Here is a 121,793-nt window from a genome sequence, read left to right as displayed (position 1 = left end):
AATTACTAGAAGAGTAACACTAGAAAGAGTGGTGGTGAGTCAGAAAGCCCTCACCTGAAGGATGAGACCTGGCAGCTACAGGTGACTGCAGCCAAGGGGAGTCCTGATTGGCTGATCTCACAGTCTACTGATATGAGATACAGCACTTGTATCTTATAGAGGGAGCAGAGACAATGTTAAAAAGTGGCAATGAGGGGCAGGAAGGATACTTCCCTGCCTCTGAGGCCCAAGGGTGTGAGAACTTCAGGAGAGAAGGGGGCCACCCGTGGGAAGTCTGCAGAGAAGCAGCGTTCTGAGGCAAGGCCTGACTTCAGTTTCAACAAGCGCAGCAATCTGGTCACTGTGCTTAGGATGGATCGAAGCACAGCAAACAGTAGTAGTAGAATGACACGTTAGGAGCCTGTAGGCAATAGAATATGGAGATGAGTCCCAGCAAGATAGCAGGAAACGTGTTAACAAGTGGACAGACTCTGAATATTTTTTTTCTTTTCTTTTATTTAATGAATATAAATTTCCAAAGTACAGCTTATGGATTACAATGGCTTCCCCCCCCCCCATAATTTCCCTCCCACTCGCACCCCTCCCATCTCCCGCTCCCTCTCCCATTCCATTCACATCAAGATTCATTTTCAATTCTCTTTATATACAGAAGATCGATTTAGTATATATTAAATAAAGATTTCATCAGTTTGCACCCACACAGAAACACAAAGTGTAAAATACTGTTTCAGTACTAGATATAGCATTACTTCACATTGGACAACACATTAAGGACAGATCCCACATGAGAAGTAAGTGCACAGTGACTCCTGTTGTTGACTTAACAATTTGACACTCTTGTGTATGGCGTCAGTAATCTCCCTAGGCTCTAGTCATGAGTTGCCACGGCTATGGAAGCCTTTTGAGACTCTGAATATTTTTGATATAGCACATTTCACTGTACCATTGGTTTTAAGATGCCCACTATTTCATGTACCTCTACAAAAGAAAACAGTGCCAGCAGTTAAACTGTAATAGAAGTATTTGTATCAATTCAATTTTAAGATGCATTCAAATTTCAGAGATGTTAAAACAGGAAAATGTGATGTGAAAACAGGAGAACTGATGAAATACGCTCTATTTGGTTGAATATATTCCTGGACTAAGGAAAAGCTCCTGACTCCTGGCTTCAGACTGGCTCAGCTCAGGCCGTTGTGGCTGTTTGGGGAATGGACCAGCAAATGGAAGACCTCTCTATCTATAACTCTTCGCTTTTAGTCTTTATTCCACTTAAAGTTTTTACCACGCCATTGAAAAAAAAAATTTTTTTAACAGGCAGAGTGGACAGTGAGAGAGAGAGACAGAGAGAAAGGTCTTTCTTTTGCCGTCGGTTCACTCTTCAATGGCTGCCGCGGCTGGCGCACCGGGCTGATCCGAAGGCAGGAGCCAGGTGCTTCTCCTGGTCTCCCATGGGGTGCAGGGCCCAAGCACTTGGGCCATCCTCCACTGCACTCCCTGGCCACAGCAGAGAGCTGGCCTGGAAGAAGGGCAACCGGGACAGAATCCGGTGCCCCGACCGGGACTAGAACCCGGTGTGCCGGCGCTGCAAGGCGGAGGATTTGCCTATTGAGCCGCGGCGCCGGCCACCATTGAAAATTTTTACAAAGTTTTTAAATGAACTGTATAGGATTGTGATAACATTTATTCAATCAGAATTTTATTTAGCTTTTAAATTGTTTTAAATGTATGCCTAAGTATGAGCATCTTATGGTTACATACATTTATTATAATAAAATATTTTACCTAAATAGAAATATATCCCCCACACCAACAGTGCACATTTGTGTGAGCGCCACAAATTGGAAATCTTTGTCAACCATACACCTCTTTAAGGCTTTTGATAGATGCCGACTACTTGCCTGCCTTCTGGAGAGGTTTTAGAACTTCCTCACCAAAAGAAAAGAATGGGATGGCTGTTCCACAGTGCTCTTGATAACTTGTGGATTCAATATTTCTACATACTTTTATAACTTATATTTAGTTTGCATAAATAAAATAAATATTGAGAAACAGATAATAAAAAACCCACAAATATACAAAGTGAAAGCCAAAGTTATAATCTATTCAAGGTTTTTCCCACTGATAATCCAGGTGCCAGCTTTCCAGGTCTGTGTTGATGTTGAAAAAAGAGTACTACTGGCCGGCGCCGTGGCTCAATAAGCTAATCCTCCACCTTGCAGCGCCGGCACACCGGGTTCTAGTCCCGGTTGGGGTGCCGGATTCTGTCCCGGTTGCCCCTCTTCCAGGCCAGCTCTCTGCTGTGGCCCGGGAGGGCAGTGGAGGATGGTTCAGGTGCTTGAGCCCTGCACCCACATGGGAGACCAGGAGAAGCACCTGGCTCCTGGCTTCGGATCTGCATGGTGCGCAGGTCGCAGTACACCAGCCGCAGCGGCCATTGGAGGGTGAACCAACGGCATAAAGGAAGACCTTTCTCTCTGTCTCTCTCTCTCACTGTCCACTCTGCCTGTCAAAAAAGAAAAAGAGTACTACATTGCTATTAAATTTCCAGAATTATGTATTACAGGAGAATGTCCTGAGACATAAGAGACACACACTGTAGAATTTAGCAAGGAGGGCTCATTACTACTTCTCAACTGATTCTGTAATCATTCATAAGTAAATATCCACACACTCAAATACATTTATAGGAAAAGAAAGAAAGAAAATGTGATGAAATGTTGACAGCTGCTAAATCCAAGTGAAAGTTAACCAGATGTTAACTTTACAATTCCTGCAACTTTTCTGGGACTGGCATCTTTTCAAATTAAAAGTTTGGAAGGAAACATCGGTTCCTTCTTCCCAGAGGCAGCTCCTCACCTCCATATCCCACCCCCACCCATTCAACTCATATTTAGAAATGCGCTCTTAGCCGGCACCGCGGCTCACTAGGCTAATCCTCTGCCTTGCGGCGCTGGCACACCGGGTTCTAGTCCCGGTCGGGGCACCAGATTCTGTCCTGGTTGCCCCTCTTCCAGGCCAGCTCTCTGCTGTGGCCAGAGAGGGCAGTGGAGGATGGCCCAAGTGCTTGGACCCTGCACCCCATGGGAGACCAGGATAAGCCCCTGGCTCCTGCCATCGGATCAGCGCAGCGCGCCAGCCGCGGCGGCCATTGGAGGGTGAACCAACGGCAAAAGGAAGACCTTTCTCTCTGTCTCTCTCTCTCACTGTCCACTCTGCCTGTCAAAAAAAAAAAAAAAAAGAAAAGAAATGTGCTCTTGAAGTCTCCTCCCCTCTCCCCAATGCAATGCTAAGCCCCCAAATGCCACAAACCCGACTCCCATTCCCCCACTATTACTATATGCCGGGGTTGGTAGAAGTGCTTCTTTAAGGCTGAAAGCTTTCAATAGATCCTATAGCAAGATGGCTGCATTCATCAGGCGGTGGATTTCTCAATTTAAAGCAGTGTATAAAGACTAAAAGGTTTTTATTAGAATCTTTATCCCAGGGCAGGTGTTGTGCCACAGCAGGTTAAGCCTCTGCCTGAGACGTCAGCATCCCATATAGGCGCCAGTTCAAGACTCAGGAGAGTTACTGTGTGATGATCAGAATTGGCAGGGAAGATGGCTCTTTGCAGAAACTGGAAAGTACCTCATATCACTAAAACAAAGAAACTGAAAAGTTGAATGGTACCAGGTGATGTGGGAGAGTAAGTTCTAAGCAATGCTGTGACATGGTCAGATATCCCTTAAAGGGAAAAAAAAAAAAACTGCAGCTTCTAAGAGTCAGAAAATGGAAAGAGGAAAAAACAGTACAAGAAGATTAATGCAGAAGGGAGAACATCTTGGGTCAGGCCAGTGGTGGTGAAGGTGAAGAAAAATGAACAGATTCAAAAGACATTTAATGGCTTTGAGTTAAGCATCTTAGCCTAAACACATCCTATTCACCTAACATATCTTCCATGGCCCAAAAATAAGGAAAGAAATTTGTCATGAAACCAATGGTGTTTAAAGTGCTCTGAAGATGGGAGAAGAGATACCTGACCACACAGAGAGGTTACTGAAATTCTGAAAGACAGAAAGCGAATGTGGTAAGTTTTATGTTTCTACCTCACTCTTCTCCCAAGTTCGGCCAGCAAAGGTGGGACTTCCAGTTTATGTGCTTTCAAGACATCTGTTTGTTTGTTTGACAGGGAGAGTAAAAGAGCCCCTGTCCACTGGGGCTGGGCCACGCTGAAGCCAGGAGCCAGCAGCTTCCTTCATGTCTCCATCGTGGGTGCAGGAGTCCAAGCACTTGGGCCATCTTCTGCTGCTTTCCCAGGCACATTAGCAGGGAACTGGATCAGAAATAGAGCAGCCAAGACTCAAACCTGGGCCCATATGGGACACCAGCACTTCAGGCAGAGGCTTAACCTGCTGCACCACAGCACTGGCCCCACCAACCTTATTTTTTTTATTCTATTTTTTAACTTTTATTTAGCAAATATAAATTTCCAAAGTACAGCTTATGGATTATAATGGCTTCTTCCCCCACCCCATAACTTCCTTCCCACCTGCAACCCTCCCAACTCCCACTCCCTCTCCCCTTCCATTCACATCAAGATTCATTCTCAATTATCTTTATATACAAAATATCGATTTAGTATATATTAAGTAAAGATTTCAACAGTTTGCACCCACACAGAACATAAAGTGTAAAATGCTGTTTGAGTACTAGTTATAGCATTAATTCACATTGAACAACACATTAAGGACAGAGATCCTACATGAGGAGTAAGTACACAGTGACTCCTGTTGTTGACTTAGCAAATTGACACTCTTGTTTATGGCATCAATAATCTCCCTAGGCTCTTGTCATGAGTTGCCAAGGCTATGGAAGCCTTTTGAGTTCATCGACTTCGATCTTATTTAGACAGGGTCATAGTCAAAGTGGAGATTCACTCCTCCCTTCAGAGAAAGGTACCTCCTACTTTGATGGCCTATTCTTTCTACTGGGATCTCACTTGCAGAGATCTTTCATATCTTTCATTTAGGTTATTTTGTTTGTTTGTTTTTGTTTTTGTTTTTGTTTTTGTTTTTGTTTTTTTTGCCAGAGTGTCTTGGTTTTCCATGCCTAAAATACTCTCATGGGCTCTTCAGCCAGATCCAAATGCCTTAAGGGCTGATTCTGAGGCCAGAGTGCTGTTTAGGACATCTGCCATTCTATGAGTCTGCTGTGTATCCCGCTTCTCAAGTTGGATCGTTCTCTCCCTTTTTTATTCTATCAGTTAGTATTAGCAGACACTAGTCTTTTTTTTTTTTTAATTCTTAATCCCTTACTCTTCTGAGTGGGTGGTGATCAAAAAGCCTTTGTAGCCGGCGCTGTGGCTCAATAGGCTAATCCTCCGCCTGTGGCACTGGCACACCCGGTTCTAGTACCGATCAGGGTGCCGGATTCTGTCCCAGTTGCCCCTCTTCCAGGCCAGCTCTCTGCTGTGGCCCGGGAATGCAGTGGAGGATGGCCCAAGTGCTTGGGCCCTGCACCCCATGAGAGACCAGGAGAAGCACCTGGCTCCTGCCTTCGGATCAGTGCGGTGCACCAGCCACAGTGCACTGGCCACGGCGGCCATTGGAGGGTGAACCAATGGCAAGGGAAGACTTTTTTTTTTTTTTTTTTACAGGCAGAGTGGACAGTGAGAGAGAGAGAGAGAGAGAAAGGTCTTCCTTTTGCCATTGGTTCACCCTCCAATGGCCGCCGCGGCTGGCGCGCTGCGACCAGCGCACCGCGCTGATCCGATGGCAGGAGCCAGGTGCCTCTCCTGGTCTCCCATGGGGTGCAGGGCCCAAGCACTTGGGCCATCCTCCACTGCACTCCCGGGCCACAGCAGAGAGCTAGCCTGGAAGAGGGACAACCAGGACAGGATCGGTGCCCCGACCGGGACTAGAACCCGGTGTGCCGGCGCCGCAATGCGGAGGATTAGCCTAGTGAGCCGCGGCGCCGGCCAGAAGACCTTTCTCTCTGTCTCTCTCTCTCTCACTGTCCACTCTGCCTGTCAAAAAAAAAAAGACAAAAAATTTTAAAAAAAGTCTTTGTAGGGGCCAGTTCTGTGGCTCACTTGGTTAATCCTCTGCCTGCGGCACTGGGATCCCATATGGGCACCAGGTTCTAGTCCCAGTTGCTCCTCTTCCAGTCCAGCTCTCTGCTGTGGCCTAGGAGGGCAGTGGAAGATGGCCCAAGTGCTTGGACCCCTGCACCCACATGGGAGACCAGGAAGAAGCTCCTGGCTCCTGTCTCCTGGCTTCGGATCGGCGCAGCGCTGGCCGTAGCGGCCATTTGGGGAGTGAACCAACAGAAGGAAGACCTTTCTCTCTGTTTGTCTCTCTCTGTCTATAACTTTACCTGTCAAATAAATTTTTTTTAAAAAAAAGCCTTTGTGTATTCTATCCTCCCTGCCTGGAAGGTGGGTTCCCCATGTCTCTGACCAGCTGACTCAAATCCATCACTCACACCTCAGCTGAGACATCACCTCCCAGTGCAACCTTCTCTATCCCCACTCTGGCATCAAGTTACCCTGCTAGCTCCCTAATCACCAGTTTTACTTTACTTTTCCTCTATAGACTCAACACAATCTGTAATTAGGCATCTACTTTGTATATTGGTTTCACATTTGTCTTACTCAGAATGTAAATTGCATGAGAATAGGGAATATTTGTACGTCTTTTTTTTTTTTGCTACTATATCCCTTATGTCTGGGAACCCTAGAAATGATGAATACATACTTGAAAAAATTAATGAGTGAAAGAAAGGTATGGGGCAAGACTACTAGGCCACCATGGCACCAATGTCCTCTATGTAGAATTTCATTCGGGGAGAGGGAAGGTGTTTCTTAGTGTCCCATAGAACAGGTAGTCAGCTGGACTCAATGCCTTCTTCCCAAGGGATAGGTCACTCATCTCCCCATGAAAAGGCCAAACAAGTAACCATGAAGAAGGAAGGCAGACTAACCCTTAAGCCAGAGAAGGCAGAGGGCTCAGCAGAGTTTGGTAAGTTAGAGAGCTGCCTGCCTGAGAAAGAAATGTGTGTCTTTGCCATGAGCATCCTCTGCATGGATTCTTGAGAACTTCAGCAAAGAGGGTGATGAAGTATATGGCTCTGAGATTTGTGGGTTGAATTCCTGGCCATTTCAGTATATTACTGTTAATATGTGAAATAATTTAGCAAAGTGAGGTATTGATATTAAGGCTAAAATATGAGACAGTAACTTAGGTAGTCACGATGCATTCATTTTCTAAGACATTTATGATACATTAGTTCCTAAGGCTATTGCACGTAAACAAGAAAAGCATCACATCTGATCATCAGAACCTGTCAAAAGGGAAATTCACCAATAAGGTCAGCAAAAGTATTCAGGGAGAAAGCCAGACCTTTTCTTGGCTCCATGCACTGGCAGCTGGAAACATTTTTGCTAACCTAAATTTTCCCTCACAGCCTATTTCTTAGCCGTAGATGGATGACCAGCATCGAGAGGCAGGCAAGACCATGAATTTCCTATAGGTTATTAACACGGAATGTTTCTGCTTTCACAGTAGCTGGGGCTATCTGCCTTTGGAAAATCCTAAACAAAATGGAATTGGAATTCCAGAAGCAAAGAGGTATGTGAGATTTTGATGAGACATAAACTCATTAAGAGACAGTGTATCCTCAGACTATTTTTCTTCCTTGATATGGGAATTTTAGTTTCCCAATTACATCTCAAAGGGAGACTTCTTATCACTGAATTTTAAGTTCACAGATGTAGGAGTCAGGAAAACTGTCACGGGGGGGGGGGGGAAACAGTGGATAAAACTGGATTTTTCTAGCCTCTCTTTTATTCCACTCGATTTTCTTGGCCCTCTAGCTTTCCTCCTCACTAAATCCCTGACAATGCTTGTGTCTGAAAATAAACTATGAGTTTAGATGGAGATATGCTGAGCTCTGGAAGCACTACTTTTCCATGGTTAATGCAATTTGAACTGTTTTATGCTGTGATGCTTGGGTTGGGTTTGTGGATTTTTGTCATTTGCTCCTGTTTTGTTATTTTATAGACACTGATTTATTTTCAGCACTAAATATATGTCTTGACTGTTATCACATGTTCTTATGTGTCCTTATTCCTCTTCAAAATTTTGAAAGGAAGAGACTAAAATAGGCTTGGAGCTTTAGGAATTCATCTTCAGATATGCCAGGAGTGTGGAGTGAAAGATGACTCATGGTTGCTGAAGAGACTCATGTACCTGCTGAGACTCTACACTCTGGCTAAGACTGTGGAGAAAAAGTAGAGCAAGATATTTGAGCATGTACTGGTTTTTCAGGGAAAAACTTTCCAAAACCTTATTCGTTTTTCAAGTAAACAAAAAGACACAATGAGAAATGGATATTTGTAGGGTTTCATTTTGCATGGTAGGTTCAAATGCTGAGCCCATTATGTCTCTAACAAAGTGACCACTGAATTATGCTGTCTTCTGGGACACTTTCTATAAATCTATTGGATAAATTTGTTCAGACAAAATTACTGAGAATGATTTATGACTGAAAAATAGATTAGGATATGATTTCTTGGCTTTTTACAAAATTTTTTGAAGCAAAATTAATTCAAGCATTTTTATCACATTCTAGATAAATTTGGTAGAAAACTCCCCAAAAAGAATGCTTGGAAAGCCTAAACCCCTAATAGTACTGGTCTTGGGAAGCTGGAGAAAGAAGTAATAAAGTTTAGAAAGTTGTAATGAAAGTTCATGCTGGAAATTTCTGATTCTTCCAGTCCCTTTCCTTAAGAAAAATTTTTTCACTGCTGTTTTCTATCAGTTCTCATTTTTGAATTCTTTTGGTAAGTGGAAAACATCTACAGACTATAACTACACAATCTAGAATCCACCAAGAATTCAGACATTTCTGTGTCTCTGCACTGCTTTTCCTACTCCAGTCAGGACAGAACTTGTGATACAGGTGAATGCCATAATTCTTTACTTCTCCTCTTAACACTGGTAGAGTTTTGAACATTATCTTGTTAGAAAGAAGGAACCTCACTTTTCTTTGAAGGGAGAACTTCCACGTTGCTTATGGTCTTGTGTAAATACTGACAGTTTGTGGATTCAAAAGGCTTCCACAGCCTAGGCAGCTCATGTCAAGAGCCTTGGGTGATCACTGACATCATAGAAGAGTGTTAATCATTAAATTAACAAGAGTCACTGTGCACTAACTTCCCATGCAGGACCTCTGTCCTCAAAGAGTTGTATTATATATATGTCTAAGTGATCCCAAAAGATGTATCATTCTTGGGTGCTTTGTTAAAGTTAATTAAGTTTCTAAAAAAAAAGTAAAATTAACATCAAGATGCAATGATTTTGAACAGCATTTGTCTCGACTGTTGAGGGACAGTTTTGTTTTATTTTTACCATGCAAATTGTTGAACTCTGCTTAGTACAGAGTTGGTTTTCTGTGCATAAAGTTAATAGAAAATGGATCTTAGTGGATAATGTGACTGGGAATGGGAGAGGGAGGAGGAAAGGTGGGAGAGTGGGTGAGAGGGTGGGTATGGTGGGAATTATCACTATATTCCTAAAGTTGTACTTAGGAAATGCATGAAGTCTATATTCTTTAAATAAAAGGTTTCTTTGAGGGTAAAAATAAATAAAAGAAAAAAAGAAAGAAAGAAGGAACCTCATCAGATGAGAACCATGGCAGAATAGGAGGGATAGCAAAGGGATTAAGCTGAGGTTATCAGAGTACGAAGTCACATAAGAATATAAGCTCCACGGGGCTGGCACAGTGACATAGCGAGTAAAACCACCAACTACAGTGCTGACATCCCATATGGGCACTGGTTTGAATCCCAGCTGCTCCACTTCTGATTCACCTCCCTGCTTATATACCTGGGAAAGCAGCAGAAAATGGTCCAAATCCTTGGATCCCTGCATCTACATGAGAGACATGGAAGAAGCTCCTGGATCTTGGCTTCGGATCAGCTCAGCTCCAGCCTTCGTGGCCAATTGAGGAGTAAGCCAGCAGCTGGAAGACTCCCTCTTTCTTTCAAATAAATAAAGCTTTTTTAAAAAGAATATAGGCTCCCACTTCCTGATGAAAAACAGCATCATGCGAATATGCACATGTGCAGATATTCTCTTTCAAAATTCTTTAGAGAGACGGCTCCAAGATGGCGGAATATGGAGAGAGCTCACTTATAGTCCAGGAAAACATAGTTTAATAAAAGTGGAGATACTATAGTCTCAGGGAAGAGTTAGGGGTAAAAATTGCACAGGAAACTCTTCTGGAATTAGAGGGACATGGTGGACCTACGTGGAGGGCACGGGTGCCCATGGCTCAGGAGCCCAGCTGCTGAGGGAGTCTCCACTCCAGCGCTGGAAAGGAAGGTAAGACGAAACTGCAGTAGCCTGAGACACTGGAAGAAAACCTGCAGGAAGAGCCTAGAGGGAATGAGGCTTGAAGCCCCGTGGGGGAAAGTACATCAGCCTAAATAGAGGAGAGAAAAAAAATAAAAGGGACCGGTACAGACACGATACTCTCTCCACTCACCTTACAGAGGTGAGTGAGACAATAGAGCAGGAGCCATTTTGGACATATGTAACAGCTGTGCCAGCTCGGGGCTGCCCCTGCCCTCAGCCAAGCAGAAAAACCTGACTCTAGTGGGGAGAAGTAACAGGAGACTAAGACCTAGTGGATGTGTGGAGCTTATGAACCGAGACTGTGAAAAAAAAAAAAAACTGAGGGTATGTGGGAGAACTCATGGTGTGGCTGAGACATGACTAGTCTTGGTGGGAGATGCCACAAATTTGGGCGGCCTGGGCTATGCGGTGAAAGACACTGCAGGGGAATCTGAGTTTACACTGAGGACTGCACAGATCCTTTGTGTGGTCCTTGGGACAGAGCAGACAAATATTATACCCACTGGGGCTAGTGCTCAGGCACTGATTGCTATCAAGGAGAAGAGCCCAGCTGAGTAGAATTACTTCCCTTCTGAATAAAAAGAGAGAGAGAGAGATTTACCATGCCAAACCTGGGTGTGTCACCTTTGGCACACCCTTAACCCTGAAGAACTGAACAGAGCTCTCTGGCCACACCCACCACAAACCTCTAGAGATTCACCAAAAGCAGACAGTCCACTTAATCTAGGGTCATAGTATAATGAGAAAAGCCACCACAGTGGAAAAAAGAAGAAGAAGGAGAAGGAGAAGGAGGAGGAGGAGGAGGAGGAGGAGGAGGAGGAGGAGGAGGAGAAGGAGAAGGAGAAGGAGAAGGAGAAGGAGAAGGAGAAGGAGAAGGAGAAGGAGAAGGAGAAGAAGAAGAAGAAGAAGAAGAAGAAGAAGAAGAAGAAGAAGAAGAAACCACAGAATATCTCCACAATGCCACAATGCCAAACAACAAAAGCAGAAACCGAGCAAACAACAACAAGGAAAACATAATGATGCTCCAAATGAACGTGACACTCAAATAAAGATTGTGAAGATGATGAGATAGAAGAAATGCAAAGTCAGCTTGTGAAGAGCCCTGGCAGCTCTGCCAAGAGTTGGATCACTGGAAATGGACCTGCCCTGGAGTCGAAGGATGCCCAAGTCAGAGCCACAGATCTTATTGGCTCTAAGCTGAAAAGCCCTTCACTCAGCCCAACTTCCAAAGTGATCACTGCAGCTGAGAGGATGGCCAAGTAGAGTCAGCAACATTGCAGGCAGAACTGTAAATTTCTTGTTAGAGATGCCCCCTGCCTTTACCTGGCCAGCTCTCCTCCCAGGCCAGCCAAGTAATGAAAGTCAACAGAGTGCCTTCCCCAAGGAGGTTCACACCTCCCTTAGGATGTACCCCATGTGAAGAGATAGATAGGTCTGGGCCTCTGAATTTACAAGGCCTAAAGTCCAACAGATTATTATCAAGCCCCTTCTGTCAGGTTCTATTTGCCTCTCAATCAGAAAAATTACTTGTAGCTTAGACAGCACCTTTCTTAGCTCCTCTAATAATGACTCTGTCCTTTGTTCTAGACCCTGTCTAGCGCACTTGGGCCTCATTCCTTTGTAATCATAACCTCTACTCTACCACCAATGGCTCTACTCCCAACCTGTGTGTACTGATGGTCCTCTTCCCCACTTAATGCTGGTTAATGCCACTCTTAGGATCATTGGTTACTATCCTCACCCTGTCTTTTATGACTTTGTCTAAATATTACCAGAGTCGGCAAACTTGGTAGGCTTCCATAGCCTTGGCAACTCATGACGACAGCCTAGGGTGGTTACTAGCACCATAAACTAGAGTGTCAATTTGTTGGGTCAACAACAGGAGCCACTGTGCACTTGCTCCTCATGTGGGATCTCTGTCCTTAATGTGCTGTACATTTTGATTTAATGCTATAACTAGTACTCAAACAGTATTTTTTCACTTTATGTTTCTATGTGGGTGCAAACTGTTGAAATCTTTACTTAATATATACTAAACTGATCTTCTGTATATAAAGAGAATTGAAAATGAATCTTGATGTGAATGGAAGGGGAGAAGGAGCAGGAGAGGGGAGGGTTGCAGGTGGGAGGGAAGTTATGGGAGGGGGAAGCCATTGTAATCCATAAGCTGTACATTGGAAATTTATATTCATTAAATAAAAGTTTAAAAAAAAGAAGAAATGCAAGATATGGATTTCAAAAAAATTATGATGATAAGAACAAGTAGAAGTTACCAAAAACAAATGCATGAACTACAGAAATCCATATAGAACAGGACAGAAAATCTCTCTCATGAAAATGAAATCTTAAGAAGGAGTCAAAATGAAATGAGGAATTTAGTAGAACATGAAATTGAGATATTGAAGAGAAATCAAAATGAAATGAAGAATTCAATAGAACACAAAAAAACACATTTGAGAGCCTTAAAATCAGAATCAGTGAGGTAGAAGATAGAATATCAGATTTAGAAGACAGAGCACAGGAAAGTATACAGTCAAATCAAAGAAAAGAAGAAGAAATCAGAAATCTAAAAAACATTGTGGGGAATCTACAGGATACTATTAAAAAACCCAACATTCGAGTTCTAGGAGTTCCTGAAGGCATGGAGAGAGAGAAAGGATTAGAAGGCCTTTTTAGTGAGATACTAGCGGAAAACTTCCCGGGTTTGGAAAATGAAAGAGACATCCTAGTACAAGAAGCTCATAGAACCCCCAATAAACATGACCAAAGGAGATCCTCACTACGACACGTTGTAATCAAACTCACCACAGTTAAAGATAAAGAAAAAATTCTAAAATGTGCAAGAGAAAAACGTCAGATTACGCTCAGATCCTCAGACTCACAGCAGACGTCTCATCAGAAACCCTACAGGCTAGGAGGGAATGGCAAGATATAGCCCAAGTACGAAGAGAAAAAAACTGCCATCCCAGAATATTATATCCTGCAAAGCTCTCATTTGTGAATGAAGGTGAAATAAAGACCTTTCATAGCAAACAGAAATTGAAAGAAATTGTCACCACTCGTCCAGCCCTGCAAAAGATGCTTAAAGATGTGATACACACAGAAACACAGAAACACGGCCACCAATATGAAAGAAGGTAAAGGAAGAAAATCTCTCAGTAAAAGATCACAGGAAGCTCAAAGCATATCTTAGATATATCTTTGGGAAAATGGCAGGGCAAAGTCAATATCAATAGTCACATTGAATGAAAATGGCCTCAACTCTCCAGTTAAAAGACACAGACTGGCTGAATGGATTAAAAAACAAAACCCATCTATTTGCTGCTTGCAAGAAACACATCTTTCCAACAAAGATGCATGCTGATGGAAAGTAAAAAGTTGGAAAAAGATATTCCATACCAACAGAAACCAAAAAAGAGCTGGCGTAGCCATCTTAATATCAGACAAAATAAACTTTAATACAAAAACTGTTAAGAGAGACAAAAAGGGGCACTATATAATGATGAAGGATCAATTCAACAAGAAGAAGTAACTATTATAAACGTATATGCACCTAATTACAGGGAACTGGGTTATTTAGAAGAAATGTTAAGGGAATTAAAGGGAGACTTAGACTCCAATGAAATAGTATTGGGGGACTTCAATACTCCACTTTCAGCAATAGTCAGATCAACCAGACAGAAGATCAACAAGGAAACAGCAGATTTAATCGACACTATAGTCCAAATGGATCTCTCCCTCTCTCTCTCCCTCTCCCTCTCCCTCTCCCTCTCCCTCTCCCTCTCCCTCTCCCTCTCCCTCTCCCTCCCCTCTCCCTCTCCCTCTCCCTACAGATACCTACAGAACTTTTAATCCTGCACTTGAAGAATATACATTCTTCTCAGCAGTACATGGAACCTACTCTAGGATTGACCACATACTAAAGCATAAAGCAAGTCTCAGCAGATTCCAAAGAATTGAAATCATGCCACGCATCTTCTCAGACTGCAGTAGAATGAAGCTGGAAATTAGCAACTCAGGAATCCCTAGAGCATATGCAAACACATGGAGACTGAACAACATGCTCCTGAATGAACATTGGGTCATAGAAGAAATCAAGAGAAATCAAAATTTTCTGGAAGTAAATGAAGATAACAGCACAACATATCAAATTTATGGGATTCAGCAAAAGCAATGTTAAGAGGAAAGTTTATAGCAACAGGTGCCTTCATCAAAAAACTGGAAAGGCACCAAACAAATGAGCTATCAATGCATCTCAAGAATCTAGAAAAACTGCAGCAAACCAGACCCTAAACTAGTAGGAGAAGAGAAATAATTAAAATTAGAGAAGAAATCCACAGAACTGAATCAAAAAAAATTACAAAAGATCAGCAAAACAAAGAGCTGGTTTTTTGAAAAAATAAAACAAAATTGACAAACCATTGGCCCAACTAATTTAAAAAAGAAGAGAAAAGACCAAAATCAATAAAATCAGAGATGAAAAAGGGAATGTGACAACAGACACCACAGAAATAAATAGTCATTAGAAATTACTACAAAGAGTTTTATGCCAGCAAACAGGGAAATCTATCAAAAATGGATAGATTCCTGGACACATACAACCATGAAGACAGAGAAAACCTAAACAGACCCATAACCGAGTCAGAAATTGAAACAGTAATAAAGGCCCTCCCAACACAGAAAAGCCCAGGACCAGATGGATTCACTGCTGAATTCTACCAGACATTTAAAGAATTAAGTCCAATTCTACTCAAACTATTCAGAAAAATCAAAAAGAGGAAATCCTCCCAAATTATTTCTATGAAGCCAGCATCACCTTAATTCCTAAACCTAAAGAAGATGCAGAGGAGAAAGAGAATTACAGACCAATATCCCTGATGAACATAGACACAAAAATCCTCAATAAAATTCTGGCCAATAGAATGCAACAACATATCAGAAAGATCATCCACCTAGACCAAGTGGGATTTATCCCTGGTATGCAGGGATGGTTCAATGTTTGCAAATCAATCAATGTGATAAACCACATTAACAGATTGCAGAAGAAAAACCATATGATTATCTCAATAGATGCAGAGAAAGCATTTGATAGAATACAACACCCTTTCATGATGAAAACTCTAAGCAAACTGGATATAGAAGGAACATTCCTCAATACAATCAAAGCAATTTATGAAAAACCCACGGCCAACATCCTATTGAATGGGGAAAAGTTGGAAGCATTTCCATTGAGATCTAGTACCAGACAGGGATGCCCACTCTCACCACTGCTCTTCAATATAGTTCTGGAAGTTTTATCCAGAGCCATTAGGCAAGAAAAAGAAATTAAAGGGATACAAATTGGGAAGGAAGAACTTAAACTATCCCTCTTTGCAGATTATATGATTCTTAATTTAGGGGATCCAAAGAACTCTACTAAGAGACTATTGGAACTCATAGAAGAGTTTGGAAAAGTAGCAGGATATAAAAACAATGCACAAAAATCAACAGTCTTTGTATACACAGGCAATGCCGTGGCTGAGAAAGAACTGCTAAGATGAATCCCATTCACAACAGCCACAAAAACAATCAAACACCTTGGAATAAACTTAACCAAGGATGTTGAAGATCTCTACGATGAGAATTACAAAATCTTAAAGAAAGAAATAGGAGAGGATACCAAAAAATGGAAAAATCTTCCATGTTCATGGATTGGAAGAATCAATATCATCAAAATGTCCATTCTCCCAAAAGCAATTTATAGATTCAATGCGATACCAATCAAAATACTGAAGACATTCTTCTCAGATCTGGAAAAAATGATGCTGAAATTCATATGGAGACACAGAAGACCTCGAATAGCCAAAGCAATCTTGTACAACAAAAACAAAGCCGGAGGCATCACAATACCAAATTTCAGGGCATACTACAGGGTAGCTGTAATCAAAACAGCATGGTACTGGTACAGAAACAGATGGATAGACCAATGGAACAGAATAGAAACACCAGAAATCAATCCAAACATCTAGAGCCAACATATATTTGATCAAGGCTCTAAAACCAATTCCTGGAGTAAGGACAGTCTATTCAACAAATGGTGCTGGGAAAACTGGATCTCCACATGCAGAAGCATGAAGCAAGACCCCTACCTTACACCTTACACAAAAATTCACTCAACATGGATTAAAGATCTAAATCTATGACCTGACACCGTCAAATTATTAGAGAACATCAGAGGAACCCTGCAAGATACAGGCACAGGCAAAGACTTCTTGGAAAAGACCCCAGAGGCACAGGCAGTCAAAGCCAAAATTAACATTGGGAATACATCAAATTGAGAAGTTTCTGTACTGCAAAAGAAACAGTCAGGAAAGTGAAGAGGCAACCAACAGAATGGGAAAAATATTTGCAAATTATGCAACCGAAAAAGGATTAATAACCAGAATCTACAAAGAGATCAAGAAACTCCACAACAACAAACAACCAACCCACTTGAGAGAAGGGCCAAAGACCTCAATAGACATTTTTCAAAAGAGGAAATCCAAATGGCCAACAGACAAATGAAAAAATGTTCAGGATCACTAGCAATCAGGGAAATGCAAATCAAAACCACAATGAGGTTTCACCTCACCCTAGTTAGAATGGCTCACATACAGAAATCTACCAACAACAGATGCTGGCGAGGACATGGGGGGAAAGGGACACTAACCCACTGTTGGTTGGAATGCAAACTGGTAAAGCCACTATGGAAGTCAGTTTGGATATTCCTCAGAAACCTGAATATAACCCTACCATACAACCCAGCCATCCCACACCTTGGAATTTACCCAAAGGAAATTAAATTGGCAAATAAAAGACCTATCTGCCCCTCAGTGTTTATTGCAGCTCAATTCACAATAGCTAAGACCTGGAATCAACCTAAATGCCCATCAACAGAAGACTGGATAAAGAAATTATGGGATATGTGCTCTATAGAATACTATACAGCAGTAAAAAAAAAAAAAAAAAAGAAAGAAAGAAATCCGGTCACTTGCAACAAAATGGAGGAATCTGGAAAACATGCTGAGTGAAATAGGCCAGTCCCAAAGGGACAAATATCATATGTTCTCCCTGATCAGTGACAATTAACTGAGCACTTAAAAGGAAACCTGTTGAAATGAAATGGACACTATGAGAAACAATGACTTGATCAGCCCTTGTCCTCACTGTCAAGGAACAACTTACTATTTTGTTCCTTTTATTGCTTTTTTTTTTTTTTTTTGACAGGCAGAGTGGACAATGAGAGAGAGAGACAGAGAGAAAGGTGAGAGAAAGGTCTTCCTTTTGCCTTTGGTTCACCCTTCAGTGGCCGCCGCGGGTGGCGCGCTGCGGCCGGCGCACCGCGCTGATCTGATGGCAGGAGCCAGGTGCTTCTCCTGGTCTCCCATGGGGTGCAGGGCCCAAGCACTTGGGCCATCCTCCACTGCACTCCCTGGCCACAGCAGAGAGCTGGCCTGGAAGAGGGGCAACCGGGACAGGATTGGTGCCCCGACCGGGACTAGAACCCGGTGTGCCGGCGCCGCAAGGCAGAGGATTAGCCTAGTGAGCCGCGGCGCCGGCCTGCTTTTTTTTTTTTTTTTTTGTTCTACTTAATACCATTGGTTGAACTCTTTAATTAACACACAATTATTCTTAGTCATTTAAGTTTGACTGAAAAGTGATCCCTGTTAAATATAAGAGTTGGAATAAGAGAGGGAGGAGAAGTACAGTTCGGCACATGCTCACTCAGACTTACCTCTAGTGGTAGAGCTAGAAACATACCAGGAGATTCCAATTCAATCCCATCAAGGTGGCATGTACCAATGCCATCTTTCTTGTTAAAGTGATCAGTTTAAGTTCATAATTGATCAAAAAGATGGGATTAAGTTTCAAAGGGATTACATAAATAAGACCAGTGTCTGCAAATAATTGATAAAATTAAATAGGAGAGAATGATCCTACATGGGAAACAGGATACCCAGCAGAATCAGAATGGTAAAAGCTCTGAACAGCACTCTAGCCTCTGAATCAGCCCTCAAGGCTTTCGGGTCTAGCTAAAAATCCCATGAAAGTTTCGCAGGCATGGAAAGCCAAGACATTGTGGCAAAAAAAGTTACCTAAATGAAAGATCTCTGTGAGTGAGATCCCAGAGGTAAGAACGGGCCATCAAAGAAGGCAGTACCTTTCTCTGAAGGGAGGAGAGAACTTCCACTTTGAATATGGCCTTGTCTAAGTAAGATCAGAGTTGGTGAACTCAGGAGGCTTCCATGGTCTTGGCAGCTCATAACAAGAGTCTCAAGTGATTACTGACGTCATAAAAAAGAGTGTCAATTGTTAAATCAACAGCGGGAGTCACTGTGCACCTGCTCCCCATGTAGGACCTCTGCCCTTAGTGTGTTATACTATGAGAATTAATGGTGAAACTACTACTCAATAGTGCTCTATACTTTGTGTATCTATGTGGGTGCAATCTGTTCAAATCTTTACTTAGTATATACTAAGTTGATCTTCTGTATATAAAGATAATTGAAAATGAATCATGATGAAGAATGGGATGGGAGAGGGAGTGGGAGATGGGATGGTTGTGGGTGGGAGCGAGGTTATGGTGGGAAAAGCCACTATAATTCAAAAGCTGTACTTTGGAAATTTATATTTATTAAATAAAAGCTGAAAAAATTCTTTAATATGATAAGATGTTTTTAAATGGGTGGTATATTTAGCTCCTACTGGAAGGTGAGTTGCAGAAAGAGAGCTTTCTTTATCCACTATGGTTTGATTGGAGACACATAACCATTATGAGTGATATTAAATAAGGAATTTAGTGGGAGGATTAGGCCTTCCATGACTATGGGAGAAGTAAGGGTAAAGAAGCCCAGGATGGGATAATGGAGACTAGAGAGAAGTCACCAACTGGGACTATGAAGATGAGTTTATGGAGAAACCGATGGAAGTGTGGGCCCAAAGACACTGTAGGTCTGCAGGGTCAGCAGAAATGATGGATTCAAAGCAGTGAATAGAGAAGACAATGACACCCTTAAAAATAGCCTGGGACCCTGAGCCAGATGGAACTTGCATCTGTCTTTCTCTATCTCTTCCTCAGTGGTGTGAGGGACCTACAGGAGAAGCTGGCCCCTTGGCCACACAGCTGCATCTGGGCCTGACAGCAAATCTCTAGCTTGGAGCTAAAGGAGCCATGAGCCAGACTGATGGCCCAGGCTGACCCATGAGCCAGCCCATCAGTGCCACATGCAAGCTGTAGAGCACAAGAATCGCTCTATTGCTTCCCCTTTCAAACTGCCACAGTTTCCTCGTAAACTGACTTTGTGGACAACTCTAACCTGAAACCATAGCGGGAAGAGAATTCTGGAAAATATGACTCCACCTTAGCTAACTTCATACAGTTAAAAATCTCCATTATTTCACAGTAATGTTTGATAGTTACATCCCTTAGATCTTAATCTCCCTCTCAGTATATTGTGCTTTGTCCAAAATATAAAATGACTTTGTTATCTACTTGTTTTCTATCAGAACTGAATATACTTTCAAATGCACTTTCTAAAGTTGTTCAATGAGGTATTACCATCAGCACAACAGTTCTTGCAGGTTTTTTTTTTTTTTTTTTTTTTACAGGCAGAGTGGACAGTGAGAGAGAGACAGAGAGAAAGGTCTTCCTTTTTGCCGTTGGTTCACCCTCCAATGGACGCTGCGGCCGGAGCGCTGCGGCCAGCACACCGCGCTAATCCAATGGCAGGAGCCAGGTGCTTTTCCTGGTTTCCCATGGGGTGCAGGGCCCAAGCACTTGGGCTATCCTCCACTGCACTCCCTGGCCACAGCAGAGAGCTGGCCTGGAAGAGGGGCAACCGGGACAGAATCCGGTGCCCCAACCGGGACTAGAACCCAGTGTGCCAGCACCGCAAGGCAGAGGATTAGCCTATTGAGCCGCGGCAGAGGCTGCAGTTTTATTTTAAAGCCATGTTATGGAGTAACCTCATTTTGCACATCTTCTTTCATGGGCAGAACCTTTTGTAATGCACATTTATCTTTTTTTAAGTCATGGCTGATCATATTCATATCCTAGCTCAACTCCACTTCTAATCTCTGAGTATCCCTTTTGACATTCTTCCAGCATGCATCACTGGTAATCTTTTAATTTTCTTTTTTTAAAGATTTATTTATTTATTTGAGAGGTAGAGTTACAGGCAGTGAGAGGGAGAGACAGAGAGAAAGGTCTTCCTTCCGTCGGTTCACTCCCCAAATGGCTGTAATGGCTGGAGCTGTGCCGATCTGAAGCCAGGAGCCAGGAGCTTCTTCCTGGTCTCCCACACGGGTGCAGTGGCCCAAGGATTTGGGCCATCATCCATTACTTTCCCAGGCCATAGCAGAGAGCCGGATTGGAAGAGGGACAGCAAAAACTAGAACCAGAGCCCATATGGGATGCTAGCACGCAGGCGGAGGATTAACCTGCTGCGCCATGGAGCCAGCCCTGTAATGTTTTAATTTTCAAAAAATTGAACATATTTTCATGTCATCCATATATACCAAACTCATCAGCTATCTCTTTGAAGTTGTATACTAATTACAGTCTAAAAAATGACCTTTAGTCTAATTAAGAAATTGTCATAAATGAATAATAAATGACTGAGTATAGAAGAAATTCCCTTAACATTCAAGGTGCACAGTTTTATTGGGAGAGGGAGTCAAATTGCGACACCTTAGTATTTCATATTTCTTCATGATTTTTAATTTTTTTAGGTGAGACTGTTATGTTTAATTTTTTTTGGAAAGCTGTAAAGAAATTTTACAGATAAAAAAATAGAGTAAGCAAAAAAAAGAATTGGAGAACTGTTTTTAAGTATGTAGCCAGGCCGGTGCCATGGCTCAACAGGCTAATCCTCCGCCTGTGGCGCCGGCACACCCGGTTCTAGTCCTGGTTGGGGCCCGGATTCTGTCCCGGTTGCCCCTCTTCCAGGCCAGCTCTCTGCCATGGCCCAGGAAGGCAGTGGAGGATGGCCCAAGTGCTTGGGCCCTGCACCCCATGGGAGACCAGGAGAAGCACCTGGCTCCTGCCATCGGATCAGCATGGTGCGCGGCCGCAGCGCGCCACCCGCAGCGGCCATTGTAGGGTGAACCAATGGCAAAGGAAGAATTTGCTCTGTCTCTCTCTCTCAATGTCCACTCTGCCTGTCAAAAATTTTATTAAAAAATGTAAAAAATTTTAAAAAAAAGTATGTAGCCAAATGAAGAAAAATTTTTCCCCAAAAAAAGATTAAGGATATGAAAATATATTTTAATATTAAAAAAAGTGTTTTTTTTTTTTTTTGATAGGCAGAGTGGACAGTGAGAGAGAGAAAGAAAGGTCTTCCTTTTTGCCGTTGGTTCACCCTCCAATGGCCACCGCGGTAAGCGTGCTGCGGCCGGCGCACCGCGCTGATCTGATGGCAGGAGCCAGGTGCTTCTCCTGGTCTCCCATGGGGTGCAGGGCCCAAGCACTTGGGCCATCCTCCACTGCACTCCCTGGCCACAGCAGAGAGCTGGCCTGGAAGAGGGGCAACCGGGACAGGATCGGTGCCCCGACCGGGACTAGAACCCGGTGTGCCGGCGCCGCAAGGTGGAGGATTAGCCTAGTGAGCCGCGGCGCCGGCCTAAAAAAAGTGTTTTTAAAAAAATCTGAGGGGCCGGTGCCACGGCTCACTTGGTTAATCCTCCACCTGCGGTGCCGGCATCCCATATGGGCGCCAGGTTCTAGTCCTGGTTGCTCCTCTTCCAGTCCAGCTCTCTGCTGTGGCCCGGGAGCATCGTGGAGGACGGCCCAGGTGCTTGGGCCCCTGCACCCGCGTGGGAGACCAGGAAGAAGCACCTGGCTCCTGGCTCCTGGCTCCTGGCTTTGGATTGGCACAGTGCTAGCCATGGCGGCAAATTGGGGGGTGAACCAACGGAGGGAGGACCTTTCTCTCTCTCTCTCTCTCTCTCTCTCTCCCCTTGTCTATAACTCTACCTGTCAAATAATTTTTTAAAAAAAATCTGTAATAATTTTGACAAAATCTACATTTGAAAAAGTCTATAAAAGCAGCATGACACAATTGCCCTCACCACCTTTTACTTTTTCTCATCAGAGAAAAGAGTATGCATCTTTGGAACCATAAATAATGTTAAAATAGGCATTTGTAGGGGCCGGCACTGTGGTGCAGTGGGATAAAGCCCTGGCCTGAAGCGCCGGCATCCCATATGGGCTCCGGTTCTAGTCCCGGCTACTCCATTTCCGATCCAGCTCTCTGCTATGGCCTGGGAAAGCAGTAGAAGATGGCCCAAGTCCTTGGGCCCCTGAACCCATGTGGGAGACCTGGAAGAAGTTCCTGGCTCCTGGCTTCAGATTGGTGGAGTTCTGGCCGTTGCAGCCATCTGGGGAGTGAACCAGTGGATAGAAGACCTCTCTCTCTCTCTCTCTCTCTCTCTCTCTCTCTCTCTCTCTCTCCTCTCTCTCTCCCTCTCTGTAACTCTGTCTTTCAAATAAATAAAATAAATCTTTAAAAAAATAGGCATTAGTAAAATGGCAAGAAGGATCTCACAGGAAGTTCTGCTTGTTTTTACAAACACTGGCACTGTGGCCCTCAGTAGGTCACAAGTAAAACTTCTCTAGCTAAAAAACAAACTGGAATACAAAGTTTGAACTGTATTAGGTCTGCTGCCTGCATTTTGCGGATCACATTTTTTCAAAACGTGACTCCATTTCTTCCAGGACTTTGGTTGTATGTCATACTATTAAGTTCACCTCTGCTTGAGCGGCTTTCAGCAGATCTATAGTTTTTTCATGATGTTCTCCTTCAACACTCACTCCACTCATAGAGAGGAGCTGATCTCATTTGAGACCGCCATGGCTATCAGCAATTCCACCTGGAATTATATATATATATATATATATATATATATATATATATATGAGTTTTGTTCTTTGCCTCCCATAACATTGAATCCAATCCCCTCTTGTGTTTTTGGTAGCTCAACAACTCAAGGATGAGAATGTCCTTTACTGGCAGCAAATGCAGCAACCGTAGCCTATGCAGTTGCCTTGGCTCTCACTTTAGGTGCTGCTAATGCCTCCAGTTTCACGGACATGCTCATATACCTCTCTCTCAGCATTGCAGAACTCACTTTGAAGGACTCTGCAAAGCTTGGAGTTTCTGTGGTGGTACCTCTCCACTTTTATGCATGTTTTCTGACAATTCAATTGCTCTACAAGTATCCTTTTCCAGCCATACAGGTTCCCCCAGTGCCACAATCTTTCTTCAAGATTTTTTAGACAAGATTTTTAAATCTGGTCTTATTTCAGAAGAGTATATTTCAACAGGTAAAAAAAAATTCTTAATAAGTGAATTGTTCACATTCTTCCAGAACAGCATATTATGACTTTTTTGTATGTTTATCCATTATTATGGTACACAAGAAAATGTCAGATATTCCAAATTACATTTTTTAAATTACACAGAGCACTTGTACTGCATGTGTTTTCTTCCAGTATTTTTTATTATGATGCAAAATCATAGGCTTCTGGCTAACATTTTTCTAGTGAGTATCATTAAGACTTCATTGGAAATGGTTTCCTAGAGCCCACAGAGGATTTATTACTGGCCTTCGACCTCCAGGATTAAATTTCGGGAACTAACCTTTCTTTGTAGATTCAGTAATGTGTTATCTGGCCAAACACTCACAATAACAAGTAGATTAAATATTTCCTACGTTGTGAATAGGAAAGAGCCTGTTGAGGAAAAGAAAGCTCACTACAACTAAATTGCATGTCTTATATATACTCTTTGGTCACATACAAAGCCTTTCCTTTCCATCTTCCTCAGCTGGACACAATCTCACAATCTGCTGCAAGTTAATAAATATTCATAGGTGATTGATGACACTGAACACACTCCATTTGGAGTCTAACACCCTCAGATATTTGCTGAGTGGCCAACATCAGTGAAATTTTCATCTCATTGCTTAACTGGATTCCCTGCCTGTAGGCTCTCCTTACTGCAATCTACTCTCTGTCTCAACATTAAATGAATCTTTCTGAAGCTCTGCTTTGTATCACATCACTCTCTTCTTTAAAAAAAAAAATGTAATAAATACCCTCTGCCAACTGGACTGAATCCAAATTCCTTAACATCACTGACAAAACCTTTCCCATTCTGGCCCCGTCTCTTGCCAGCCACTTCCCCACCAATTCTTCCCACTCTCTCAGCTCCCCATGCCAGCCACACCCAAGCCAGTCAATCTTCAAATGTGCCACATGGATCATCTGTGATCTGTCCCTTTTCTGGGCCCTTCCTCCAGTATCTTTATGAAGGATTTGTCCCATATATGGTAGGGAATGAAAGTGCAAGTCATAACAGCCTAGGAACCTCACTGATATTTCTGAAGCTTGTCGTTAGGTATGAATGTATCAGGTTCAGTCTGGTTTAGTCTGGTACTCTTCAGAACTGCACTGTAAAACTGCACTGTAATACAACTTCAGATAAACAAGGAGAAACAGAAAATAGCTATCAGGATTCAAAAGAGTGGCATGTACATTAACCAAATTCTGTGACATTTTAATAAAAGTCATATTAAAGGAAAAATACCAGATGCAAGAAGGCTAAAATGACATATTCTGCCTCTTAATGTCAGAATAAACATTTAAAACAATCCTTATCGTTAAAGACCAGGAATAGTCAACAACACTTAGGACAGTTTTTTAAATTTACTGTCGTATTTTACTAGAGTATCACCTTAAAAGAAAATACAGAGCTGAGTATATCTCCCAGGGGTAATTATAAAGGAAGGTATGAATACCTAACACTTTGACTTCATTGCTGTCAGACATAAAACATAATTTTATACATAAAAGCTATGTAGTTCAGTAACTGTATTTTGCAAATGATTGCAGCACCATAACAGAAAACCTTACATGTGAATCTCTTTAGAAATGTTGAAGCTCTTTAATATTTGAATTGCTTATAAATGTTTATCTGTACTATTTTTCTTCCAAAACCCACCAAGCTTACTTCATTGCATTGCATAAGTTAATATTTGCATATGGATGTGGGTAAACAAAGCTTTGCAGTAGATTCATTTAGATGCAATGGGCAGAATGAAAAATATATTTTCTAAAGGAATAGATCCTCATGGCTATTCATGTAGGGCCCAAATGAAAATTCAGGGTTACACAGCTATTTAAACCAGTAGGGACTTAATGGCTAAATTCCTAAAGGAAAAAAAAATTATTTTGAAATGAAGAACCTTGGAAATCATTCAGAACTGAAGCAGCTGCCCATTCTCTGAGCATGGAAGGACCATGCCCTCTGCTTTGCAAGGCCCTATAAAGGCAATTTTACTATAGAACTGAGAACTTAATACCCAGCAGTCAATTTTTGGATTTTAGGGTAACCTACTAAGGGCAAATGTGATGCTCATCAGTACTCAATTGGCTAATAAAGTTAACTGCCCAAGAGAAAACAATGATATACCCCCAAACTCATTTATATAGATTTGTATAGATTATCAAATCTTCTTTCCCTGATCTTCATGGCTTGTAGTACAAATGGGGCCTTCATACATTGCAAGCTATCCTCAGTTCCTGAAATGAAGGCATCTATCTTCCTCTTGAAGATTCAAAGTTGTTCAGCATTTCAACACCAAGATACAATCTCAGCTGTTATGCACAAGAATGATACAGGGACTAGCAGAGAGGGTCTAACTTGACAGTGAATGAGCCAAAGGAAATCTATGTCTTAGGCTCAGGCCCTGGCACCTTTAGATAACACCAAATTCCTACAGTAAAGGAGAGAGGGAGAGATTTCAAAGGTCTCCTGTTTGATCCCACTTTTGCTTCCACATTTGGGTTAATATGAAACTTGACAATGTGTAAATAGGCACCAAGAATGAATGCTGGATCTAGTGAAAGCAATACATGTTTTTGTTCAGTGGAGGGATATAATTCCAGCAAGTGATCAGGCAATGCTTCATGGAGAAGGCAATGGAGTTGGGCCTGAAATGGTGGATAGCATTTGGGCTTATGGACATGAAAAAAGGTTGCCCAGCCGAGAGTGTGGATAACATACTAATAATGGCGATGAGGATGAGAATGATACCAATGTGGTTATTGTCTATCTCTTGACAAAATTGGATTTGTAACAATTATTATCTTTGTTTTCCAAAAATCAACATATGATACTAGCTTCCTTGGCGAGACCACTGGGAGATACATCCTTAATCACTCCTTATCCCTCAATGATCCCATCCCAGGGTTATGCCAAGATTCTGTGAACTTAAAACTTCCCAGGCATCAAAGAGACTTCCTTACTCATAAGCCACCTGCTCCCAGTGACTCTTGCTGGCACATTTTGATTGTCTTAGACCTAATGTCTTTTTGAGGCTGCCATTGTGCTGTTTCCTTCAATGATGTTGATATGATCTCTAGAGAGGCTGGGATCATCCTCGCTAATTCAGTTTTTATCTTTGATTTCTGGTTTGCCCATCCTTCTAGGTGTACCAGGTGGAAAAGAACAGATTCCTATTGCCTGTAGAGCCACATATTCTCTCCTCTGCCCTGAGAACCTCTCTTCATCTGCTTGCACTCTCTCCTGTTCTCCACATTTCTCTCAGTGACTTTTCTGAGGTCTTCAAACACTGTTCATCTCAAAAGCCATTATCCATTGAAAGCAAAACACAGAAAGGCTTGACTAAGTCCCCTTCTACCCCTCCCCTTTGGAAGATCCATGAACCTGTTACTCAAACTTACTGATTCAATGAAAGAAAAATCTGCAATTTTATTTGGTATTTACTAAGCATTTATTTATTCTCTGCCAGGCATTCTGTCCCTGTTAATCCTTTTGACACATACTAAGGAGTTATTCATATCTCTGCTTTACTAATGGATTGTGTTAAGTCTCTTACCCAATGTCTCACAGCTAGTAAAAACAAGAAAAAGTCTGGTTTATAAGCTTATACATATTGCCACTACATCTACTGATTCCTATGGATATGGACAAAGACAAAAAATGAAGTAATACTGTGATCTTTTTAAATACTAGAAATAAATATTGAGTGACAGAAGATAAATGGCAGACAATGATCCTAAGGACAAGGTTGAGGTCAAATTATGAAAATTGTAGAGGGCGTTTGTTTTCAGATGACAAGATTATCTGTGGAGAAAATCTGAAAGAACCAACAAGAAATTCACGAAATTGACAAATGTATATGGTAGGGCTGCAAGATGCAAGATTTATATTCAAAAGTCAACAAAGCTACCAGCGAACAAGCAAAACTTAAACAAGAATATGTACAAGATCTATATAAAGAAACAGACACATCCTGAGGTAAACAATCAAAGAACTAAATAAATAATGAGATATTCTCTTATGGGAGGAGAAGGCTCAATATTTGCCAAGACGTCAGTTCTTCCCAATTGGAATCTGTAGACTCAATGTAATATCAATCAGAGCCTCAGGAAACTATTTTGTGAATGTCAATGAACTGATTCTAAAATATATATGAAGAGACAAAAGATCCAGAATGATCAATGTTATTTTGAAGAAGAACAAAGAGAACTTTCAAGACTTATTATAAAGCTTCACAAATTAATATAGTTTGGTAGTGGCAAAAGAAAAGAAAAATAGATCAATGGAGCAGCACAGAGAGCCCACAAATAGACCCACATAAGCAGAGAATAATCAATTGGCCTTTGGTAAAGCAACTTAAGCAATACAATGAAGTAAAGAAAGTCGTTTTTTTCTTTTAACTTGTACTTTTTTATAGGGTAAGGTACAATATTGCAACACAAAAACACAGCATGAAATAATCAAACTGGGCAACTAGCCTATTTATTTTGATCTTTCCATTTGGAGTCTACCTGCTCTTCTCTTCCAATTCTGTATATAGTATAAAATACATTACTGTGAAGTATAGGCATCCCACTCTAGAATTATCTGATTCTACATTTTGGTAGCCATTATCTGACCTCTCTATTTCCCCTCCTCCTTCCCATCTTCTAGTGATCAATGTTCTAAGTTCAGATCAACTATTTTTTAAGTTACACATGTGAGAGAGGACATATGCTGGTTATCTTCCTTCATCTGACTTGTTTCACTTAACATTATGATCTCAGTTCCATCCACTTTGCTATATAAAATCAGGATTTCATTCTTCTTATGACTGAATAATATCCCATGTTGCATATATACTACATTTTCTTTATCCATTCATCCATTCTCAAGCACCTATGTTTATTCTATTTCTTGGCTATTGTAAATAGTACTGCAATATAGTGCAGGTATTTCTTTGATATGCTGATTTCATTTCCTCCAGATATAATACCAAGAAATGGGATAGCTCAATCATATGATAGATCTGTTCTTAACTTTTTAAGGACGCTCTATATTGTTCTCCATGATGGCTATACTAATTTTCATTACTACCAACAATGTATGAAGGCTCCCTTTTCTGAAAATCCTTTCCAGCATTTGTTATCTTTTGTCTTTTTTGATAATAGCCATTCTAACTGGAAGTGGATAATACCTCATTATGGTTTTCATTTGCACTTCAGTCATGTCTAGGGATATTGAGCTTTTCCTCATGTGCTGGTTGGTCATTTGTATTTCTTCTATTAAGAAATGTCTGTTCAAATCCTTTACCCAGTTCTTAACTGTGTTGTCTGGTTTTTGTTGTTGAAATGATTTGTTTCTTATATACTTTGGATATTAATCCTTTGTCAGATTAATAAATTGCAAATATTTTCTCTCATTCTGTCAGTTACCTTTTAATTTTGCTGGTTGTTTCTTTTGCTATGTAGAAGCTTCTCAGTTTGGAATAATCCCACTTGCCTATTTTTGCTTTTGTTGCCTGTGTTTTAGGGGTCTTATCTGGAAAAAATCAGCATCTTGAAGTGTTTCCACTGTTTTCTTCTTGCAATTTCTTAATTTCAGATCTTACACTTAGAGCTTTGATTAATTTTGAGTTGATTTTTGAATAGGATGAGAAGAAGGGGGGAATCAAGTTTCAATATACAGTTATCCCAGCGCCATTTACTGAACAGTCTATCCTTTCTTTAATGTAACTTAGTCAAACATAACTGGCTAAAGATATATTAATTTCTTCATTCTATTCCATTGGTCTGTATGTCTGTATGTACCTTGCTGTTTGGGCTGTAATGGTATTCTGATGCTTCAAGTTTTATTCTTTATATTCAAGGTTGCTTTAGCTATTTCTAAATCTTTTGTGTTTCCCTAAACACTTTAGAACTTTTTAAATACTGCTTTCATGTTTCCGTGCACATTATAGGATTGTTTCATGAATCTTCCTGCCGTCTCTGTTCATGTACAGGCTTCCTTTAATATATGTATTTGAGAGACAGAAAGAAGTGAGTTTCTTTTTGGCCGTACATCATTGGGTCTTATTTTTTAATCCATTCACCCAGTCTAAATCTTTTAATTGGGGAATTTAGTCCATTTATATTCAACATTACTGATTAGTAATAGCTTAGTTCTGTAATCTTTTAAGGTTCTGTTTATTTTTAATGTTCTTTGCTCTGTTTCTAGTAGGTTTTATACTTTCACATGTTTTTCCTGATGTTTACTAGCTTTCATTTGTGTTTGTATGTAAGAATCCCTCAAGCATGTTCTGTAAGGCTGATCTAGTGGTGAGGAATTCTTTCAGTTTTCTTGTCTTAGGAAGATTTATTTCTCTTTATTAATAAAAGATAACTTTGGATGAAAAAATATCCTTGATTGACATTTATTTTCAGAATTTGGATAGTATTTCTCCATTCCACTCTGGTCTGTAAGGTTTCTGTAGAAAAATCGGCTGCTAACCTAATGGAAGTTCTATTGAAAGTGACCTGGCACTTATATTTGGTCTGGAGTATGTTACTAAAGCATTATTGTGTTCCTTGGGGAGCATGATACAGCCTTATTTTTCCATACTTCCAATGTCCCTAAACTGATATTCACACATCTGGCAATTTGGTTGTTTCGACCACTTTTTCTGTGACAAAACTGTTTAATCAAACTCTATACAGTCTGAAACAATGTGTTTCTTATCCTGTTTTGACAGGTGGTTTTGTGGTTTTTAAAAAATACCTTTTTTTCTAAAGATGTGGTAAATGGCTCTTTCCAGATATTGGCTTACTAGGCTATTTTTGGCTTTATTTCTAGTTGGAGGCTAGGATAATTTCCCTATAACTCTTCCACCACAATTGATGGCAGCAACAATGGGAGAATGGAATGTTCCCCTCTTACCCAGAGGAGTATGTGGGTCTTGATAGCAGCCCATGGGGCAGGTGGAGTCATAGGTGCACTGATCATTTCACTGTGTCTGGGGTTGAGTGAGCCCTGGCCCTGAGTACTAGCACAGTCACTCACGTATTCACAATGTCAGGGTAATGGTTGGGGCATGGTATTGCCAGCCCAAAGTCCAGCAGGGATGCACAAGACACAGGTCTCCCTTTCTTGAAGCAGGCAGTTTTTCTCACTGTACTTAGCTGCATGCAGTTGGGGAGATAAATGAAATAAGTAGTCCATCCTGTGGCCATGTATGCACCAATGCTGAATCACAACCAGAACCCACAACCCCCCCAAGAGGAGCATAATATGGAAAAGAGCCAAGGTCCATTTTGCTACAGGCTACCTGCTACTGATGTGGTCTTACAGCTCAAAGCTGCTACAACCAACCACAACTGATGGCCACAATTACTGTAGTCATAGGTCTCAGGACTGGGGTAGGTCCAGTGACTCTGCCTGCAGGCACTGGCCTAGGGACAGTGATAATTAGTATCTGTCCAGTGACGGTTTTTTCCAAATCCAAGACATGGTCCTACACTTACTTTGGTGCCCTACTCCTTTGGCTCAAGTTTTGCTCCTTACTGCATGCCCATGGTTGGGAGGGGAATGATCAAAGCAGTCCCTTGGCTTCCTAGGCTGGCACTAAGCTGTATTACACCTCAGTGTCACAGCTGCAGGGCCCTGTACTGTCTCTGAATGCACATCAAGCTTGAAAGAGGCGGTAGGTGATGCAGGTTGAAATGCTCATCCAACCCACCAATACAAAGATCTCCACCTGATGGTGGTACACATACAGGGGCTACATCCATGAGCACTGTCCTGAGAGTAGAAGTCTTGGGGCTTTATCTTGGTCTTACTACAGCTGGTCAAGCTCAGAGAATCAAGGCAAAGCACTAAACTCATTTTCCTGCCCTACTCAGCAGCTGGATCCTGCTCTGCTATCTGCTACAGGTTGGAGATGCGGTGAAGTTGGTTCCCTGGCCAGTGGCTCAGTCTGCAGGTACTAATCTGTCAAACTCTAGGTTTCACTGTAATAGGCCTGGTTCTGGGTTTCAAGTCTAAGGCTGGATTTTATTTCCTCCCTTGTCTCAAGCGAGAGACATCTGTCTCCAATTTGCACTACTTGGAGCTAAGAGAGGTGATACCGTACCTGTTTCCTTCTTGCCTCCTTCAATATGTCTTTTCATATTATAATAAATCCAGGCACTGTGTCTCTCACCTGGCTTCCTTGGCTCCTGTGAAAGTGACCTGATACTTGAATAGCTATACAAATTGTTGTCTCTTTAGGGAGATCACTGGAGAGTCTCACCCAACTGCCATCCTGTCCCACATCTCTCTGAGAATCCAAATATGATCTTTTCAACAGTTGAGCCTGCAATAAATGGGACTACAACAAAAAGACATCCACTTGCAAAAAAAAAAAAAAAAGATACCACTAAACACCTATCAAAATGGCCAAAATACAGAACTATGGCAATACCAAACGTTGGAGAAGATATGCAGTAACATGAACTCTCTTTCTTTGCTCATAAAAATGCAAAATCATACAATGACTTTGGAAGACAATTTGACACTTTCTTATAAAATTAAACATACTTCTGCCAACACAATCCTGCTTCTTGGTGTTTACCCAAATGAGTTGAAAACCTATACATAAACAAAAACTTACAAACAAAATGTTTATAGCAGCTTTATTTGTAATTGTCAAACTTATAAGTAACCAGGATGCTCTTCAGTAAGTGAAGCAAAAAAAGTGTCAACCATCCGGTACATCTGGACAATGAACTATTATTCATTGCTGACAAGAAGTTATCAAGGAAGGCATGAAAAGACATGGAGGACTCTCACCTACATCTTACTCAGTACTCAATTGAGAAAGTCAATCAGAAAGACTAAGTAATATATGATTCCAACTATATGACATTCCAAAAGAGCCAGTGTTTTCCAGGGGTTGGAGCCATGGGTGAGGGGAAAGCAGGAAGCATTTTTAGGACAGTGAGACTATTCTGTATACCCTTGTGGTGGATACAAGTCACTACACACTTGTAAAAACACAATGGGTTTTAACTAATTTCAATTATGGACTTTGGGTGATGATGTCACGAATGTATCAGTCTTATTCTTCAGTGTTGGGTGCTGATAAAAGACATGCTGTGTTGTACGAGGCCATGGCATAAACTGGAAATCCCCCTGCTTTATGCTCAGTTTTGCTGTGAACTTAAAACTTCCCTAAACAATAAAATGTATTTAGCATGTTTTTAGCATTTTTTTTTGACAGGCAGAGTTAGGCAGTGAGAGAGAGAGAGACAGAGAGAAAGGTCTTCCTTTTGCCGTTGTTCACCCAAGTGGCCGCTACGGCCGGCGCACTGCACAGATCCAAAGCCAGGAGCCAGGTGCTTCCTCCCGGTCTCCCATGCAGGTGCAGGGCCCAAGCACTTGGGCCATCCTCCACTGCACTCCCTAGCCACAGCAGAGAGCTGGCCTGGAAGAGGGCAACCGGGACAGAATCTGGTGCCCCAACCGGAACTAGATCCTGGGATGCCGGCGTCACAGGCAGAGGATTAGCCTAGCGAGCCGCGGCGCTGGCCAGATAAAATTATTTAAACAAAAAATCTTAGAGGGCCTGTGGTGGAAGGAGAAGGCCATGCCAAGATGGCCACTGGCAAGTGAGCATCAGTTACTCAGGAATGGCTTTGAAACCCACCTGGCAACAGAGTCTGCCTGGCAACAGGCTGTGATTGGATGGCTTCAGATACTGCCTGGCAACAGGCTGTGATTGGTTAGGGCATAAACCGCCCCTTGGCCGGATTGGCTGCCTTGGCTATATAAGCTGCTGTAGCAACTGAAATAAACTAGTCTGAGGGCTGCTCGCCTCTGGCCCACTTTCACTGGACTCCCGGAGTCTGTGTGGTGACTCCGCGCCTCTTGCCCCACCTTGCTCCTCCTCCCAGAAACGAACCCACAGCAACAAGGGCCTAGGCATAGCTACTCCTTTACTCATAATCAGTGCTGACCCATTGATGATTTCTACAAACAGGGAAAGGATAAAGCTCTGCTTCCAAAGGTTAATCTGGGGATAATTCATGGGGAGGAGGGGAGGAAAGAGAAGAAAGCAGAATTACCACATGAATGTTCACTGAGTGCTTTTGTAGAAGATAGCCAGGGGCTTGACAAAGTCACAGTAGTAAGATATTTAAGATCTAACGTAAGGGGGCCGGCGTTGTGGTATAGCAGGTAAACCCGCCGCCTGCAGTGCCAGCATCCCATACAGGCGTCGCTTCATGTCTTGGCTGCTCCAGTTCCAATCCAGCTCTCTGCTATGGCCTGGGAAAGCAGTGGAAGATGCCCATGTCCTTAGGCCTCTGCCCCAACTTGGGCTGGAAGAAGCTCCTGGCTCCTGGCTTTGGATTAGTGCAGCTCCAGCCGTTGCGGCCACTTGAGGAGTGAACCAGCAGATGGAAGACATCTCTCTCTCTCTCCACCTCTCTTTCTCTCTGTGTGTAACTCTTTCTTTAAAAAAAAAAGATTTATTTTATTTATTTGAAAGACAGAGTTACAGATAGGTAGAGAGAAAGAGAGAAGAGAGAGAGAGAGAGAGGTCTTCCATCTGCTGGTTCACTCCCCAAATGGCCGCAACGGCCAGAACTGCGCAGATCTGAAGCCAGGAGCCAGGTGCTTCCTCCAGGTCTCCCACATGGGTGCAGGGGCCCAAGGACTTGGGCCATCCTCCACTGCTTTCCCAGGCCATAGCAGAGAGCTGGATTGGAAGAGGAGCAGCCAGGACTAGAACCGATGCCCATATGGGATGACAGCGCTTCAGACCAGGGCTTTAACCCACTGCACCACAGCACCAACCCCATCTAACTTTCAAACAAATAAATAAATCTTTAAGAAAAAACAAGATCTACTGTAAGATGAATTTTTTATCAATGCCCCATACTTGTTTTCATGGAATGTGATTTCTCAGTTGGCCAAAGAGCCTTAATCTTTATCTTACCTATATTTTCATTATTATCTCTGGTTATATAAATCTTTATCCTTTTATTTTATCTCATTATTTCTGAGACATTTATAATTGTATTCTGTGACTTTTTCTCTATTATTTTTCCAAGAATTTTTATGTTTTTATTTTAGAAGCATGTTTGGAGATTTTTAAAAAATGTATATTATTTCTTATTGTATTTTTATCTACACAAATTATTACTTTTCTATTTGATGCTTTTTCCTCAGATTCTGCAGTTCTCACATTGTTAAACTTCCTTAATCTTTGTAAGCATATTCATGGTACAGTGTTTTCCATTAATTATTTTCCATCTATATCACTTTATTTTACTCATCTGTCTGTTAAAAGTGGAATATACCTTTTTTAAAAATTGATTTAAATGTCTCCATTTTTCAAAAGAACTTAACTTACTAATATTTATAATAACTGACATGTTTAGCCTTATTCCTTTATTTATCACTGAAACTTTTATTGAGGTAATTGTATATTCTCATGCATATTCAGGAAATAATGCGGAGAGGTTCCCTTTTACTCTTTGCCCAAATTCCATTGGTTAACTTTGCAAAACTACTGTATTATATCACAAACAGAAGGCTAAAATTGATGTAGTCTACCCACCTTATTCATATTTAACCAGTTCTACTAGTATTCATTGGTGAATGTTTGTGTATTAAATTCTATGTGCTTTTATTTCCTGTGTGGATTAGTGCATCCATTACCACAGCTAAGATACATATGATCACAGGAACTCCTTGAGTGCCTTCTAGATTAAAGCCATTTCCTTCTAATCCCCAATCCCTTCTGACAACCAGTAGGCTGAATGACATATGCAAAATGTTGCCATTTCAAAAATGCTATATATTTCTTAACTGAATTAGTTGATTTGTTGATGATGTTGAGTTTTTTGAGTTGCTGTTCTATTCTGGATTTTAATCCTTTATTGAATAAATAGTTTGCAAATATTTGCTCCCATTCTATCAGATGTCTCTTCACTCTATTGATTGTTTTCTCTACTGTACAGAAGTGTCTGAGTTTGATACAATCCAATTCATTAGCTTTTGTTGCCTGCACTTTGGAGATCTTATCCAAGAAGTCATAACCATGAATGTCAAAGTGTTTCTCCTACATTTTCTTCTAGAAATTTCATAGTCCAAAGTCTTAAATTTAGTTCTTTGATATATCTTGAATTAATTTTTGTATATGGTGAGAAGTAGGTACCTGGTTTCATTCTGCTATACATATATATACATCCAGTTTTACCAGACCATTTATTGACAAAACTATCCTTTCTCCAATGAATGTTCTGGGAACTTATTTTGTCAAATATCACAGCAAAGAACATGAATAGACAGTTTTCAAAAGGAGAGATACAAATGGCCAACAAACATATGAAAAAATGCTCAATATCACTAGCCATCAGGAAAATGCAAATCAAAACTACAATGAGATATCACCTCACCCCTATCAGAATGGCTGTTTTCCAAAAGACAGAAAGCAACGAATGTTGTCAAGGATGTGGAGAAAAGAATGCGTATACACTGCTGGTGGAATGTGAATTAGTGCAACTGCTGTGGAAAACACTATGGGATTTTTTAAGAGCTAGAAATAGACCTGCCACATGATCTAGCAATCCCGCTACTGGGTTTATACCCAAAAGACATAGACACATTGTTCCACAGAGGTACCGAAACCACCATGTTTATAGCAGCACTGCTCACAATTGCCAAAATATGGAATCTACTAAAGTCTCCATCATTAGATGACTGGATAAAGAAAATGTGATACATACATGCACACAATGGAATACTACTCAGCTATAAAAGAATGAAATTCTATCACTTGCTTCAAAATGGTTGCAACTAGAGGACATCGTGTGGAATAAAATAAACAAGGAACAGAAAAATACTACATGTTTTTCCTTATGTGGGGGAAGCTAAAATTTGAAAAAGAAAGAAAAGCCTATGTGTATCAGTATTCCTACATAAACAGTGTTTTGTCAAAGTTTAAGTCTTTGTCCAACAAATTGATAGAAATTATATATTACTACAGTTTTAATAATTTTGTGACTATTTTAAAATTTACTTTATATGAGTGAAGTTGAACATCTTCTCATCTGATTAGTGTTTATAGCCCTTGACTATTCTCCTACTGGACTATGGTCTTGACAATATTTTATTATTTTAGATATAACTTATTTTTAATTTACATTATAGTCAAAGGCTCCACTAAATAAAGAGTTCAACAAACAAAAAGTAAAAAGATTATAGTTCAGCAGAAATATAGGCAAGGACTACAACCAATAATCAAATGAAAAAATTATCAACTTCATACATACACAGAATTTTTTAAAAACAGTCACAGATTATTAAAACTATAGTAGTATATAATTCTTAACAATTTGTTTGACAAAGATACACAACAAAGTTTGACAAAAATTATATCTGCAGTAAAATTGATACAACAAGCATTTCTTTCTTTTTATTTTAAATTCTAACTTCCACACTTAAGGGAAAACATATAGTAATTGTCTGTTTCTGGTTTATTTTGTTCAGTATGATGTCCTCCAGTTGCAACCATTTTGATGTAAATGTTAGAATTTCATTCTTTTTAGATGAAAAGTATTCATTGTTTGTGTATATATGTGTGTGTGTGTACACATAAAAATATATTTTCTTTATCCTTTCATCTGATAAAGGACATTTTTGATGATTCCACATTTTGGCTATTGTGAACATTGCTGTTTTAAACATGGTGATACAAGTATCTCTTTGAGACAGTGTGTTTATGTATTTTGGGTATATACCCAGCAATGGGAGTGCTAAGTCATGCAGCCAGTCTATCTAGTTTTTGGTTTTTTTTTTTTCCAGAAATCTCCATACTGTTTTCCTCTGTGGCACACTAATTTACATTCCCATCAACTCTGTATAAGAGCTACACTTTCTCCACATCCTTGCAAGCATTTGTTGGTCTCTTAGAATATGGTCTTTGGCCGGCGCCGCGGCTCACTAGGCTAATCCTCCGCCTTGCGGCGCCAGCACATTGGGTTCTAGTCCCGGTCGGGGCACCGGATTCTGTCCCGGTTGCCCCTCTTCCAGGCCAGCTCTCTGCTGTGGCCAGGGAGTGCAGTGGAGGAAGGCCCAAGTACTTGGGCCCTGCACCCCATGGGAGACCAGGAGAAGCACCTGGCTCCTGCCATCGGATCAGCATGGTGCGCCAGCCGCAGCGCGCCAGCCGCGGCGGCCATTGGAGGGTGAACCAATGGCAAAGGAAGACCTTTCTCTCTGTCTCTCTCTCTCACTGTCCACTCTGCCTGTCAAAAAAAAAAAGAATATGGTCTTTTCACTTCTTATTTGTTGTACTCTTTATTTAGTGAGCCACTAAGCCTTTTGATTATAATATAAATTAAGAATGTTAACTCAAAAGATAATAAAACATTAAGTTAGAAAAATGCTATATAAATGAAACCATGCATTTTATAATCTTTTAGTATTGGCTTTTTTTCATGCAGCAAAATTCACCAGAGGAGTATCCAAGTAGTTAATTCCTTTTTATTTCTGAGTAATATTTTCTGATACAGGTTGCTACACTTTGTTTAGTCATTTACTTATAAAAGGATATTTGAATAGATTTGAGGTTTTTTTTTTTTTACTATTAACAAAAAAGATGCTATGAACATTTGTACAGAGTTTCTGTAGTAACTGAAGTTTGAAGTTTTCATGTGCCTTAGCTAAATGTCCCAAAGTGTAATTACTGAGCCATATGTTACCTGTGTGTTTAGTTTTATGAGAAATGGCCAAACTATTCCTCTTTGTCCTATCTTTTGTTATACAGATGCAGTTCCATGTTATTGTAGTTTTTGAAAATTTAGAAATTATATATCATATTTCAAATATTTTAAAGTTAATTTTATTTTTTTTAACATTTTTGAAGATTTATTTATTTATTTTAAAGGCAGAGTTACAGAGAGGTAGCAGTGCCAATCCGAAACCAGGAGCTTCCTCCAGGTCTCCCATGTGGGTACAGGAGCCCAAGGACCTGGACCATCTTTTTTTTTTTAAATACATTTTCATACACTTTTATTTATTTATTTATTTATTTATTTATTTTTAAAGATGTTTATTTATTTATTTTAGAGGTAGAGTTACAGATAGTGAGAGGGAGAGACAGAAAGGTCTTCCATCAACTGGTTCATTCTTCAAATGGCCACAATGGCCAGAGATGCACCGACCCGAAGCCAGGAGCCAGGAGCTTCCTCCAGGTCTCCCACGTGGGTGCAGGGGCACAAGGACTTAGGCCATCTTCCACTGCTTTTCCAGGCCATAGCAGAGAGCTGGATTGGAAGAGGAGCAGCTGGGACTAGAACCGGCACCCATATGGGATCCAGGCACCCTAGGCGGAGGATTAACCTACTGCGCCATGGCACCGGCCCCTAACATACATTTTTAACCTCATAATATTTATTGACATCTTTGGCTATAATTTTCTCCTAAATGGAGAGGAAATTAGCCTTCCTTCATTGCACATTTGCCCTTTAAGACCCATCATAAGATGAACAGGAATAACCTGAAAATAATTTAACACTATAATTCTATTCCTTACAGTATAAAAGTCAGTCAAATACTCAAAAAAAAATTTACAAAACAAGTACAAGACTTATGCACTGAAAGTCTTCAAACTTTGCCAATAAGAAGTAGTATCTAAATAAATGAAAAAACACTCTATATTTATGAGTTCAAAGACTTGGTATTGATAAGATGACTGTTATCTACAAATAAATCCATAGATTAAATGCCTGTCCCACCAAAGTTTCAGGATTTGGGGCCAGTGTTATGCCACAACAGGTTTAGCTGCCTCCTGCATCCCTGGCATGCCGTGTGAATACTGGTTTGAGTCATGCTGCTCTACTTCTGATCCAGCTCTTTGCTAACATGCCCAAGAAAAGCCCTCAAAAAATGGCTGGGCCCCTAGCATCCACATGGCAGACGAAGGTAGTAACTATCTTTAAAATAAATAAATAAACCTTTTAAAAAATCCATAGACTCTTTTTGGTATATTTTTATCAGCATGACTAAAAATTTGTGTAGACTTGCCAGAGAGGTAGAACAGCCAAAACAATTTTGAAAAACAACAAGGCTGAAAGACTCCCATTTCCCAATTTCAAAATTTCTATGAAGCTATAGTTATTAACACTGTGTGATACTGGCATAAATTTAAATATGTAAATCAATGCAATAGAATTAAGAGATCAGAAAGAAACCATTGTGTTTATAGTTTCTGATAACAAAGACGTCAAGACAATTCATTGCAGAAAAAGTAATTTTTTTAACAAACTGTGCTGGAACAACTGGATAGTCATATGGAAAAAGATGGACTTTTACCCTCATCTCATACCCTGCGCTAGAATTACCTCACAGGTTGATGGAAATGGATGATGGTGGGAGGGAGAAATGGAGATGTCATAAAGTGTACCCTCTAGGGGCCGGCACCATGGCACAGTAGGTTAATCCTCTGCCTTCAAGTCTCGGCTGCTCCAGTTCCAATCCAGCTCTCTGTTATGGCCTGGGAAAGCAGTGGAAGATGGCCCAAGTCCTTGGGCCCCTGCACCCACATGGGAGACCGGGAAGAAGTACATGGCTCCTGGCTTCAGATGGGCACAGCTCCAGCTGTTGCAGCCATTTGGAGAATGAACCAACGGAAGGAAGACCTTTCTTTCTGTCTCTCCCTCTGTCTGTAACTCTACCTCTCACATGAAATAAATAAAATCTTTAAAAAATAAATAAATAAAGTGTTCCCTATCTCAGGGAGCACCTGCCCCCTCTCTGAAATTTCAGGTCAGAGAAAAGCCTGGGACCTCAGTTGTGTGTGTGTATGTGTGTGTGTGTGTTTTCATTTTTTCAGGTTGTTTCCATTTCCTCAGAACACACTTGGGATGTAGCTGCAGGAAATGCTCCATTCCAAGCTGTCCCTAACTCAGTTTCATCTCTACTCTGTCCATCCACAACACGGACCTCTTCTCCAGCTGAGGGCCTGAGCTGTAACGGTTCAGGTCAGAGAGAATCTATGCAGTTGGGCCACCTGCTCCATCTAATAGCACCACTAATGGCATCCCAATAATCTGTGTTGAGGAAACAAGTTCTCAAGAACAGCAGTTCCATATCCTCGCTTATCTATCCATATCTCCTGCCCACCTCTCTCCAAACTGTAGTCATTTGTATGTTTTCTAGAATTATGTTTCACCACACAATACTATGCAGTATCTTGAAAAGTGAAGCTATGTCTCATGAATTTTCTTCTTTCAATTTTAGCCTGTATTCATTATATCTAAATGAGGTGAGGATGGGTGGGGTGGGGTAGGGTGAGGTGGGGGAAAAGAAAGGGATGGGCAGGTAAGATGAATTTGACGTTGGCAGGCATCTTCATCTTATCTTGTTTAGATGTTTTACACCCTCTCTCTTTCATCACCCCATTTGCAGCACTCTTTCAAATAAAAGCTCTGCAGGTAGGTGTCTGGCATAATAGTTAAGACAAACATGTCCACATAGGAGGGCCTGAGTTCAGTCGCCACCTTGGCAAGTAGTGATGATGCCTCAAGGAATTGTGGGAGACCTGAGTTGAGTTCCTGACTTCCAGGAGCTGTCTGGGGCATTTGAAAAGTGACCTAGTGAATATGGGAGTTCTTTCTCTCTCTCTCTCTCTCTCTCTCTCTCTCTCTCTCTCTCTCTCTCTCTCCCCCTCCCTCTCTCTCCTTTTCCCCTTCTTGCCCTTCCTCTCCCTTACAAATAAATTCAAAAAATTTTAATAAAAACAATTGCTCGTTAAAGATGAGATATTGCCTCCTCATAGGCTCTCGGTAAGCCTTTGAGACTTGATCCTCAATTAAATTGAGTGTTAGAGGCACCATATGCTTCCTATTATTATGCAGAGCAATTACATGATAATGACTTCTAATACTTGGTTCTCATACACACATTTAACTTGTCATTGAGTGAATTCAAGGTAGTACTTATCTTTTCAACCTTTATAAATACATAAGGATAAGCAAACATATAATTTTCAAGTAGGGCCACGAGAGAGTATAAAAATCACTTTCATTTGTAAAATTTTAAGACAAATTTTAATTTTTATAGTGGAATTGTTGCTTCAGTCTGAATTTTTTTGTTTCTCTAAAATTCATATGGGAAATTCTTTTTTTAAAGTTTTCTTTTTGCTTTTACGTAATGAATGAAAATGTCATAGGTACAACTTTAGGAATATAGTACTTTTCCCCCATACCCACCCTCCCACCCCAACTCCCATCCCACTTCCTACTTGCACTCCCATCCCATGCTTCATTAAGATTCATTGTAATTTACTTTAAGTATAGAAGACCAACTCTATACTAAGTAAAGATTTCAACAGTTTGCACCCACAGACACATAATGTATAAAGTACTGTTTAAGAACAAGTTTGAAGTTAATTCTCATAGTACAACTCATTAAGGACAGAGGTCCTACTTTGGGATTAAGTGCACAGTGTCTTCTGCACTCTTATTTATGACATCAGTGATCATCCAAGGCTCTTGCCATGAGCTGCCAAGGCTATGGAAGCCTTTTGTGACTAGAGACTCCATCAGTATTTGGACAAGGCCATAAGCAAAGTGGAAGTTCTCTTCTCCCTTCAGAGAAATGTACATCCTTCGTTGATGGTCCCTTCTTTCCACTGAGGTCTCACCCACAGAGATCCTTCATGTAGATCATTTCTTGCCACAGTGTCTTGGATTTCCATGCCTGAAATGCTCTCATGGGCTTTTCAGCCACACCCAAATGCTTTAAGGGCTGATTCTGAGGTCAGAGCATACAATGAAATTCTAAACCAAAAATGATCGTATTAGGAGGTGAGGTTTTTTAGGTGGTGATTAGTTCCCTTTTAGTACAGACCCCAGAGAACCGTCTTGCTCCTCCCATCATGCAGAGATACAGCAGCATGGTGCCATCTATAAGGTGGGTCTTCACCAGAAACTCAATCCTGGTGCCTTAATCTTCAACTTTGCAAAGCATGGTTATGGATGTGCTACATACAGACAAACAGAAAGACAGTCATCAGGCCAAAAATCTCCAAGTATAAAGGAAATCTAAAGTAAACAACAGCAATATTTCTGAGAAAGGGGCAGGGCCAAGTCATGACTTACCAATAGTAAGTTTGAATGTAAATGGCCTAAATTCTCCAATTAAAAGATACAGGCTATATGAATGGATTAAAAAACAAGGCCCATCTATTTATGCCTACAAAAAACACATGTCAACAAAGACACATGTAGACGGAAAGTGAAAGGATGAAAAAAGATACTCTATGCTAACAGCAAGCAGAAATGAGCAGATTCCATCAAATTACTAGAAAACCCTAGGGAAACTTTACAAGATATTGCATAGGCAAAGACTTCTTGGGAAAAACCCCAGATGCACAGGCAATCAAAACCAAAGTTGATTAATAAGATTACATCAAGCTAAGAAGCTTCTGCACTACAAAACACTCAACAAAGTAAAGAGGCAACCAACACAATGGAGAAATTATTTGCAAACTACGCAACTGATAAATAGTTGATACCCAGAATATATAAAGAGCTCAAGAAACTCAACAACAAACAATCCAGTTAAGAAATGGGCAAAGGACTTGAATAGGCATTTTTCAAAAAAGGAAATTCAAATGGTCAACAGACACATGAAAAAATATTCAGGATCACTAGAATCAGGGAAATGCAAATCAAAACCACAATGAGGTTTTACCTCACCCCAGTTAGAATGGCTCACATACAGAAATCAACAAATGATAAATGCTGGTTGAGGATGTGGGGAAAAGGTACCCTAATCCACTGCTGGTAGGAATGTAAACTGATATAGCCCCCTGGGGAAGATAGTACAGGGGTACCTCAGAAATCTGAATATAGATATGGATTCAACCCAGATGTCCATAAACTGATGACTGGATGAAGAAATTATAGTACATATACACAATTGAGTTCTACACAGGGGTTTAAAAAAAATCCTTTAGCAAAAGTGGATGCAACTGAAAGCCATTATAGTTAGCAAAATAACCCCGCCCCAGAAGGACAAATATTATGTTTTCCATGATCTGTGGTAACCAATACAGTACCCAAAAGAGAGTCTATAGGAGTGAAATTGTTGTTTTGAGATTCTGTGATTGTTTACAGTCCTTGTCTCTACTGTTGAGGAACAGTGGTTTTTTTTTTTTCATACTATTTGTTGAACTGCTTATGTAGTTTAAGATTAGTCTTATGAGTATAATGTAAACTGAAAATAGATTTTGTAAAAATGGAGATAACTGGGGCCAGCACTGTGGTCCAGCAGATTAACGCCCTGGCCTGAAGCGCCGGCATGCCATATGGGCGCCAGTTTGAGACCCGGCTGTTCCACTTCTGATCCGGCTCTCTGCTGTGGTCTGGGAAAGCAGTGGAGGATGGCCCAAGTCTTTGGGCCCCTGCACCCATGTGGGAGGCCCGGAGGAAGCTCCTAGCTTCGATCAGCACAGCTCCAGCCATCTGGGGAGTGAACCAGCAGTTTGAAGCCCTCTCTCTCTCTCTCTCTCTTTCTGCCTCTCCTCTCTCTGTGTAACTCTATCTTACAAATAAATAAATAAATATTTTTTTAAAAAAGAAACATGTAAACTGTAAGCCTAAAACAAATTGAGATAACTGAGAGAGGGAGGATGAACAAGGGTGGGAGTGTGGGCAGGAGGGAGGGTAAGTTGAGAAGTATCACTATGTTCCTAAAACTATATAAAGGAACTATGTGACATTTGTATACCTAAAATAAAAATTTTTAAAAAGCTTTAATTCCAGTATAACTCCTTGTGATTCAGCCAGATAAAGGCTGTGTGGCACCCCCACTGAAATGCTGCCAGCCAAATGCATTTCAAAAGCAAAGTAAATATCTTAGTAACCTGCTTTTCTCCAAACTGTGACACAGGCTTTCCCAAAAATTTGTCTTGCCTGATGTAGCTAGAGCAGCATCTTGGCCCCTTACCTTTTCTGGCTAGAATTTGCTGCTAGTCAGATGATATTCCCCAAAATAATTTTCACAGATGGGCAAGATTTTTCCATCTACCCTAATTTAACCATAAAGGTGCTAGCCAGGTATCTGGGAAGTACAGAGGTCTCCCTGCACTCGCTGTTCTGACCTCTCCACCCTCCCATCAGTGTTTACATACTCCCCAGTGAATGTGCTTTGTTATTTTAAACCCAAATAAGTAAATAAGCAAGCAACAACAATAATAATAATCCATCCATCTTCAGTATGGCCAAGAGAACATTCTGGTACTTTGTGGGTCAATAATAGACCTTATTTCATGAATTTACATTAAGATGATGCCTTGCTTGGGGGTCTTTTTGCTAACATCTTAAGAATTTAACTTTATACTTGTTCAAAGGATGAGTCTGCATGTTCTTTTTTTCCTCAGCTCTCTCTTACCTCTTTCTTCACTTCTCTGAAGTACATTTCAAAACTCTATTTATGCTCAGATAATCCCATTCTAACATGATTCTGCTTTTTAATAGGACTCTTGAAAATGATGTTGACTTGTGCACAGGTATTGAACTCCTCCCTCCCAGAAACCATCTGAAAAAAGTTCTTAGAAAAACCTGGATTGACTCAGAAGTGCAGTAAGAGAATACCAATATGCCAAAAAGTCTAATGAGATTCTGCTACCTATTCGTTAACTGCCACTAAATTGAGTGATGATGCTAAGGACTGACCTCATGCTTGCCTTTTGGAGAAAGCAAAAAGCGATCACAGGAAATGATAAGGAGATGCTGGTGAAACCCCTTCCCATTCTGATCAGGGTTAGGGGCTGCAGCTGAGGGTGGCCCTGAGTCTGGTGTGGATGAATCTAGCTGCAGCCCTTTTTTGCCATTTAGAATCAAGAGCATTTGGAAAAAACTCTTAGAGGCCACTTAAGTGATAGAAATCCTCAGAAGGGTTCTTCGCATGGATGACAGAAATTAATGACATGAGTGAGGCCTGTTGTAATCTTGCTGTATATCTCCAAGGAAGCCAGAAGAAACCGAAAATAAAGTGTATGAGAATCAGCTCTTTGTCTTAGAAGTGTAGAAGTGGGGTTTCCATAGGTAGTAATAACCTACTAAGAAATTATCCAAATGATTTTGTATCAAATAAAACTCTTCAATAAATCTTTTTTGCCTTCAGAGATGATTAAATAACAAGTATCTACCAATGTAGATATATTTTCACAAAACTGACTACTTCATTAATGGAAATGGGAAAAAATATCAAATGATTATCTCAATTAGAAATCAAAATGCTCCTTGAACAAATTTCCTATTCATTCCCAATGATAACAGCCTTTAAAACTTGGCATGAAATAATGTTTGAAATGATTTTATACTCAGCTTAAAGCCATGTCAAGTCTGCATCAAAGCCTTTAAAATGTGTTTATCTTTTGCCTTAAGAATTCCATTTCTGGGGCTGGCATTGTGGCACAGTGGGGTAAGGCACCACCTACAAGACTGGTGTCCCCTATCAGAGCTAGTTCTGGTCCCAGCAGCTCAGCTTCTGACCCAGATAGCTACTAATATTCATGTGAAAGCAGTAGAAGATGGCCCACACTCTTGGGCCTCTACAACCTTTGTTGGAGACCCTAATGGAGTTTCTGGCTCCTGGTTCAGTCTGGCCCAGCCCTGGCTATTTCAGCATTTGGGCAGTGACTCAGCCGATGAAAGATCTCTTTCTCTCTCTCTCTCTCTCCTTCTCTGTTACTCTGCCTTTCAAATAAATAAATAAAACTTTAAAAAAAAAAAAGGAAAAAACTAGGGGCCGGTGCTGTGGCACAGCAGGCATCCCACATGGGTGCCAGTTTGAAACCTGGTTTCTCCACTTCCGATCCAGCTCTCTGCTATGGCCTAGGAAAGCAGTAGAAGATGGCCCAAGTCCTTGGGCCCCTGCACCCACGTGGGAGACCTGGAGGAAGCTCCTGGCTCCTGGCTTCAGATTGGTGCAGCTCCAGCCATTGTGGCCAATTGGGGAGTGGACCATCGGATGGAAGACCTCTCTCTCTCTCTCTCTCTCTCTCTCTCTCTCTCTCTCTGCCTCTCCTCTCTGTTTAACTGACTTTCAAATGAATAAATAAATTTAAAAAAAAAAAGAAAAAACTAACAGCAGGTAGCATTTGATTCCTGCCATAGAGCAGCATTTTGTAATAACAAAAAGGTTGATTCTATACTGATAAATTATAAAAATAAGTTATGAAGCAATCTGTATACCATCACATTCATTTTCTAAATGAAAAATAAGTACTATTCTAGGGCCTGGGCTGGAGAGCCAAGAGAGCCAAGACTCATCTCCAGAGAACAATGAATATATGTGAGAATCAGAACAAATTCCGTGAAGGCTGACGCCTGAAAAAGCACACTTTTCCTTTCTTTCCTGAATCCTACAACTGCCATGAAAGGGTGTCCAGCTAGTCTGATAGATGGATTTTTGGCAGATTTAGGGGAGCTAGGTTGGCCCGTCAAGACTCTCCTAGATGAGCCTGGCCCCCCACATCCCACCAGGTGAATCCTATTGCATGAGTGGTCCCTGCTGAGACCACCAGTCAGAAGTGCTGGTTGTGTTCAGCCAGTAAGTTCTGGAGTGGTTTGTTATGCATTGATGCTAACTGAATCAGATAGTTTTGAGTGATGTCACTGACATCTAAATCTGTAGATCAACCACAAGTCTAGGGGAGGCATGAAGACCATAGAAAGAGGTCATGGAGTATGCAGTAGGGATGCCAGCCCAGAGCCAAAGATAGGACTTCACACCTGGGATGAGGGAGGTACAAATGCAGAGGGCCACTTCTTAATCCAGTCTCCATGGCTGCATACCACCATGTTATTACTCTTTGGAGTACCACAGAATGACCTTGCCAGCCACAAGCAGGCTTTTCAGTATTTGTATTTAACTCCCTTTGCTGAGAAAATTAGAACCATGGGAGCTTCCTAGGAATTGGGGATGCAGCCAACTTCAATATTGCTTTCTGGATGTTAACTTGGAATTTGGGCCCCAAATCCCTACATTTTTTTAAAGATTTATTTATTTATTTGAAAATCAGAGTTACACAGAGATAGAAGGAGAGGCAGAAAGAGGGAGAGAAAGGTCTTCCATCTGCTGGTTCACTCCCCAGATGGCCACAACGGCCAGAGCTGAGCTGATCTGAAGACATTAGCCAGGAGCTTCTTCCAGGTCTCCCACGTGGGTGCAGGGGCCCAAGGACTTGGGCCATCTTCTACTGCCTTCCCAGGCCGTAGCAGAGAGATGGATCGGAAGTGCAGCAGCTGGTGCCCATTTGGGATGCCAGCACCACAGGCGGCAGCCTTACCTGATATGCCACAGCACCAGCCTCCCTACATGTTCTTATAAGAGTTTCTTCTAGGGGAGCTGTAAATGAGTGTCCCAGGGCATGTTACAAACACCTCTGAATTCCAAAGAGGGACATGCATGCATTGTGGGATCACCTGTGACCCTGGGATATTTTGACTGGGTCAGGAACGGTCCCTTTCATTATTTTGTGTGCAAAGGGGGGCCTCAAGGAGTGCTGCATGGGTGTTCACAGGTGTTAGTAACCTCACATTGCTTTGGTGAGTTTAAGACTTATTTCCCTCCTTTCAGTGAATTATTTTCACTGAATTACAGTGAAATTACAGGATTGTCACTCTCTCAAGTAGAAATAACTTAAATCCTTTTTGGCAGAGAACTTTACAAAAATCCCTCACATGCAATATTCCATCTATTCTCATTATAATCATAGATAAGTGTATTCATATTTATATTTTAAATAAGAAGAGCCTGAACATAAGAGAGAATAACTTAGTGCAGGTTCAAGTTCATTAAATGACAGAAATGGCGCACAAAACCCAGGTCTTTGATTTAAAATCCAAGCCCCTCTTCATGACAGCACAGCTTTCTCCCCGAGCACAGCTTCTTAGGTTAGCAGTGTATGATTGATTTCACCAATTTTCTCCCTCCAAGGCAGAGGAACTAATTCCTCCAGAGCATCACTCGCTGTTTCCAGGGATCGCAGCTACCAAGCAAGTGGGAAGATTGATTGCCTGTTAGGTAGTCATTCAAAACATCTGCAAAACTCTTCGTGTACCATGGGAATGTGGTTTGGGGTATCAGTCCAGAATTATGCTCCAGAGGTCTTCTGCAGAATGTGAGCTGACTAAATTGGAGAATTAGTCTAGATCCTCCTTACTTTTATTTCATTCTATTCCTGTGCTCTACATGTCTTTTAATGGCATCGTCGCTCTTCTACAGCCCTAGGACTTCTTGTCTCTTTTAAATTTTTCTCTCATCTTTGAATGGTGGCATCTAACCAGATACCATGCCATGTGGGTCCCTCTGCCATGACATCATTGTTCTCTTTCCCTCCCTCCATGAATAGCTGTTCCTAACATACATTTTCATGACATTTTTATGCCCCTTCATATGCATGGGCTTTAACATTTTTGGAACCAAAAAAAACTTATCTTTTTATAATTTTTTATTTTATTTACTTGAAAGTCAGAGAGACAAAGTATAAGAGAGAGAAAGGGAAAGGGACAGGGACAGGGAGAGAGAGAGAGAGAGAGAGAGCAGGGTGGTGGGGAGAGAGTGATTGATTGATTGATTATATCTGCTGGTTCACTCCACAAATGCCATTACTCCATAACTACTCTGGCTGGACTGAGGGTAACTCCAGGGGCCAAAAATACAGTCCAGGTCTCCCCAGATGGGAGGCAGGTACCCAACTACTTGAGCTACCACCACTGCCTTCCAGAGTGCATCCCAGGCACTCTGATGTGATAAATGGGTAGTCTTAACTTCTAGGCCAAATGCCCACCTCACTCATCTTCTAATTCCATTTTTCATGAAGATTTTTCAGTACCTATGCATATCCCAGGCATCTATGCCAGTCACATACTGCAGTAGGTTGCATTAGGAATTTGTTAATCATATGTCCTGTAGGAGTCAACAAAGCAGTTAGATTCATGAAAATATAATTAGCTTCACAGGAGAAACAAAACATAAAAGCAATCAGAGGTCTTTTTGATCTTTAGCATAGAAGTGGAGGTGCGATTGTTCTCCCTGGAAAATCTGCTTAAAGGCTACGGTGTCTGTAAGGATACCGTGTCTCAACTTGCTTAGGTACAACTGGGCTAAAAATATGACACAGGATGTCCTTGCAGGATCCGGCTGACTGGCCTGCAGAGACGCCAGTGAGCTGCTGGGCAGAGGCTGTACTGACACCAGCAAACTGGCAATCCAAGGCGACATCTGTGATGACCCAAGGTGAGCAGTCATTACAGCATGAATTCCTCTAAATTCCAAGCTTTCTTCAGCCTCTAGCTTGCTATTACTGAAGAAAAACTGATCAGAAACAAACAGCCTTGGCAGGAGGGAGGCAGACCTAGAGTTGCAGGCTGAATTGTGTCTTCCCCCTCAAAATGCATGTGCTGAAGTCCTAATCCCCCAGGACCTTAGAATGTGGCTGTACCTAGAAAGTGTCTTTAAAGAACTAATTAAGGGAAAACAAGGTCTTACGAGTGGTCCCTCATTCAGTATGACCAGTGTCCTTGTAAGAACAGGGACAAGGAGACACACAATACACAGAGGTAACAGTTTGAGACATGGTGAGAAGGAAAAGAAGGAAACCATGCGTTCTCCAAGGAGACAGGCCTCAGAAGAAACCACACTTACTACACCATGATCTTAGACCTTAGTCATGAGAACTGTGAGGACTGAATTCCTGATTTTTCAGCCATCCATTCTGCTGCAGTCTTTTGTTAGGGTTCTAGCAAACAAATATACCTGGGAACATTCGAATTTTGAAAGCTCCCATAGTCCCTGTTTCAAAAGAAAAATAATAACATATATATAAAGGTATCTTAATTTTTCAATTATTTTTGAAAGATATCTTGATTGCTTTACTTGAAAATAAAAATAGCAAAAATAAATTTTCCATGAAGAACATATTTCATACTTATTAAAAATTATTTGACCTCTCCTTATCATAAAACATAGGATGCTATGGTCTTTGCTGATTACAAACTCTTATCCCCAAAGCCAGCCTTGTACCCCAGGCAGCCCCCAGACAAAGCCATGCAATGGTATCTGAAGTTTTGCTGAGAAGGGAACAAGATGTTACATCATATAACATCCCTCCACTCTGGTGAGGGAATCTTTTCCAGAACGCCCTTGAAATATAAAAATGCCCAAAACAGAGGAAATAGCTTCACGGATCACCAGAATTAAAACTGTTGAGATTTTGTCTTTTTTTACCATTTATTTATTTTATTTGAATGGCAGAGTTACAGAGAGGCAGAGGCAGAGGTGCAGAGAGAGAGAGAGAGAGAGAGATAGGTCCTCTTTCTGCTGGCTCACTCCCCAGATGGCCACAATGGCCAGAGCTGTGCCAATCTGAAGCCAGGAACATCTTCCAGGTCTCCCACATGGGTACAGGGGTCCAAGGACTTGGGCCATCCTCCACTCCTCCACTGCCTTCCCAGGCCATAGCAGAGAGGTAGATCAGAAGTGGAGCAGCTGGGACTCGAACCGGCGCCCACATGAGATGCTGGCACTGCAGGAGGTGGACTTACCCACTATCCCACAGCTCCAGCCCCAAAATTTTGTCTTAATATTTGCTTTAAACCTACAGCTATTATTCCAAGTTCCAATCTCAGATTTACACTGAAAATATTTACCCATTCTTCATTTCCAGAATCCCAGCCCTTCGTACCTACTGCCTATCTTTCCTTCCAGTAATCTCTCCTTTAATTCTGTCCCACCTAGGATAGTTCCCATGGAGTCAATGCTATGTATCCCCTGAAGCATGAGATCAGCTTCCTGAATGACCACATGAGGAACTCAGCTGATCTCTCCACTGAAGCTACTGCAAAATTTACACACACACACACACACACTTAAACCTTCTCAAAATGATCCTAATAGCAATCGGCAAATCAAGAAATAGCTATGTAAGGAAATTTTGTAAAAAAAAAAAAAAGAAAGAAAGAAAGAAAAGTAAGACTGTAGCTAAACTAAGAATAAAAGCAAAGATCCAAACCGATAACCTAACTTTCTACCTTAGGACACTGGGAGAAGAGCAAACCAAGCCATAGGCAAACAGACTGAAGGAAATAACAAAGACGGAAACAGAAGTTAATAGCACAGAAAACTGAAAATCAGTAAAGAGAATTAGCAAACACAAAAGCTTATTCTCTGAAAAAAAAATAACAAAATTGTTAAGTGTAAACTACATTGACCCAGGAAAAAAGAGAGAATTCAAATTAATGGAGATGAAATAAAAGAGGGCACACTGCTGATGACTTTACAGAAATAAAGTAAGCTATGAAGCAGCACACATTATAAACAATTGTACACCAACAAATCAGACAAACCAGATGAGATGGACAAACACTTAAAAAGATACAAAGTACTAAAACTGACCCAGGAAGAGACAATATGTCAAGTGAACAGACTGAATGAGAACCAAAAAACTACCAACAAAGAAAAATCCAAGCCCATATGGCTTTACTAGTGAATTCCACCAAAAATTCAAAGAATTAACACTAATTTTTCACAAATTCTTCCACAAAATAGAAAAATATTTGACTCAGCTTATGAGACCTGTATTAGCTTGATACCAAAAATAGGGGGAAAAAATCAAAGTAAAACTGTAGACCAATATTTCTTATGAATACAGGTATAAAATGCCTCAACAAAATAATAAGAAATCATATCCAGAAGTATATTAAAAGCACTATATTCCATGAATATATAGGAATTATTCTAGGAATGCAAGGTTAGTTCAACATCTGAAAAATCAATTACTACTTAAAGATTATTCAAAAAGTTCGTAGAATATGTATATTATTTTTAAAGTACATGTATTTGCACCAAAGTAAATTTTTATTCCATTTTTCATGAAATTTTTAAATTATTTTTGTATTATGTCAATCCAGTAAAAATTAAAAACTACAGAGTAGACATTTGCCACAGGTTAGGATGCCTACATCTTATCAGAGTGCCTAGTTTGAGTCTCAGCTCCATTTCCAATTCCATCTTCCTACAAATGTACAACTTGGGAGGAAGCAGGTGACGGCTCAAGTATCTGGGTCCCTGCATTCAATGTGGGAGACCTGGATTGAGTTCTGGGGTCCTGGCTTTGGCCTGGCCCAGCCATGGCTGTTTTCGGAAATTGGGGGATGAGCCACTGGATGGAAGATATCTGTGTGTGTATGTGTGTGTGTCTTTCTGTTTCTCCTCCTTTCAAATGAAATGAAAATAAGGTTTTTATAATAGATAAAATTTAACATTACATAATCATCTCAATGGATACAGAAAACCATTCAACAATATTCAATGCCCTCTCATAAAAAAAAAAAAAATTCAACAGACTGGAAGAGAGGGAAACTTCCTCCACTTACTCAAGGGAATTTATGAAAAATTTACATCATACTTAATGATGAAAAACTGTATATATTTCCCTAAGATAAGGAACAAGACAAGGATATCTGCCATTAATACTGTATTCATCAATGTACTAGAGATTCTAGCCAGAGCAACTAGATCAGCAGAGGAAATAAAAATCACCTAGATTGGAAAAGACATAAACTATCTGTATTCACGGATGACATTATCTGCCGGTAAATATTAAAAGAAATCCACTGGCCGGCACCATGGCTTAACAGGCTAATCCTCCGCCTTGCGGCGCCGGCACACTAGGTTCTAGTCCTGGTTGGGGCGCCCGATTCTATCCCGGTTGCCCCTCTTCCAGGCCAGCTCTCTGCTATGGCCCGGGAAGGCAGTGGAGGATGGCCCAGGTCCTTGGGCCCTGCACCCGCATGGGAGACCAGGAGAAGCACCTGGCTCCTGGCTTCGGATCAGCGCGGTGCGCCAGCTGCGGTGGCCATTGGAGGGTGAACCAACGGCAAAAAGGAAGACTTTCTCTCTGTCTCTCTTACTATCCACTCTGCCTGTCAAAAAAAAAAAAATCCACTAAAAAAACTATTAGAACTAATAAATTAATTTACCAAGGTTGCAAAATAATAGATCAAGGTTGCAGTCTACTGGGAGTAGACAAAAACAACTATATTTTTGTGTATTTTTAAATGAGAAACATGAAAATTAAGAAAAAAAAAACATTCACAAAGGCATCAACAAAAGAATAAAATTCTTGGGAATAAATCTAAGAATTTCCAAACTTATACTCTGAAGACTAATAAATATCACTGACTATAAGGAAAATCTAAACAATTGGGAAAACATCACATGTTCATGCATCAGAAGACTTTTCACCATTAATTCATTAATTACATTCAATGTAATCCCTATCAGAATCTTTTCTGACTTCTTTGTAGAAACTGACTAGCTGGTTATCAAATTCTTATAGAATTTAAGATACATGGAGTAGGGGGCCAGTATTAGGTACAGCGAGTTAAGATGTCGCCCGCGACAAGAGCATCCATTTATGGGTGCAAGTTCGAGTCCCAGATGCTCCCCTTCCAAACCAGCTCCTGGCTAATGCACCTGGGAAAGCAGAAGAGATGGTCCAACTGCTTGGGCCCCTGCAACTCACACAGGAGACCTAGATAGAGCTCAGGCTCCTGGCTTTGGCCTGGCCCAGCCATGATTGTTATACAGGTATTTGGAGAGTGAACCAGTAAATGGAAGATAGATAGGTTTCTCTCTCTCTCTCTCTCGATCTCTCGATCTCTCTAACTTTGACTTTCAAATAAATAAATAAATAATAGATACCTGGAGTAGGAAAAAAATCCTAAAAGTAAGAGGGATCATATTTCTTAGTTCAAAATTTCTTCGAAAGAGTGGTAATCAAGACATTGTGGTACTGGCACAAATATAGACATACAAGTCAAAGAAATAGAATTCAGAGTCCAGAAATAAGCTGTGGATTTCAGCAAGGATGCCAAGACCATGCAATGGGAAAAGAACAGACTATTTACCAAATAGTGCTGGGACAACTGGATATCCATATGCAAAACAATTAAGTAAAAAAATGAATTTGGCCTCTTGCTTCAACCCATATACAAAAATTAATCCAAAATTGATCAAAGACCTAAATGTAAGAACTGAAACTTTAAAACTCTTAGGAGAATACACAGGGGTAAATCATAATTCTTCATGACCTTGGATTTGTCAATAGATTCATACACATGGCATCCAAAAATATGAAGTAGATAAACTATGGCAAAATCAAAAACTTACATGCTTCAAAGGACACCATCACAGAAATACAGAAAATATTTGTAAATATATATCTAATGAGGTATATCTAGAGTGCATAAAAAATGCTCACAATTCCATAATAAAGGCAAACAAACCAATTAATAACAAAAAATTTTTCAAGTAAGGTATACACATGGTCAATAAGCAGATCAAAATATTCTCAGGTCATCATCAGTCATTGAGGAAATGCAAATCGAAAACACAGGGAGATACCACTTCACGTTCACCAGGATGGCTAAATCAAAACACTGTATAATAGCAAGTGTTTAAAAAGATGACAAGAAATGAGAACCATGCTAGAGGAAATGTAAAACGGTAAGCACACTTGAAAAAACTGCCTGGCAGCTCCTCAAACACAGAATTGTTATCTTGTAAGCCAGTGATTCCACTCCTAAGTATTTAGGCGAGAGAAATTACAATATATGTGCACATATGTATGTGAATTTGTAGAGCAGTACTCACATTATTCATAGTAGCCGAAAGGGAGGAAAAACCTACGTGTCCACCAACTGATAGATGGATAACAAAATCTGAGACATCCATTCAATAGAATATTACTCACCAAAAACAGGAATGAAACACTGATACACACCACAACTCAGATGAACCTTTAAAACAGCGTGCTTGGGGCCAGCGCTGTGGCTTAGTGGGTAAAGCCACCACCCGCAGTGCCGGCATCCCATATGGGCACTGGTTTGAGTCCCAGCAGTTCCACTTCTGATCCAGCTCTCTGCTATGGCCTGGGAAAACAGTAGAAGATAGCCCAAGTCCTTGGGCCCTTACACCCATATGGGAGACCCAGAGGAAGCTCCTGGCTTCAGATTGGCACAACTGCAGCTGCTATAGCCATTTGGGAGGTTAACCAGTGGATGGAAGTCTCTTTCTCGCTCTCTCTCTCTGCCTCTGCCTCTAATTCTGCCTTTCAAATAAATAAATAAATCTTAAAAAAAAAGTATGCTCAGTAAAAGAACCCAGTTACAAAAATATACATATTACTCAATTCCCTTCACAAGAAAATCCAGTAACCCCCTTTTTCCTTGATTTTGCATTCTGAGGTTTCAGATCCACATTTGAAAATATTAAATGAAAAAATCTAAAAGTAAGCAATTCATGAGGTTTAAGTACCAATTATTACAGTATTGTTATAATTGTTCTATTTTATTATTGCTTGTAAACTATCACATGCCTAATTTATCAATTTAAACTTTATAATAGCTATATAGAAAAAAATATATCATATATAAAGTTCAGTGCTATCCCTGGTTTCAAGCATCTACTAGGTGATCTTAGAACATAGCCCCTGCAAATAATGGAGGACTACTATATAGGAAAGTGTATAGCAATACAAAGTAGGGTGATTGCAGCATAAGGTTAGGGGTCAATGCAGAAGAGGATGACAGCTAATTGGTACAGTTTCTTTATGAGATGATGAAAATAGCCTCAGATGTACTGTGATGACAGTTGTGCATATCTGAGAATATATCTCAAAACACTGAATTTTATACCTTAAATGTCCAAATCATACAGGATGTGAATTACATTTCAGTAAAGCTAATGTGAAAAAAAAAAAAGACTCCCAGCATCAGAAGAAATCATTCTTAGTTTTAAGCCTTCTTAAATGGGATATTAAAGATTATGGTGAGTGGCCAGCGCTGCGGCTCACTAGGCTAATCCTCCGCCTACGGTGCCGGCACCCCGGGTTCTAGTCCCGGGGACTAGAATGCCGGATCCTGTCCTGGTTGCTCCTCTTCCAGTCCAGCTCTCTGCTGTGGCCCGGGAGTGCAGTGGAGGATGGCCCAAGTACTTGGACCCTGCACCCTCATGGGAGACCAGGAGGAAGCACCTGGCTCCTGGCTTCGGATGGGCTCAACGTGCCGGCCATAGTAGCCATTTGAGGGGTGAACCAACGGAAAAGGAAGACCTTTCTCTCTGTCTCTCTCTCTCTCACTGTCTAACTCTGCCTGTCAAAAAAAAAAAAAAAGATTATGGTGAGTAACAATCTCAACTTCACCCCAAAACAAGGATTCCAGTGGACTCCTAGCTTCCCTATGAATCTCTATTAGATTTCGGATGCTCAACAATGTGATCTGTTCAAGGACTGCCAGCTGTTGCCTGGTCCTCTGTGGCCCCCTCCAGTTAATGAGCAGGGGTCCCAGCCTCTGTCCTGAGCTCTGCCTCTGGTTCACACGCCATCCCGGGGCATCAGTTTCCCCCTATGTGCACTCAGCAAACTAACCCTTGCTCTAACTGGTTCTCCAATGTGTTGTGAAAAGATGAAAGCATTATAAAAACAGAGGATATTATTCCTTAGCATTCTCCTCAAAACACTTTAGCAACCAGCCCCCAGGGAGAGAAGACCAAGTACAAAGTAAAAACAAAATTCCACCTAGTGTTTCCAGCCAAATTCGAAAGGTGTTTTCCATTAATTAAGCTTTGAAGTTGAAAACTAGTACATCATTTGAATATTTCGTCAATCTTTTAAAGTGAGAAATTAAGTTACAGCCTTTGTCAAAGGAATCAATGTTTTTCAAGTAACATATCTCATAGATAAAGGACAGAGAAGTAAGAAATATCAAACTCTATCTTTATTTTTTAGCATGATAAGAAAACAACAAAACAGCTTTTGAAATTAAAACTTAAAAACTAATCTTGGTCACACTAGGAGCATACTTAGCTTTAAACTTTCTTCCTAAAGCACATTCCCACATCAGCAATGGATGCCAGGCTGCAATGCCTTAGCAGAGAAAGCAAGTCCAAAAAGGGAAAAAAAAAAAAAAAAAGGTGTGATGTAGTCAGTTGTAAGTCATCACCTTTTCAAGGGGGACTGAAAAGGAAGTCCAGCAGTCTGGCCTTCGGGACACCACCCTTAAAGGACTTGGCCATTTATGCCACTGCATAAATTCATAGCATGAGAGGGAGCTAAGTTCTTTGATGATGATTTTCAGTATTAATAACAATTATTTCCACACTCCACATTGCTTCACAAATGTTATCCATTCAATGATCACAACATGAGAGAAGCATTGTTTTTCCCATTCACGAATTGTAGAACCCTACAATTCAACTCTTGCCACACCCCTGCACTGAGAGACTTGGCCAGTGCTGACCCTGCTTATGCCAGCCCACGTCCTCACACCTGAGTCCACCAAGCCCCACCTTTGAGTTCCTAGCTGAAGAAGCTCGAGATTGTCAAAAGAATCTACCATTTGAGGCCTGGTGTTGTGACACAGCAGGCCTGCCTGCAATGTCAGCATCCCATATGGGTATCGGTTCAAGTCACAGCTGCTCTACTTCCCACCCAGCTCCTGGGAATGCTCCTGGGAAAGCAAAAGAAGATGGCCCAGGTATTTGGGCCCCAGCACCCACATAGGAGACCAGGGTGAATTCCAGGTTCCTGGCTTTGGCCTGGCCCAGCCCCAGCTGTTGTGACCATTTGGGGAGTGAACCAGCAGATGAAAGATCTCTCTCTGCCTCTCTCTCTAACTCTGCCTTGCAAATAAATAAATAAATCTTTACAAATAAATTTACCATGTATTTTAGCCAACATCTGACCACTGATCCCCCCATCACCTTTCTTGGAGCATTTTTTAAAGTTTACAGTTAGAACTCCTTTGAGATGCACTCATGTATGAATGTATCTCCTACAACACAAGTATGTGTTAGAGACCTTGAAGACATTCCTTTGAAATGCAGCCATCAGGACGGACAAGCCCTTGGTCTCCTGGTTTCTGAGGGAGGACAGAATCCTAACTTTGGTAATTGCCACCTAACACACCTGCCTAATCACAATCACACCAACTAAATGTCTTATCCCTTATGTAATTTTTCACCTCCTTAACTCTACTAAGCCCCTACTCACTCCTCCTCCCTACTCCCTCACTGTCCGTTTAATATGCCCAGTCACCTCTGCACAAGTCCCAGTCACCTTGCACAAATGGGAAGAGAGCTCTCCTCCACTTACAGTTAGTTGTTACTGAATAAAACTGCTTTCACCACTTCTAACTAATGTCCAGCTTTGCGCTCATTGGCAACACGCACACACAGACACACACACAAGCAAATGTAGTCGAATCTAGCCAGCCCTCTTCTTCCTTGTGTCTTAGACCTGACTCAAGCCACCTGCTCTGCCCTACCTCCCATCACCTCATCCCCGACCCCAGGAGTCTTCAGGGCTTCCCTCTGTAGCAATGCAATCTGCATCTGACTGTCTTCAATCCATCTCCCAGGTAAAGCACTCCGCATCTTCCTCCCAAAGGTGACATCATAGCTTCCTCTCTTCAAAAAATCTGCACTGTTGACAAGCTGATTAGCATTCAATACTGGTTGGACTAAGCCTTAATTTCATTTCTATCCCTGAGCTAACATGCCAAGGGAATTCAGAGGCAGGAAGAAGCAAGTCTTCCACAAACTGTGGCACAGGACCCAGACATAAAGAGCCTTGCAGAGTGACAGTGTAGAGGGGTTGTGAAAAACATATGGTCTAGCCATTCACAGGAAACTTCAACCCTATCCCAGCCATTGCCTGAAAATGTCCCGTATGATAAAAAGAGGCATTATCTCCTGAAACAACTCAGGATTTCAGGAAAGTGTCCCTGATCCAGACTAGAAATTGTCATTCTGAGGCCAGCACTGTGGAGTAGTGAGTAAAGCCCCGTCTGCAGTGCAGGCATCCCATATGGGCGCCAGTTGAAGTCCCAGCTGTTCCACTTCTGGTCCAGCTCTCTGCTATGACCTGGAAAAGCAGTAGAAGATGGCCCAAGTCCTTAGGCCCCTCCCTGCACCCACCTGGGAGACCTAGAGGAAGCTCCTAGCTTCATTCATATCAGTGCAGCTCTGATCACTGTGGCCATCTAGGGAGTGAACCTGAAGATGGAAGACCTTTCTCTCTCTCTCTCTCTCTCTCTCTCTCTCTCTCTCTCTCTCTCTCTCCCTCTGCCTCTCTCTCTCTCTCTACCTCTGCCTCTCTGTAACTCTTTCAAGTAGAAAAATAAAGTCCTTAAAAACAAATGTCATGTCATTCTTCATCCTCACTTTACTCTATGGTCTTGTGTAAAACAAAATCAACACCAAAATTAATAATGCTGACAACGGACATTTATCAAGTGCCTCCTCTGAACCAAGCATCTTCTAAATGCTTACCTGCCATTGCTCATGTACTCTTCATGTAACAACCCTGAGATAGAGACAACTATCCATTGGTATCCACAAGGAATTGCTTCCACAGTGTTCCATGGATACTACCATCTGCTGTGGCTCAAATCCCTTATGTAAGATCGTGTAGCATACATCCTACACACATCCCCCTGTATTGTTTGAATCATCTCTACATTGCCTACAATACCTAATACAATGTAAATGCTATGAAAATCATTGTTATATCATATTTTTAGGGAATAATGACAAGCAAAACATATCTGTACATGTTCAGTACAGGTGTAATATTTTAAAACATATTTTTGATCTGCAGTTGAACATACAAATATAAGACACTGTGATATGGAAGACCAATTCTATGGTTAGTATTTATCTCACATTATTTATTTTATAATGTTTGTTATTTATGTTGTATTATTATTTATTTATTCCTAGTCCTGTCGTTATTCCTATTTAATAGATGAAAAATTTGAGGCTTCAAATGTATCTGCATCTTCTGCTAAAGTGTGTTCCCTGTAAGTGGCAAAGCTGGGACATGCATCCGGGTCCCTGTGCTCCCACAGGCTGAGGCCTGCACCCCATACAACATACTGCCAACTATGCAGATGTTGCTGAACAGCCATCATTCAGACTATGGCCTTCAGGACATTCCTCATATCATATGGACTGTAATCCCTTTGTCATTCTAGGCACAGTCCTCCGAATTGGGGACAGTAAATCAAGAATGAAATAAAACCAGCATGCAGACGAAGGGTCTGGGCAGCTCCACGTCAGGTTGGGTTGGCACTTTTCTCATACATTTAAAGTTGATATGGGGCCAGCACTGTGGCATAGGGGGTAAAGCCCCTGCATGCAGTGCCAGCATCCCATATGGGCGCCAGTTCGAGTCTCAGCTGCTCCACTTCTGATCCAGCTCTCTGCTATGGCCTGGGAAAGCAGTAGAAGATGGCCCAAGTCCTTGGGCCCCTGCATCCACATGGGAGACCCATAAGAGGCTCTTGGCTTCAGACCAGCGCAGCTGCGGCCATTGCAGACAATTGGGGAGTGAACCAGCAGACAGAAGACATCTCTCTCTCTCTCTCTCTCTCTCTCTCTCTTTCTTTCTCTCTGCCTCTCTTTCTCTCTCTGTGTAAACTCTTTCAAATAAATAAATATTTAAAAAAAATAAAGTTGATATCAGGTTCTCATTAACTTTTATTCTTTTTTGCTCATTTTGAAAATTTGAGGGTAGGCATTTGCCCTAATGGTTAAGCCACTGATTGGGGTTCCCAAATTCTACATCAGAATACCTGAGTTTGAGTTCTGACTCTGGCTTCCAATTCTAGCTTCCTGCTAATGCAAACCCTAGGAAGCAGCAGCGATGGCTCATCCACTTGGGAGGCCTGACTCCCAGTCTCAGTCAATGCAGGTGTTTGGGGAGTAAAAAGTGGGTGGGAGTACTCTCTCCCTCTCAAAAAGATTGACTTCCCCAACTTCCCCACATCGACTCTAAACTCAAGATACATTTCAAATACAAGTAAGAGTTAAGGGGGGGGGGGGGGGTGGCGCCATAGGTTAATCCTCTGCTTGCGACGCCAGCATCCCATAGGGGCACCAGGTTCTAGTCCCGGTTGCTCCTCTTCCAGTCCAGCTCTCTGCTGTGGCCTGGGAAGCAGTGGAGGATGGCCCAAGTGCTTAGGCCCCTGCACTCGCATGGGATACCAAGAGAAAGCACCTGGCTCCTGGCTTCAGCTCGGCACAGCTCCAGCCGTTGCAGCCACTTTGGGAGTGAACCAACGGAAGGAAAACCTTTCTCTCTCTCTCTCTCTCTCTCTCTCTCTCTGTAACTCTGCCTGTCAAATAAATAAAATAAAATTTAAAAAAAAAAAGAGTTTAGAGGCCAACACTGTGGCATTGAAGGCTAAGTCTCCACCTGAGGCACTGGCATCCCATATGGGTGCAGGTTCCGTTCCCGGCTGCTCCTCTTCTGATCCAGCTCATTTCTTAGGGCCTGGGAAAGCAATAGGAAATGGCCCAAGTGCCTGAGCCTCTGCATCCATATGGGAGATCTGGAAGAATCTCCTGGATCCTGGCTTCAGATCGGCCCAGCTCCGGCCATTGCAGCTATTTGGGGAGTGAACCAATGGATGGAAGACTCTGTTCTGTCTCTCCCTCTCTCTGTCTGTAACTCTGCCTCTCAAATAATAAAACATTTTTTAAAAAACAATTAGTATAGTTTCTCTTTTTAAAAAAATGATCAATGAACAAACTACAAGAGAATAAAACGATGTATTTTTAAAGCATTTTCTAAAACTAATTGTAACACAATTCTTGTGTTAAAAAGAAAACACATTGAAGGATTTAACAATAAAAATTTAAAACTTCTAAGCCTAAAAAGTAATAAAATATAAAAGCAAACATAAGGCTGAAATCATGTCTGCAGGAAATAAAGCAAGGGTAGGTGCTGTTATGAAACAAGGAGACTATGCCAATAGCAAGGAAAACAATCAGATAAATGGGTATCAGTAGAAATTTGCAAAATAGAAATACAATCTGTAAACTAACATGTTGGGGGAAAGTTCAGCCTCACAAAAAACAAAATAATGTATTAACAGGTTGCCAGTTTTGCCAACAATTAGCAAAAATTTATTTTTTGTGTTCAATGCTCTCAGAGAATGTGTTAAAATTAGCACTCTTATACTTTTGCCAGAGAAAGTAGAAACTGATAGAGATTTCTAGAAAGAGATGTAGCAATACATTTTGCAGCTACTTTTTTAAAAGTCTTATGGTTAGTTCATTTATTATTTCCATAATAATACAAAATACAAAAAAAATTAAAATATGTGAGTATAAGTATCTAAAGATCACAATAATAGAAGCATATGTCTGAGTTGGCCGGCGCCGTGGCTTAACAGGCTAATCCTCCGCCTTGTGGCACCGGCACACCGGGTTCTAGTCCTGGTTGGGGCGCCAGATTCTATCCAAGTTGCCCCTCTTCCAGGCCAGCTCTCTGCTATGGCCCGGGAAGGCAGTGGAGGATGGCCCAAGTCCTTGGGCCCTGCACCCGCATGGGAGACCAGGTGAAGCAGCTGGCTCCTGGCTTCGGATCAGCGAGATGCGCCGCAGCCATTGGAGGGTGAACCAATGGCAAAAAGGAAGACCTTTGTCTCTCTCTCTCTCACTAACCACTCTGCCTGTCAAAAAAAAAGGAAGCATATGTCTGAGTTCTGGCTATATAGGATATGTCCATGTTCTAAATTACTACTTTATGTGATATACCATGTGTCTATTTCCTAATACTAAAATATGTGTAAACAAATATATAAAGCAAAAAGTATTGTTGATATATAAACATTCTGATTATAACTATACATAAACAGCTCCGTCTCCCTCTCTCTGGAGATGCATGGTAAGGATTCACTTTTCATGAGTCAATCTTTGAGGTTTATGAGTGACTTGGATTTTTTTTATTTGACCAATTTATAAGGGTACTTCAAAAACTCATTATTGAAAATATAATAATTAAAGAAAACTATAGTCTGGTGCAAAAATAATTTTTGAAATTCATGCAAAGGTCTTCCAAAAGCTCATGAAAATATGTGCTATGGAAAAACAACACATAGGTTTCAAAACTAATTTTCGCATCTAATAAACTTGTCTTTTACTTTCATTTTCCATGACTTTTTTGAGGTATTCTCATTCAGGAACGTACACATATATACAGGACTAAAAATGAGCACAAAAAGAAATGAAGTTGAAATTCTACATCTAGATAATTCTAAATTTTGTCACCATCTTGATATACAACAGTTCCTTCCAATAATAATAAGTCATAATGGGCCTGGATGAGTCATTTACTCTATGCCAAGCACTTTTCTAATTTCTTCATGTATAATGACTTAATATACATCAAGATAATACAGAAAAATCTTCTGAAGAAGGCTCGGTCACTAGTTCCATCTTATAAACAAGAAATCTAAGTATAAATAATGCAAGCAATTGGCTAATGTTTATAAAGCCAGATACCAGCAGTGCTAAAATTGCAATATGTATCATTTCCACATATATTTAATGGAATCATTCTAAACATACTTTTCATCTGCTTTTTAAATTTAGCAGTATATTTTGATCATTTTCATGCCATTACTCTTCCACATCCCAGTTAATGATTATATGGTAGAAGTTAATTATTGAGCAATGATTCATTTATCCAATCCATTACTTGGGACCATTTGTGATTTTCCAGTTTCCTAGGAGTATAAAAATAATGGTAAGTGTTTATAAATAAATTTTAACATATCAGGAGTACATTACTTTTAAGAAACTTCTGGGGGCCGGCACCGTGGCACACTAGGTTAATCCTCTGCTGCGGCACTGGCATCCCATATGGGCGCCGGTTCTAGTTCTGGCTGCTCCTCTTCCAGTCCAGCTCTCTGCTGTGGCCCTGGAAGACAGTGGAGGATGGCCCAAGTGCTTTGGCCTCTGCACCCACATGGGAGACCAGGAGGAAGCACCTGGCTCCTGGCTTCGGATCAGCATAGCACTGGCCATAGAGGCCATTTGAGGAGTGAACCAACGGAAGGAAGACCTTTATCTCTGTCTCTCTCACACTGTCTGTAAATTCTACTTGTCAAATAAATAAAGAAACTTCTAAGGAGCTGGCACTATGGCTTAGCCAGTAACACATCATCTGCAGTACTGACATGCCATATGGGTGCCGGTTCAAGTCCCAGCTGCTCCACTTTCAATTCATCTCCCTGCTAATGCATCTGAGAAAGCAGCAAAAGACAGTCCAAATCCTTGGGCCTCTGCACCTGCATGGGAGACCTGGAGGAAGCTCCTGACTCCTGGCTTTGGATGTGACCAGCTCAGGCTGTTGCAGCCATATGGGGAGTGAACCAGAAGATGGAAAATATCTCTTATTCTCTTTCATTCTCTCATATTTTCCCTCCTTCCTTCTCTTCCCTCCCTCCCTCCCTATAATCCTGCCTTTCAAATAAATAAATCTTTAAAAAAAAAAACAAACTTCTAGAAGAAATATTGCTGCATTAAAGGATAGAAATTTTGTATTGTATTTTAGCCAAAAACTTCCCCTATTTGCCAAAAGACATAAATCTACAGATTCGAGAATTTGAGAGAGTTCAATACACCATCAGTCCAAGAAATCCACACCAAGAGACACCAGAGGCCATCGCTGTGGCATGATGGGTGGGGCCACCACCTGCAATTCCGGTATCCCATGTGGGCGCCAGTTCGAGTCCTGGCTGCTCCACTTCCAATCCAGCTCTGCTGCAGCCTGGTAAAGCAGTGGAAGATGGCCCAAGGCCTTGGGCCCCTGCACCCACATGGGAAGACATGGAGGAAGTTCCTGGCTTCAGATCGGCACCGTTCAGCCGTTGCAGACAATTGGGGAGTGAGCCAGCAGATGAAGGACCCTTCTCCCTTCTCCCTTCTCCCTCTCCCTCTCCCTCTCCCTCTCCCTCTCCCTCTCCCTCTCCCTCTCTCTCTCCCTCTCCCTCTCCCTTTCCCTCTCTCTCTGTCCTTCTCTCTCTCTGTAACTCTTTCAAATAAATAAATAAATATTTAGAGAGAGAGAGGGAGAGACGAGAGTCAAACTTGTGAAAGCAAAGAACAATTCTTGAAAGAAGTGAAGGAGAAAGTACATTACCTAAAGGGAGAAACAATTCTAATGACAGCAGATTTCTCATTAGAAATCATGGAAGCCAAAAGGAAGAGCCATTATATTTTTCAAGTACTAAGAGAAAAGAACTGTCAGCCCAGAATCCTATCTCCAATGGAAATATCTTTCAAGAATGAAGGGAAATTCGGCCAACATTGTAGTGTAGAGGGTAATGCCTCCACCTGCTACACCAGCACCCCAACATGGATGCCAGTTCCAGTCCCAGCTGCTTCACTTCCAATCCAGCTCCCTACTTATGGTCTGGGAAAGCAGGGGAATATGGCCCAAGTGCTTGGGCCACCCATGTGGGAGACTCAGAAGAAGCTCCTGGCCCCTGGCTTCAGATCAGCCCAGCCCCAGCCATTGTGGCCATTTGGGGAACCAGTATAAGGAAGAAAGCCCCCCCCCCCTCTCTCTGTAACTCTACCTTTCAAATAAATAAATCTTTAAAAAAAAGAATGGAGGGTTATCAAAATATTCTCAGATTAAGGAATTCTAAAATAATGAATTACTAACAGACCTACCTAGAAGAGTGGCTACGTGAAGTCCTCCAAAGAAAGGAAATATTAAAAGAAAGGCTCTTAGAATATCAGGGAGGAATAAAGAATTCTGTAAGCAAAGATAGGGGTAAAAACAGCAGCATTTCTTGAGTTTTCTAAATCAGATTTGATGGTGGAAGCAATCATCACAGTGCTCTCTGGTGTGATTCTAAATCTACCCAGGGGCCTCAGAAAAGTGTGTGGAACAGGACATTCAAAGATCATGCACGTTTTACATGAGCTTTCTGAAGGGACAGGAAACTTTTTTTTTTTGACAGGCAGGGTGGACAGTGAGAGAGAGAGACAGAGAGGAAGGTCTTCCTTTTTCCGTTGGTTCACCCCACAATGGCCACTGTGGCCGGCGCACTGTGCTGATGCGAAGCCAGGAGCCAGGTGCTTCTGGTCTCCCATGCGGGTGCAGGGCTCAAGCACTTGAGCCATCCTCCATTGCACTCCCGGGCCACAGCAGAGAGCTGGCCTGGAAGAGGAGCGACCAGGACAGAATCCGGTGCCCCAACCCGGACTAGAACCCAGTGTGCCAGCGCCACAGGTGGAGGATTAGCCTATTGAGCTGCGGCACTGGCCAAGACAGGAAACTTTCAGGATAACAATGTAAGCAGGAGAGGAAAAGCAGACTAAAAGGAAGTATGTGTTCCACACTCATTCGAGATGCTAAAATAATATCACTGTGATCATTTCTTCTCACAAATCTGCGATGACTTTGTGTTCCTCTGAACACGTTGAAGATTGGAGCAGTTATTCATAAATGAGTTCACAAGAGACAACAGGCTGGCACATCTGCAGAGGTCGTCACACAAACACTCAGGTACACCATGCACCAAAGAATCGACGTCTTCAGGGCAGTGTACTGGGGTGCATAGGGGAGACTAACAAAAGGAGCAGCAGAGCTGCATGTGTGTGTGCTCCCCCCACCCGCTCTGGTTGGAGACCTCATAACTGAGGACGCCAGGGGCAATGGCAGACCTACTGCTTCTGAGAGCATCTCATCAACAGGGACTCAGCCCTGGACCTTCTTCTTCCTCTTCTGGGGGTTCACTCTATGCACATTAATGGTAAATGTGATGAATATTTACTGCAGTAAATATTATGGAGATATTTATTTTAGTAATGGAATAAAACAATGTAAAAGCAATTTATTGCAAGTAATGCTTTAAGAAAGGAAGTTGAGAAATTCTGAAAATAAGCTTTCCAGGTTTTGTTTGCGAGGCAGAGACACAGAAAGAGAAACACACACAGACAGCCAGCCTCTATCTGCTGGTTCACTTCGCAAAGGCCTGCAAAGGCTGGGACTAGGCCAGACGAAAGCCTGGAGCGTCTCAATCCACGGCTTCCACATAGGTGGTAGAACTCATTTATTTGAGCCACCACTGCTGCCTCCCAGTGTCTGCACTAACAGGAAGCTAGAGACAAGAGCCAGAGCTGGGTGTCAAGCCCAGGTACTGCTATATGTGTCAGGAGAGTCTTAGTCAATGTCTCAACCACTAGGCTAACCACCCGCCCCGAGTGTCCTATCTTTTGAAATGCAGGCTGCAGTGGGGAGAGTTATGAATGCAGAGTCCCATTTCCCTAGGCCCTTCCTGAGCTCTTGCTACCAAGGAGGGAAAAAGCACAAGGGTCCTCTACTCCATTCTGGGCAGTGCAGGCAGCCGCCCAGGACAGAGGCTAGTGGGTCCACAACCAATAAACCTCCAGCATGACACTGGCTCATCACCTCACACGGTCTCAGACGCTTGCTTGCCGTGGGAGATTTGGGCCCACGGTCCTGGCTGAGTTGCCGGAGTCAACACATTGCCCTGTCACAGTTGGGTTCTCAGACTCACCAGACACGTGAGCCCTTCTCTGCCAACTGCTACCACTCGGGAGCATCAGAGCCTGAGTCCTGCCCCGAAGGAAATTCATACCCATTTTTCAAATTTCCTGTGTCTCCTCTCCCTTAATGAATCATCTCAACCTTACAGATGGACAAACTGAGATCCAGACAGGAACGCATCGAGGCGTATTTAGAAAGTAATCCAGAAAATGGAACGTGTTCATGCATATCGTTTTTATTTATTCCAAAGTTGAGAACATTTGCAAAACAAAAATATGTCCAGCTTAGGCTTGATGTTCCCATGCCAATCATGATGCATTTTCTCCTTTGGAGAAGTAGTTCTGTTTCAAGGGAAATTGGGCACATTATTCTGTGATCCCTTCCAGGGATTCTCTAGCAAGGCATGACAAGGATTGTGGTATTCAGACTTCAGTGGTAAATTTTATTAAATTAGGGAAGGGAATGCCAACAGCTTCTCTTAATTTTTTCCCCTCCTACTTTCTGTCAAAATGTCATAAAACTTAACAGAAAAGAACAAAACTGATGCACATCAACTTTTATCTGTCCTTTAAAAAACATTTAGTTTTTCAGCCTGAAAAAAAGAATGTTCTAAAACGTTCCCACTTAAGAATTAAACAGTCACTTGGTGGCTGCAGAATCTAGACATATGGGGCCCGCACTGTAGTGTACTGCACTGAGCAGCTGTTCACAACTCACCAGCTGCCCTGCTTCCCACCCAGCTCCCTACTAACACACCTGGGAAGACAGCTGAAGATGGCCCAAGTGCTTCAGTCCCTGCCACCCACGGGGTGACCCAAATGGAGCTCCCGGCTCCTGGCTTTGGCCTGGCTCAGACCCCCTGTTGCAACCATTTGGGGGGTGTTCCAAGCACCCTTCAAGAGTATCTGCAACCCAATCTCTTCCTGAGTGTCTGTGGGGTCAAGACCCATGAGGTGCCCTTAAGGTATCCAGGCTGGAGTCTCCACAAGAGAGAACTCCCAAGACTCAGCTTAGGCTACTTGTGTACACTGCAGAATGTAAATGTAGGTTTGGCCCTCTGAGCGACTATCACAGGACAGAATGCTCCAAAATGCCCTAAATATTATAATATGCTTTTATTCACACCAAGGTATCACACCCACTACCTAAATAGTAAGCAGGTATCTATATAAAGAGGAACGGCTACAGAGAAATAACTCTTAGTCACAAAGCCTTAGGCACACAAGGACTTTGTGCACAAACTACAGTCTTAGCAAGGGTTAAGGAACCAGGCCAGGTTCCAGACCACCACACGTGCAGTGGTCTGCTGTCACTATGGTAGGGTCACAGCCCCACTGGGCCGGGTCACTCGATGTCCAGCAGTCCTGGACAGGAGCTCCGATATGCTGTCCTTTCACTGGGGCACACAGCTAACACCCATGGGTATGAGCACTGCCCTCCATGGGAGAAGGGGTGGCAGGCACAGAAACGCTCCTCTCACACAGTCGGGCTACCACTGACTGGATGGCTTTTCAGTCTGTTGGCAAGTGGCTCCAACCATGGCCTCCAGTTTCCCAGCCAGGGCTGGTTCTTTCCCTAAAACTCATGAGCAGAGGCTCCATGGACCAAGCCTGCTCATCGGTGCTTGGATCTTCTCCTTTTGTACCCTCATTAAAACAAGTTTTTGTTGAAAATGTCCTGTGGGTTTTCTTTCCTTATCAATCCCACCATCTGGCTATGGCAGGGTGGTTACACGTTAAAGACTTTCCAAGAACTTACTCACTGCAAGCCATATAACACTTTGCTGCAATTACATCATCTTATTCAAAATGGCTTCATTTATGTCAAACTAATTTCAGAGCTTAAAAAAGCTTAATGTCTATTTTTTAATATTTTATATATTCTCTGTATAGGGAGTGAACCAGCAGATGGAAGATATCTGTCTTTATTCTTTACCTTTAAATATCAAGTCAAAGAACCTAGAGCATTTAATTTTTTTAAAATAAATACTTAAAATCAGCATGATACAGAAAGATTTAAGGCCAAGATTCACGGATTTGAGTTCTGGGTTAGTTATTGACACATTAAACTCAGGACTACCTTCATCCCTTAGAATCCGCCCTGCCTCCCAAGAGTGTGACAAACTAAACTCAGGACAAAAAAGAAAAAAAAAAAAGGTTTGAGGGTTTTCTTGGGGCGGAGGGGTCTGAATGTGGGTTTTTTTCATATTTATGACTTTATAGCAATAACCATTGATATGCTTTGGGACATACAAGGAGTGATAAGCCAAGGAAAGATTACAGAGGAAAAAGTAGCCTGGAAATGTAAGAGCACAGCAGAAACAAGGTGCAAGAGCTACTGTGATAAGAGTGGCAAGGAAGACAGTCAGATGAGTAAACCTGCACACAGATGCACTCCTACAGAGTCATTAAAGATCACTAGCTCCCCAAAAAAATGCAGCATAGGATGTTAGGCCTATGTTAGTGCAGACTCCTTTTCTCTGACCCCGTGCCCAGGGAGCTAACTGCTGTCAATGAACTCAGACAATAGAACCAGCAGGAAATGTTGTGAATCAGTGATGGCTTCCCTCACACAAGCCCATGGCTCCCCAGGCTCTTGGACTACATCACCCAGGTCAGTCCAACATCCAGCCCTCTTCTATGAGCACTTCAGAATACCCCCACTCCCATCCTGCTCGAACCACTGTGAGGGCTCATTTTAATTACTTGTAAACTTAACTCGGCCACAGTACTCAGATAATTGGTCAAACGCATCTGGATGTGTCTATAAAGACATTCTTTAGACTCTGAGAAAAGGAGATTGCAGTCTATAATATGGGTGGGCCACACCCAGACAAGGTCTTCAATGCAAACACTGAGGTCCCCAGGGGAGGAGGAAATTCTGCCAGAGACATCCTTCGGACTGGACGGCAACGCCAGCTCCTCCCCAGCCTCCAGCCTGCTGGCTGCAGCCTACCCTGCAGACTCTGCACTTGCCAAACTCCAAAACTGTGCAAGCCATGTCTGAACACCCAGTGATCCTGGTTTCCCTCCTATCTGGATTTCCTTCTCGGAGTGCTGTGAAGTTTATTCCTTCTCCGTCCATCCTCAAAAAAATCCTACCAAATGCTGCAATGTCTCTGCACTTGCACCAAGATCATCTCTTAGCAGAAGCTACTTTCTCACAAAACAACTTCATTCACAAGCACTTTTAATTTCCACCCAGCTACAGCTTGCTCACTCCAGCCCAGACTTTCCTGAGGTATGGATTCATGTAGCCAAGTGCTCCTCTGTGAGCTCCACCTGGATCCTCAAATGTCATATAAGAGGCTGGCGCCACACTTCACTAGGCTAATCCTCCGCCTGCAGTGCCGGCACCCCGGGTTCTAGTCCCAGTTGGGGCACCAGATTCTGTCTCGGTTGTTCCTCTTCCAGTCCAGCCCTCTGCTGTAGCCCGGGAAGGCAGTGGAGGATGGCACAAGTGCTTGGGCCCTGCACCTGCATGGGGGACCAGGAAGAAGCACCTGGCTCCTGCCATCGGATCAGCGCAGCACGCCGGCCATGATGACCATTTGGGGGGTGAACCAACGGAACAGGAAGACCTTTCTCTCGGTCTCTCTCTCTCACTGTCTAACTCTGCCTGTCCAAAAAAAAAAAAAAATGTCATATGAGAAATCTAAGTGCTGCAGTGAGAGGACAGCATCCATATGAGGCAACCAGGTGACATCTGGTTCATCCTTGTGCACAAGTATTACTTCTTAGTCATCATTACAGTCTACAGGTCAGTAACTGGGACAGTGTCCCTGAAACCATAGCCCTTGCTATAACCTCCGGTTCACAGAGAACTCCAGCCGAGTTGAGTGTGAACTAGGAGTGCGTACCAAAGCCAGCCCTGTCATATGCTTCCACAAGTTCCTGTCTGCCTTCAATACTAAAAGGATTGGAAATTCCTCCAAGTGTATGTACCACCTCCAGCCCTTCTGCTCTGACAACAGCAGTAGGAGAAAGTTTCTGCTAGAAGTCATGTCCATTAGTTCTCAGACAGACTTGATGTTTGTAAACAGCATCACACAAGTTAGTAAGGTTCCTCTCAGTGTGTCTAGAATATGCTTTATTGGGTAAAACTTCACCAACATTTTGGGAAATGGATATCATGTGATTATTTTTCTGCATTCTGTAAGTCATCCAATAGGATTCAGAAAGAATTCATTGCTGGGATTCACATGCCATCTTGAACCAGAAGTTCAAATTTTATTTCTTAATAGTCTCCTCACTCTAACATTCTATGAGCGAACAGTTCTTTATCCCCAGGTAACTTTCAGGGTTCTCATTTTTTTTTTTTGACAGGCAGAGTGGACAGTGAGAGAGAGAGAGACAGAGAGAAAGGTCTTCCTTTGTCATTGGTTTACCCTCCAATGGTCGCTGCAGCCAGCGCACCACGCTGATCCAAAGGCAGGAGCCAGATGCTTCTCCTGGTCTCCCATGGGATGCAGGGCCCAAGCACTTGGGCCTTCCTCCACTGCACTCCTGAGCCACAGCAGAGAGCTGGCCTGAAAGAGGGGCAACCAGGACAGAATCCAGTGCCCCGATCGGGACTAGAATCCGGTGTGCTGGCGCCGCAAGGCAGAGGATTAGCCTATTGAGCCACGGCGCCGGCTCAGGGTTCTTATTTTTATTAACTCTGGGATACACCTGTACTCTGGAGCAGTGGTGTACAGAAAAACATTACTCTCAAGGCATCTATAGATAATATTATGAGAAGAAAAAAAAAGGAAACCAATGATCTTTAGCTTTAAAATCTTCTGTAATAGACACAGTCCAATAATCCAATGGCCCTTACTTAGTGTTCTGCCTTCTGGTATCTATTGACTTTTTTAATATTTATTTATTTATTTATTTATTTATTTATTTGAAAGCCAGAGTTACACACAGAGAGAAGGAAAGACGCAGAGAGAGAGAGAGAGAGAGAGAGGTCTTCCATCCGCTGGTTCACTCCCCAACTGGCCACAACAGCTGGAGCTGCGCTGATCCGAAGCCAGGATCCTTGAGCTTCCTCCAGGTCTCTCACACAGATGCAGGGGCCCAAGGACTTGGGCCATCCTCCACTGCTTTCCCAGGCCTTAGCAGAGAGCTGGATTGAAAGAGGAGCAGCTGGGACACGAACCGACGCCCATATGGGATACCAGCACCACAGGCAGCAGCTTTATCGGCTACACCACAGCGCCAGCCCCTCTCTCTGCTTTTAACTTTCCAAAGCATCTATATGTTTCAAGGAACAAAGGCTGTGTAGGATAGTGAGTGCTTTAGTACATGAAGAGATATGAGATTATCTAGTCCAGGCAGATGCAGAACCCTGATTGTGGGAGTTAGCAGCAGTGATGAATGTCTGTAAAATCCCATATAAAATGCCTTAGTATGGATCAGGTGCACAATCATAAATAGCAAGCCTTTATCTTCATGTCTGGGGACAACCGTGCTTTCTTAGGCAGCTTATGAAGATGTTCAAGATATCCCAAGAGTGATGTTAGCTTTCTGTTTTCACCTGTAACATGAAAACATTTTTTTACTCTTAACTACATCTTTCAAGTGTCTTTTTTTTCTCTGAAGAAACACCTGGGTATCACGAAAATTAATCATTGCATTGCATTGGCCAAAAATAAACTTTTCTGGAGACAGTCACAGGGTTTTAACATTCTTTCTATTTGTAGTTTTGCTCTTGGATTAAAACAGTTGTTTTGTGGTTCATTTCAAAATTAGAAGTATGAATCCCCACATTGGGAGGTCTACAGTGTGTTGTTTGCTGTAGTACACCATAGAACCAAGGGATCAATGATTTATCAGCCTTCCTCAACGGGATTTGGGTTGAATGGTGCTTATGAGGATTCTTCGATTTTAGATTTCTTAGTTTCTTGGGGTTTTTATGAAGGAGAAGATGTTTGTTTATCTTGCTTTCTTCTTTTACCTCCAGTCTTCACAAAGGCAAAGAAAAGCTTCATTTTAAAACCTTGCAGAACAGGAGCTTCAATGTCACCTAGGAATTTGTTAGGAACACTGCTCTCAGGCCCACCCTAGACCTGCTGATTCAGGATCTCTCTTTTAATAAGAACTTCAAGAGGTTCACACTTTTTTTTAAATAATGCATTTATTTATTTGAAATGTAGAACTACAGAGAGAGGGTGGAAGAGACAGAGAGAGAGAGAGAGAGATCTTCCATTCACTGTTTCACCTTCCAAATGGCCACAACAACTGGAGCAAGGTCAGGCCTCAGCCAAGAGCCTAGAACTCTATCCAATTCTCCCACGTGGGTGGCAGGTTCCCAAGCACTTGGACCATCTTCTGCTGCTTTCCCAAACACAATAGTAAGGAGCTGGATTGAAAGCAGAGCTTCGAGACTCAAACCAGTGACTTAACCAACTGTGCCACAGTGCTGGACCCTGGTTTAGATGTTAAAATTGAGAAAATACTGATTTAAGATTTACTTATTTATTTCAAAGGCAGAGATACATAGAAAGAGAGGAAGAGAAAATCTTCCATCTGCTGGTTCAATACCCAAATGCCCACAACAGCCAGAGCTGAGCCAGACTGAAGCCAAGAACCAGGAATTCCATCCAGGTCTCCATGTGGAGAGCAGGAACTCAAATACTTGAGCCATCGTCCATTGCCTTCCTGGCACATTAACAGGGAGCTGGATGTGAAGCTGAGTAGTTGAGATTTGAATGCGTACTCCTAGGTGAGACACAAGTGTCCCAAGTGGTGGCTTACATGTGCCACAATCACCATCCCAAAAAACATTGATTTAAAACATTTTATGACTTGTGGGCTTTTATAGTCTGTGTATTTAAGATAGGTATAAAACGAAATGTGTGTACAACAGATGTTATGAAATTCAAATAATGTAGGGAATGTGAAAGTATCATGCAAATGAAGAGTATTAACATCAGCCTATATATTAAGTACTTATGGCATCATAATGTGAAATAGGCACAAAATGGTGCTTGGCAAAATCTTAAGATGCAATCACAGAATTGGTCATCCATTCATTTATCCAATAGAAATTCCTTAAACTCTTATTAGATGCTATGCTCAGATACCACTATACTTGAAAAACTCAACATGCACTTTGGAAATAACTCGGGTTTTATAAAAATTAGTCTGCCAGTGCCTGCATCCAGGAGAAATGAGAACGCAGTGATTGGGATCATCAGGAGATGTGGAGAGATGGATTCTGCAGAAACTAACAAGCTGATCTTAAAATTCATATGGAAACTCAGCTGGACCCAAAAGGGCCAAAACAATTTTCAAAACAAACAACGTTGGAAGATTCATACTTCCTGATTTCAAAATTACTCTAAACCTACAATAATCAAGGCTATATGTTGTTGGCATGAAGACAGACACACAGATTGATAAAACAGAATTCAGATCTATAAATAAAACCCTACATTATGGTTAATTGATTTTTACAAAGGAGTCAACAAAATCCAATGGGAAAAGAATGATATTTTCAAAAAAATAATGCTGGAACAATTGAATATCCACATGCAAGAGAATGAAATTGGACCCCTAATTCACACCCAGTAAGTCAAAATTGATCTTTAGAACTGAAATAAGAACTGATTCCTAGAAAAAAATATTAATTAATCTTCATAATTTGAGCTAGGCAAATATTTCTTAGATATGACACCAAAAGCACAAATGACAAAAGAGAAAATAAATCAGAATATACCAAAATGTGCTTAATAATGATCTCCAGCCCACAAAGTATAACAGAATATCCCAGAGAAAGTATAAGGAGATTGAATAAAAATATAGAATATCAACCCACATCCTCAGACTAAATGGGGAACCACACTTTTAAAAATCCCCCCAAATGATATTTATGCTATCACACATAACTCCTGGTCTAGAAAGTTAAACAAAATATAAAAAAGAACCAGTGGAAAACAGTGGTGGGGTTTTCTCATGTTAGCATGAGGGAGGATTTACAGTACATAAAAACAAGGCAATAAGCTAATTTATTAAAACTACCAGGCGTATGCATTTTGGGTACATGAAATATTTAAATTGCATCAGAGTGCCTGGGATTGAGTCCTGGCTCCACTCCTGATTCCACCTTACTGGTAATGAACACCCTGGGAGGCAGCAGGTGATGGCTCAAGTCGTTGGGTCCTTGTCACCCATGAAGGAGACTAGGACTGAGTTCTAGGCTCCTCACTTCAGCCTGGCCCAGTCCAAGATGATGCATGCATTTGGACAGTGAGCCAGTAGCTGAAAGATTCTCATTCTCCCTCTCATATCCCCCCACTTTCTGCCTTTCAAATAAAAAATATATATATCTTAGGGAAGGAAAGCAGAAAAGAAATTCTAAAACTAAAATGCAAATGTGTGAAAAAAGCGATTGGCTTCTCTAATGGTCATAAAAATGGAGACTATTTGGATGACATACCATGTATGCCTATCAAGATGATGATTTCAAAAACAAATAGAATACCAGGGTTGGCAAAGGTACAGCTAAAAGAGAGCCTTTGTCACATTGCTCTTATCAGTTAAAATTGCCATGGACACGAGTCTCATTTTCTTTGTCAGCTTTCACTGGGTTATGTTGTAGTAACTAACAACCCCATGTCTCAGTGGCTTACAACAATAAAGCCGTCTGTATCATTCATGGTGTTTTCACTGTGGGCCAACGGTAGGCTTTCTCCGCATGTCGTCTTCATTCTGGATTCCTGGCTGTTAGCAGGGATTTGTTGCTGTCTGACATAAAGGAAAACACCTAGCTATTCAGAATTGGCACACGCCACTTCTACTCATGTATCATTGGCCAATATAGGTCATGTATCCAATAAACTGAATGCAAGAGTACAATAGAGGGTCACTAAAGGAAAGTATCAAAAGTGGAGAACAGCAAATATACTTTGAACAAATTATGCAATCTTCCATAATTGGCATTCTTGATTACAAATACTCACTTTCCTCCCTTTTGCATGAAAACTACACCAACTCACAGCCTAAGGAAGAACATTTCCCAGAAGCCTACTGAATCATACCTTCTGACCCATAGCTTCCGTATCTGGAGTATATGCAACTCCTTGAGGTAGGAAGACCAATGCAGGGACAAGTTATCTGTGTACTCACACACTTGTACAATGGTGCAAGAACAACAGTAATCCAAACAAATGGGTGGGCTCATCTGTTACTGGCCCATAATCAAATATTGGGAATCCATTTTTTTTCCTTGAAAATCTTCCCTTTTCAATTATCCTTCTTGTCCATCTCTAAAGATGATCTTGGAAAATGTGCCCATCTTTTTTTAAGATTGATTGATTTGAAAAAGAGAGAGAGAGAGAGATATCGTCCATCTGCTGGTTCACTACCCAAGTGGCCACATCAGTCAGGGCTGGGTTAGGTCAAAACCAGGAGCCTGGAACACCATCCTGGTCTCCCAAGTCAGTGGATAACAGGGACCCAAGCACTTGGCCCACCATCCACTGACTTCCCAGGTACATTAGCAAGAAGCTGGGAAGTGGAGCAGCCGAGATTCAAACAAGCACTCCAATATCAGATGCTGGCATTACAGGCAACAACTTAATCTGCTGCACCACAATGCCTGCCCCAAATTTGTCCATCTTACAGGCTGGGTAATTATTTCTTATAGAAAAGTAGGGGTCCTAGCATCATTTTAATTCTTAAACAGTTTCAGTCTCTAATTCATGCTAGTGTCTCTTTTGACTACAAGACTTTTGCAAAAATGTAGCTTTTTCTGATTCCAATCAACACCACATTTAAGTGTCACCCACACTCCTTTTTGAGACATGCTAAAGCATTTCCCAACTTTATGTTGTATAAGTTATAAACTAAAATTAATTGCATCTTCCAGCCATTCAAGTTTTGGAATTTCTCTCAGTATTCCCTTTCAGTTGGCATTCTTTTCTAAGCTAACCTCATTCTTTTAGTGTATTTCCAATAACAACAAATTCACACAACATTCTATTTCCCTACTTCCTCATAAAGCCATAAGTTCATCAAATTCGTGATCTGCTTTCCTACCTGTTGTAGGCAACAGTTTTACCAAATGCTTCAGATTTTGTTGCCATTCTTCTTGTTGCTATTCAGCACCTCATGTCTGGTACCAATTTCTGTATTGGTCAACTTTTGGCTGCATTTTGCTACCATCACAGCCCCCTCATCCCAGTGCCTTACAACAACAAGGGTTTTTTTCTCACTCATATACATGCTGGCTACAGATCTGCTATGGTTGTGCTCCTGGAACCTTCTCCATCCTGGGATTCAGAACTGAAGGAGCAGGCCCATTGGAACCGTGCTGTTCTCAAAGCAGACGGAAAAGAGTGATAGCAGAAACAGCTATGGCTTTTCAGCTTTTTCTAGGAAATAGCACACTTGCCAAAGTAAGTCACAAGCCCAAGCCTAATGCTATTGAGAGAACCCATAAGGTCTTCCCATGTGAAAAGCACCAGGAGCCCCTATAGCATGGACTGCAGTGGAGTGAGGAGATACATAGTACAAACACACAGAATGTTCTACACATCTGTCTCCAAATTGTGAGAATTAGAAAAAGCATCTCATACAGTTTCTGAAACATTGAAATTACACACACACACAAAAAAAAAAAACAGCTTTTTTCTCCATTTTATTTCCTTTCCTTTCCTTTTCCAAGACTGAAATTTTAACATCTTGTGATTTTCCGATAGTGTCTGCAACCAGTGAATGAGAACAATGAAATGGAGAGAAAACATAATGAAAACAATCATCAGAGTGTTTCTCAATTTCCAAAGTGGAGGACATGTAGGAAATGATCGTGATTATGACCTAATTTGCCCATCATTATCTTATAGAATTTACAGAATAGCCTTCTCTTCTGTAGCCTTTCAACAAATTCAATAACTATAGGTGGGTTGTTGGTTTTAAAGTCAGCACAATGATTTGGGAAAACAGGTGTCATTAGAGCTTTCTTTGATCATTATTGCTGACAATCAAATATATTGTCCTCACATAAAAGATCTTCCCCTGAACTGATCTGCGCCAGCAAAGAATAAATTTCAAGACTTATTGGCAGATAATGCCGCAGCCATCATTCGCTTTGTTTTATTCATGGCCTTCTTCAAGTCTCTGCTTACACATGAGTTACCATCATGTCATGACCAAAATAACAGAGAATTCCATGACTTTTTTTTCTGTAAATACAAAACTACCAATAAAAATAGTTGGTAGAGCCACTAATAAAAATAATTTGCCTGCTGGAGTGAAACATTTTCTCAAGTCAAGCTCATTCGCCTACTTACTCAAAATTTCTCTCTTATTGAGCCAGGACAGCATCTTTGTGGAGTGACAAAATGTTAATTCCAACATCTTCAAATGTTTTGGAAAAATCTGGTTTATAAGAATCAGCCCTCAAAGAGTAGGGGTGCTGTGTGTAACCCTGGCTTTGTCCTCCTTCTTCAGTCTCACAACACCCTTCCTCTTTGGCAGCTGATTCTTGCACACCAGATTTTTCCAAAAACAGTTGATGATGTTGAGACTAACTAGAGCATTCTAGAAAAGAACATTTTAGTTCTAACTAGAACTAACTAGAACATTCTAGAAAAGAACCTGATTACCGGGACTACAGGCTTCCACACTGATCTGGACCTCCATACAAATTGATAGCACTGAGACCTTGGCCAGAATGGCTTTCATCCACAGGTCTTGAGCCCATGGTGTGTTAGGAGCCAGCCTGCACCTGCATAAGAGAACCGACCATGAAGCCTTCAGAAAGCTTACAAACCAGCTTTCAATCACTGATATCTTAAAATCAGTCACGGTGGAAGCCCTCATAACCTGGAAACTGGTAGACGCTACAAACCAAGGCTTTTGTTTCAGAAATCCAGTTATCAACATCATCAGCACAATGGTGGTCTGCACTTTAGCTGCTTCTCTCAAGCTGAGACCCTGTGTACACCAGGGCTTCACACTCCCCTTGCTGGTAATTTGCTTCCAGATTAGAATGTGCAAGAAATCTATCAGGACCTGTCGCTTAACGTTAACCACAAAGTCTGAACGTTAACCACAAAGACCTGCTCTACTGGTGAAGAAGAAGAATTTGGAAGTCACCTCCCACTGAGGCTAAGAGCCAGGCCACCATGAGAGTCCCCACCATTGGGGTGGTTGGTTCTTCTCCATTGTTGTTGCTGTGTAAACTGAGTAAAAGCATCTCTTGAAGGGGAGGAGAAAAGCAGGGGTATGAAAAGACTGGATGGAAGCTGTGCCCATGGCCATAAAATGAGGGGCAATGGTAAAGCCCGCTCCAGCATGCCACTTCAAATCCCCTAGAGGGATCCCATGGTCACAACAAACACTCACATGCAGAAAAAGACCAGATGTGGCTCCATCTCTGACACTGACTCACAGTTCAACTGTTTATTAAAAAAAAAAAAAAAAAAAGTTGGGGGGGGTGCTGCCACTGTGGCATAGTGGGCTTAGCTTCCACCCATGGTGCCAGAATCCCATATGGGTGCTATTTTGTGTTCCTGCCACTCCACTTTCAGTCCAGCTCCCTCCCTACTGATGGCCTGGAAAAGCAGTGGAAGATGGCCCAAGTGTTTGAGCCCTGCAACTACATGGGACACTCAGAAGAAGCTCCTGCCTCCTGGCTTCAGATGGACTGTTGCAGCCATTTGGAGAGTAAATCAACAGAACCTCTCTCTTTCCCTCTATCAGTATCTCTGCCTCTTGAATCAATATATAAATCTTTTTTAAAAATATTGAATTGCCCTCTCCTGGGACTACTCTCCCTTAGTGATTTTTATAGAACTTACCATTCATGGAAGTACTCTGAGACAATGCAAAAACAACTGAAAGTAAATGTCAAAAAAAAAAGTGAAGGAAGAAGAGAGAAAGTAAAAACAAAAAAAGATTTTTAAAAAAACAGGAAACAAAGAAAAAAATTAGAAGCTGAGGGTAAAAACAACAGGTTTTCTAATCTGTAGAAATTGAAAAATAAATGTCCATTTTTCCAAAGTCTCCCTGAACTCAATAACTGACAATAATTGACTTTAAATTAAGTAAGTCACAAATGTGAACTTAATAAAATAATTATATCCTAATAAAAGTCACTTTTACACACATTTTATGTGATGTATTTTAATTTTAATGTATTGAGGGCTCATATGAAAGATTTTTTTTTTTTTGTAGAAACAAGTACCAGTGCTGGAAAATAAATTTGAAAACCACTTATGGAAGGGAAAAACAGACAGTTGCGAATAAATTGGCGTAAGTTTCATTTCTGCAGATGAATCAGCCCTAAAGTGCTGATTTGTAACTTGGTGCCTATAGTCAGAAATAATGTATTATGCACTTAAAATTTTGTTAGAAGACTAGATCTCATATTAACAGTTCTTACCACAATTTTTTTAAAAAAGGAAAATTTTATAAGAACACTACTCAACCAGATTAATCATTTATTGAGCAAATATTTGACGGTAAGCTAAGCGATCGGATGCTAATTCTGTGTTTGTAGATAGGAGGTGAGTGTAGAACCAATGAATCTCAAGTCTAGACTTTCAGTCCAAGGCTTGCACTTTAAAATTCCTCCCCCCATTCTCAGCAGAGAAATTCTATTAAGCAATTTTCATTATATTTTTCAAAATTAAAGATACTATTTTCAAAGAAAAAAATCTTCAGTGGTAAAGCAAAAAATGTTTTTAAAATGTGAGGAAGAAAGCACCGAGACCATGATCTTGCCGATTCCAGATCAAAAGACCAAGTGGCTAAAATTCAACTACAAGGAGTCATGGTAGTTCCAACCCCCAGTGGATACTGGGGGAAAGAACCATCTGCCACAGAGAGCAGGATACCAATGAGTACCCTCATAGGAGAGAAGGCTAAAAGCAAACACTGACTGCCTGGGGCTGTAACTGGAAGAACCAGCAGTAATATTTCTGGGAAGGAGAAGAGAAAGCTATTACATGGGACCAACTCCAGGGAATGCAGTAGCTTCAATATCAACATGGGATAGGAGCCCTGCACTTGGAGTTTCTCAAGCCAGATGGAATCGACCACAAAACTGCTGGGCAGGAGGAGTGAGGGCAGAGAAAGGGAAAACAAAAATCCCACACAGGAGGAGCCCAGCAGAAACTAAAACTCCAAAGTATACAAGCTAACACTACAGCATCACTGATTCTTGGCCAACAAAATCAATGATGAGGGGATGAATTTACCACCAGCATGGTGCAAAAACTGAGAAGAATCTCATAAGGTTTTAACCAAGTATATTTTAAGATCCTGAAAGCGTTGTAAGAATGCCTTTTTTTAAGACAGAGACAAATAGAACTACCATCGACTGGTTCACTTCTCAATTTCCCAAGACTGAAGGGCTGCACTGAGACCAGAGCTGGGAGCTGGGAATTAAATCCAGGTATCCTACCTGGGTAGCAGGAACTTAATCATTTGGTCCATCACTGCTGCCTCTCAGGGTCTTTATTAACAGGGTGCTGGAGCCAGGAGTCAGAGGCTGGTATCAAACCCAGGCACTCTGGTAGGTGACAACAGGCATCTTCACTGCTAGACCAAGCCACCCACCAATCCACATTGAAAAGAACAAAATAGCAATGAAGCAAACAAGGGACTACAGGATCCAAACGAAGGACCCTCCATTCTTGGCTTGAAGTCCCCACAGAGAACTGTCTCCCATACCCACAACAAGGATGAAGTTGAGCTCTCTGTGGAAAGGCAGGGTCTTCCAGCTCTCATTCCCTGCAGGTTTCAGCTCTGTGCAGAGCAGCTCTTAGGTGCTCAAAGGATGACTTCCAAAATCAGGGACCAGTTTTACCTATTTTTTTATGGATGATAAAATTTGAAAATCCTTCTCTTTACAACATGGATAGTCCAAACATGAAGAGAAATGAGCATCATCTGATTTGCAGTTAGGATGCTTACCATCAAAGGAATGGTTCCCCTGAACCCGACCCTGAGATAGGGTTAATGAGCAAGTTAATGAGCAAGTGATTTAGGATACAAATATTCCCAGGTGAACCAGTACGGAGTGGGAGAGCAGGATAAGGAAGCAGCAGCCACACAGCAAAAATGCAATTTAAGGAAAAGTCTCTGTCTCAGCATGATCCCATATAAATTGCACCTGCCCTGAGGCAAGAGCGCTGGACCTTCACACCCCTGCACCAGCCAATGGCATATACTCTAGGATACTTTCATCTCTCTGTGCCTACAGGGAAGGCAGCCACCACAGCCCACAGGCAGGCCTTCAAAGAACCACAGGTGCTGCCCATTAGAAGAAAACAGAGGCCTGGAAAGATCACAGATAAGGCAAAGGGCATTTCAGGGGACTTGGGTAGAGCCCCAAAGTCATCTGCCACAGCTATCGGCCCTTGTTGCCAGGAGCTAGAGACATCTGTGACAATCCTAAGTTTCTAGAAGGTGAACTGGGCCAAAAATTGAAGGGAAATGTAAGTCAAGATACACAGGTTTCATTCATGCACGCCACGAGTGGAGAACAGGCTGTGGCCACTTAGCCCTCAATATCAATTAGAACTTCAGGGAGGCAAAAGCAGCACAGGTCTCAAAGATGAACCACAGAGCTTCAGTTTGGCCCAAATTGTCACCAAAATTATGACTTTCACAAGCAATCAAATTTATTCCTGAATTGTTTGAAAATACAAGGTTAGTTTTGGAAGCAATTAATAGCTTTAAGAATAATAAAGTACATCATTCTTTATCCCCATGTTTATTGCAGCTCAATTCACAATAGCTAAGACATGGAATCAACCCAGGTGACCATCAACTGATGAGTGGATAAAGCAAATGTGGTATATACACACGATGGAATACTACTCAGCTGTAGAAAATAGTGAAATCCTGTCTTTTGCAACAAAATGAATGCAACTGAAAACCATTATGCTTAGTGAAATAAGCAAGTCCTAAAAAGACACATAGCATATTTCCCTGTTTTTTGGTAACTAATATACAGAGTACAAAAAATGTAATGTATATGAGCAAAATTCACATTTTGAGATTTGATTATTATTTACAGCCCTTTTCTATATTGTTGAGGAAGAGAGGGGTTTTTTTAATTCTATTTGTTGAATACTTACTGAAGGGTTAAGCTTGTGATTAAAAAATAAACTGAAAGTATACCATTGTAAAGATTAAAGGAAAAAAAAATAACAAAGGAAGGAGAAGGAAAGGTGGGAGTATGATTGGGAGGGAGAGTAGGGTGCAGAGTATCACTATGCTCCTAAATCTGTACATATGAAATACATAACATCTGTTCAACTTAGATAACTTTTTAAATTTTTTTTAAAAACCTGATAAAATAACCAACAGATATATTCCATTCATTTAACAAATTATTTATGATTTTTAAATTAAGTGACAGATTAAACCAGGAATTTAAACAAAATAATTTAGCCTGTACTACTGATACTGATGTGGGCCATGAATATATTAACTTTTGAACGAGGTTCTCCCACAAATACAAAAATAGTGAACAGAGACTAGTATCATGTGCAAATAGGGACAGGGTTCATGTGGCAAGGAGGGAACAAACGTACATTCACATGAGAAACACCCAACATGAGTGGGCCACAGAGTTGGCCCATAAACTGGAAAGGAAAGAAAAGCCAAAGATGGTACCTGCACTACGGAAGGCCGGTCCGTGGGCCAGAGGGCAGCAGAGGGGGAAAGGCCCACGGAGCGCACACCTATATGGCCGACAGTTCGTTTACCGACTGCTCCTCTTTCGATCCAGCTCTCTGCTTATGGCCTGGGAAAGCAGTGGAAGATGGCCCAAGAGCATGAGCCCATGCCCTGCTCTGGCCAGGCAGATCTTTGTAAAAAATCTTTTTGTACAAAAGTAAATATTTTCCACTTCTAAAAAATACAGGCATAAGAAATGAATAATTAAAAATCAAATTACAAATCCTGGAAAATAAAAATAAAATTATACTTAAAATGGGTCAAGACAGATTCCATAAACTCCAAACTGGACAGTTCAAATGGAATAAAGTGAATTAAATGGAACACTGGCAAATTAGAAGTTCTCTGAAGATTTTACCCAAGCGAAGGATGAAGTGAGATGGAGACCAGGTTGAAAGGCTCCATCCTATGTCCATCATGTGTTCCCAAGGTAAAAAGTATAGTGAGAAGCAATATGCCAAGAAATAATAGCCAAGGTTATTTAAAAATATTTATATCTTCTGTATTTTAATATATATTTTATGTACATATGCTAAATATATATTTATTACAGACTTATATATAATAAACATATTTTATATATTAAAATTATATTTATATACATATATCAGGCCAAACAAGAAGTATAGAAAGAAATCCACAACCAAATAAGTTGTGGTGATAATAGAAAAATCAAGAACACAGAGAAAATATAAAAGCTATAAAGAAAGAGAACTAAATTACTCTCAACTTCTCACCAGAAGACAATGGGATGACACCTCCTGGGGCTGAAGGGATAGAACTGCCACCTGGAATAACATATTTACAAACCTTTGCTCATGGGATATGACAAAATAGAAGCATTTTCAAACCCACAAAACAAAGTTCACTATTCACATACCAGCATTGCAAATTACTAAACAACAAATTTAAAAAGAAAACACAAAGGAAGTTTGTCTGCAAAAGGTGACAATGAGTAAAAGAAGGGGCCCTGATATTATCTGAAAACACAGGAGTCAAGATTTCTGTATTACAGAATAGTTACAAGAGAGGCAAAGCTGAAGACCTGACTGTAATAAAGTTTTCTGAATATTTTTCTACTTTTTCAGTGTAAGGGAGGGAATAAGGATACTAAGCTATGTAAGCACATACAGCCTTGTTCCACATAATAAGGTTTTGGTCAATGACAGGCCACGTATGATTGATTAGAAGATGACGGTCCTATCTGATGATGATGGAGCTGAAAATTGGCTATTGCTTAGTGATGTCATAGAATTGTAATGTTGTAGCATAATGCATTATTCCAGGTTCCTTAGTTCAGCCTGGCCCAGCCGTGGCTGCTATGAGCATTTGGGGAGAGAACTAGCAGATGAAAGATAACTCTCTCTCTCTCTCTCTCTCTCTCTCTTTCTCTCCCTCCCCACCCTTCTCATAACTCTGCTTTTCAAATAAATAAATATATATTTTTGGCTGGCGCCATGGCTCAATAGGCTAATCCTCCACCTGCGGCGCCGGCACACCAAGTTCTAGTCCTGGTCGGAGTGCCGGATTCTGTCCCGGTTGCCCCTCTTCCAGGCCAGCTCTCTGCTGTGGCCCGGGAGTGCAGTGGAGGATGGCCCAAGTGCTTGGGCCCTGCACCCCATGGGAGACCAGATAAGCACCTGGCTCCTGCCTTCGGATCAGTGCAGTGCGCCGGCTGCAGCACACCAGCCGCAGCGTGCTGCCGCGACAGCCATTGGAGGATGAACCAATGACAAAAGGAAGACCTTTCTCTCTGTCTCTCTCTCTCACTGTCCACTCTGCCTGTCAAAAAAAAAAAAAAAAAAAAAGAAAAGAAAAATATTTTTTAAGTCCTATTACTGGTTTATGTATTATACTATACTTTTTCATCATTATCTTCTACTTATCAAAAAGTTTACTGCAAAATAATATGCTGTGTTATGTGGGTAGCACTCTCATACTACTCATATTTACTGCATTCTTAATAAAATCATTTTCTCTTTTTCATGACTGAATCTCATGCCTTGTTCATCATGGCTCTGGGAGCAGCAAGCCGTACCGTGTATTTAGACCCTGTATCCAAAGCATGCTGTATGCTCTAGCATCTAGATTTGTATCAGTACATTCTGTGGTGTCCAAACAACAAAATCACCTAATGACCCACTTTGGGGGTTGTCTCATTGTCAGTAAGCAATATATGATGGTAATTAGCATGCATATTAAAATTTCAGAGTAACCAGTAAAAGAAATAGAACTGTATTATTCATCTTTTCATAACTATAACAGAACACCTGACATAGGCTACCCATGAAGAAAAGTTTATTTGGCTCATAGCTCTGGAGGTTCAACATTCATAGGGCATTGCACAGACTCAGTGAACACCTCTCCTTGGCTGCACCCACTCATGGCAAGAGTGTGTAGGAGAAGCTTACATCTCCAGCCAGGAAACAAAGGCTATGGCCAGGCTCGGATTTTTATAATTTGCTCTCCAAAGAACTCACTCCAGGAGACCAGGATTCCATTCCCAAGAGCAGCACCCAAAAAGGCCTAAGAACGTCCCACTAGACCTCCCCTTTTAAAGATTCTACCACTTCCCAATACCACTACCTGGGAGACCAAGTCCCCCACACAGGAGTCTTTAAGAACACATAACCCATATTCAAACCATAGCATTAACCAATATTAGCTGGCCAAACAGAGGAGACAATAAAAGAAATTAAGAAAATTTTATCGATTCAGATGAAAGGAGAAAAGTAGATAAAAATAAACCCAAACATAGTATGAGTTCTACTAGGCACAGAAATAAGAAAAAGGGGCCAGCACTGTGGCATAGTAGATTAAGCCTCCACCTTCAGCGCCAGCATCCTATGTGGGTGCCGGTTTGAGTCCTGGCTGCTCCACTTCCAGCTCCCTGCTGATGGCCTGGGAAAGCAGTGGAAGATGGCCCAAGTGCTTGAGTCCCTGTACCCATGTGGGAGACCTGGAAGAAGCTCCTGGCTCCTGGCTTAGGATCAGCCCAGCTCCAACTGTTGGGACTATTGGGGAGTGAACCAGATGATGGGAGACCTTTGTCTCTGTCTCTCCCTCTCTCAGTCTGAAACTCTGCCTCTCAAAAATAAATGTCAAAAATAAATAAATAAATAAGAATATCATACAAATGATAAATGTATTAAATTTGCCTAGCAGAAAAGACATGATTTCATATAGCTTGCTTTTTGAATATATATATATATGTTGCTTGCTAGAATCATTTATTCAACAATATAACACAAAATCTAGTTTAAAATTAGTGGGAAAGATAAGTCATCAACATAAACACAATATAAAAGATGGCAAAACCATCACAGAAATATAGATCAGGCTTTGGGAAAAAAAAAAAAGGAGAGAATAAAATGGCCAAAAGGAGAAGAGAGACAAAATTCATGAAATACAGAAAGAAAACAGGGAAGCCTTCCTGGAAGAGGAGACATTTGAGATGAGTCTTGAAGAACAGGTAGGTTTGGGCTGCCAGCAGTGGATAGGGGCATCCCATGCTAAGGAAACTGGGGGCCGGCACAGCGGCTCAACAGGCTAATCCTCCGCCTTGCGGCGCTGGCACACCAGGTTCCAGTCCTGGTCGGGGCACCGGATTTTGTCCCGGTTGCCCCTCTTCCAGGCCAGCTCTCTGCTATGGCCCGGGAGTGCAGTGGAGGATGGCCCAAGTCCTTGGGCCCTGTACCCCATGGGAGACCAGATAAGCACCTGGCTCCTGGCTTCGGATCAGTGCGGTGTGCCAGCTGCAGCGCGCCGGCCGCAGTGCACTGGCTGTGGCGGCCATTGGAGGGTGAACCAACGGCAAAGGAGGACCTTTCTCTCTGTCTCTCTCTCTCACTGTCCACTCTGCCTGTCAAAAAAAAAAAAGGGGGGGAAACTGGGAAACTTGGGATTTATAAAATTAGAGAGGTTTGACTGCCTTGTGTGACTTGCTCCTAACTTTTAGTTAAATAGGACCACGGAAATTTCTGTGCATGGGGAAATAACATTATCTTCTGAAATCCCAAAGATCCCAGGTTTCAGGGAGTGGGAGGAAGGAGGAATTGGAAGAGAAAATAAATAAAATGGGCTTCAGGATATTCTTTTTTAAAAATATTTATTTATTTATTTATTTGAAAGTCAGAGTTAGAGAGAGGGACAGGGAGAGACGAGAGAGACAGAGAGAGATCTTCCATCTGCTGGCTCATTCCCTAGATGGCCGCAACAGCCGGGGTTGGGCCAGGCTGAAGCCAGGAGCCAGGAGCTTCCTCCAGGTCTCCCATGTAGGTGGCAGGGGCCCCAGCACTTGGGTCATTTTTGCTTTCCCAGGCCATTAGCAGGGAGTTGGATCAGAACTGGAGCAGCGCTCGAATGGGTTGCTGGCATTGCAGGCAGCAGCTTAATCCGCTACACCACAACGCTGGCCCCAGCTGCAGGGTAGTCTGATGTCACAGCACAGCTGGAGCTTGGGTTCTTGTCTGGCTTTGTTAACATGGTGGAAAGCGTGAACCAGCTGCTCTTTCCTAGGAAATCATTGCCATAGGGAATTCCCATCTAGTTACTCCCTGCTCTAGTTTTGGTTGGAGCATGGTTAAATAAATATATATATATATATATATATATATATATATAGTACTAGAGGAAAAAAGAAAAGCATGATCTTAAGCTCCTGCTATGCAAAAAACCGTGAGCAGCACTTTGTCTTCAATCGTGGAAGAAGCTGTTGTTCCCTCCCACATCAGCAATTATTATTTATCCAGTGCCATTTCTATTCTCCACAGTCTATAACCAAACTTTCATGTAGATTTTTATTTTCCTAGAATTCTTCACCCCTCTTTATTTTGTTTCAAATGTTTACAAAAGTGGAGATAACACTGCATTTATAAATACTAATGTTTCAATTTTTATCATTAAAAAATGACATTTTGGAAGACAGATCTAGAATTTCACTGTCATACCTAAAACATTTCCAAAAAATTCCTTGTGTGTGTGTGTGTGTGTGTACATATATATATAATATGTGTTCAGATTTTCTCAAATATCTGGTCAGGTATTTTGTTAAAGATTATGTATTTGAAAGCAGTTACAGAGAGCAAGAGACAGAGAGAGAGAGACAATCTTCCATCTGCTATTTCACTCCCCAAATTGCCACAGCAGCCAGGGCCAAAGCCAGGAGCCAGGAACTCCATCCAAAATTCCCTTGTGGGTGGTAGAGGCCAGCCCAATTACTTGGGCTATGTTCCACTGCCTTCTCAGCCACATTAGCAAGAAGCTGGATGAGAAGTGGAGCAACCAGGGCTCAAACAGCACTCTGATATGGGATACTGGTGTCAAAGGCAGTATCTTACCCCACTGCTCTACAATGTCAGCCACAGGTTTTTCTTTTTTAAATTGTTGCCTTGGGGGCTGGCGCTGAGGCGCAGTGGATTAAAGCCCTGGCCTGAAGCGCCGGCATCCCATATGGGCACCAGTTTGAGTCCCGGCTACTCCTCTTCCGATCCAGCTCTCTGCTATGGCCTGGGAAGGCAGTACAAGATGGCCCAAGTCCTTGGGCCCCTGCACCCACATGAGAGACCCAGAGGAAGCTCCTGGCTCCTGGCTTCGGATCTGCGCAGCTCCAGCCTTTGTGGCCATCTGGGGAGTGAACCAGTGAATGGAAGACCTCTCTCTCTCTCTGCCTCTCCTCTCTCTGTGTAACTCTGACTTTCAAATAAATAAATATTTATAAAATTATTGCCTTGCTTGAAACAAAAATCAGTTTGGCTGATGTGTCTTTTAAATCTCCTATCATTTATAGGTTTTCTCCATTTCTCTTGTTTTCTTTGATGTAGGCAGGGAGGAGCTGAGATTTGCCACCCTGCCCCACAGGCATAGCAGCCCCATTCAGTGACACAGCATCCCCAGGGCCATAAGAGAGCCTGGCCAGCAGTGCTCAAACCACACCCTCCTTCCTGCACCACGCAAACCCCCTTCCATGCACAGTTCAAAACCCCTTGCTCTTGCATGTATTGGAAAACCACAGTTCTGATGGTGCAACTTGGAACCAGAGGCAACTAGAAATATCCAGTTGCAGACTGTGTTCCGGCAATGACCTTTAAGTCATTATAATGTCATTATGATAAAATTACCATGGTGGACACTCCCACTCCCATCACACATCTGACACCATGACACTTCTGACATTTCCAAAACAGGACAAGGAAACAGCTACACTCAAGCCCCACTCCGAACTCTGCCCCCTCTGAATATTCAATTAAGCCCTGCCCCAGACACCACCCCCTATGCCTCCAGATCACATAAAAGAACAGCCCTGAACTGTGTATTCTCAGCTCATTCTTCACTGAACTTGCCCACACTTATTCTTTGAGTGTGTACTTTGGCTTTAGATAAACCTTTCTTTCCTGCACACCTTTTTCTATCTCTTCCTTGAATTTCTTCCTGCATGGAGACAAGAACCTGGACCAAGCCTAGCTAGGGCTCACCCAAAACATTTTTTGTTGTTGTTTGCTTTGCTTTACTTTCTTCCATTAGAAACCAAACCATTTTTCTTCTAGAGATTTCTAGACTCTGGATTTTGCTAATTGCATCCCTGTGGTATCATTAATGTGTGCCGTTGTCCTCTGTGTTTCCTGGAAATTGGATATTTAGATCTAAAGGCGTCATGACACAGAGTGAAAGACTACTTTTGTAGGTTATGGTGCTTATTGCCATTAGAACATAAATGTCTCATAATTTCTCTTCTATGGTGCTATCAGCCATTTATAAGCATTGTCTGGTTCCAACGTCTGGATTCATTAATGCTTTAAAGCCTGTAAAATGGTCTAATCTGATCACTCTTTGCTTATCAACTGAAATTCTTCATGCAGAGAAGCTGCCCCTCCTCAATCCATTATCCTGAGAAAATCAGAATAAATGTTTGAAGCTTGCCTTTATTTCCTAGATTTTAAAATAATAAGGTGGCACCCAGGCAGCCTCCCAAAGTAACTGATGAGATTCTCTGTTGTCATTATTATGAACACTTGCATTGAAGTATATTTTATATTTAAATCCCCTGCAATCGTCATCCTTATGGATGACCAACACAGCACATGTTTGACCAGCAGGAGCCTATTCGGGTGTTCTCCAAGGTCCCCCGACACATCTCTGGTGATATTTAACAGCTTCTTTGCTATCTAGTATTTTAGGCTCATCTTGAATTTTAGCTTCCCCAGAGTTGGAAGCAGCAAACTCTCCAGGAAGTCCAGTTCCTCTTAGAGGTAAATGACATTGGAGACCACAGTCTGGACACTGGGGCTGTTCATTGCTACTGGCTGTCCAGGACGTCTAAACCTTCAGAGTTAACAGAGATAGATCAACTTTTTAAGGTAAAATACAGTTCTCCCTGACAACTCAAATTCCAAGTTCCAGAGTTTTTATTTAACCGTATCCCTTACATCTTTTCCTCCTTTGAACCATGCCAAAAATCTTAGTTCTCAATATCAGCAAGATAACCCCTCATTTGATTTACTCCATGATACACACTCTCAGAGTAACAGTATCAACATAACTGCCACCAGGACAATTGCTGCGTACAATTTAAGATCTTTTGCAGTTATTTTCGTTTGTAGGAAACAATCTGCTAGAGATGCCAGAGTGCCCTGTTTCAGTACCACTTGGAGTATCTTCTCTCTGCAATACTTATGCCAACAACTGAATGCACAGTTAGGCTTATGTGGTTCATTTTTCTGAAATCTTTTTTAAATTCAATTTGCTTTCTCACTGTATCATCTGTTGACCCCATAGTTCATTCCTTTATCTCCTTTTCTTTGCCTACGCTTATTTCATGAAGGTCATATATTCTAAAATGCACATGGTAGAAAATGTTCTTCTGCTACCTGATTATAAATATTTTTTTGCTTCTGATTGTCTGAAAGGCCTAATTGTTGTGTTTTCTTTTTGTCCTATTTTTCTGCTATTTCATCCTTAACCATGGTTCTTTATAACAAAGCCTGGAATTTGCTAAAGGGTGGACTGGCTTGCCTTGAAACTGAATTGCTGCCCCCCCTATTTGGTTCTCCTCTGGACTTTCTGAAACTCAAAAGCTCTCTGTTGTATTTTAAAACCTCCCCACCCTGTTCTTTAACAATAAGTTCCAGCCATGAAAGTTGGGTTATTAAGTCGCTAATTCTTAAGTTATTGTCATAGGTTTCACCACCCACTGGAAATCAGTTCCAACCAGATGAGCTGCACATGTGCAAAAAGAACTCTGACCTACAGATAACACCAGGAACAAAATGTGTGCAAAACTATCATCATCAAAATTTGGAGAACCAGTGGAGACAGAAGAGATGGACACTCTGAGAAGTGAGGGCTCCAAAGACTATAATGTCCACTGACTGGTCCCTTCCCCATACTAATCCATACATGATTCTTCCAGGGGTCTCACCAATCGGAAATTGTCCTGTTAATCTGTCCACATCCCGACTTCTCTTTCCTGACCTCACAAAACTTTCCACAGATCCCTGATTTGGAGACAGAGTTGGTTTTACTCCCTGTCACCATTCTGATCAGCCTTTCTTTTCCCAATGACACAGACTGGATTTCTATGCCACTGACAGTGTCCACCTCATTTTGTAACACCCTTTCCTACCTTTCTCCAATGTAGAGCCTAGATTAATCATACTAACCAATGTCAATACATTTATTGACCTTACTAAGTACCAAGAACTATGAACTGAGAATCAAGTATGATATACTAAGTACTTGATGTCTCTAACTGTCCTATGATGTAAACATTGCTATTTTACAAATGAGAAATCCAATATGTGGGACACCTTCCTCAAGAAAATACATAGCCAGAGGGAATCCCTTCTCAGAGTTAAATCTAGAAGAAAGATTGATGTCTACCTTCCCAACACCATGTATTCTACATGTAATACAAGTTCAATTCCTACTGCTCTAATAAGCTAAAATAGCATGGTATTAAGGCAAAGAATATAATTCCTAGTGAAGATGAGAGTAAGTTGAAAGTTCTTCTTTGATTAAATGCAATTCTTTAAAAAAAAAAAAGTTGCAAACCACTACCTACCCCAGTGTTCTCTGTCTCCAGGGTTTGCCCTTCCTCTGTCTGTTTCTGTAACAGCTCTCAGGATGCAATGTACCACGGCCAGTCCTCCCCTGTGGTTATAAGTGGAAGCTGTAGGCTCTGTATGGAACAGAATAGATTCAATGGAGGTGGAAAATGGTGAGCAAGACCCTCACCCCTCAGAAAGGAACCTGCCTGTTTCCTAGCTAGGGCAGAATCTGTCTCTGACACAGGAGTAGACAATAGGAAGAGGAACGGCTGTTCTTCCTACCTGTTTCCCAGCAACTGACACCACCCCTTTCAGAAGCTACAGTGGGGAGAAACATGCAGCAGAACGGAAGATTCTGGTATCGTGTTGGCATGCCCAGCAGATTCTAGACTATACATCAATGCTTTGAGTCACTTGTGCTGATAAGAGAAAGCGTTGTCATAAGACAATGGGTACCTGGTCAGTCTTTTACCAGCACTGTAATTAGAGAAATTTTTACAAAATGTTGCAAATTACTGAGCTCCTGTGTTCAGAAATGTTTTATTTAATTTCATTAATATTCATATTGCAACTGGTAAAAAAAAAAAAAAACTTCCAAGAGCTGATTGCCTGCCTAAGGCCACCTTAAAGTGGAAGTCCTCTGTATGTTAAATACTTTCATCTTTATAACAAACCAAAGGTCAGTTTTCCAAATCATCAAGTAAGGAAACCACAGCTTGGTGAAAATATGGCCAAGGTCATTTGGCTATTAACTGCTGGAGGCTGAATCCAAAGCTCTTTCTGTCACTCTATTCTACCAAGAAGCATCCCTTTGTCTGTGGGAAAGATTTCCAGGCAATCATGACCCCTGATATCCAAAACAGAAGCAGTTCTGTGTCCCAGGTACACAGTATCACATACTGTTTGCTACCTACTTAATGCCACGCCTGTTTTAAACAAGACACTTTAATTCATAAGGACCTCCTGGACATGGTTGTCATAATGTCCCTAATGTCTCCTATATTTCTCCATTTTCTTTGGCCCTGAAGCACCAGGTACCTAAGTATCTATGATCTCACTGCTTCTCTTCCCAGTATCTAAGCAAAACCCTCCCAATATCTTTTATCAAACTAGTATCTACGACATGAAACAGAATCCAGAAACTTGAGTTTCCTCTTAGCCCAATATAGTTGCACTAAGAGAAATACATGCAATGGACCATGGCTGATCTAGTCTTGGGCTAGTTTCTCTTACAGGATATCAAAAAAAAAAAGGACTTCTCCACTTAAAAAATAAAGGATGCATCCTACATGTTCTCTGGTAGGTAAGCCCCTTCCAAAGGGAAAATTTAGTACCTAAGACTTAGAAAGGAGCAGTTTTAGCAGAAAGTCTGTATTAGTCCATTTTGCCTGCAATAGCAAAATACCTTAGACTGGGTGATGTATAAACAACAGAAATTTATTGTTCTGGAGAAATTAACAGTTCTAGAGGGTGGAATATCCAAGATAAAGGCACTGGCAGATTTGTTACCTGGTGAGAGCTTACTCTGCGCCTCATGGATTTCATTTTCTAGCTGTGTCCTCAAATAGTAAAAGGGAGCAAGGGAGCTCACTCAAGCCTCTTTTGTCTTTTGTGATCCTAATTCCATGCATATTGATGAGGCCCTCATGACCTAATTATCTTTTAAATGCCCCACATCAGGGTGGGCATTTGGTTCAGTGGATAAGATGCCCCTCAGGACACGTGCATCCCATATTACAGTGCCTGTGTTCAAGTCCTGGCTCCATTTTCGAACCCAACTTCAGCTAATGCACTCTCTGGGAGACAGCAGGTGAAAATCAAAGCACTTGGGTCCCTGCCACTCATGTGGGAGACCCAGATGGAGCTCTGGGCTCCTGGTCAAAACCCAGGCCCAGCCCTGGCTATTGTGAGCATTTGGAGAGTAAATCAGTAGATGAAGATGTCTCTCTCTCTCTCTCTCTATCTCTATCTCTATCTCTATCTCTATCTCCCTTCCTCTCAAATGAAAACATAAATTTTTAAGGTTAAAAAATAAAGACCCCATTCCTTAGTACTATCACCATTGGACATTAGGTTCTTTTTTTTTTTATATTTACAATCACATTATTTTTTTTTATTTAGTGAATATAAATTTCCAAAGTACAGCTCATGGATTACAAAGGCTTCCCCCCCCTACAACTTCCCCTCCACCCGCAACCCTCCCCCCTCCCACTCACTCTCCCCTTCCATTCCCATCAAGATTCATTTTCAATTCTCTTTATATATAGAAAATCAGTTTAGTATATATATAGATTTCAACAGTTTGTCCTCCCATAGCAACACAAAGTGAAAAAGTACTGTTGGAATACTAGTTATAGCATTAAATAACAGTGTACATCACATTAATGACCGAGATTCTGCAAGATATTTTTTTTAAAAAAAGATTGATTATTTTTCTATGTAATTTCCAATTTAAAACCAAGGGCTTTTTTTTTTTCAATTATCTTTATATACAGAAGATCGCTTCAGTATATACTAAGCAAAGCTTTCATCAGTTTGCACCCACACATAACCACAAAGTGTAAAAATACTGTTTCAGTACTAGCTATATCATTACTTCACCTTTGACAACCTATTAAGGACAGGTCCCACATGGGACGCAAGTACACAGTGACTCCTGATGTTGATCTAACAATTTAACACTCTTGTTTGTGGCATCAATAATCTCCCTAGGCTCCAGCCATGAGCTGCCGAGGTTATGGAAGCCTCTAGGGTTCGCCGACTTTGATCCTATTCCGACAAGGCCATAGTCAAAGTGGAAGCTCTCTCCTCCCTTCAGAGAAAGTTACCTCCTACCTTGATGGCCCCGTTCTGTCCACTGGGATCACACTTGCTGAGATCCTTCATTTAGGTCTTCTTCTTCTTCATCTTTTTTTTTTTTCCCCAGCGTGTCTTGGCTTTCCATGCCTAAAATACTCTCATAGGCTCTTGAGCCAGATCCGAATGCCTTAAGGGCTGATTCTGAGGCCAGAGTGCTATTTAGGACATCTGTCATTCTATGAGTGTGCTTTGTATCCTGCCTCCCATGTTGGATCCTTCTCTCCCTTTTTTTTTTTTTAATCAGTTAGTATTAGCAGACATTAATCTTGTTTGTGTGATTCCTTTGACTCTTAGGCCTATCAATGTGATCAGTTGTGAACTGAAGTTGATCACCTGGGCCGGTGAGATGGCATTGGTACATGCCACCTTGATGGGATTGTATCAGAATCCCCTGGAACTTTTCTAACTTCATCATTTGGGGCAAATCCAATTGAGCATGTCCCCTATTATACATCTCCTCCCTCTCCTTTTCTCATTCTTATATTTAACCGGGATCACTTTTCAGTTAAGATTTAGACACTTCAGAATAATTGTGTGTTAATTAAAAAGTTTACAAAAAAAATACTAAAATAGATAAAGTGTTACATTGTACATCAACAGTCAGCACCATAGCTGATCAAGTCACTATTTCTCATAGTGTCCATTACACTTCCACAGGTTACCCTTTGGTGTTCAGTTAGTTGTCGCCGATCAGGGAAAACAAATGATATTTGTTTCCTTGGGACTGGCTTAATTCACTTAGCATGATGCTTTCCAGATTGCTCCATTTTGTTGCAAATGACTGGGTTTCACTGTTTTTGACTGCTGTATAGTATTCTATAGAGTACATGTCCCATAGTTTCTTTATCCAGTCTACTGTTGATGGGCATTTGGGTTGGTTCCAGGTCTTAGCTATTGTGAATTGAGCTGCAATAAACATTAATGTGCAGATGGCTTTTTTATTAGCCAAATTAATTTCCTTTGGGTAAATTCCAAGGAGTGGGATGGCTGGGTTGAATGATAGGGTTATATTCAGGTTTCTGAGGAATCTCCAGACTGACTTCCATAGTGGCTTAACCAGTTTGCAGTCCCACCAACAGTGGGTTAGTGTCCCTTTTTCCCCACATCCTCTCCAGCATCTATTGTTGGTTGATTTCTGAATGTGGGCCATTCTAACCGGGGTGAGGTGAAACCTCACTGTGGTTTTGATTTGCATTTCCCTGATGGCTAGTGATCCTGAACATTTTTTCATGTGTCTGTTGGCCATCTGGATTTCCTCTTTTGAAAAATGTCTGTTGAGGTCTTTGGCCCATCTCTTAAGTGGATTGTTTGTTTTGATGTTGTGGAGTTTCTTGATTTCTTTGTAGATTCTGGTTATCAACCCTTTATCTGTAGTATAGTTTGCAAATATTTTTTCCCATTCTGTCGGTTTCCTATTCACTTTCCTGACTGTTTCTTTTGAAGTACAGAAACTTCTCAGTTTGATGCAATCCCAATAGTTAATTTTGGCTTTGACTGCCTGTGCTCCTGGGGTATTTTCCAAGAAGTCTTTACCTGTGCCTATATCTTGCAAGGTTTCTCCAATGCTCTCTAATAATTTGATGGTGTCTGGTCGTAGATTTAAGTTTTTGATCCAAGTTGAGTGAATTTTTTGTGTAAGGTGAAAGGTAGGGATCTTGCTTCATGATTCTGCATGTGGAAATCCAATTTTCCCAGCACCATTTATTGAATAGACTGTCCTTACTCCAGGGATTGGTTTTGGATCCTTGATCAAATATGAGTTGGCTGTAGATGTTTGGGTTCATTACTGGTATTTCTATTCTGTTCCATTGGTCGATCCATCTGTTTCTGTACCAGTACCATGCTGTTTTTATAACAACTGCCCTGTAGTATGTCCTGAAATCTGGTATTGTGATGCCTCCGGCTTTGTTTTTGTTGTATAGGATTGCTTTGGCTATTCGAAGTCTCCTGTGTCTCCATATGAATTTCAGCATCATTTTTTCCAGATCTGAGAAGAATGTCTTTGGTATCTTGATTGGTATTGCATTGAATGTATAAATTGCTTTTGGGAGAATGGACATTTTGATGATGTTGATTCTTCCAATCCATGAGCATGGAAGATTCCTCCATTTTTTGGTATCCTCTTCTATTATAAATTTTTAAGGTTAAAAATTTTTCTATTATAAATTTTAAGGTTAAAAAATAAAGACCCCATTCCTTAGTACTATCACTATTGGACATTAGGTTCTAACACACAACTTGGGGAATACCAACATTCAGATCAGAGCAAAGTCACAAAGAAGCCTAAGATACTTTCCTGTCAGCCTTTGGGAAAGTGAAGTGCACTTGACTTCAATCCAGATTGTTTTCCTTATTATTGGAGACCACAGCAAAACCCAGCTAGAATGCTCTGACATTTCCCTAAAGGGTATCCACAGGGGATACTAAAGACCACGATGGGCATGCTTCTAAGTGAAAACAATAACTATGTGACTTGGAAACATTAGTTAATGGGGCCTTAATTTTTCTGTTTCTTCTCCCTTGCTCCTGGATTAGACTCTGTCCAACACAGATATGGTATTAAGTGCAAATCAGTTAGCCACAGCCTACAAGCCAGCACATTGTGTGCCTGCCAGGAGAACCCTAAGTGCTCAGAAAATGCAAATCCTCATTGTCTTGGGTGGAGAGCCGAAGGCCCAAGGTCAGCATGGGCTAGCAGCTACGCTAGGACTCCAGCCAAGGACTGCCAGCTCCTCTGCCTCTCCTCCTTCCAGACTGTAGATTACCCCTCCAGCTGATTCATAGCCTCCTTAATTCCTCAGCAGAAACTTCTTACAGCTCTAACTTCTTTTTAATCAGGTCAAATAAGAATGTTTTTAATTAACTGCCTTGGTTTTTATGCCTCACATCCAGCTGCTTTTTGCAATCTGGCAGGTCCCATCTGCCGGTTTTTTGACAGGCAGCTTCTGCATGCATTGCTCCTTTCTCCATCCTTTTATGGAGTAACTCCTGGGTATCCCAGCATTATCCTGTCCTGGATGCTTTGGAGACAAAGCCCATGAGGTGGAGGCAATACCTCAACAGAGGACTTCACTATTCTGATGAGTATGATATGCAGAAATGGAGAAAGACAGTGTCCATACTGAAGAGAATCAAGAAAGATTTCAGAGAAGCAATAGCTTTGGCCCTGAAAGGATGAATTGGCTAAGTAGAAGAAGACTTCTGTAAAAGGCAAAGAAAAACAGGAGTGTTCCCAAAATGAACAAAAGCAAGGGAAGAAGGAATACAACTCCATATCTGTGCAATGAATAAAACATTTGGAGTTAACGGACTTCATCTTGTGGTTTGCAGATGCTTCTGCTATGGTTTGAATAGGATTTGGCTCCTCAAACTCATACTGGTTGAAGTCCCAAAGTGTTATGTTAATTGTCAATGAATTAACATCAATGATTGATGGGTTAGGGTAGAAGCCTCATCCAACTACCATGTCTGAAAGTGGGACTTTGGAGAAGTGATTGGATTGGGTTAGTTTGCTAAGGTGGAGCCCATGATGGAGTCATGATGGCTTTATAAGGAGAGACTTCAGGGAGGGTAGATGAAGACTATCTCCCTGCTTCCTGGTTTACCTTCTGCACGTACTCTACCATCCGTTGCCCTCTCCAGACACCAGTCTCAGACTGTGAACCTCCAAAATCGTCAGTTGAAATAAAACTTCTCCCTTCAGAACAGCTCCTTTCAAGTATTTTAGTTAAATTAATGAGAAGCTCACCAACATACTCCCTACCAGGGCTGAATAAATTCCATTCATATGTTATTGCTAATTCCCCAAATCTGACCAGCTTCAAATTAAGACACTCTCCAGGGAAGGGAGCGTTGAGAAAGATGTGGGTGACAAACCCTACTTCATCACCCCAAGGCAATCAGTGGGAAAGAACTTTGGCAGAGTGACCAAGACAAGAAGAAGGATAAGGAAAGGATCCCAGAATGGCTGAGTTCTGCTCAGGCCCTGGGCAGTGGCAAGGCTTGGAAGGAAGTAGCCTGAGAGTCCTCCTGGAGAGCCATTTTCTGAGTTCTTCCATAGGATAATCCAGCAGCTGGGAGCCCAACCCCTCGAGTGATCTGGCCTCCCATTGGCTGTGTCTTTCCCATCAAGACAGTGATAGCCCCTGGTATCTACCTGCCCAGAGAGGGCTGAGAACTCTGGGATGAACTAGATGGGAAGAGGGGACAGGGAAGAGGCAGGAGAGGAAAAGAAAATGTGTCATCCGTATCAGTTTCCCGTTTGTTTTCCCTCCAAGGGCCTGACACATCTCTTGGTCTCACTGACTGTCCTGGCATAAGATCATTCAATGTTTACACAGTGCTATGCACTGAAAGATTTTCTCAAAACAGACAAATGTGACTAAATAAGTCATAAATTCAGGGGCGGCTTCTTCCACTCTGTAGTCCCCACAGCTTCTAAGATAGCACTGAGAACACAGTGGGAAACTAATAAATACCTACTGTTTAAAACACAGATCCATTGACTACAGTAAAAATAGAGCAGATTGAAAATTTGCAGAAATGTGACCAGCACCGTGATTTGTCTCTTGTGAGTTTGTTCTGGTCACTCTTCTTTGCAGAGGCCTGATGTGGAGACAACGGCTTCCATGAATTTCATAGATTAATTTAACTGAGTCTCCAAAGGATGGAGTGCGTGGTTGCAAAAATTTATTCAGCATCCAAAATCTCCTGGAAGAGGGGCTGTCGATCACAGGCCCAGATCACCCTTCCACATCTGCTTTCCCCTGAAGCAGACAGCCTGAAATCAGACCTGCATATCCCTAGCTATTTAGTTAAATTGACAGTCAGTTATTTTTTTTCTTAATCAATGCTGTGATTATGTCAGTTACAAAAGCCTACAATCCCTCTTCCAGCTTGGCTGGGTAAGAAAAAGCACAGCATGGCCAACTCATACCCAAAGGGCTCAGTGACATGTCCCCAATGGGACAGAGATGAAAGTTCCAATCTCTTCTGCCATGAACTTCATCCAGGTCTGGAGTAAATCAAGACTAAAGTGCACATATGTACTAAGTACTTGCTGTGAATGAAACACTCTGCCTGCTATGGGCTGTAGGAAATGGCAATTATAAAAATATGTAACATCTAGTAAGCTTATCAGTTTCATAATCACTCGCTCACATCAGTTTACTCAATCCTCATAGCTTTCCTGAGGAATAGATACACTGACCAAGAAACAGACACATTGATGGTTGCTTTGCAGGGAACTGTGCTGTGCCCATGGTTGCTCAGCCAGTATCCAGTGGGCCAAGACTTTAGGAGAATATTGTGATTCTGAGTTTACGAGTCTTTCTAGGATGTGATGGATTGGCACATGAACAACGTATAATAGAACCATATAGTAGAATATATAATATGTGTACACTGTATAATAGAGTCAGATGATGAAGGAAGAGTGTGTAGTCTGGGGACTCTGGTTAGGTTTCTAGGACTCCGGCTGGGTGCACAAGGCTGAGCCTGGCCTGTGAGTCTGAGAGCAGAGGGACACAGGGCTGAGCAGCAGGGTCTCTGTGCTCAAACCACAGCGCTGCATTTTCTTTAAAAGGATCCTGGGGACTTAAGGATGCAGCCATGGGAAAGACATACTCTCCCTTTCCCTGCTGACTCCTATCCAGAACACACTGTTTCTCACATTCAGGCAACACTACCCCACGGGAAGAACAGTGGCTGCAGAGTCAGGAGACCTGGACTCAATTCCTGTGTAGCCATTTGAAATTATAGCTGTAAGTTCTTTGACTCTCATCGCCTTGAGACATGAGGTCTATGTGTTTCCTCTCTTTGAAATGGGACACACTTGTGACTGCTTTGACCAATAGAGCAGTGGGGAAGTGATGCTCAGTGACTCACTTGGTCAGCAGAAGTCTTGTGGCTCCTGTCTTGGTCCTTAAGATGTGTGGTCTCCAGTGGTCCTGCTCAGGACACTTCTTGCAGTACCTGGGTGTTGCATTGAGATGAGCCCAGGATACATGCAGAGGCTACATGTAGGCTCTCTGGACAACAGTCCTAGTTGAATCCAGCCTTCTCCCCTAACCAGGTCACAGAGACAAGCTATCCCAGCTATGCCCTGCCCACTGAAGCTATAAGCATTAATGAAATAGTTGGGTTTTATTGTTGTTGTGGCACAACATTTTGGGACAGTTCATTACACAGCAAAACATCTTACTTCCAAGATGTCAGTCACGTGCCTTTGAGCAAAATACCTCTCCTTTTTAAAGAACCCCTTCTATAATCAGAGATTTTTCTTAAAAAACGCTGTTTCACATGATGTTGTCAAGACTAGCCTAGACTGAGAACATGGCTCACCTGGCACAGCACAGAGCACAGGACAAGCTCTGATGAGGGTTTTAAGTGAGATGACAAAGGGACTTCAGTTGGCCCTGAAAAACACTCCATGGCTTCCATCTCATCACGCACCTTCCCTCATAACCCCCAGGGTGCAGCCTACACAGGTTAGACCTTCCTGGCCCACCTCCTCTCAGCCTTGTTGCGGCAGAGAGAGGCTGTAGAGAGCTACTGTGGTACCCTCATGTCTGACACTGCACCTGCCACTCCGAGACTGATCGTGTCATCCCCAGCAGGGGGCTCCACCTATTGGCCTTTACCAGAGTCAGCCCACAACCATTATAACCACCACACAGGGGGGCTTTGGGGCCTCCTCCTCTGGCGTTCTCTCTCCATTGAATTGTGCATGAGTTTCAGGATCAAACTATGACAGGCTCACATGTACAGCGTCATGGAGCTAAGGAAATAATTGCTGGAGGGAGGGGGTCTCTTTCCTTCTGAGGCCCAGCATGAGGACAGTCCTTCCAAGACAAGAGGACATTCCGAGCCCCCTGGAAGGTGATAATTAACTGCCTGCCCCTACAGGCCTGGGCCCACAGGAGAACAGAGGAAGGCCAGCTCCCATTCCCGGTGTGACCGGATGCAAGCCGGCTGCGTGCACGCGACCAGCACACTGCATGCACGCAGCCAGCGCCTGACTCACTAAGGGCACGGCAAACGCTCCACACACAAACCTCTTTCTCTTCAAAAATGTAAACTTTCCTAAATCAGATGGAACTTATACAACTAAGAAATCTTTTCTCCAAGACAAAAAAATAAAGTTTAACAAAGATTAGTTCCTACAGCCATCTCTTACGTACACGGCATCTGTAAGAATATCGAAAATACTTGTCAGAGGGACACACATACCAAAATCATCAAAATTCAGGGTAGCAAGGATTTAAAAACTGTGTCTAGTCCATTCCTAACAGATGAGGTAACCAAGATCCTGGCCTGCAAGAGGGAACCACACACCCAAATACACAGAAATAGGATTTTTGAGGAGCTTCTTTCCATTGTCATATTCCCAACCACGAGAGCTTCAACTAACTCGCAGGAAGCTGCAGCCAAATAATCACAATCCTAATGTTTTGTGGAAAGATCCATGAGTGGCTAAAATCAAGTTATGGGTTTTGGGACAACATCCTCACCCAGACAAAGAACAACCTTTGTGCCTCTGATGATCTAGCACACAACAGCAAAGATGACTTTGGAAAATCACTGCTCTGATGACGGTAGCAAGGATGATGTTACAGAGAGTACTTGGAGCAAGACAGAATCAGGCTCACTGTAGACAAGGGTCCAGGAAGGCATTTGAGCAAATCTAAGGAGTGAGAGAGATCTAAACATGTGTGAAAACCTCTCTGAGCAGAGGCAGCTGTGAGTACAAAGTGCCGGGAGTACTAGGGACAATCCTAGCCTCCCTGGCTGCATCACCTCCCTGTTGATGTAGATGTGGGGACTGCTGACTCTCTTAGGCAGATGCCGTTCTCACCTTGGGAAAAGTCCAAATGTCCCAAGAAAATGACAAAGGCAGTTTCCAACCCAGCATTCTAATGTACCACCTAAGAAAACAGATATATAGGGCTAACAGTAGAGGGGAAAAAACACCACAGTTTGGAGCCACAGCCCTCCAGGAGGGCTCCACTGGTACCTGCCGACTCTCAGTGTCCTGGGATCACATCGGCAGAATTCACTGCACAAATCTTATGGAATAATTTAGTGCAGTGGCGAGGCCAGGACTCAACTACAACTTGAACTCACAGAGGAAAGTGACAGTGCTTCCAAGAGCTCTGTTCTGGCTCATTTATCACACAGCATGACTCACTGACAGCCACAACTGTGTGTAATCCATGGCAAAACATATCCCAAGTGGAGACTCTCTAATGTGATATTAACATGAAAAATTTCTGGAAAGGGCTGGAAGGAATAACTAGCATAGACCTGCAAATATTTTCAAGCCAGTGGACTAAAGTGGTGAATAGATGCCACTGTGCTGAGATCCATGGAAATTCAGAAAAGAAAGATTTTTTTTTTATCTAAGACGTGGAATTGGAAGACTCCTGTCACTCCTGAAGGCACCTCCCAAGGTACCTTCCAATAATCTCTTTGCTCCTTCTGATCTGTCTCCTTTCTAGACTGTACACTCTGTGAAGGCAGGTACTTGTTTTAGTCATTATTTCCAGCACGTGCAGCAGTGCCCAGCACACAGCAGGAGCTTGATAACCACTTGCTGACTTGAAGAGAGTTTGGTCATGAATCTGCTCTAAGTAGATGCCAAGAAACATCCAGGCTTCTTCTGGATGGCCCTCAGTGGATGGCCTCCATCCAGAAGGAGCTGCAACCTCTTCCAAGAAGAGAAACTGGGCAGAAAACCTTGTACCGATGGCAGAAGCACCTCTTGGGGAGGCCAGCATTAGCCAGGTGCATGAGGGAGGCAATGTGGAGCCCAGGACGCACTCTGCCTAGTCAAAAGCCCACCACATGCCACCTACACAGCTCAGCTATGTCATTACATGCCACAACACCTCAATGTCTCCATCTTTCAAATGGGTTTTATTTATTTATTTATTTATTTGACAGGTAGAGTTATAGACAGTGAGAGAGAGACAGAGAGAAAGGTATTCCTTTCGTTGGTTCACCCCCAAAATGGCTGCTATGGCCGGTGCACTGTGCTGATCCGAAGCCAGGAGCCAGGTGCTTCCTCCCGGTCTTCCATGCGGGTGCAGGGACCCAAGCACGTGGGCCATCCTCCACTGCCATCCCTGGCCACAGCAGAGAGCTGGACTAGAAGAGGAGCAACCGGGACTAGAACCCAGTACCCATATGGGATGCCGGTGCTGCAGGCAGAGGATTAACCAAGTGAGCCACAGCGCCAGCCCCTCAAATGGGTTTTAAGCATTCCATACTTCCAGACAAATATCCAATCGCTTCTCGGCCTTTTGGCTAAGATCAAGTGCAGACAAATATCCAGCCTGCAGCCATGTAAGGACCCCAAAACCACTGAGTTTTCCCCTGCCAAGGCAACTTCAGGCAGGTCCTGAAGTCCAATAGAACTATAGCAGGCTGGGTTTTAAGTGGATAAGTTTGTATGGCCTGCGGATGATGTTATAAATATCCAAATGGCCCTTGGTAGATAAAAGGCTCCCCACTCCTACAAGAGGAAAAGAAGTAGAGAGTTGTAGGGGCTGCATGAGTGGAGAGAAAGCACAGGTTTTGCTCCCACGTCTACTCCTTTTCGGCAAGGCAATCGACCTCTATGGGCCACAATCTCCCCCTAAGTACAGGCAGAAGAAAGTCGAGCCTTCCCCACTCTACTCTCCTGGAACTCTTTATGTGAGGGAAACGTACCGATTTTTGAGTTGATGCCTCGTGTATTTCTTTTTTTAGTTGCTTCCATTGTAGTAACCTTTCCCATTTAGCACCTTTAAAAAATCACTAGGTTTGCAAAAATTCTGATAAAATTGTTTATAATTAGATGCACTTGTGAACACAATGTGATTACAGCCCGCAGGCAAGATGATTTCCCCACTATTTCAATTATAGTTGGAAATAATTAAGTACTTCCTGTAACATTGAAAAGTACCGTTTTACATCTCAAAATGCAAGTGCTTTAACCAGCTGAAGCAGCATTGCCCCTTGGAGTCTACTACACCTGTGAAATTATTATTATTCTGATTATCACACCATGATTATAATGTATTCCATTTAGCACTGTGGACTGCATTTGCTAAGTAGTACTAGATAATTTATTACTTATCCACTCAGTGGTTCTTATACAGCACCGGAGCAAAAAGTTAAGGACAAAATGTTAGCCTTTACTCTAAATAGACTTAATTTTCAATACTCAAAGTTGAGCTTTATTCTTCCTGAACGGAGCTGGCATGGTTTAATTCCTTTTGTCACAATCTCCCTGGATAATAATTCCTTAATTGCTTCTTAGATGGAAATATTAATCATGGGGCAGCTTTTAATAAGACTAAAATTATGGTGTTTCTTATCCCCAAAGGTTAATGGGGAAAAAAATGATTCTTCTCTTCCTCTCTTCTCTTTCCTGTTACAAAGCTCGCCTGGCACCAACCAGTCTCCTTTGTGAATTATATTTCAGCCAATGTGTCATTTAGCCTAGGAGCGTCTGAGTTCCTTGAGGAAAGGAACTCATGCCTGATTCACGTCTGGATTTGCTACAGAAATCTAGATCCAACAACCACCACAGTGTATTCATACAAACATAACTTAGCAAATTCGGGAAATCACCTGGATACTGTGCCACTGCTGCTGCCTTTGGCAGGATGCCTCACCAATCGGTTGGTTGTTCAATAAATCAGAGGAGCTTAAAAACAGTCTCTAAAGAACAATAATTAAACCCCAACCATGATGTTGATTCTGTTCCCTTCTCTAGAGATTCAGAATAAAAGACGTATGCTTCCTGCTCTGCCCCAACTCACAGTATGTTTGGGCAAGACAGATGTATAAAATGAGGGGTGATTAAACAAACTATTAAACACTTAGTAGAGGTAGGAACAGGATCTTTTGTCCTACAGCTCTTGCCCAGCGTGGTCTTCTCGGCCAGGTGTACAGACAGCTGCCAATCATTTTCTCAGCGGAAAGTCTAAAAAATGCTCTTGTGACCCTCTTTGACCAGTAGCTGCTTAACACCTCTGGAAAAGCTGTTCACAGAAGAGAGAATCAACACGCATAACTGGAGACCAACCGTTCGCCCAACCTTTTGGAAGTGACATGGGCGTCATACACACAGACCTTTTAGACAAAACCACTTCCAGGGCTCCGGAGTAAACACGACAAGTGGAAATTTCATGTGCCTTGCGTTTCTGTTGAGAAATGAGAGAGGCAACTGGTGTATATTGCAGGGACTCCACTGAAACACAAGAAACACTGTTTGGGAAAAGCTGATTTGGAGAATTATTGAGAAGAGAACATCAGTAAGGGTTGCAGAGCAAGAAGTAAGTATGGTGTAAGATCAAAATAAAGATAGGTAGAACAGAAAGACAGCCAGGAGAGATTTGTATGTGTTAGAACTGAAAATTCAACAAATGTAGAAAAGGAAGAACTCAAAAATTTGTGTTGATTATGAATTTGGAAAAAGTATTAACTTTGAGTTTCTCCTGAAATCACACACTAAATAAATTTCTAAATGAATTATAGAGCTACATATTAAGATATTAAGTTCCAATTATGGAAAAATGAGACTATAAAATTGAATATCAAGTATGTAAATTTAGAAGTAATAGAAGAAATCACAATGAATAGATCATCAGATTTAATTACACGCAATTAAAGTTTTTGCATAGCTAAAGAGCCAAAATAAAAAAGGCAGATGAGACAAGAAACACTTCTGTAAATATATCTTTAGGAAAAACAAAGAGGTAATGATTTTACTCTGGATCAAACAAAGGAACATCAATTTAAAAAGGAAAACAATTAAATAGTAGATGAATAAGTAAAATATTCTCAAAAGAATAAAAGGTATTATTATCATTATTCTATTATTCTGTTTATTATTTTAAATAACATTTAGCAGTGATGACTATCTGGAATTATACTGTGTTGAATACATATTACTCTGAGCATTTTTGTAAAAGCTACTTGATAATGTATTCAATTCCCAAGAAATAATCAAAATTAAAGACACATATGGGGAGAGAGGCGTTGTGACGCAGCAGGTGCAGCCACCACTTTCCACATCCCACATCCCGGCATCTGTTCAAGACCCAGCTATGCCATATTTCAGATCCAGTTTCCCACTAATGCACCTGGGAGGCAGCAGATGATGGCCCAAGTGCTTGTTCCCCTACCACCCCCATGGAGACCTCAGAGATTTCAGTTCAGCTTTGGTGCTCTGTGCTGTGTCGTGAAAACCACCTCTGACTTCCTCCCATTCTCTGCCCCTTCCTTTCTCCCTCTTTATAGACAAGGAAATTGAGAGTCAAGGGTAGAAGGCTGCTTGGGCGCTGCATGGGAGACTGTCACGAAGACACAATCCCAGCCCCTTAATACTTTGTCTAAAAGTAACCTGTTTGTTGCAAAGGCACAGCTCACGACATGCAATCACAAGGAAATGTTCATGTTTTAATGCAGTTAAAACATTTCCTAAGTAAATGAGATTCATCTTGGATCTCTCTCTCTTTCTCAGGAACCCCTGCAAACTGCCCTCCATATTCTCCAACCTTCTCCAAAGGTTTAGCACACAGTATACACTCAGTAAACATCTGTTGACATTGATTCTACTGCAATGTGATTGTTACATTAACAGAAGTTACCCTAACAGTTGTACTAATGATTTCTAAAACTTGTTGCCCAAGGCCCTCTGTGTCATCTGGAACACAAGGATCATCACAGACATTGTACAGATGAGAAAATGGAAACCCAAGAGGTAGAAATAACTGACTCAAGGTTGCCCAGCTAGCGGGGGTCCTAGCAAGTTTTGAATTCACAATAACTCTTAATCAAAGCTACACATATAAAATGGTTCCTGCTTTTCCCATCAAAAACTGTTGAATGTCCTTTAAATTTGCTCGGTGGGATTCATCTTTTAATCTGCCCCCAGGATAATTTCCCTAGTCCTTTCTGGTTATTATAAAGTCCTCAAGTCATTTGAAATTGCGACACACAGTCCTGATTGACACATTAGAAGATCTGGCTCTACATGGTAATCAGCACTTCATCTTTTTTTTATTTATTTAATGAATGCATTTTTACATAGACACAACTTTAGGAATACAGTGGTTCTTTCCCCCATGCCCCCTACCCCGCTCCCATCCCACCTCCCATTCCTTCTCCCATCTCATTCATTATGGATCATTTTTAGTATGACTTTATATACAGAGGACCAACTCTATGCTAATCATAGATTTTAATAATTTGCCCCCACACCCACACACAATATATAGAGTATAGTTTGGGGAGAGAATTTGCAGTTGCTTCTCATATTCCAATTCAATAGGGACAGAGGTCCTACGGGGGAGCAAGTGTACAGTGACTACTGTTGTTCCTGTAACAATTAACACTCCTTTTTCATGACGTCAGTGATCATCTGAGGCTCTTGTCGTGAGATGACAGGGCTATGGAGGCCTTTTGTGACCATAGACTCTGTCAATATTTGGACATGCCCATAAGCAAAGAGGATATTCTCTTCTCCCTTCAGAGAAGAGTGTCTCCTTCTTTGATGACCCTTTCTTTCCTCTGAGGTCTCACAGAGATCCTCTGTGTAGGATTTTTTTTCCACAATCTTGTCTTTCCATGCCTGGGATGCTCTTGCAGGTCTTTCAGCCCGATCAGGAAGCCTTATGGGTTGATTCTGAGGTCAGAGTCAGCATTTCATCTTAATTTGAAAATAAAATTTACCCTCTCCTCTGCCAGGGTTTTTGTTTTGTTTTTCCCTTCTGGCTCTAGCAATTTCTCTTTTCTCAGCTAGCAACTGTCTCCTTTTATTTTTTTTTTTTTTAGTTTTTTGAATATCGAACTTTCCTAGCATATACAAATGTCACCAGAACAGTAGCACAAACCCATCAGTCACCTTCAGCAGTTGCAACCTCATCAACTCCCAATCCAGCTGGTTTCAATGCTCTCCCCACCCACTGTGGCTGCCTGGCTGTCTTAGTCCATTCTGTATCTATAACAGAATGCCTAAGACCAAGTCTCTTATACAGAAAAGAGGTCTATTTCAGCTCAGGGTTCTGGGTGTAGAAATTCAAGAGCTTGGTGCCAACCAGCACCTGCTCAGCAAGTGGTGAGGGCCATGTTCTGCTTCCATTCATGTCAGGAAGTGAATGGGCAGGCAACAAACAGGAGGGGCTGCCTCCCTTTATAACAGCTTGCTGTCTTGCGAACAAACCCACTCCACAAAACAGATGTTAACTCTCCTTAGTGACCTAAGCACTTCTTAAACACCCCACCTCCCAGCACCATCACAGTGGCAATCAGATTTCAGCATGAGGTTGGGAAGCAGCAAGCTATCCTCCAAACATAGCACGGGTATGTCTGAGCCTTCCAGGGTTGACCCCAAATGTGGTGCTTTCATATGCTCATTACTTTGAATAGGGGCACTCCGGAAACAGCAGCTGCAGGCTGCCGCTGGCTCTGAGCTCCTCTGCCTGAAGATGAGTCCCCAAAATGAGCTCCAGGGACATGAAAACCGTCCCCAGGAATCTCATCAAACCAGGCAAGATGAACTTCCAACACCGTGCCCAGACTGAACGGCGCCTTTCCTAGGGCCACTCCCACAAACTTCTATCACCTGGGAGACATTTCTCTGCAAAACAGGATAATACATTTCTTCCTCTCAGTCTTCCTTCATGCGTGCTGGCACCACCCTCTGGAAGCCCCAAGCCCCTACCTCCTCCTGCAGCTCTGGATGCTAAGAACCAGTCATCTGCTCCTTTCCTTCTTCATAGCTCCCATGTGGTGAGAGCCCAGTGCACATGTGCAAAATTAAATACGGCTTTTCTCCTATCAATCTGTTTTGAGTCCATCTTGCTTGTAACCCAGCCGAAGAACCTAGAAGGGTGGAAAGAAGCCGCTTTTTTTTCCCTCCACAACAGCAGAAACACCATGCAGCAGATGCCCTGAGTTCCAAAGAACTCACCTTCTGGTAGGGAGACTGGTGAGAAAACTACTGTAGCAACCATAGCCTCTGGTTGACTCTGTAATGTGAGAAGGACCCCAAAAAATACACTGGAAAGAGGAAAAGTCATCTCGGGAAATCTATGTCATCTGTCTCTACTTGCGTTGCCTCGCGTCGAAAATCACTGCCTTCTTCAGGGAGATGTGAGGATTCAGGGAACTGATAGGAGGAAACATTTTGCAAATGCAGAGTGTCATAAAATGAAAGGAATCGGGTAATACTTGAATAAATTATATGTTCCTACTCTATAGTTATCATTATATCTTAATAGTTACACTAGCAATGCAACATTATCCCTTTAACATTATATGTGTATATAAAATTCTTCACAAAACACAGCTAATCTTCCAGTAAATCCTGCCAGCGATGACTTCAGAATCCATCTGGGCTCCCTATGCCTCCCTCCACTCCCGCTGCAGCCACCCTAGCCACTGAGGGCCAAGCTTGCTGCAGCGACCTTCTCCTCCCCTGCTCCCACCATAGCCGAGTCAGCCCTTCTTATGAGGCGATCTCTTTCTAATTGTGATAAGATGGTAGATGATCCTTTTCATGTTGTTTCCATCAATACTGAAGCATAATTGGCAAATAAGAGTCATACATATTTTAGGTGTTTGGCATACTGAGTCCATTATGAAATGATCACCAGGATCAAATTACCTAACCTGTCCACTACCTCACACAGTCAGCCTTCCTTTGTGTTTGGGGGTAAGGACCCTGAAGGTCTACCCTCTTGGGGGGTCAGTGGTAGGCACAGTGGTAAAGAGGTTAAGATGCTGCTGTAGCGTAGCGGGTCAAAGCCCCAGCCTGCAGTGCTGGCATCTCATGTGGGCACTGGTTCCAGTCCTGGTTGCTCCACTTCCAATTCAGCTCCCTGCTATAGCCTGGGAAAGCAGTGGAAGATGGCCTCCACTGTCTTTGGACCCTGCACCCCACATGGGAGACCCAGAAGAAGCTCCTGGCTCCTGGCTCCAGATCAGCTCAGCTCTGCCCATTGCAGCCATCTAGGAAGTGAACCAGCAGATGGAAGACGTCTCTCTGTGTGTCTCTACCTCCCTCTGTAACTCTGCCTTTCAAATAAATAAAATAACTCTTAAAAAGATGCTGCATCCAATGTCAAAATACCTGGGTTCAAGTCTCAGGGCAGCTCCTGATTCTAACTTGCTGTTAATGCATACCCTGGGAGGCAGTAGGTGATCACCTAGGTACTCGGGCCCCTGACACCCAGGTGGGAGATCCAGATGGAGTTCCTAGCTTCTGGTTTGGGCCTGACACAGCCCTAACTAGCCCCAGCAGTTGCAAGCATTTTGAGGAGAGAACCAACAGGTGGGAGTTTCTCTCTCTCTCCCCCAGTCTTTAGAAAGTTCTTAAAATCTACCTGCTTAGCAAGGATTAAATATACAATGCAGTCATTACGGTCACCATGCTATGCATCAGATCTCCAGAATTTATCATCATGCATAACTGAAAGTTTGTGCCTTTGACCAACGTCTCCCCAGTTCCCTTGCTAACCACCGTCCTACTCCCTGGTTCTAACAGCTGATCATTTTTTATTCTACCTATAACTGAGATCATGCAGTGTATTATCTTTCTGTGTCTATCTTACTTTGCTTAACCTAACGCCTCCAGGTTCAGCTATGGTGTTGTAAAAGCCAGGACTTCCTTCTTTGTGAGGCTAACTCAGGTTCCTTAGATGCAGTAGCACTAGGATAAATTGAGGATCTCAGTAAACAGCTGGACGGTGTGTCGGATATAACTCCGTCCATGCTGGCGCCTTTATTTTCTGCTGGGTGCACAGCCATTGGCCTTCCTCTCCCCTCCCTCCAACCCAAGAATCCTAAATCACTGACTCCAGTGTCCCTTTTTGTCCCACAAGAAAACCACAGCACAGGCACCCAGCTGCCCACCCCTACGCGCCACTTACACTCCTGGATGCCTCTTTATGGAAGTTAAAGTGCTCAGAAGCTGAGAGAGGCACAAATGTACAGATAGCGCTATTGATTTTTCTCTCCTCCAAGGTACCAGGCTGCCAAATTGTGTGGCTACAAAACAGGTTAAATGACCTGGCAGGGGGCCCCTGCACGGCTCTTCCTGGTCCCCTCACCTCCCCTTGCAGCTCACAAGATTCCCACCCACCTCTGAGGATCTCTGAGACTCTGGATTCTGCCTTTCTTTAAGCTGGAGAGAAAACACAAGCAAATAAAATTCAGGACCCTGGAACGTTGCTACAGCAACCAGCAAGGGCCAGCCCAGTACCATCTTCCCCTCCTCTTCACATCCGCCCACACCCCAGTGTGTGGCTGACACCAGCTGCCCTGCAGGGACATCAGCACCACACCCTCCCACACCTGGAAGAAGGCAGCCACCAGGGCCCAGCACCAGGTGCCAGCTCTGTGCACACGGCCCATCCATGAACTCCAGCCCGGCTCAGTCCTCAGAGAACAGACCAAGGAACTGACTGTTGTGGAAAAGGAAAGAGACAAAAGGAAAGTGGCCTGCAAGACGTTAAAGGAGAAATTTGTCAATGGCTTTTCCTCCTTGCCTTTGAGGTCCCCGTGGACCTCGCAGTGAAATCAGAGAACCAGGGTTCTGGTGGCCCAGCTGCTTCCCTTCCAGCTCTCCACCCGCCCTGGGTGCATCCCACTCCCACTCCCTCCCAGCAGGGACCGGTGAAGCTCCTGTTCAGGGTCAGGTGAAAACCTGCACGCTGAGTTACATGGGACGAAAGCCTTAACAGTGACCCAGGCCAGCACTGGATACTGGGGTGACTCAGCAGTGCACGTGGGCTCCAGCACACGGGGTACAAGGAAGGGGACTCTGGCATAGTCAAAAACGCACTTGTGCAGCAAGTCCCTGGGCTGCTGCCATGGGCATGGTTGATGGTGCAACAAAGGGAATAACTCTGCAGGAAATGACCCCCAGGTAATAATAGCAAGCTCACAGCCCGTCCATTCCCAACGCCTGGCACGCACTCGGTGAACCCTCAGAGTGTCTTGTGAGGAAGACACAGAGAGGGCAAGTAACTCGTCCAAAGACACACCGCTTGGGATGGGTGGAGTCCACTCAAATTCAGGCCGAGTGCAGGGCCCCTCACTCCTCACCACCAGGTTCTACCACCAGGCCCCTGCCCTGTCCAAGGCGTGCTATGGACGTCACAGGAAAGCGGGAAGAAGCAGAGGCAGCCGCCTTCCCAGCCGCACCCAGCCAAGGAAGACAGGTGGCTACGGGCACCCCCGCTGATTGTGGAAATGTTCAGAGAGCCCGCCCATCCAGTCCCACAGCGCTGGAGCCATCCCGGACTCCCTGGGCCCAGCCGCCCCCGCTTCCCCCGCCCTGCCTAAGCGGGACCAGACTCCGGGCCAGCCTTCGCCTCTGCACCATGGTTCTCCTGGCCCGGGCGCTTAGCCATGCTCCCCTCCTGGCTGGCACAGCCCCTGCCAACGTTCTCCTCGGAGCTGGCTCCTCTCTTCTCTACATGCGCCCTCGTGGCCCTGGGTCGGTGCTTTCCAGCCACTAGGAGGACCTTCCCACCCTGACTGCCTGCTAGAACTTCTTCTGTCCCCCCATTTAAATCCAGCTCTGCTTTACTGGGGACCCACGGCGTGCCCAGCATCAGCATTGTATGCCCTGAGGCCCGGGTGACAGTAATAACGATGGCATAGGTGTACTAACCGTGCACTGTCCCTAAGGCAGAACTAACTCGGTCGCCACAGTAACCCCGTGAGAAAAGACTTATTGCCACCTACTCCCCCGCCCACCCCGTTTCACACAGGAGGACTCTGAGCCACAGAGAGGTTGAGAAACCCGCGGAGGTCACACAGCGAGCCACTGAAGAGTCAGGGTTCAAACCCAGCACCGGTACCCACACCGCAGGCCGCGAGGGAAGGCGCGCCAGGACACCAGGGGCCCGATGCGCTCCCCCCAGCCCGTTCTGTGCATCAACTCAGCTCTGCACGGGCGCGTTTAGGGAAATCTTCACAACCAATTGGCTCATCTCGAGACTTCCCGGTGCGGGGCACACGGAACTAGCCAGGTGCTGGGGCTTGGGAGTAGGGGTTCGGGGGACAACCTTCTTGTCTTGGCTTACCGTGCCAGGCGCAACTCCAGGCTGCTCCAGGAAGCAGAGCACCTGGTGGGCCCTGGAGCCTTGCGCACCGGCCACCCGGACCAGTCAGCCCAGGGAGCGCGCAAACGCGTTCCTCCTCCTCCTCACTCTTCGTCCTCCGGCCCAAGGGGCCACCTGAGAACTGGCGCCCTCTTTCTCAGTCCGCGGGAGAGCGCAGCTCCTAGGCACCCGCAGTTTCGCACAGAAAGCCTTTGCGCGGCGGTTTTTCCCAGCCGGCGCCTGCGCTCCTCGGATTCTCAGCTGGATGGCGCCACCTGCTGGGCCAACGGGAAGTCCGCTCTCCGGCCCCTGCTGCTACCGGCGCAAGCTTTCCCTGGCTGAGGTCCACCTTCCTCTCCCCTGACCCTCGCCAGAGGCCAGACGGTGGAGATCTTTGCCTTCTACGAAAAGCTTGTGCCATGGGCACCGCTACCCTCATCTGGAGCTTCTTCTGGATCGGTCAATAGCAGCGATGTTCATTTATTAATTTGCTACTACTTTTCTCTCTTGGTTTAACCAAAGCAACAGAGAGAATCTTCCATCTGCTGGCTCATTCCTCAAATACTAGAAACTCATCCATCTGTGCCAGACCGAAGCTAGGAACCAGGAACTCCCTCCCAGTCTCCCGCATGGATGGTGGGGTCCCGAGTACCTGAGCCACCACCCACTGCGTCCCAGGGTGAGGCAGACTCCCTCCCCTGGTTGTCTTTCTGATTCCCGGGCTCCGATGCCCCTCCCAGCTCACTGGCCCTCCTCGGTTAGGAATGCCAAGTCTTTACACCTTCCCCATCTACCAGATTGAGGCAGGGCTGTCTTGAAAAGAGCGTGCACATCTTGATGTGCACATGTGCCTCAGGGAGGCCCGGGGCTGGGCATGCGCCTCGGCAGGACCCTGCATGGGGACGTGCACGCGCAGGTAGACAGGAGGCTGGGCATCACTCAGTCTGCGCATGCACCCACACTCAGGGCAGGGCCTGGCAGGACCCGGCACATCTGGTTCCTCGCCACGGTTCCAGGCGCAGTGCAGGGCGGCGGAGTGTGTGGAATCAGAGCATCCACCCTGCTCCTCCCGCATCCTCTCTGGAGAATCCCAGCTCCCTCCCATGCAGAGGCAGCCACTCATGAACCAGGGTGCCCAGCTGCAGGGGGCAGGGCAGGGCAGGGGCCGCTCTCTGCGGGGCTCTAAAGAGAGGCTGGAGTTTACGACCATGTGAGATGTTTACAGCAGACACATTTGTTTCTCCAACTGCTCTGGGGTTGCAGAAGCGAATTTCCTCTAAAGCTGAAAAGCGCCCATCCATCTGCTTGATGGCAACTGCCTGGAGGCAGCAAGAGCAGAGCACGGGGCGCCTGGGCAGCTGCCGTGGGTTTGGGGCTGGGGACGGAGGGTGACAAAGCAGCCACAGCCGATGCTCCCCTGCGGGCGGAGCGGTCACACTTCTGAACCAAGATGCAGGCTGAACTGAAAACCTCAAATCTGAAACACGCCAAGATCCTCACGTGATGTCAAAATGGGGCACGCTTAAAAAACAACGGCACTTTATATCAAATTCCAAATAAAAACTTTTAATGCCAATGGGGGAAAAAAAAAACAACGGCACTTCAAAAAGTTTGTGGAAAGTGGGGTTAAAAGATTTGTTTACTTTGGTGCAAAAAAAAAAAGTTGAAATTTCTGCATATGGGAGATCCTCCATAATTTCATGGAAAAGATGTATTATCAAAAAGTATGCATGGATTTCAACATTTTTTGCATCAAAATAAACTTATCTTTCAATTACAATTACCGATGAACTCTTTGAAGTACTTTAATATGAAATTACCTTTAGGCTGTCTGTACAAGGTGTATATGAAACATAGATGAATTTTGTATTTAGACTTGAGTCTCATTCTCAAAATATCTCATTACATATATACAAATATTCCAAAAGACAAAAAAAAAAATATGGAACACTTCTGGTCCCAAGCATTTTAAATAAGGGATATTCAGCCTAAGGGATATTCGAGCTGTTAGGAAGGAGAGAGAGAGAGAGAGTGGCTTCTGAAATGTAAATTTATTTATGTGAAAAATTTCACAGATTTACAAAATCAATCACATTTAAGTACATATTCAAAGTGTTTTATATAGGAACCAGGATAATTTCACTACAACATTAAAACCCAAGTTATTCAAAGACATGCGTCATTTGAATCAAGAGTGCCAGGGACCAGACCGAGCCCAGGACAGATCAGGGCTTGTTCCTAGAAGACTGGGGGCAGAGGGCAGGGCTCCTGCTAGGCAGAGGGAAATCGACCCCAGGCTTGACCCTGGAGCAGACAGCGGCCCAGAGATCCAGGGGGAAGGATCACACAGACATCACAGAATCCACCCCCAGCCCAGTCCCAGGAACTTGTTGATTCCTTAAAAGGCATAAAAGTAAACCACAAAGCCCTCTTTCCTTTAAAAATGCCCAAAACCCAGGGGTGAGCAGCACCTGCTTTTGTCCCGAGGAGGCAGGTTGGATGGGTTTGCTTGCAGGGAACCTCCCTTCCCTCCTTGGAGGTAGCTGGGGCAGCCCTGCACTGAAACAACTCCAACAGACCAACACCAGCGTGGGTAGAAGGCGGCAGCGGGGCTGTGTGTCTGTACCAAAGCAGGTGATTCTGTTTTGCTCTGCACATTGATTTAAGCATAAGGCTGCAGGGAGGGAGGCAGTGGCTGATGGTTGACAAGACAGCAACAGGAAGTGAGTCGGGGGTGAAGGACTTGGCAGTGGGAAGGGGAAGAATGACCAATTGGCACAGGGGCTCCAGAGGCCAGCTGAGTGTCGTCCAGGGCCACATCCTCGCCAACCTGTCTGTGGGGAGTTAGACACCATTGGCAGGGTTGGGAGCACAGAGAGAAAGCCTTGTCCTTGACCAGCCAAAGTGGAATGTCCCTAGGGTCAAGGCCAATAGTGGGCCCACCCCCATGCTAACAGGCCACATGACCCCTGGCAGCCAAAGGCAGCCAGAGGAATTCGTCGCAGCTTGCCACAAAGCACTGCAGTGCTGGCTGCCATCCTGAGGCCTCTGGGCGCTGAGCCTGGTATCTGGCAGACGTGGAAGGCTCCAGCAGGAGGTGTTGGTTCACAGTGAGAGCTGGAGAGTCTGACAGAGGCAGCCACGCAGCACAAAGTAGCCCAGAAGCATGGGCTTTTAGGAGCCCATGAGAGGGACACCCTGGAACTCCCGGGAGGGTCTGGATGGGAGAGGAGTGGCCTGGGCCCTGCTTGAGCAATGCAGGTGGCTCCTGGCAGTGCAACCCCATTCGTGCCCCAGGAATCCAGCTGGCCCCATGACACGATTAAAAATGCAGCTCCCTACTTGGGAGAACCCGTCTATCAAAGCCGTGATGGATGATGACGGCCACATCTCCAACTATGCAAATGAAAAAGCCTTGAGAGATTTTTTAATTCCAGGAAAATGAAAAGATGCACAAGAAAGAAAATGTAATCGGAGGACCGACTCGACCGCCAGTGAACGATGTGTTTAATTAAATTGAGAGGACCTGGGCGGACGAGCAGACTAAGAGGGTCGGGCCAGGAAACAGGAGTCCCCATCTGCCTGAGAGACGCTGCACCGATAATTGCTTAAAGCTGGGATGCTGAGAAACAGCAGCTTAAACCTGTGATTTAGAAAAATAACACTGGAAGAAGTGGCTGAAGAATTGAGAGGGGCTGGGTGGGATGGGAGAAGGGGCAGCCGGGGCCCGCTGGGCGCTGCCATCAGCTCTCTGAGTCGTCCTGGACCCCTGAACTCCCTGCTCCGGCTCTCAGTTTCCCCCATTTGTCTCATGGTGGTGCTTCCAGCTGAGTCCCAGGGACTGGCAGGCTCTGTTGCTGCAGAGCCCTGGGCATGCAGGTTTACGTGCATGGACGCACTATGGGCACTGAGTGTGAGGATTAATGCATTTCTCTGCAACAGCATCCTAACTGATTGTCACACAGAACCTGGCCAGACCAGCCCAGCACTCATCTCAGAACGGTTTTCCACTCCAGCGAGCATAGGCATTACCCAGAGCAACCCTGGCCCGCCCCTGAGGCAGCGGAAGGCAGCTCGGCCCTGCCTCCCAGGCCCTGTCCCAGCAACGCCTGGGCCCTCACGGCCACGAAAAAGCACCTGGGTGTTGACCTCCCACATACACACATGAAAAAACAGAATGAACAGGGGAGTGAATGAGTGAATGAATGAAATCACTCACCAATTCGTTCTCTGTGCATTGACTGTCTTCCTGCACGGCAGAGTTGAATCCTCAAAGGCAATAAAGAGATGCGAAGCACTGGAAACCTGTATGCTCACTGCACTCGGAGAGAACAAGATCACAGCGACAGACATGGAATTCCTTGTGTGGACGTCTCCAAAGGCTAAAGCCCCCTGGACACAAGGAAAGCAACGTGAGTTACTAGAATCATCCAAGGTCACTACATGGCCCCTTCTGCCACTTGCTGGGAGCTCCTGGGGTTGCTGGTTCTCGTCAGACCTGGGGAAGGACGAGAGCCAACACGTGGTCAGCACCCGCTCCATGTCCCCAGCTTCTGACACATTTTCTCCTTCATCCCGGCCATGATCTTGTTACCCTGCCTGACCGGCGAGGAGCCTGGACCTCCTCTGTCTTCCCTTGTTTGCCTTCGCTAGTGATGGGGTTTGAGGCAAAGGCTAGACCATAGCAGACCTGCTCCTCCTCCCCCAGGTCCAGGCTGGAGGCCCTATCGGGCTGGCTGAGAAGGGCGGGACATCAGAGCCCAGAGTGGCGTGTGCACCGCGTGTCTCTCTGTGCCTCGCTCTGGCGGGAGAAGACTCCGCGTGTTCTGGCAGTGGTGGAAAGTTACAACCATCTGCTGGCCAACGGGGACACGAGTGGGGCACCCCTAGCACTGCATTCCCGTCACCAGTGGGGCACTTACCACACTGCTCTACCGTGGCTGTGTGCTTCCTGCCAGAAGGATCGATCGCTCCTGCACACCGTGTACATGCAGTCCAACGGAGTGATTATTTAACAACTTCTGCACGGTTTCTGAAATTTTTTAATTTTGTTTCTGTTTGAGAGTGTTGAATCATCAAAATATTGCAAAGCATGTTCCTGGCTCACTAATTGATAGACTCCTGCCTAACCGCCTAGTGTGCCATTTCTTCTTTGTTAAACTGACACAAGGTTTTCTGTCTGCTGCTGCCAAAGAAGCCAAATGGTGCTGCGTGACGGCCCCTCCATCTGTGCCTGCCCCGGGATGGCAACGCACACCACAAATCCCGCAGACCACTGGGCCTGGGCAGGGGCCATGGAGCAGAGGCTGGGCAGGGTGGGGTGGTGCCCATTGGGGAGTAAACCAGCAGACGGAAGATATTCTCTCTCTCTCTCTCTCTCTCTCTCTCTCGCTCTCGCTCTCGCTCTCTCTCTGTGTGTGTGTGAGTGTGTGTGTGTGTGTCTCCTTCTCTTTCCTCTCAAGTAAATAAATAAATCTAAGGAAGGAGAGATGGGAGGAAGGAAAAGAAGGAGTGGGGAGGATGAAAGAGAGAGAGAAATTGAGGCAAGCATCATGGTACAGTGGATTAAGCTGAAGTCTATAACATTGGCATTCCATATAAAACTGCTGGTTTAGGGCTGGCGCTGTGGCACAGTGGGTTAACGCCCTGGCCTGAAGTGCCGGCGTCCCATATGGGTGTTGGTTCAAGACCCAGCTGCTCCACTTCTGATCCAGCTCTCTGCTTTGGCCTGGGAAAGCAACAGAAGATGGTCCAAGTCTTTGGGCCCCTGCACTGGCATGGGAGACCCAGAAGAAGCTCCTGGCTCCTGACTTCGGATCAGCACAGTGCCAGCTGCTACGGCCAACTGGGGAGTGAACCAGTGGATGGAAGACTTCTCTCTCTGTGTGTAACTTTGACTCTCAAATAAATAAATAAAAAATTAAACTCTACCTTAAAAAAAAA

The 121,793-nt window shown here is 42.7% G+C and overlaps 1 pseudogene; it reads right to left on the bottom strand.

The window, feature by feature from the left end:
* Positions 1-22,991: 22,991 nt before the first annotated feature.
* On the bottom strand, positions 22,992-114,619 carry LOC133775815 (protein lin-7 homolog C-like; annotated as a pseudogene).
* Positions 114,620-121,793: the final 7,174 nt, after the last annotated feature.

The sequence above is a fragment of the Lepus europaeus genome, chromosome 17 (genome assembly GCF_033115175.1).
Source record: "Lepus europaeus isolate LE1 chromosome 17, mLepTim1.pri, whole genome shotgun sequence".
NCBI classification, from domain to species: Eukaryota; Metazoa; Chordata; class Mammalia; order Lagomorpha; family Leporidae; genus Lepus; species Lepus europaeus.
This window is presented reverse-complemented; position numbering and strand designations above follow the sequence as displayed.